The sequence below is a fragment of the Anomalospiza imberbis genome, chromosome 16, assembly GCF_031753505.1.
Source record: "Anomalospiza imberbis isolate Cuckoo-Finch-1a 21T00152 chromosome 16, ASM3175350v1, whole genome shotgun sequence".
Lineage (NCBI taxonomy): Eukaryota > Metazoa > Chordata > Aves > Passeriformes > Viduidae > Anomalospiza > Anomalospiza imberbis.
In genome coordinates, this window is record NC_089696.1 from 12,407,743 (window position 1) to 12,518,428 (window position 110,686).

A 110,686-nucleotide genomic window follows, 5' to 3' on the forward strand; every position below is an offset into this window, starting at 1 on the left:
ACCCTGCCAAGTGGGACTGATGTCTCCTGTCTGTTACTGGAGGCAATACGGGCAATACAGAGGTTATGTGGTTTCTTCCCATGAAGAAGCAGCGTGGCAGGGACTACCAGGCAGGACTTCTGGCTCCCTCCCTCCCCTAAAACCACTCTGTTTGGGGAAAATGTGTGTCATATGTACAGAACTGAGAGCAACACTGCGCAGGCAGGGCTTCAGTGTGACCAGGAGGGCAGACCCAGGCCTGGGCCAGGCACCCAGGGCTCCGTGTGTCCCCCTCCCAGCAGCAGCTGTGGGGGGACTGGTGCAGGGACGGGCTGCAACAGCTTCAGAGACCTGTGGGCAGACACGGTCCCTCCCGTCCCCTCCACCCGAGCCGAAGCACCTGGAGCAAACATGGGCTGCCTTGACTGATGCCCCAGGTACGGGAACCATCAGGACGGTATCAGGATGGATCATGGAACCTTGCGACAGGCTTTGGGGGGTGGGGCTGGGTTGGCTCGTGGGAATCGGCTGCAGCGGAGAGCAAACCCCTGCGGGGACACTTCCAAAGCGAGTGCCAATCCTGCCACCTCCTCCTCCCACCCCCGCGGCGCCCCCGCACCCGCTCCCGTGCTGCCTGCGGTCCCCCGCCGGGAGCGGGCTCTCACTGCCCAGCTTCCCAAAGCGGGGAGGAAGGACGGCAAACTTCACACCAGCGTGTCAGGCAAGCTCCCAGGACACCTCCACAGCATCCTGCCCCTTCATCCCCGTGCCTTCTCACCCACCTCCTGCTCCTCCCTCAGATGTCACCATAAAGACATCAGTGGCAGTAAAGAGGTTAATGCGTGTGGGAGGAGGAGGCGGGGGAGAGGGAAGCGGTTCCCATGAACCGGGTCCAAGGCTTATACAGCCTCCTTAGCAAAGCAGAGCATCTGGCCCTGGGGTTCATTTGCCCAGCAGCAGATGGTCCTGTCCTCCACCCATGCGGCCAGGCAGGCGGGCGATGGGCGCTGGCTGACGCCGAGCCCCAAAGAGCCTTTTGTCACTTGGACATGTCGCAGGAGATGAGGCTGAGCTGAGCGGGACGGGGTGGGGGGAGGGAGAGATGCAGGAAAGAGGTGCCTGGGAGAGGTCTGAAACTCTCAGTCTGAACAGGCTCTTGTAGGTGTTTTTTCTAATATAAAAAGCCTCCAGACCTCAGTGCTGAGCCTTTAATACAGAGCCCCCATCTTTAGCTGTGCCCAGCTCCAGCTCAGTTCTATCCAGAGTGGCCCTGGGAGCTCCTGGCTCTCACTCTGTTGAGGGCATGGCCATCAGTGTGGGGAGGAGAGCCTGGCTTTGGTCAGCGTGCCTGGGCGCGCTGCCCTGCTGGAAGGAGGTTTGGCATGGTCAAAGCCACATGTCCGGCTCTGTCTGCCTTGTCACGCTGCCCGAGGAGGCTCAGCTGGGAAAGGCTGGCAGCTCCTGCTGGGAGAGGCCTTGGGGAGAAAAGTCACATCTTCTGTCACCCCCTCAGGGCCATGATGCTGGTCTCCCAAAGCTTGAGCATGCCCCCGGCAGTAGTTTGGGGATGCCCTGCCCACAGCAGAGTTGGAGTCCCCAGAGCAGCTGCTGCATTCATTGTCTATGCTGCTGAGCAAGGTGTTTGGTGGAGAACTCCCTTGCCAAGGATGCTGCAGGAAAGATTTATGGCATGGTGGTTTAAGGATGTAATCAGAGCTGAACGTAGCAGGTTCTTGGTTTCCTGAGAGGAATCTCCCTCCAGTACACAGGAGGTTTCTCCCTCCAGTACACAGGAGGGGCTGCTGGACAAGGCTGAAGCAAGGTCGTGGAGCAGGACCTCAGCATTATATTCTATGTACCAAGTGTGGATCATGCCTGGTTTGCTTCCTTTCATGTGTGACATCTCTCTGTGGTGTCTGGAGGGAACTCAGGCCTCCACATCCATCTACACTGGAGAACAACCTCCTCGCTTATCCCCCTCTAAAGAGAGAGTTGAACTTCCTGATTATCCATATCTGGGCTTACAATCGCTAACAAAACAGCTCTGGGCCGTGTCCTCACAGCTGTGACATGATTATTGTTACCAGATATTTAAGCAAACCTTCCCTCCCTTTTGCTGTCCAAGGACCACAGCACTTTCTCATCACTTCTCTTTGTGCTGGAATAGGATTTCTGAGACAGCCCCTTCCAAATTTCTGTTCCAGGTCTGAGGACCTGCAATCCTTCTCTTGGATCTTTCCCCATCCTGAGATGACTTCATACTGTAGCACTGTTTCTTTTGTCTTCTCACCAGCCTCTGGAAACCATAACCCATTGTCAGTGATGCTGGGTTATGCAATGGTTTTTAAAGATACCCCATCACTGGGGGTTTCTGGGACCTCCTCTGTTCAGGAGGAGGAGGAGGAATATCAGCTGTTCTGGCTCCTCCAGGCTTTCTCCTGAGCCTGGCCCAGAGACCCACCTGTGCTGCTGTTCCTCTGGGTGTATGGAGGTGGAAGAAAAGCTGAACTCATTAGGGACACCAGATGAACCTCCATCATCTCTGCTCTCCTGTGGAAACTGGATCTTCCACTGGCTCTTTGCCAAGAATAAACAGCATTGATTAAATCTGTGACTTTGCCCACACTCTCCTCAGCCCCCTGGGTCTCTGAGCTTCCAGGACAGCTGTAAGTTATTCCAGGGGAGTTTATATCCTCCCATCCTGCTGGGTTTTCCTACCTTGGCTCCACTGTGTCCCAAAGGGAGGACAACACTAGCACAGACCTTCCTCTGGAAGCCTGTTTACTAAAGGATGGGAGTAATTTTCCAGATGTGCTGGAGGGAAGTTTCTTTATCCAAGGACCTGCCCATGGTGTGTTTGTATCCCTGCTAAGGCATCTTTTCCTCGCATGGAGGATGCTGGGCAGCCAGCCCGACTTGCATGAGCCTGGACCTGCTCCCAGACACCTCTGCTGGGGCTGTGTCCGACGGGCTGCACGCTCCTGCACGCGGCAAAGCCTCAGCAGCTGCGGGCAGCTGTCCCCACACAGCACTGGGGACACCAACCAGCCCTGCCCCAGGCTCAGTGCCACCTCCCCAGCTGCTTCATGGGCATTTCTACTCATCTAAGAGTGTCCCTCCCCATCCAGGGACATGGCAACAGGTCAGCAATGCTCATGACTTTCCACCCAACTCAACGTTCTCAACCACATGAAGCTGCAGAGGCTGCCTCATGGCCTGGCAGTGGATTGCTCTTCCCAGAAGAGGTAGCCAGAGCCAGCTTGGTTTAGGAACAGAGAATAATAAAAGGAAACACAACGAGCTGAAGTGCAATAGGAAGCGAGTGGCTGAATGTGAAAGACAACGGGAAAGTCGATGGCAAACAGCTGTGGCCCAGATGCTGAGCAGAACCGAAAGCCTTTGCTCCATGGGCAGACCAAGATGAACCAGCAGATGCAGCTTGGGATGAGTAAATTGGTTTATCACTGTGGGAGAAGGTCATTTGTCACCTTAGGCAAAACCAGTGTGTCACAAATGGGAAACTGCGAATTCTCCGTGGCATCGCACCGTAACGTAGAGAAACCACAGACCATGCAGAGGAGAGCAGCCAGGACACTGGAGGAGCAGGCATTGGGCAGGAAGAGAAAGGTCTTGACCCAACTACGTCCCGTGTTTAGGTTTAAGCAAGTAAACAGTCACATTCATGTTCAAGTGCTTTAATGTTTTATTGGGCCAGGACTTTAAAAGTGTTGAAAAGTCTGTGTGAATCCAGAGCAGAGGCTCGTCTGAGAAAGAGGGAGGAACCAATCAGTCAGCACGAGAAGGCTGGAGATAAGGGATCAGTCAGGGACTGGTTTATATCAGAGAGGCTTCACTGGGGTTACGCAGCTCCTCTGCATGAGGAGCCAGAAGTGGCTCTGCATGGGCTAAATGCAGTCAGTATCTGTGCTAAATCAGGCGTTTTAATGGGGTCGGGGAGGGGTGAGTGCTGATTTCTTTGAGGGCAAAAGACACTGCACTCTCCTTGGGCTTGTCAGAGCTCTAGATGTCCCATCCCAGGACTGGCAGGGTCATGCAGCAGCCAGGCTGTGTCTGTGTTGGATAGGGCTGGATATTCTCAGATGGGACACCCAGCAGTATGAGCTTGTGCTGCAGCAGGGGCTGAGGACCAGTATTCCTTCCTGTGTCTCTAGGAAGCATTTAGCTTCCCTGAAAGTCCCTAAGTGCAGAAGAGCGTCAGAGATGGGTAAGCATCTCCCACTTGTTGGGGGCTGTAGGTGCTTTGTACCTAGGACCAGCTCTTCCTGGCTATGCCAAAGGGCACATGTGAGGGAATGGAGACAATCCTGGGTTTTCCTCTACATTTTCCCACATGTCACTGAGTTTTTGAGATTGTTGCTGCTCCTCCAGCACAGAGCAAGTGTACTTATCCTTGTGTTGCCTCCTCCTTGCACATCCAAGGCACCAAATCAGCTTTGTACCTGGTGCACCTGCCCTGTGTATGTGTGTGTGTCCCCCTCTCCATGGGCTCAGGGATGCTTGCCAAGGGCACAGGGCTTCCATCCATCCATCCATCCATCCATCCATCCATCCATCCATCCATCCATCCATCCCTGCTCTTTTGTGGACATCCGAGCACAGAGGAGGCAGCTCCGGGCAGCAGATGTCGGCACAGCCTGCTCATCAGAGATCAGAGTCCCTCTGGAGCACGGGAGGAGCTGCCCACGGGGCAGGTCAGGGCATTTTTACCTTTGGGCATTGTCCCCGCTCCGGTGCCGTGCCGAGCCGCGGGTTCCCACAGCTGCGCCACAATGGAGGCACAACAGGCTCCTCTGGGGACAAAACCTAATCTGAGAGATACCGGGGCTGAGAAAGCTCTTCCTAAAAAGATGCAGTCAAAAGCTCCTGGATGCCCTGTGTCCAGGGACACCCGATATGCCCGCCTGCGGTATGATTACCTGCAGCAGGCTTTGTCCGCTCTGGCTCCCCTGAATGTCACACTTGTTCCCAAATACCAGCAGGGAACAATGTGGGGGCAATGCAAGGAAAAGCCTCCTCTGTCCCTCCCAGTCTGAAAGTAAATATCAGATGCCAGCAGTGAAGGGGAGGGAGGGGAATGGTGAGAGCAGAGACAAAAAGGAAAAAGCCGGGGGTTGAGAAGTGCCTCGCTGAAACTGGGTCATGGCTATAGGGTGACAGGCAGAAAAGGGTCCCTGTTTTCAGGGAGGATGAGCAGATGCCTCTGCCCAGTGGCTCCTTGCTGGTGGCCTCATAAACAGACAGGGCTGGAGGGAGCTGAGGAGAAGGGAAAACATAGAGCAATCCATTTCTGTCCCTCCAGCTACCCTGCACAGCACTCCACATTGGGTGAGGCACTTGGATACTCCCATGTAATCCTTCCTGGGCTCAGAGAAGGGCAGCCATGATGAGATCCAGCAGAGATTGGAGGGCAGTTAGTGATGGTGGATTTGGCTTTACTCTGCCACACTCAGACCCTCCTCATGCTGCTGCCACCATGGCAAGAGACACCACCTTGATAGGGACGAAGAAGTTCCCTAGGGTCTCCTTCAGGATCCCCCAAATCTGCCCAGCTTCCAGACTCTTCACACTGCACATGGATCTCATAGCCTCTTCCCCACGGACTGCCCAGACATGAGCTGGACAATCTGATTTTCCATCCTTATCTTCGCTTCCTGCTGCTGATGAAGTCAAGTCCTCTTCAGCCCCCTCTTTCCTGTAGGCCACACATGGATTCTTCCTCTCTGTGAGTCCCTTTGTCCCTTGGAGGGGATGTGTGTCCAGCTGAGTGTGCTGCTGGGCCAGCAGGCTGGTCACTGGTTGTCCTGTGTCCTGTCCCAGATGGGGAGGTGGACATGCCAGCATTCCCATGGTCCCTGGAGCTCGGGCAGCACAGGCAGGAGCCCGGCTTTATCAAAGACTTGCTGGAAAGGCAAACAAACACTCTCAGGGATGCAGTCACTATTCACTGTCCTCTTTGAGCAGCCACAGGACATCCCCATTCTCTTCCCTGCCTGAGGCTGGAAGGGAAAATCAGCTAAAAAAGCCTGTCTACGTCAGCATGGCTGTCCTTGACCCCGGCAGCCAAGGGACACTGGACCCAGCAGCAGGTCCAGCCAGGGAAATGGGGCAGGAAAATGTGTTTTTCTAGGAATTCTTAAGCTCTGACCCAAACTCATTGATGTTAGAGGTGGTTTTTATCAGGCTTTGGTGCAAACTTTTAACAAATCACTGGGAACATGGGAGGAGGCAGAGCAGCAGGAGCAGAGGCAGATGAGCCAGAGAAACAAATCTGTCCAAATCTGTAATGCTCCAAGACCCTTCATTCTGTAGGTAACTGAAAAAACCAGACATATTTCAATGAAATTGGAGAAGTGACTCAGTAGTGTGTAGGATCCTAATGGGAGATCCCTTGTGAGGTCCTGGGAGCAAGGCTGGGAACAATCCAGTGTGTCTCCTTGGAATGGTGGATTGGTAGGAGGGATCATAATGAGAAGTCCTCTGGTTTGAGCAGTGACCCACTGAACAAGACACAGCAGGGACAACTGCTGAAACCACATTTTTGGGGGACACAGAGGTTCATGCTTGGCAAGAGTTGATGGAAGACTTCCTGCAAGGAGAAGACGACCCAAGGGGCAGCCCCATCTATTGCCAGATGGCCACACAGCAAGTGTGACCTTACCTCACAAGATAACAAGATTTATTCTGCTCCTTTTGATAGGCCTTCGATTAAGGTTTCCATGCAAGGGCACTGGGCGTTCAAAGGGCTGAAGGGACAACACAGAGTAATGAAAGTCAGGATTTTCTTGGCTTCAACCAGAGATTTATGGATGCTGTTTGTCTTAGAGCAAGACTGTTGTGAACATCCAACTGCTTGTGACCAGAGCAGAAAGGCAGAATCCATCAAAACTGCCGAGCTGAGCTGAACTCAAAACAAGCCCCGAGACCCCTGGCATGTGAGGAACCCAAACAGACCATGCTGCCAGTGCTCACAGGGCCTTGGGTCAGCTGGCAGCGCTCCCAGCGCTGTGCCTCGCGCTCCGGACGGGATGAGCTCACCGCGCGCTCAGCCCAGAGACCAAACCCCGCCTGGGAGGGCAGCCTGCGTGTCTCACGCTCGCTCTGACAGCCAGACAGGGCCAACTTTATGCTCATTCAAGAAAAATGGCCGGGCTGAGTGGATGCAGCCGTTTGTTCCTGGTGATTTTTGGGTGACAGCCTCAGCTCGGGTGGCTCGGCGAGGCGTTGCCAATGGAGCAGCATCAATGAGGAAGGGGTCCCTTGGAAATAAAGCTCAGCTGCAGGTGCTGTGAGGTGGATTTGTAGCTAAGGAGCCTTTGATGGATTGAACTCATCAGCACTGAGCAATTTTAACCCAATATCAGGCGAGTAATCCCCTGCCACCTGCACATCTAAGGCGGGAGGATCAGCAGGGGCACGTGTGCTCTGTGGGCTCGCTGCCTCTGGGAAGCCTTCCCACACTATTTTTTACTGTGCTGACCTCATGGCTCCTATCAGCCTGCCCTTTCCAGCTTCCTCTCCCTGATAGCTGGCTTTTGCTCCGTATTTCCTCACATGTTGAGCAATCACCTCAAGCCTCTCTCCACATTTCTAGGATTCTTGTTTATCTCCCTGCATGGCGCAGGGCTCTGACGAGGCCCAACTTTCCTGTCCTGCCTGCCCAGTTCCTCTGTTTACCTATAGCACGAACTGGATTTGTTTGCTTTTTTAAAATGCAAAACAACAACTCAATACCAGGAGGAATGCTTTCTTCTCTCCTTTCTACTAATTTCTCCATGGTCCCAGCCATCTTCTCCAGGTTTTACCACCTGTCAAGGGCTTTTCTTCTCCCCTCTCCATAGGCAATGTATAAAATTTCTGCTGCAAGCAGAAATTCCTGTCTTGGGGGAACCTGGAGTCTCCCAAAGTCTCTAACTTGTCCCATACTGGCCACTATTGTTTGCAGGAAAGTAAAGACTTCGATCCCAATGGGACACAGAGGGGAAATGAAATTTGCTTTGCTGCCCCCACCTCCCTACACTCCCTCAATGACCCCTCTCCCCTCCATGATCCCACACTCTTCCCTCACAAAGCAAACTCTTCCTGGATTATATTTTAATATCTGCAAAGCCTCATGTTTGAAAGAAAAACAAATGTGAAACCAGCTCATGTGAAAAACAGAGAGATGGCCTCTGTCACTCCTGAGAGCCGGTGTAGGAGCCACATGAAGGGATCAGGGTGGGCAGAGCTGACAGACAGGCGCTGTGTCAGACCAGGGACTGGGAGATCAGGGGCTTAAACTGAAAAGAGGTGGTCACACAGTGCAAGGGGAGAGGATGATGACAACAGTCTTGGGAACTCAGCTTTCTTTGCCCACACATTTCTGATTCATATCCCTGAGCATTTATGCATACTCCTGGTAAAAGCAGTGAGGTGGCACTGCAGGGTGTCAAGGCTGGGGACAGAGTACCAGCAGGAACATGGTCCTGCCTCATGAAGAAAAGTCTCTCTGCAGCATCATCCCACCCTGCAGAAGCTGGGATCGAGCTGGAAACAAACTCTTGCTGTTCCCTAAGCTCTTCTCTTTTGCATTTGACCCAGTTTGGGGAAATGACAGCTTGTCTGTGCATAGCCCTGGCCGAGGGCAGCTCCAGCCCTGGCTGGCCCTGGCTCAGAGCTTGGCCTCCAGGAGCCCCTGTAAAGCCCTAGTGTGTTTTTCTGTTTTGCAAAGGGATGGGGTTGTTACGAAAGGGAAGCAAGGTGAGAGATAACGATAGAATATGGTTTCCTCTTCCCTCTCAGCTGCCAGCTTGACTCCAGCCCAGGTCAGCAGTGGAGGACGCTGCTGCTGCTGGGTGCCTGTCCTGCGGTGAGCACAAACCTCGCCTGGCTGCTGGCCCATTTCCTCTGGGGCAGGTGGCTGTGTCCCCTCCGTGGGCTTGGCACGCTCCCTGCGCCCCGTTCCAACAGCCAGCTCATTCCAGAATAAAAGCCATGTCATTCTGAGAGTAAAAACAGGATAAGGGCTTAACGATGTCCTTGGTCCACCTGAGTGGGCAACCCACACCTAGGATGCTATTCCTAGGTGGAGATTGCATTTAGTGGGTTAATTGGGCAACACTTGAAATAAACCCACAAGAAATCCCCTTGACCACCTCCCGAGACATGGTCCTTCAAGGTCAGGGAATGGGGCATGAAGGGGACCCTTTGGGACAAAGGACAGCAGCTGTTCTGCAACAACAAGAGGAGCAGTCAGTCTGTCGAGGACGTGTAGTTCCTTCCAAGAGTACAAAATGCATTGCCTCCACCCTTCCTGATGTAAAACTTTATGAGCCATGGGGAACAGGAATAAGGAGTTTCCTCATTTTTTGCTCCCAGATTTTGTGATGATCACTGACCTAAGCTTTTTCCCAGTGGTATGCAGAAATACCGCTCAGTTCTCCTCTACATCTTGGTTTCCCAGCCTACAGATCTCTTACTTACTACTTGGCTCATCTTGTTACAGCAGGGTGGCAAGTGACATAGGCTGTACCTCACAAACTGGGACAGCTGCTCCCAGAGCACCGATTGCAGGGCTAAAATTGGTTATTATCTTCCCTTCCACATAGGAAGATTAATTTCCCATATTTTGACTCCTTATCCTTCTTTATGTAAGTAAAACCAGCTCTGAAGAAAGGCTCTTGGCTGCTTTGGGTGCTGTGAACATCTTTCCAGCTCCCTTGGTTGGGGATCTCCTCACTGGGCTCTGTGTATGGGACAGGCACAAGGGACTGGGGCAGGGACACTGGCTTGTACTGGCCAGCATGTCCTCCTGTCACCTGGGCTCCCCAGGCCCCCTGCTCATACACATGTGACAGTAACTTCCAGGGAACTGCTGAAAACCTCAAGGAGTGACCAGCACTGGGTATCTTAGTGTGATATTCCAGCACGTGGATGGAACTGGAAACGTGCATGGGGTGGGGGCTAGTGCCAGGCTGAATTATCATCTGGAGGTTTCTCTGTGACTGGCTGATCTGAGGAGAAATGTTCCCAATTCTCTTGTTGCCACATGCATTTGTTCTGTCTTGTCTATGTTTTGGGGTTTTAAATATTCTCTTCCCAAAGGGATCATCTGTTCTTGGTTAGCTACCATGAGGCCACCCCACGGCACTGGTGGGTTTCAATGGCTAGAAGGACTTGTCGTAAAAGACTCTAAGATCCCCAAAGGCTTTTAAAAACCACATTTTTAATGAAGTTTAAGAACTGAATCTGAATGCTTCTGAAACGCGTGATCCTGGAGCAGCTGGGCTGAAACTTATTCATGTTGGAAAACCGTTGCTGCTGTGCCAATATTGCAAGAGCAAATATTGACTTACAAGTATTGCATTTGCATCTATGAAGAATTCTCACTCTCTTGTTGGAGTATCAGTCCTTTTCACCTGCAGCCTTTCTCCTGAGTAAATTGCAGCTGTAAATTCCATTGTTTGTTAAAATCCTTGTCCGCAGGGTATGGGTGTGCTTTTCAGGCTTTCATGGAAACACAAAGAGAAGATCACCCTTTTTATACAGAGAATTACAATTTTTTTTCTGGAGAATTTTTGAAGTTTGTGTTTTCTGTTTTCAGTGGTTACCTTATATCCTCATGGCTGAGCTCTGTGTGACTAATTCCTCCTTCATTTGCAGTTGGGCAAAAATTATTCCTATTCTCAAGAGACCTGAAAGACGAGAGCCTTGGGTTGGGAGGGAGGCAGAGTCCAAGCACATCCCTCACCTCTGGGGCAGCTGGAAGAAAATTATTCCAGCCACAGATGTTTCAGCTCCTCTGCCCACATGGGAGTGACAGCCCAGCAGCAGCAGAGCTCCTGGAGCTGCTCTGCAGCCAGTGGAGGCTGGAGCCAGATTCACTTTGAGATTTGTGCTTTGAACCCTGTGACAATCTTTTAACACTGATCTGAAACGATTGTTCTGAGTGCCCAGACCCACCAGGGTACTGCTCATAATACTGCTTATAAGTCCAAGAGCTGTTCCGTGACGGAGCCCACAGAGCAATTAAACTTGCCGAGTGCAAATTGCATTGCAGTGACCCCAAGAGCTCCTGTAGGGGATGAGGGGTGGTACAGGCTGGGGAGCAAGGAAGGCTGGTGGCTTCTTGCTGGTTGCTGTCACCAGAGGAAGATGTGTTGATGGGCAGTGGAAGAACCCCCAGATGTTTGCATTCACAGGAAGATAAGACACCTCCAGAAGTTACAGATCAGCTCCATCAGGGTCCAGCCTAGGAGGTGCTGTCCTTCAGAATCAGATCATATCTGTTAAATGGCTTTCCCTGCCTAGAAAACCTCATGGCCTGGATGAAGGCTTCTCAGAGGATGCTGTAGAGCAAGCAGAGCTCTGTAAATTGTTGGGGAGAACGGGATGGGAGTGTTAATATTGAGCTCTGTTGGTTGCCATGAGCTGCAGCACAATGCTGGGCTGAGTGGCAGCAGAGCTGCTGTGCTGTGCCTTGGGGAGACAGTGGCACCCCGAAGCAAACCCTTCTCCCCAGAGGGGAGGGGCTGGGGCCCTACAGTGTTTCTGGGTCGCTGCAGTCTCAGAGGAGCTATTCAAGGGGAAAAACACATGCACATTCCTGAGCACAATTCCTGAGCACAATGGAGCCCAGCGCCAGGCGATGCTGTGGTCCAGGAGCATCCTCAGAGGAGGACGAAGCTTTACAGGAATACCTGAAAGAGGAAAACTATAGTTAAACTTCCAGTTTCCCCAGAAGGTGGAAGACAATAAGCAGCCATCAAAAGGCATTTCCTGGCCATCTATTGTTTGCCTCTCTGAGTCCTGCTCATGCTTTGCACATGGTCTGCAAATGGACAGACTTTCTAATTATAGCACCAGGTGAAGAGCTGCGCACGTGCTGCGTGCCAGAGCCTTGCAGCAGTGGCTGAGCAGCTGGATGAAGGTGTTTCTTGCAGATGTTTGTGGCTAGCAGCATTTCTCTGTCTCACAGCTGGCCTCACCAGCCTCAAGAGCTGTCACAGTCTCCCACTTCCATCCCCAGTGCCTGCAGAGCTCTAATCCCAGTGGAAGCTGGTGCGGCACAGGAACTGTTCCCTAGCCACTCTCCAAGCACACACAGCATGTGTCCTCTCCAGGTTAGGGCACCCGACCTATCCTCCATCTCTGCCAGTCTTTATCTCACCCCATTTCCTGGCCCCAGCTTTTCTGTCCTAATTAAATGGTAAAAACACGTGGGATCCAGGCCAGGCACGAATGGTTTCAGCAAAGCAATTAGCCCTACGTGAGCGAGGAACAATTAGCGCGGCTCTCTGGAATTCGGCCATTGTGAGGCTCATTGTATATTTTTGCCTTAAAAGGGGGCCAGCGTGTTGGGAGGGGAGCGAGGGCCCCCGTTCGCAGAGCCGGGCTGACATTTGCACTATGTTAGTCATGCTACATGTCAACATTTTTGTGAGCTTTCCAAAAACAGAAATTCTAATGGGATGTTTTAATCCCATCTTCACCCCCGCACGTCCCCCCGCCTCTCCCCCTTTCAACTCCCACCTCCCTCCTCCTCCTCCCTGCCTTGCACAGCGCTAATACCATCCCCTCTCAGCTTTGGCTCCCGGAAACCAGTCGAAGCCAGAGCAGTGAAATTCCTATTTAAACTTGCATCACATGAAAAATGAACTGTTGCTTTTAATCCCTTTTGCAGCAGCAATGGGAAGGGAGCAAACAAATTTCCCAGGAGTGGAGAAATTGGAAGGAGTGGGCTTTTGGAAACACCAAGGCAAGCTGGAGGAAGTGGTGGGTGAATATTGACTTACTCATGTACCTTTGAAAAACCCCTCAGCAACTAAATTGGGACACCCCAAGGGCAAGGAAGAAGCCAAGAATCTGTGGGGGCCCAGAGAGAAGCCAAAATCCCTGTGAACAACCAACATTTTGAAACAGCCTTTGCAGGAGCATTTCAAGGCCAGAGTGACACACATCTCTGATCTGGGTTGGGTGCAGAGGGTGTGCACAGGAGGCTGTGGGACCTACCACTGCTCCAGGGCCCACTGCAGGCCCTGAGATGCTCAGGTCTGAGCAGGGAGTTAAATGCATTCCTGATCCTTCTGCCTGGCTGCTTCTCCCCAGGAGGTTTGGGAGACCTGGAGCTGTTGGTAGCTGTGGCCAGGAAAAGAGTGGCCAGAGTCCCATCACAGAATGGGACCAGCCACTGCATCAGACATGGGAAAAACCAGGAGATTGAAGGAGTTATTAAGGCAGGTGCTGGTCTGGAGGGGAGCACAGTGCAGGGTTTGGCTGGGATGGGCTCTGGGAGCAGCCTGCCTTTAGTTGCTGTTCCTTATACATATACAAAAAAAAAACCCAAACAAAGTATATATGACAGTTCTGTTCCTGGAGGCTGACATGGGGCTCACTGGGCCTTTGTCCATCCAGCCCAGCATGAGATTTGATTCCTGCCTCCTCCTTGGAGTAATCATCAAACACTTCCCCTGACATCAGCTTCTGGCTCGTTTTTGGAAAGGCAAAGCAGAGAGGGACAGCTCACAACAGGAACATGAGAAATTCTGGGGCCAGAAAGCATGAGAAGCCAGAAATTAAAGGCCAGGAGCGGCAAGCTCTGCTGACCACACCTCTGGAAGGAGCTTGGGACAGGCTGACCATCATCTACTGCAGACTGTGATCTCAGCTTGTTGTGCTCCCGCTCTGCCTGTACAGATGGACACGTACAGACTGACGTGCAGGCTCCATGCACAGCCCACAAGGGAATCTCCCAAACAGGCACCAGCCCAGGGGACAGGAACCATGGTGTCTTTGCCAATGTCACCTCTTGGGAAACTGGGGCACAGCGAGCTGAGCTCAGTCAGTGGAAAGCTGCTGTCTGTCTGTCCAGCTACCTGAGCACTGCTGAAGGCTCTGGTTTTATGATAATCTCATGCAGTGCAGGGTTACCAGTCACAGTCACTGCTTATTTATTGTCTTTTTCTACCTCAAATCCATGCTGCCAGTTATTCTAAGAAGTGTGCAACAGCAAATGTCCAAGCCAGGGCAGCTCTAAATCTCCCTGGTTTGCTCTTGGGGTCAGCACCAAATGAAGCACCTGCAGCCAGAGACTGCAGCACCCAGCCCAGCACCCCTGGCCGGCAGCAGTGTGACCCCCCTGTGGCCCAGCAGCTGTACCCATGGAAGAGGAGGTGCTCCTGCCCAACAGCCCAGGCATTTTGGGGTTGAAAAAGCCAGGTCTGTGAAGATAGTCCTCAGTTGCCCCGGGAGTTGCTGCTGGGAGGAGAGAGATGCACAGGCTGTGGGAAAGAGGGGTTACATCCAGCTGATTTTGATAGTTCAAATTCCCTTTCCCTCATGTTTTTACCTTCATTCCACGGTTTTAATATGAAAATTCCATGCCCCAAAGGAAGGAGTGGAAAGCTCCCCTTGCACACCTTTCACTGCCAAAACTCCCCTGAGATCAACCCCGGCCGTGCAGCACTGAGAGAGGCATTAAATCAGCAGTGGATGCCCCACCAGTCTCCCCTCTCCCCACACCTACCTCCCCTCTCCTGGGCTGAATAGGGAGCATGAGAAACCAGGCTGGGCAGGGACGGCCCCGTGCCCCTTGCTTTCTTTCAGGATCAGAGCATCTATGGGGCCGCTTGTGTTCCCCCAGCTCCTCTCCCCCCGCAACACCAGGAGCTGTAATCTGGAGGCAGCGGGCCTGGAGATGGAGAAAAATGCAAGGGGGGAGAGACAGGGACCGTCCCTTCCCTCTACCACCACCGCCAAAGCCCCAAATTCTTAGACCTGGAGGAGTCACCACCAAATTCCTTTCAACTGACAGAAAAGAAATCAAATCCTTTTAAAGAGAGCCCACTTTCCCCGCAAGAATGCTCCCTCGGCCTTTTGTTGAGGGCTTTGCTTGCTCGCAGCAGCTCGGAGGAAGCTGCTCCAATACATTAACCAGTTTAACTTGCTCGTGACCCCCTCTGCCCAGCGCACAATGAAACTCCTCGCCCGCTTTTCTCCCTGGCTCCTTTTCAGGAGCTAAATCCCCCGCTGTTCCCTGCTCGCTGCCTCTCTCACTCAACCTTTCTCAGGCCTCTGCTTCAGCCCCGGGAAAATAATGACGCTTTGCATTTGTATAGCCCCCGGCCCCGTGGGATCTCACAGTGCCCTGTAGGGATAGGGATCGAATCGTGTCCTCCCGCCCCGCCGAGGGGACCAGCAGTCCCCGGAGGTGGAGGGGAAAGCGAGGTAGGGTCTGAGGCCACGGAGGGTGGAGGGGGCTTGCAGCAGGACCTGGTGGTGCCAGCGCTGGAGCGCATCGGGGGTTGATTGGCATGAGGACAGTTGAGCATCCGGAGATGCATCATAGGCACTCATTGCAAGAGATTGGCGTGCTGGGCAGGGAGATGCTGATGGGGTCCACTCTGCAGCCACCTCAAAGGCACTGCCAGACCCTCTGCTACAAGGGCAAGAAGGTTTTTTGTTTCGAAGGTGCTTAAAAAACCGCGATAGATGAAAAATGCTGAGCCCTTGCCCTGGCCCTGAATAACGGAGCCTATCAGACAATGGGGGAGTTAACCAAGCCCGGAACGGCAGCGCAGAGCTCTGCCGCGGGGCGCTGCCGTTTTCCTACCAGTAATTGATGCAAAGTCTCTTTTGTGCTCTCAGAAAATCCCAGAAAGAAAGAGCGGGGGTTGAGAGGCAGACCACGGCAGGATCCAGCTCCTGGGCCGCCCTCCTCCGACATCTCCCTCCCAAACCTGAGCTGCGCAGTGGGAGCAGTGGCCGCCCGGCCGCACGTCGGGGCCGAACCCCGTTAAATATCCCCGACAATACGACAGCGGCGAAGTCGGCGCCTGACAGAGCTTTTAACCCCTGTCCGACGGAGCGCGTAAATCGCTCCGGGCAGACAATGCAGCTTTGCAGCTCGAGCGCGGCATTTCTCTCGGATGACCTGAACACTTTATTACTGGGGATTTATTAACCATTTTTAGCAGCCCTGAGAACCTGGGAGCCTCTTAGGGACCACCTATTGAGTGCCGGGGTCAGGCTGCGAGCAGGGGTGATGCGGAGAGTTTAAACCAATTTAAACCGACCTAATACCGTGGTATGGTTGAAAGGGAGATGCCCATGTGCAGTCCCAGCCCTGGGTTTGGTGTGGGGCTGAAATCAGCTATCTGCAGTGGAAAACTAGTCTGGAGTTTCAGTGAAATTAATCTGAAGAGGGAGCGATCATATCCTTGAGATTGGGGGGATTTGAGCAGAATGTTCTGTCTTGGAACCATCCCTGTGTAGTCAGACAGTGTGGGGAACACACCGCCACCCTGCAGCCATAGCGAGCCTCACCTCACACCTCAGTGCGGGGAGACACGGACTGTGTCCAAAACGGGATCCTTTCTGGGAGAGGGAGTGAGCTGTCCCTCCTGGTCCAGCCTTGGCATCCCTTCTGCAGAGCAGCAGTGACAGAACCCATCTCCCCTGCCCCTTGAATTTATGGGCCACCCGAATTTGTCTGGTCCTGGAGTCACCCCGGTTGGGCTTGAGCTTTTTGTACCCAAAAAATTGTCTGAATACCAGTGACCCGTGCACCAAACGTTCCTGGGACCATCCTCCCCATGCCCACTTACTGCTCCCTGCCACAAAGGTACCATCCTGTTCCCACTGCGGGGCGAGCAGGGCGGCTGCTCACCCCGGGAGAGACAGAGCCTCAGTGCTGACATCCACGTGGTAGGTGAGGGCCGAGCCAGGAGGCGAGGCACCTGGAGGGGAAGTCTGTGGGGATGCGGCCGGCGGCTGGACAATCCCGGAGGAATCTTGTTCTGGCAGGACAGTGCTGCTGGAAGAACAACTTCCCCTCGCCGCCGGCCCTGGGCAGCCGGGCTGAGCCGAGTGGCAGAGCCGGGGTGGGGTAAGGCAGTGCTGGAAGGCTGGGACAGCCCTTGTGCCGGCAGCGGTGGCAGCACAGCGGCTCCTCAAGCCCCTGCCTCTCTGGGGCCGGCGCGCACAGAGCCCGCATTGTCACTTGCCCTGCTGGGACCCCAACATCTGGCCACAGCGCGTGTCCCCAGCCAGTGCCGGGGCTGCGGGAGTGGCAGAGCAGCTGGTCGGGGGAAAAGTGCCTTTCCTCCCCTTTTGGCTCCTGGAGAAAGGGGCTCTTTCTTCATTCAGGGTTTTGCTGCTCAGGCTTTTCAGCTGCCTCTCGAGCCGCGGTTGCAGTGCCATCGGGTTAGAGACAAAGGGCGCCCAAAAAAAAAAAAAAATAGCAAATGGAGATTGGAAGGCTGGGCAGCAATAGCGGGAAGTGGGGAGTGTGGGATTCGGTTCCTGTGTTTGTATGGTCTAACTGCCTTTTTTTTTTCTTTTATTACGGGAGGCTTCTTTGACAACCCAGGTCTGTCTCCAGACACGGCCAATGCTCTGAAAAATGAAGCCCCAAAGTCTCCCTGATTTTTTCTAGCCTGGGATCATGGTTCAAGTGCTGACCAAGAGAATGCATGGCCTAAAATCAAGAGGAGGCAAATGCTGGGGCTTGCCTGAGGAAGCAGTTTCCTTGCTTCATCCTGCCTGGTATTATGGTATTGTTTATCCAGTGCCAGAGATGAATGGAGCACGTGACAGCAGGAAAAATGCAAGTTGGACAAGGTCCCTGCCCAAAAATGCAGCAGCCCCTGATTATGGCATTACATTGCAGCCCAGGCCCAAACCCAAATCCGCCTCCCTGTAGCAGCACACTCCCTGGGAAAGAAAACCCCAAGAGCTCACTGCTTGCAGAGACAGAGGGTAAGGGGGGAAAGAGGCCCCGGGATTCGGCGCCAGGAAAATATCAAGTTGGTAGCACATCCAAGACCGGATTTCAGCCCAATTTTCTCTTTCAGGCACCACATCTCCCACTGTCTGCCTGGAAAAAATGGTGTCTCATTTAACAAGCAATCATTATCATGATTAGTGATCACTGGGGGGCGAGGGGAGGGGGCTGCTTGGTACCTATGCAACATTTATTTTCAGATATCCCAGCACTCTGGGGTTATCCATCAGCTTCAAAGCACAGTGCTGTGCCCAGGACGAGGTTGGTCAAGTCTGGGAGCCTCTCCAGGTCTCCCTGAAGAAGGAATGAGAACAGACTTTCCTGGATCCCTGTCCCCAGATTTACCCAGCAGAATGGAGCTTGGTGGAAGTGAGAGGAGCGCTGTGGTTTTTGGGGGGGTTGGTGTGTTTGTTTTCAATTATGCTTTGCCTCACAGGAGACTGATGGGACAATGCCTGGAGTTTGGTCAGGCTGGTCAGCTTTCTGGAAACCTCTTGGACAGGGCTGTGAGAACATCTCGGTGCGGGGCTTTGGGCAGCCCGGGACGGGGAACGCACTCGCTGCTGCCGACAGAGCAGGAACGATGCTCCCAGCACGCTGGGGGCTACAGGGGACCAGAGCGTCCCCATCCCGGCTATCAGGGGAAAGGGAGGAGGCGGCACCGGCACCTTGCCCGCACCCAGCCGTGCGCTGCCGGCCGCGGGCACGGAGGGTAGAGCCCGGGACCGGGCAGGACGGGGCCGGCGGAGCCGGGACGCCTGTAGGGGCTGGCAGGGAGGACGCGGGGGTCGGAGGGGTGCGGGCGGTCCGCGGGCAGGGCCGGGCGGTGCCCACGCCCCGCGTGGGGCGGCCCCGGCTCCGTCCCTCCCCGGGCGGGGCGGGCGCGGTTTAAAGGCGGCGGCGCGGCGGGGGCCGGCGGTGGCGGCGGCGCGGAGAGGCGAGGAGCGGAGGCAAGGATGCTGAAGAGCTGCGGGAGGAAACTGCTCCTGTCCCTCGTGGGCTCCATGTTCACCTGCCTCCTGGTGCTCATGGTGGAGCCGCCGGGGAGGCCGGGGCTGGCCCGGGGGGAGGCCGGCGGGGCGCAGCGGGCGCTGCAGAGCCTGGGGGCGGCGGCGGCCGTGGCTCCCCCGGCGGCGCAGGGGCCGCCCGGGCTCCGCAGCTTCGCCGATTACTTCGGGCGGCTGAGCCGAGCGCGGCGGGAGCTGCCCCCAGCCCCGCCGAGCCCCCCAAGGCCGCCGGCCGAGGACATCTCCCCCCGCGATGTCTTCATCGCCGTCAAGACCACCAAGAAGTTTCACAAGGCGCGGCTAGAGCTGCTGCTCGACACCTGGATCTCCCGCAACCGCGACATGGTAAGGGATGGGGACAGGGATGGAGACGGGGCTGGTCCCCTCCGCTGGCCGGGATGGAGCGGCTCGGGACGGGCTGGAGCCCACGCTTCTCCGCCGCGGTCCTGGCCCTTCGTCTGTGCGATCCGGGTGGTGCCGTAACCCAGCAAATACCACCTGCCGTTCCCTCTTCCCCCACGTCGCTGAGCCGTGTGGTATTCCGAGGCTGGCTGGGCTGTTCTGCGGCCAACTGTGTTTTCGGGAGGGTGAAATGCAGCGTTACAGGGTGAGTGATGGAGAGAGCCCGACCTTGGCTCCTCACACTCAGAAGCCTCTCCAAACTCTGCTCCGGGGTCCTTTCCGCTGAGCACCTCCCATTGCAGAGCTGGTCTGGGTTGCTTTCGGCTGGTGAAACTGAGGCACGGTGTAGGGGTGCAGCCCAGCCTGTGGGTGCCACAGTCCGGGTCAGGCCCCTGCAGCGAGGTGCCTGAAGTTGTGCTGCTGGAAGGACACCCGGTTTATCAGCTCAGGGCTGGGAGAGTGCCGGGATGTGCTGAAGCTCTTGGACTCCTTGCAAGGGACTGGGCAGGACTGGAGTTGCTGGGAGCTCTTGTGGGTCTGCACCGGCTCACCCACACCGAGGCAGTTCCAGCGAGTCTGGTTCCTGACCTTACTGATGTCCTGCCCAGACTCCTGGCCGTCCCTTACTCTGTCCTTCTAGTACTGAAGCAAAATTCAAAAGGAAAAAAAAAAAAAAAAAAAAAGCTGTTTCCTTAGGAAATGTGCATTGCCATTTGCTCTTAAGACAGTTTTTCTACCCTTAGACAGCTTCCCAAAAGTAAGTTATGTCTGGTCCTAACCTTTTCTTCCTACTGTCTTCACGTGTTTCCTCCTGGCCTGGAACTCAGTTTCTTGCTTGCAAACTGTTTTCCTTGGAAATCTGGAGTGGCTGAGGGTGGAGGCCATGGGGGAAGGATTGACCTGCCCATACCCTCCTCACCCAAGTCTGCTGGACCTTGTGGGGTCTTGGCTCCTGCACTGTACCCCAAGAATTATATTGCTACTTTTTTCCCCTGTGAATTGTGGGGGGGGGGGGGGGGGGGGGGGGTTGTTTGTTTGGTTGGGTTTTTTTTTTTTTTTTTTTTTTTCTCAGATTTCCTGGGCTTGGCAGTGGATCTGCCACTTCTCCTTGGTCCAGTTATTTAATGGAAAGCTCTTTTATGCTCTGCTGTCACTGCGAGGGGGTGGTGAGTGGTGGTGGAGTGAAACGCTCTTTGAGCACCTACAGATGATCCTGGGAATGGCTGCTCTTTTTTTTCTTCTCCCTCTTGTGAGCTCCGGCTTTCTTCTAGGTTTTTTTTTTTGTGCTTCGTTTGTCCGTTTGGATTCCCAGAGCCCTAAGGCTCGGCTCTCACGCTGTCCCCCTGGGCAAGCTAACAAAGCCCCTTTTCTCCTGGCGCAGAGAAAAGGCTTCGCAGCCTCTTGTGTGGCACTTTCCATGGGAACGAGGGAGCCGGAGCCGGCCGTGTCCAGGTCAGGTTGCCTAGAGATGAGGGCCATGAAGCCAGGGGGGCCGCAGCCCGGCGAGGTGCCTGCCTGACAAGCCAAGCCGCTGAGTGACGGCTCTTGTACAGCACTTGAGGACAAGGAGCTGCCGAGAGAGCTGGAGGCAGCACGAACTCCTGCGGAGCAAAGCAGGGCAGCGGGGATGGGGGCACAGGGGATGAGGCCGTGCTGCTGGGGGTGATCGGCTCCGTTCTTCCCACGCCGGCACAGCCACTGTCCCTGGGAAGCTTTGAGGCAGCCTGGGCTTCCCCAAACTTGGCATCAGGTTGGGGTTTTTTTGCCTGCAGAGTGTGGGATTGGTGCTATGGGGCTCTTCTCTCTTCCTTCTCTGCAGTTCCTGCATATCTTCCTTGCCTGGCCCCCTGGTTTCCATCCCAGGACGGTGATTTGGTGGCAGCGGGGCACTGCCTTAGCTCAAACGTCTCTCTTGGTCTGAGTCAGGCCTGTCTCTGCTCATCCTCACTATGGGTTTCACTAACGGTGCTCAGGCATGTGAGCTGCCTCGCCAACGTGGGGAAGTTCCTGCTCAAGGGCTGAGAATCTCCTTTGCCTGATGCTGGGTCTCTTTCTCCTGATCGCCTCTCACTCAAACTTCAGCCTCCCTCTGGCTGTTCATTAGCCAGGCAGGAGGGATGCAGACACTGCTGGGAAGGGGTTAAATCCAGCAGGTAGCTCCTGCCTGGGCCCTGGCAGATAGGGGGAACAGCCATTGTGTCCTTCCTTGGCTGTTCTTTGTTCTGCCCACAATAGTCCCTGTTTCCTGCCCTCTGTCACCTCCAAGACACTGCAAAGGGCACCCCCTTCTCCTTCCTGCCTCTCTGCATAGGGAGAGCACATCCCTATTCTCTTCTAAATCTCCTCTTTGGGTTGCTCAATCCAGGCCGGACAAGCTGCTTTTGGAGAACAGTTACGGCTTTTCCCCTCTTTACTTTGGGGAGAGTTTCCAGCAGTCTCAGTATCCTTAGGATGCTGCAGTGCGGGCTGGAGAAACTCTGCGCTTGAAAGGAAGGAGAGGGGGGAGGAAAATGGCCATTAAGCAGAAACCCTGGACAGGAGCAAGTCCAAATCCAACTCTTTCTTGCCGAGTCGGGTGACTTGCAGCGGCAGAGTCGCCAAAGACACCTCTGCTGCCCCTGGGGTTACCCTGAAGGCGGCTGGGTGTCCCTGGGGTACCGCAGAGGCATCCAGGCAGCTCGGCACACGCCTCGGAGCCCGCGAGGGCTCCAGCCCCCGCCGCCGTCCCGGCAACGTGGGATCCGCTGGCTGCGTCCCGCTCGGCGGCGCGGTAATTGCAGCCTTTGAAAAATTCCTGCTCTCGGGGCAAAGCGAGCGGTTTGCCTTCCAAAGAGCACGCTCCTCTGATGGCGGCTCCCAAATTTCTCTAGCACCTTGGCCAGGGTCCCCACCCACACGCTGGAGTGCGCTGGCGTGCGAGTCTCACTTGCACTCCCACCAGAGCGGCTGAGACCAGGGGACCGCTCGTCCCAAACCAGCTCCGCGGTGCAGCTGCCTCCCCCCAGCCCTGGGCGGTGTGCCAGGGCCTGCTGAGCATTGATGAACTCGGATCGTGTGTGAGGGTCCCTCCCTGCTGTCCCCCGGGGCAGCCTGTGTGAGTTTAAGGGGTGGGAGCCCCTTAATTGCCTGTCCCAAACGATGCTGCTGTCCCTGCCCATAAAAGCCCTGGAGCCGGTGAGCGGCGCGTGGAGCACCAGGCGGGAGGGTGGGGGACCTTTGCCACACAATGAGCTCATTGTTTGTGAGGAGGTTATTAAAAAATTATAACATTTAAAATTACAGTGGAGGATTCTTCCTCTTGCTGAAAGGAGCAGGGGGAGGAAGGGCCCGCGGCCCTGCAAGCCCCTTCACTGCCTCTGCAGGTCCCAGCCCTGGGATCCTGTGCCAGCACAGACCTGCCCCTGGTCCTGGGGAAAGCCACCACCATGGGCTGGGGCTGCTGGCACCCTGTCATTGCAGGGACATCGCCATCACACTGCTCCCAACTTGGTGAAGAGGGGTGGGGATTTTCCCCCCTAAACCCTGAGGCTGGAGGGAAAGGAAGAACATTTGCTGTGGGGATACAAAGCTGGGCAGCTGTGGCAGCATCCTGACCTGCTCCAGAGCCCCTCACCCAGCTGGAGACTGAGCTCCCCCCAACCAGCACTTCTTGCTGCCTCCTTTCCTTTGCACCCAAGTGGGGCAGCTGTGAAAAGGGTACTGGAGTGCTCCATCCTCTCCCAGCATGGGGAAGTGAGATGTGGCACAGGCTCAGGATTTGTGCACTACAGGGCCACGGGGTGCCTGCCTGGCCGAGGTTCCCCTTTTGGTGGCTGTGCTGGTGGGATGGTGGCAGGCATGGGGTATGCTGAGAGTGTGTCACCCTGGGAAGTCACAGAACCCCTCAGCCAGGCAGCACAGCGAGGGCCACGATGACCCCGGGGTGGCCTTGGCTGGTGGGACAACTTGTGCAGCACCCAGCGATGAGCAACCCACGAGCTCCAGCAGCGCAGGGGAAATGAGTCACCCTGAAAGGAGAAATGAAGGGGAGGAAAGGAAAAAAAATAAAAAGAGCCCTCCCCAAGGGTGAGGAAGAGGCAGTGGGGGGCTGCCGGCGGCTGCCTGGCTCCTGGCAGGCAGCTGGGGGGGCTGACCCCGTTCTGGCCACGGGGATCCCGGGTGCCGCTCAGTCCTGGCCGCGGGGCCGTGCATTGTGCGGGGCTGCGAGGAGCGCTGGCAGCTATTGTTCAGCAGGGATTTGGCATCCTGTGTTTCTTGAAGCTGCAGTTCTGAGAACAATGAGGTTTCCTGCAGGGGCTGGGGGGTGCAGCGGGCCCTTCCTCTCTTGCACCCTGCAGGAAAAGTTACTGGGGGGGTGGTCCAAGAGGTCCTTGCACCCCTCGATGCTGTGTCTGGCACAGGAGCCAAGTGGGAGAGAGGTGGCTGTAAGGGCTGGGAGTGCTTTCTGGCCCTGCTGGGTCTGGAGGTGGTGGTTTACAGGTGACAGCTCAAGGATGTTGGCTGCAGTGTCCATTTTCACCACTATAAACTAGACGCTGCCCTCACGTCTGGCATCCCGCTTGGGAGATGCCAAAGGTGGACTCGTGTTTTTCACTTGTTCTCATCCTTTCCTGGCCTATTCCCTCCCAGGCTTGGCTGTCACCTCTGCTTCTCTCCCCTGTAGCCCCAGGTAAAGGGCCATGCAGGCAGGGTGCATGTCCCATCCAAGAAACACAAATTAATTACAAAATTAATTTAAAAAATGAGGCCTTTAATTGTTTTCGTTGTAATCGAATGTCATGGTGGGGTTGGGAGGGATGTGGAAAACCTGTGAGGCCCAGTAGGTGCCCACATGGGGTGACTTGCAGCTGTGTGCCCCTGTCCCAGTCCCTGAGGTGCCACCTGGTCCACCCGCACCAGGAATATTACAGGGATGTGTGTGGGGAGAGGCCGAGGGGAGATGCCTGGGTAGGATGAAATGTTTCGGTGCAGGCGAGTAATAAACAATTGTCCCTGTGGTCTATTTATAGAGGCTGAGTGCAGGATTAGTTGTGGGGTTATTTTTGGAGCAGCTGAAGGCAGTTGCTGGACGGCGCTTCTGAGCTACTCAAGCAAACATTTTCTGTCTTGCCTGTGCACAGGCTGTGTGCTCCATGCCCCCCCACCAGCGAGGCTGAAACCTGGCCTGGAGTGCCAACCCCCCTGTGTGATGGGGGTGTCCCAGGCATCCTTGGATGCTGTCCTGCTGCCCTGGTTCAATTTGTACCCCAAGCAGTTGCCTGACCCCTCCCTGAGCACCTGGAGAAATGGGGACCAGCAGCTGTACCCCGAGTTGGTTGGGGTGACACCCCTTCCTCTACACGCAGCACTGAGCTTGTGCCACCCCAGCAGTGACGTGTCCATGGAGACACAGCAACCACGGGCATCCTGGGCCCTGCAGCTGATGTGTCCCTGTCCCCCAGCTGTCCCCTCCTCACCGGTGCTTCCCCATCCCCTTTGCTCAGAGCCTTCCTGACCTCCGTCCCTCCCCACAAGCCAGGCTGCACAGCAGGCTGTGCATTTGTGAGAACTTGCCTTCCCACCCCCTCCATCATTTTTTCCCCCCCACTTTTTCTTTTCTCCTTTTCAAGCCCCAGAGGTCACTTGTAGCCCCGTCCCCTCCCATTGAGCCTCACTGCAGCTCCGGGCTCTCCCCACCAGCCCCGGCTGGGGACCTGAGCAAACAGGGCCGGGTTAACCACTGCAGCTGTATGCTAATGACGGCTGCCCGCTTAACTCTCCTCGCTGAGTAAAGTCAACCCCGCTATTGTACCCAGCTCCTCAAACAAGCCACAAAACCCCAGCGCGTTCCCGGGGCCGGCTGCGGGGTGGCACCCGATTTCCAGCTCACTTGTAATTCATCATCCCCAGCGCTCCATCGTCCCCCCTCTGCTGCCTCCTGCCTTTCCCCCCAGCCCTTTTGTCTTTCTTCCTTTGCCCTTTTGTGCACGTCTGGTTTTTAATAGCGCTTGGCAGCTGGTTGTGGTTTCTCTCCTCCAGCTTTGTTTGCTGCCCGCTGATTGATGGCAATGCCTTTCCCACCCCCTGCTCTCTCCTCCTGCTTCTCGTCCTTCCCCAAATCCCAGGCCCAGAGCAGCCCCTCCAGTCCTCCTTCCTGGGTGACATATGCCAGGAATTAGCTGTGTAAATAGAGGAGTGCAGCCGGGCAGGCAGCTCAGGGACCCAGGGAGGCGGTTGGGTGCTGCCTGGCACCGTGGGATTGTGCTGGGATGGGACAGTGGGGAACCATCCCCTCCTCGAGGCTGGCAAGTGGCACTCACTGGCACCGTCTCAGCCCCCTTGGGTAGGACACAGGGAGCAGAGAGGAGGCGTGGAGGTATTGTGCAAGTGGCCAAGGACAGCCACGTGCTGTTGACACAGGTGGGGGATGCGGTTGGGAGTCGGCGCCACGGGCAAACACACCTGCCTGGGCGGCTGCTCCGGCACCCCCGGCCACGCGCGCCGGCTCACGGCTGAAATCCCTGCTCAGATCAGGCCGCGCTCTGCACCTGCTCCCTTCCATGCCCCTGCCTCCCCTTGTGCTGGGGACAGCCCCTGTGGCCCCCAGCACCTCCCTGCCAGCTGCTGCCCCGTGCAAAAGGCAGGAGGACGGGGATGCTCTGTGTGGGGGCTGGGGTTTGCTCCCAAGGGGAGCTCAGCACCCATCCAGGTCTGAAGCTGGGCGTGTTGTGTGGCTGCCTGGCTCTCCAGTGCCACTTGGGGCTTTGACAAGGGGGAAGAAGTCACCGTCAGCTTCCTGGAGGAACTGATCCCAGCTGCTGCCCAGGGGTGCTGTGTCACACCCAGAGCCACATGGTCTCAGCCCCTTGGTCCTCAGAGGTGCCTTGTCTTCTCTTTCAGACCTTCATCTTCACTGACGGGGAGGATGAGGAGCTGAAGAAGCAAGCACGTGAGTCTGTGGCTCTTGTTCCTTTGTGTGTGTGACCTGGCCAGGTCCCCTGAAAAACTCCCACCTGTGGAGCATGGTTGCTTGGGGCCTGCCCTGGGAACTCTGAAAAAGCCCTGCCACAGGAACGTGGGTTGAGAATGACACAATTTGTTTCACTGATGATGCTTAAAGCACCCTCTGCCTGGGAGCCCCGTCTGGGGGCATGTTTACTTCCCACTCAGCCCAGCCCATCCCCTGCATGGTGCTGCTGGGGATCACAGTAACAGGGTGGGGTCCCTTTGCACCACTTTGTCCCTGGGGTGAGTTGGGATTGGTGGCAATGCAGACAGGGTTTCATGGGAGCATTTTCCGGGCTGGGGTCAGCGTGGTCTATTCTCCCCATGCAAATGACTCCTTTTCAGGCTGGGAAGTGATTGCCTTTGAGCTGGGCAAGAAAAATAGGGCAGGATTTTTGCTACCATGTCCTGGGCAAGCTCAAGGCTCACAGACACCCCTTCACCCCCAGGATGGCTGGTGCACCCTGGGCAAGGTGATGTGGGGTGGCATCATGCTTAAGATGTGGATAGGGCTGATCTACGGTGCATCTGCTGCATCCACATTCCTTATTCATCCCTTCCCTTCTCTCACATGGACAAAAAAGACATTCCCCCAAAAATCCATCATTTGCCCAAAACAACAACTATGTGGGTCACTGAGCATCGGGATCATCCATGAGTTTCCGTCCCCCTGGCACACCTGGGACATGTGTGGTGAAGTGTCACTGTTTGAGTGTGTGGGGAGGTGTGGGATGCACCAATGCTGAGTTTTCACCCCTCTTTTTTCCCTGCAGGAAACGTCATCAACACCAACTGCTCGGCTGCCCACAGCCGCCAGGCGCTGTCCTGCAAGATGGCCGTGGAGTACGACAAGTTCATCGAGTCTGGCAGAAAGTAAGCGGAGCCCGGGGCTGCGGTGGGGGATGACAGGGCTGAAGGTGCAAAGAGAGACCATTTGTGGTTTTGGGGTTGTACCTCAGCATGGGGATGGGCATCTGCCCTGGGTGGGTGTGACACTGCTGTCACTGCAGGTGGTTCTGCCACGTGGACGATGACAACTACGTGAACGTGCGGATGCTGGTGAAGCTGCTCTCCAGCTACCTCCACACACAGGACATCTACATCGGGAAGCCCAGCCTGGACCGGCCCATCCAGGCTACAGAGAGGATCAGCGAGAACAAGATGGTGAGTATGGGGAGCGTTTGGGGCTGGTTTAATTTGGGCTGCGTGGAGAAGGAGCTGTTGTCTCACTGCGTTGGTTCCCCTCTCTCGCAGCATCCTGTGCATTTCTGGTTTGCTACGGGTGGAGCAGGGTTCTGTATCAGCCGGGGGCTGGCACTGAAGATGAGCCCTTGGGCCAGGTAAGAACATTGGCACTGCACTCCCAGGGGGAATCTTCGTGGTCCCCAGGGCACAGAGAGGTGACATTTTTGGGGATGGGTGCTGGACCATGTCCCACAACCTTTCTCTCTTTGCCTTCTGGGAGTGTCTTCAGGGAGCTTGGAAACAAGCTGGGAAGGGTTTCAGTTCCCCCAAAATGACTTTTAATCAGAGCTGGGCACCCACTGGCCAAGCCCAGAAACCCACAGGGTGCCCACATCCCCTGGGCTTTGCTCCTCTGCAGCCCCTCTCTCTCCCCACAGTGGGGGTCACTTCATGAGCACTGCAGAGAAGATCCGCCTGCCTGACGACTGCACCATCGGCTACATCATCGAGTCCGTGCTGGGCGTGAAGCTCATCAGGAGCAACCTCTTCCACTCCCACCTGGAGAACCTCCACCAGGTGCCCAAGTCGGAGATCCACAAACAGGTACCTCAAGTTGTCACCTAAACATTGGGCATCAAGGCTAAGATACTGATTGATGTGTGACCAAAAGAGCAGAGGGGAAAAGCCCCATGGGCCTATCACTGTGGGGTGATACAAAGTGTCACTGGAGGCTTTGGGAAATGGGGCGAATTTTGCAGCTCCCCTTTCCTCTGCTTGATCCTTACGGCCATGTCGGCCACTTCACCCCTCTGTGCTTGCCCCCCAGGTGACACTGAGCTATGGCATGTTCGAAAACAAGCGCAACTCCATCCACATGAAGGGAGCCTTCTCTGTCGAGGAGGACCCATCCAGGTGAGCTGGGGGCCCCGTTCCCCCCAAACCGGGCTGCCGTGGGGCCGCCACCATGCCGTGCTCAGCTTTGCTCCTCTCCTCCTCCTCAGGTTCCGCTCTGTGCACTGCCTGCTGTACCCTGACACGCCGTGGTGCCCCACCAACATGGTTTACTAGGAGGTGCACGTGCCCTCCAACCTCGTCCCGAGTTTCCCCGGTATCCGACGGGCGTGCGGGACCTGCGTGCGGGTGTGTCGGTCCGGCCTCGCCGCGAGGCGGACGGACGGACGTCGTTGCTGTGGTATTGCACAGTGTGTGTGTACTGAAGGCTGCTGTGCGGCCCCTTGACCCCTGCCCTGCCTGCCTGGCTGCCCGTGCCCGCTGCCTGGTCCGGCCGGGATGGTGGAGAGGGACGGGAACTGAGCACTTAACCGCCGGGCACCCCGCGGCTGGCGGGCCCCACGCCATGCGTGGGGAGCGGCCGCAGCGCGGGGCCCTGCCCCACCCCGGGCTTGCTTCTCCTTGATGTTTTTTTTTCCTTTCAAATGTTAAGTTTTTTTGGTGTGTTCTTCCATTCTTTGCATCTACCCCCCAGCCAGCTCCCATAACCCCTCACCCAGCCCATCCTCTCTCCCAGTCCCAAAATCTCAGCAGCGAAGCTCTGGCTCCCAGTTCGGATGAGGGGTCCCTGTGAGTTCTGCTCCCTGGCTCGGCAGGCAGGCACAGCAGGCAAGAGGTGGGCAGGGGAAGCCTCTGGCCATGGCAATGGCTCCTCCGGGGTCCTGCAAAGCTGCTGGGTGCTCCACAGTCTCACTGGAGGGAGACAGGGGGGTGGCTGGGAGCCGGTGTTGGTGTTAACTCCATTTCCCAGAGCTCCCCCATCACGGGTGAAGCGCTGCCGGCAGCATCGGTGGGTGAACTATTTAGAGACTGGTGTAAAAATTCTTTATAATTACAGGTGTGGGAGGAGGGATTTTCCAGAGCTGCTGCAGTGGGGTGGGCACCGTGTTTGTCCAGGGTCTCCCTCCAGTGCTGCTCGGGCAGCCCTGCAGCTCTGCAAAGGAACACCTCGAGGTCTGCCCGGGGGCTGTGTGGGTGTCCCCTGTGGAGCCAGAGCATCCTCCAGCCTTCCCTGGCTGTGGGTGCTGCCCAGGAGGCACCTGACCAGCTGGGTACCTGCCACAGGCAGGCAGCATCTCCCAAGCCTCCCATTGTGCTCTCCCTGATGGAGAACGATTTATCCAGGGAGGGAGAGGGACCCCGCATCCTCCGAGAGCTGCCCTGCCTGCCAACACCAGCCCTCTCTCTGCCCCTGGGCCGAGCCAGAGCTGAACATTTCCAACTTGAAGCTGAGTGAAAATAGCCCATAATGGGTGTGTTGTAAATATGTTATTGAGCCAGTATTTTTTTTACTGTGCCTTTTTTTTTAAGAAAAAAAAAAACACATTGAGAAATATGTAGATTTTAAAATGCTTTTTATACATTTTCTGTGGATCAGAAAAAGAAAAATCCCCGACCTTTGATAATCTGTTTAAGAAAGAAAAAAAAAATTGCGATGTCTTGTAACTATCTCTTACCTTAATTTATATGTTCCAGTATCTGGAATGTCACTCTGTGCTTTCTGTAACTAGGATGTGTTTAAAGCAATAGATGTGGGAAGGGGAACCAGCATGGACAGTGTGTTCTCAGGGACCTGAACCTGATTGCTGCCACGGGGTTCCCGTGGGAGCGGTCACCAATAAAGCGGCTTTTTTGCTGACCACAGTCACCTGGTCCGGGCTCCTGCGTCTCTTTATGGATGTGCTGCTCTGAACACCCCTTGATCCCCTGCAGATCTTCTCACCTCTGGCCGAGCTCTCAGGGATGCTCTGAGGAGGGGCTGCGCCTCCATCCCTTTTTCCCACGGGTACTGGGATCCTGCTGGCCATTTGCATCCCAGGGTGTGAGGGTCCTCTCCTCCTTCCCCTTCCCAAAAGGCTCGGGCAGGGCTTGGCACCTCAGGGCTGGTTTTTCCCAGGCTCAGGGGTGGGAGGGAGGCGGTGGGGATGAGGTGAGAGCCGGTTGTTAGCAGGGTGTTGTTAACAGCCGGCGGGCAGGCGTGTGCGTGGGAAGGTTGGGGGCTGCGGGGGAGGAGGAGCCCCTTCCCCCCCAGCCCTCCCCTCACCCTCTCCACCACAGTTTCAGCCAACACTGAGCATCCACCTGCCAGAAACAAGCCCCAGCTTTCATGGGCTGTGGAGATAGCCTAAGATCTGCCCCTCCACTCCCCAAACCAGTCCTGTTTGTGCCACTGGTACCAGCTTCCACCTATGCCATCCCCTCCTCCTCGCCTTCCTGCAGAGCCAGCACCCTTTCTTTATTTTTTTTTTTTTTTTCTTTTCGAGGCACACTTACTTACTTCACAGTTTCGCTTGAATCTCTGGGTTATCAAGGGTTGGCCCTGCTAAAAATACAGCCTGGCAGGAAATCGGTGTGTGCTGAAGCAGCCACCCCTCCTCCCAACCCCCTCACCCTTCAGACAGCCACAAAAATCAAAAGTCCCCCAGCCCCTGCAGCCCTGGGTGAGGTGGGGCTCTGGCTGAGAGTGTGTCACCTCGGAGAACCAGCATTGCCTGGACCCGGCCACCCCAAAAACTGCCCTGGAGGAAGGGCAGGGTGGATGGCCAGCAGTGCTGCCTTCCCCCAGCTGCCTGGGGCCAGGGATGGTGTGCTGGGTGCAGGATCTGGTGCCCCTCAGGCCTCCTCTGGTGCAGGGTCAGCAAAGGGACCTGCGTCAAGCGCAGGAAGCTGTGACACCGAGCCCCATCTGCTCCCCCACGAGTTTTCCTATTGCTCACAGGCTGCGGTTTTGGCAGCGTGGGCACTTCCCAGCAGTGGTGCTGTCACCCTCACTGAGCCTGACCCTCCCCTGCACCCCAGACAGGACGGGGAGATGTGGGTTAAGTGCCCGTCGAGGTGCTGGGCAGCCAGGGGCTGTGGCTTGGGGTTGGGATGCTGCTGCAAGGAATAGGAGCCCCTGGCAGAGGTAAAGGCTGGGGGGATGCTGGGCATGGTGCAACTCCTTGATGTGGCTTAAAAAGTAGAATAAACACAAATTAAAAAATAAAGTTGCAAATAAAATAAAATAATAAAATAAAATGAAATGTACCCCACTGAGTCTTCAGGAGTGGGGGAAGGCAGCTCACCAGCCTTCCAGTTTGTCTCCCACCAGGCTCCCAGCCTCTCCCTCCTCCTTTCCCTACTCGTGGGCTGAAAAGTAAATAAATACAGGCATTAATAAACAAAAGGAAAACAAAAGCAAAGCCTGCTGCTCTCGCATACTTGGCAGACTCCGCAGGCCAGGCCGCTTTCATCTGCACCCCGGCGCTGGTGTGGGACGTCCTGTTTACTCTCGCCTGCTTGAGGCAGCTGATAAGGCAGCTGTACCTTTTGGAGAGTCTGGTGTGTGGTGATGGGGTGGGGACAAGCCAGGCTTGTTGGGGACACTGCCTCTATGGAGGGGCTGCTGCTGTGGACAGCACTGTGCCCAAGGGATGCTCCAGCACCGTGCCTGGCTAAAGGCTTTCCCCGTTTCTGGGTGGTTGCAACATCGAGGGCAGAGAGTAACACACTGGTTTAGTCCTTTTTGCTGTTTCCAACCTCCTTTTTTTTGGTTTAATTTGCATTTGGGTCACTTGCAGTCCCAGACTTTGTGTGAGTCACTGTGTTCCCAGCCTGGCTGTGGGGACTTTCACCAGGGACCCTGTGCAGGCGATGGGACGAACACCCATCCTGGTACTGAGAGCAGCGAGAAGTACTTGAGAACTGGGGTGGGAGGGCAGTGGTAGGAGACAACAAAACTTGTGTGAATTGGCTCCAAGAGCCACTTCCAGCTGCTTTGGCCCAGAAAACTGGAATATTTTTGGGAAATGAACATAAAAGCATCCGAATTGCAGGGCCTGAGCGATGCATGCAGCTGCAGCTTTGGGAGTTGCCTGTCCCAGTGCTGGGTGGGAGAGTGCTGGGACCCCCGTGGGGGCATGATCTACATCCCACCACCTCTGTGCAGCTGGAGGTGATTTAATCCACCACCAGCACTGTCTGCCTTGGAGCGAAGGGCTGCAAAGCCCTGCAGCAGAGAGTGATGGCTGAGGGATGGCCGAGACTCAGCACGGCGATGTGCAGAGTAGCTCTCAACCACTGCCCCTTTATTTTTTTCATCCTTCTACTATTTCCCACCCCTGTATAACATGCAGGTGGTTAAAATAAACAACCCAAAAGCCCTACAAAGTTTATTTTTCCCTTCCTCGCTTTTAAGATCAGCCTTGAATCTATCAAAACCAATCCCCCTTGCCCCAGAGCTCCCAGCAACCGATGTTTCTGCTCTGCCTCAGCTGCCCAGTGGGGCCAGTTCTGCTGCTGTAGCCATTTGGCAAGCCAAGAGTGGAGGAGGAGATAAATTGAGCATCTCAAGAGCATCTGGAAACACTTCCCACGGCACTGCCAGATGAGATCTGCGAAGCCACAGCATCACTGAACAGCCCCGCTCCCAACCCCTCCTTCCTCCTCCTCAGTGGGTGTGTCCCCCTTCAGCCCCCACCAAACCACGGTGCTTTCACCAGGGAAACAGCGCTGGGTTTGTGCCTGTCCACAGTGAGGACAGGGACCTGAAGCAGCAGTGACACTGCAGCAGTGTCACCACCGTGTCAGCACTGGGTGATGCTCCAGCCGTGTCCTCAGCAGCCTGGTGAGCCCCCCTTATTTAGGGTGGCTGTTGAGTTAGGGAGCCCTTGGGCAGCAGGGGCCATTCTGGCTCCCTGATGGGTAAAGCCATGCACAGGCCCTAGAGCTGGTGTGTTTGGAACAGATCAGGAGTGGCCGGGTGATTTACGGGGTGCAAGCGCCAGGTTCCGTGAGGTTTGCCTGGTGGGAAGAGGAAGCGGGTGGGAGAAGCACCAGCATCTGCAACACCTCGCTGTGAGCAGGGAGCTGTGCTTCTTCCCACTTCCCTCCACGGACTGGGAAGGATTGAAAACTCCCTGAGCAGGGATTTTTGCTGAGGTCATGGTGAGAAACACCACCTGCTCCTGGCAGAGCCGAGGCAAACGGTCCCAGCAGCAACGGAGACCCCAGCTGCAGAAGGAAAAGCCCTCTGCTCCTGCCACCATCCATCCCCTCTCCACCCCGCAGCAGCACGAAGGCACAGCAGTGCGATCACCATCATCGTGGCCACAGCCAGGCCACCCTCTGTCCCTGCCCGGGCACTCCCAAATGAATTTGTCCCAAATGCTGGGACAAACCGAGCTGCTGCAGGCCGGGCCGGAGACACGGGCTGAGGAGGAGCCCTGGCTGGAGCACTGCCGTGGCTGCCTCAGCTCACAAACCCTCCCGAGTGCCAAGCACAGGGCTCCAGCATCCCCACGTGGTCAGACCGGTCGGAGGCTCCCTGCTCGGGCTTTTCTTTCCAGTGGACACCCAGCTCTGTCCTGGCCTCCCTCGCAGTGCAAGGAGAGGACACGACCTCCTGAAAGAACCACAGAGTGGGGTGGGGAGATGGGGTCATTCCTCAGGAGCGAGGGTACTTCGGGAGGGGTTTAAAGATGAGCTGCATTTTCAGCTGCCTGATGCCTTCCTGGACTCATGGAGAGTGCAAAACTCCCAAAGAATCACAAATCCAGCTCTTAAATGCACCTGATGGAAGGAACTGGGCAGACCAGGCTGCAGCATCAGCAGCAGGTGCTGCCTGCACAGTGCCACGTCCAGCAGAAATCATGGCCCGCAGTTTGGGCCATTTCCCACCCCAAGAGGTGACAGCAGATGGGGACATGCAGTCAGTAACCGTGTCCCACAGCCGCCAGCTCTGCCTGATGGTTTTCCATCCACCAACCCACGGGAGCTGCCGGAGGCACCGCTCGTGTTAGCACAGCTCTGCACACCACAGAGCAAAGCATCTCCCCGGGGCACCCCTCCCTGCCTTATCTCCGAGCACTGAGATCTAAGGGACCACTACTGAAGGCTGATCTGAGGGTGAGGTTTATTCAAACACATACTTCACCCTTCCCTCTGTTTTCTTCAAGCCCCGAACAGCTCAGGAGAGAGCTCAGCCCTGCTCCCACTGGGACTGGGAGCAGTGCAGAGGGTGAGTGAAGCTGCAGCTCCTGGGGGCGGCTGGAGAACACTGGGAGAGGTCACCAGGAAGGTGGCCTTTGCAGGTTCCCATCCCTGCTGGAGTCCATAAAACCTGGTAAAATATTTACACTGATGACTCGGATCTAGGCTTTATTTTTCTTCATGCCATGAGATTCCCTTGACTGCTCCAAGCCCTTTTAGAGCTTTAGAGAGCAGACTTAATCATCTCAGGTCAGGGATGAAGATGGAAAATGTGGGTTCCTCCTTTAGATGGGAATAGAAAAAAAAAGAGGGGAGACACATCTGTCAATTATTAGTGAAGGGAGGAAAACTGGTGTCTGTTGGGATTCACAGGCATGAGGGGTAAGTCACAACAAGAACTCTGAACTGGACTCGTGGGCAGGACTTGAGAGCACTGATGTGGGTTTCAGCCATACTCACAGCATTTTTAAAAATACATAACATTTACAAAGACAGAGTTGAATTATTGCTTATCCCCACACCTAGGAAGGGAGGGACTGAGGTCAGGGCAAGAATAGCACAGGATGGGGGCAGGAGCACAACGCCTCCTTTGACTGGCAGGATCAGGCAGAAAACAGATCAGGAAAATTAGAGGAAGGTAAAGGTTTCAGTTCACTACGTGATAGTGATGTGGTGGTGGGCCTGTGATCAGAGAACTGCACAAACAGAGCTAAAAAGAAACCCACGATACCCTGGGGCAGCACTGAGCAAGGTGAGCCCATGCAGAGTTTCATCTTTCCCCAAAGAGAAGCCTTTTGACAGGGCTGAGCTGGTGGGGCACCATCCCAGGCCACTTTTCCACACTTCTGTACTTGTGCTGGTGGAAATGAACCACTTGTGTTTCCTGCTGCTCCAGTGGGGAATAATCAAAGCAGCAGAGGGGCCTCAAGGGGTTAAAACACACTGGGCACAGGAGAGCATCTCCCATGGCTGCTCCAGCATCTCCTGCCCCCAGGTACAAGGACATCCCCAAAGCAGCCCAGCCCCACTGGCAGAAAACACAGATCAATAACCAGGAATGGTGGTTTTAAATCGTTTATTTTTAAAACATGAAACCCAAGCTGAATAGAAACCACAGATATTACATTTAGGTTTTTTTGTTTAGTATTTGCAAACCAAAAAGTTACAGTAAAAAATAGCTACGTTACAATCAAGAGAACTACAGAATTAAAAGTAAAGATACAAAAATGGGCTCAATCCTCTTTAATCTTCACAATTTAAAAACATTTTGGGTAAGTGCAGGAACACTTGAAAGAAACTAGCAGGTCTGAAGTTTAAAAAAAATTATATATATTTATATATTATATATGTATATAAAGTGGTATGATATACAACCATTATGGTTAAGAAGAGAAAAAAACAAAACAAAACAAAACAAAACAGAGAGGTTACAAAAAGGCCAGGTACATGTTCACCATTAGGTTTCTGTGCACAGTGTCCAAGAAAATAAACTTCCCTCTGGATGATGTGAATAAAACTCATGGGGCCTCCCGTTACCAAGGGACCTGAGGCACGCGACGTGACGGCTGGGCAGCTGCACCCAGTGCAGAGAACAATGGAAGAAATGAGGCTTTTCTGGGACTTCAGCAGCCTCCTGGGCAGAGGCCACTGGAGAAGTCTTGGTGTGAGATTAGAGGAGGAACAGGAAGGAAGGAGTTGGGAATTGCATAGTGAGGAGCAATGTGGTATCAAATATGCAGAGCACCTAAGAGCTTCATGCTACAGTTATCCTCTTTAGGAAAGGAGTATTTTGAACTTTCTGGTTGTACATCAATTTATGTTCCACTTTGTTCATGCAGCCACAGGGGCTGGGTGAGCATCCGGGAGCTCCAGGCCACCAGTAACCCATCCCTTGTGTCCCAGCTGGGCAGCACGCTCACCATCACGGCTTGGCAGAGATCCCACCCTCCCCAAAAGCACAAACCACTGGTCAGCCATCCAGGAACTGCTACCAAAACATCCCACGCTTCTGCTGGGCCTCCTGGGCTGCCTAGGGAAGCCATTCACAGCATGCACACAATTTCTGGAAAAGGGAGGTAGGCTCTGATGGAAGGAGGTACAGACCAAGCCTTGTCAGGTCTGTTTCAAGGCGTGAGATCTGCTCCTCAGTACCTCCCTGGAGGGCTTTTCCCCTCCCACCCAGAGGTGTTCACTGAGTGGCACTGACACACTTGCTGAGCTGGGGAAGACCCTGGCTGCTCCTTGGAGCCCAGCAGGAAGTACTTCAAAGACAGCTCCTCTCCCGAGCTCAGGGGAAACCCACCCACCTCATCGCCTCTGGAACTGCGGGGGGTGGCAGGGATCAACAAGCCAAGACACTTCTCTCTTCTTCAAAGGGCTCAGAATGGTATTTCAGTGGCTGCTCGGAGGGAAAGAAGGGGGCACCAGAAGTGAAGCCTGGGCTTGCTCCCACAGGTACCTGCACCTTGCTCTGGGGGCACCCACCCACTACTGTCTCCCACCACCCTGCAGCACCCAAAGCTCTCATGAGCAATGGCTGAGCAGCTCCCTGAGAAATGGTTTAACTCTCAGAAAGGCCAAACTTTTCATGTAGTTTCAGGGAACCGCTATGGAAATCCTGACTTAGGATCACTTAAAACCCCATGCACTGTGTCCCCCTCAAAGCACTCAAATGAACACCCCTTGCATCTTGGCTGAGATGACTGTACACGGAAAATCAACACCTATCAAATGGAGAAAACTTAAAAAGGACAGGAGGGGAAGGGAGTACTCCATCCTTCACATTTGGATACATGGATGCACGCTAAAAATCTTAGCTTGAACCCTTTTATCAGCACACAAAATGAACTCAGTTTAATAATACATACAGGATACAAACACTACAGTTATAATTCCCAAGACAGCACAAGAAATTCACAGCCAAGTCTTGATTTGATTTCCTTTACAATTACAATGCAGTCTTGAACACTGGACACAAGAGTCCAACATGCTATTTACATTTCACATTGTGGAGATGTTTGTGTGCTTGGAAGAGTTCTCAGTTCCAAAAGAAAGTGGCATTCACACATGATGATGCAGTGGAAATAAACCAAGCCAACCAGACAAGCCAATGACCACATTTGTGCTTCTGAAAAAGTAACATGAAGTGTCTTCACCGATGCAGTCACCTTCAACCGGACAATCTGCCGTCCACTCTGCAGTCAGCGAGGTCCAGAGGCCAATCTCAGCTCCTCCAACTTCTGGACCCTTTTTCTAGCAACCAGCAACATGAGAAATGTCCGATAAGGTCAGCTGGGACACACCAAGTGATACGGCCTCAGCGTTTTGTCACATTAAAAACAGAGAGACACGATGGAAGAGAGAGAAGTCTCTACAGTTTTACCTCCTGCAGCTTGAAGAGTTTGGACTCCCTCAACCATGAATGCCATCCAGAACAGATGAGTCTTCGCCAGATAGCACCTGCTGTTCACCCGAGAGGGAGGCACAGAGTCTGGGAGGTCTTGGCTTTTCAAAGTCCCCTCCTCAGACTAAATGTGACCATATGGATGAGACTGATTATGTCGCAGCCATAAGAATAGGCAAAGGCCATCTGTTCTTCAGCAGATCCATTCAGACCAGCCTGCAGAAATGCCACACTGTTGCTCAAGGTTCCAGTAAAACAAAAAAAAAAAGGAAAAAAAAAAACCAAAAAATAGTAGTAATAATAATAAACCAAAAGAAACCCATTTGTCTGTGTTTCCTATCCAGCGCTCTGCACAGCATGCAGCGGGGCAGCAGAGTTCCAGGATGCTTTACAAAAGTGCAATATCCATGTCAAGTAAAGGAAATGCTGGCTGGACACAGGTACACTGCTCACACCGCAGTCACGTTGTGCTGGCCTCCAGAGAGCAAAATGTTATCTCCATAACATTCTTTCCAGTTATATGTTGAAGTCACAGAGTACGTATCTCCACAGCTGTGCCTTGCTGCAAGCCCCAAACACTGTTAGAAGTTGTTCTGGGTGTTGGAAGTGGCTATACCAGACCTTGAAAGGAAGTAGGTCAAGGTGGCTGCTCTGTTAGATGCTGCAAACAAAGGCTCACTCCTGTTTCTGTGTGGCACGGACAATGCCACGGTGACAATTTAGACCCAGCCCAAAGTGCAGCCACACGCAGGTTCAGGGTGCATTCTGTGCACAGAGAAGCTGGTACACAGAAGCACTTGTTTTCACAGGGTTCCCCACACCCTTCAGCCTCCAAAACATTGGCCTTCCACCAGTAGGACTGGGCCACAGATTTCAGGGCAGCTCCCCTAAAATTGATAATATGAGTAGCAGTTGGAGCGCATCCTTGCAAGGAGGGATGATGGCAGAACAACTCAGTCTTAATAAGGATTATATGGCTCTTGATTCTTTCTTCGAAGTGAGGGAAAGGTTGGGGTTCCCCCCAGAGAACAGTTGGGTGCTTGGGGCCCTGCAAGATCACCTCACCACACCCTGCACACCCACATCTCCTGGTAGGCTCTAAGACAGGATGGAAACCCTGGGGCTCGTGAGCCACAGTGTCCCTCCATACCACCTGTGACCAAGTTTCCCTGCCCTTGTTATTTGATAAAACAGAGGTAATGTTTCAGTGTGAAGCCCATCCAATGTGTTTGAAAGGGCATACTCAGTCCTGAGCAAGAACATCCTGCTTCCAGAGATTTATGGTGAAGTGTGAAGTTTATTCCAAAATCTTCTCTTCCTGTCTGCATGGTGATGCCTCCTCCCTGTCTCACACTCCTTCGAATGGTAACAGCTGGCCTTGCAGTTTAGTAGTGGTTTCTATCTTAAGAGGAGTCTCAAAGCTTGCTGTGCCACAGAGCTGGTACCATTTCCCAGCAGATCCCTTGAGCCTGTTTAGCTGCCTGCCAGGAGCAGTTCCCACCTCACTGCAAGAAGGCAACAGACTTGAGTAAAGGCAGGTTGGTAATTCTGTGCCCCAAACTGCAAACGTGGGGTAAACAAACACCAAGTCTGAACATCACTGAGGTGACAATGCCTCTGCCAACAGCTCCACTCCAGTTTGAGAGATGTTTCCCACTCAATTTCCTCTGCTAGTTATTTTATATAATGCTCAGCAGCTCTGCTAAGATGCCCCTACTAAGAGGTAAAAAGACAAAAAGGAACATTATAGTTACCCTACTGAAAGGGCAGTAGTTGACAGTACCTCCCAAGAGGCAGTCTCCTCTTCCAGCAGGAAGCTCTCAGTGCCCTTTGGAGCACTGCTCTTCAGTGGGAAGTACAGCACCAGTGAAGGATGTTGCCCTCTGCAGGCACCCAGCTGCCCCTTTGCAAGCCTTGTTCTGCCTCATGTCTAGAAAATGCCTTACATGTGCATTAGTATGGTCAGATAGTGGTTAGCGATGTGCCTTTGAAAACTAAACAAAATAGAATAAAATATAAATCTGTTCTGACAGTTACAATGTTGTCGAGGGTTTTGGGTTTTGGACTCTAAACACAGAATATACACTGACAATCTTGTGAGTTTGTTAGGAGCAAGGCTCCAAAAACCTTGTTCAATGCCATTTCAGCAACCCTGTGATGTAGATTATGGTTTATAAAAAAGGAAAAAAAGAAAGTCCAGCAGAGTTCACAGGTCATTCCCACGGGGAGAGCTTGCGTTTGCTATAAATCCATTGGTGCTTCCAGTTTCTCTTGCTTTTGCAAGCTGACTGTCCCATAAGATCTAGCATCAGAGAGCCAAAACTCTTTAGTGCAAAAATACCTCCCATAAAGTCTTAAACGTCTTTTCCTGGAAAAATTTGGCACCAAGTGAGTGGCTGGCTCCTCTTTGATCTGTGTCAGCCTTGGAAAGGCAGCACCCAGAATGCCATCTGCAAATACCTGGGCTTCCCTGATGGAGCAGAGAGCTCAGGTCCAGAGCAGTGGACAGGGTCACTGACTGGTGCTGAGCCCCACTGCTCCTCCTCAAGAATTCACATGATAGATACAGAGGGAAAGAAAAAGGCATTTTCTTAGTGGACTTAAAAAAAAAGAAAAGTTAACCAGGGTAGTGGAATGGTTTGCTCTTCTAGAGCAAATTCCAGTGGATATGCAGTGACACCATGAGGCAGGAGTTCCCTCCTCCCTCACCCAAGGGCAGTGCACCCACCAGAGGATTCCCACCGAGACGCCGCGCTGTGCATTCCCTCAGCATTCCCTCGTTGCACACCAGCCACAGGCACCCAGTCCTGCTTCTTCGGTGTCTGACAGGCTGCTGGTCCCACTGCAGATGTGAAGAAGATCTACCACCATCTTTCACCAAGTCCCTCTTGGAACAGAAAGGGGGAAGAGGGGGGCAGAAGACATTCACCATCTGTTTCTGCCAGGCTGCTCTGGTAAGCTGGCCCACGGGCTGGGGGGCCCAGCTCCTGTCAGCTGTTGGCCAGCACATGTTTGCTCGCTTGCACTACAAGGTGAAGGCTTAAATTCAAAAGGAGCTTCCACTCAATGGCCAGATACCAGGTTGGAAGGGTGGTCTGGACTGGAGAAACCGAAGGAGCTGCACTAGATTTTGGGCAGAACAACAGGATTGTTCTACAATTCTACAAGGACAGCACAGGGGCACAGCAGTTGGCACATTGTTTAGTCTGACTGCATGTGTGGGTTTTGTTTTTTGTGGTTGGTAGTTTTTTTTTTTTTTTTTTTTTTGCTTTTTGCTTTTGCTTTTTCATTTTAATGCACACTGCCAGCATCTGGACGAGGTTGGTTGGTGGCGAGGTATTTGGCTCTCATGCTGGAGGTGTACTGGAGAAAGAAAAGACAAGACAAAAAAACAAAACAAACAAACAGAAAGTTAAGTCAGAATGACTAATGTCACCATGGAACCAGAGATTTCTACCACTTCTCAGCATAATATGGTGCATATTTACAGCAAGCATCTCAAGGAGCTGCTGACTCAGCCTTAAGAGGAAAGTTTCACAAGTCACTGCATAGTTCACTCTGAGTAACATTCTGCCAGTCTGCTGCAGGGGTGCTGGCCAGGTCAGTGAAGATGTGCTGGTGATTTATCCAAGCTGTCTAGAGAAGGAAATCCAATAGTCACTAAGTCAAAACAGGGCATATGTTGCTTGGGAGAAGAGAGGGAAATGGGAATGATGCAGATGTAAAAACCTACCCCACGCTTTCATCTTCTCTTAGTGATGTTACTGCTTTCAACCGTTCCAGAAAAGGAGGTTGAAAAGAAAATGGGTGCTCACTGCATCTTTACTTTGCATTTTATAGCAATGAGGGCATCAGAAGACTGCACGTGCCATGGATAGGCAGCTTGAAAGAAAAGTGAGGAATAACTAAGTGATTTATGCCCAAGAAAGAACAGACCCTATCAGGCTGGAAACAGGCTGCCATCAAACAGGATGATATTAGCAAGTTATCAGGTGGGTGACAGCCCAGTATGGTTTGGGATCCAAGCTGTGCACTGAGCAGCAGCAGATGAGAGTCCAGCCTGGGGGTGAGAAGAGCAAGTCAGAAAGATGAAGGTTAGTTTGATTTGGAGGTGGTGCTGCTGCTCTTATTCTCTTTTTTATTCTAAGCAAGGTAATCCAAAACAGCTTCCAGAAGCTACTGAGGTAACATGTGTCATTCAGCTTTGAATAATGAGCTGAAAAACACGTGAACAATATCCAACAGTAAGAACAGAACTTTGCCTCTTTATGCCAATGTGCTCGATGTCTTCTGGGCTCTGCTACCACAATATTAACAACCAAGCAATGAGGACAGATATTTCATTCCTCTTTTTATACCCTCTGGAGCCTGAATAATTCTATAATATCCACAGCCTACTTCCCAAGAGTGCTCTTCAGCATACTGACTTTTTATCACCTCTTAAACCAAACCACATAAAATAGCCAGTTAAGCGGGCAGAGACAACTGAAAGGCAGTTCCACACCAGGAGGTATGATTTATCTTGCCCACTGGGAAAGAACATTATGAGGCATCTTTAGACTCTCAAAAGCTCAGCTGTCCATGGGGGTTTTCAGAGAATTAACAGTATTTTATCAGTTTTCCTTCAAAGACTGATCTGGCTTGAACCTCTGCACAATAGAAGAGAGCAACTGCTCCTCTGGCAGAGCTGATCCCAGCAGCACAAGATGAAGACACCTGTGGCTTACTTGCACACTCAGCTTTTAGTGTCTTCCATAATTGGAAAACTTTTTTCAGAACATGGATCTTAATATAAAACCCTGGCCCAGAATTGGCATCTATATTTAGAAGACAAAGGGTACATCTGTTCTTTCTAAGATGTATTTTTTGTCAGTGAGAGGGCAGAAGATAGAAAATAGCAAGCTGAGCTATTTTAAGGACAATAATCTATACAGTTTATTAAATGTGATTACTGTTTCAGAAATAAAGTTTAGGGTGTTATTAATACACAGGAGAATAACCCAACAGGCTCAGAGAGGTTTAGAAGTCAAAGAACTTTCTCACAGAGTAAGTAGGGCACATTTCAGGTAGTGCAATGCTGAAATTACCAGCCAAGCCTCACTCTAACAAGAGGGCCTTAGAGGGAAAAATGCATTTGAGTGCTCATTTTCCATTTGCATTCTCTGTAGTGACATGTGATAGGAGATGAGTATGAACAGAGAATTTTTCCAGTTTTGTAAGAAGTATTTGGAAAAAAAAAATCTCAGATAATGGAGGGTTATTGTGCATCTTTCTGGACCAGTCATATAGGTTCAGCACACAACATGCAACATAAACTTTCTTTAAAGCATTAAAATCAAGAGGACCACTTGATGAATTGCATTTCAAAGATGTACAAAGTACACCTATCATGGCAGGAGAAGTTGAAAAGCATTCCCTCCTTCCTTCAAAAAGAAAAGACCCCACAGTTGCTTAAGTGTCACTAAAGCAAAGTAACCAGGAACACAAGATCTGGAGAGTCAAGCAGAGAGTATTTTACATTCAAACCTACCTGCAAATCCACCACAAGGAACAAATCAAGACTCAGAGTAGTCAGAGTTAGGGCTGATGTTCTCTCCTTAACTCAGGATTTCTGCACCTTTGTACCGCTTCCCAGTTCAAATGAACCACTTCCTCCTTCTGTTACGTGTATTTTTAATGACCGTGCTAAGTATGACAGAAACCTGGCAGTAGAGAGCCTACAGTCCAGTGTGCACCTCTCACAGCACAGCTCACTCAGCGTGCTCTGGGTCTCAGCCACAGCTTCACCCTCCAGGTACAACTGCTTTCTCCACATGCTGCAGTCCTTCCTCATTCCTTCTCTGCATCCTCTGCTGGGAAGCAGAGGAAAGATGCTGTGGAACACACAGGTCCCAACATCTGGACAGGCCAGCAGATGAAGATGTATCAGCAGACACTTGCCACTTTTGGATATGAAACCAGACTGTATTATCCAGAGTTAAAGTAATTAAGTCTTCAGTTACTTTTAAAAAAATCACTATGTTTTTAACTCCTTCAAAAAGTGATTCTGAAGACAGAAAAGCCTGAGCACAATTCAGACCAAGGAGGGCTTGGACTCCACTCTGAGGCCCACAGCTGTCAGGTTCACAGTTGCATTTAGTTTCCTTTAAAGAGGAGCTTTCATAGAAGGTTAAAGAACACACACAATTCAGTCACTCTTCCAGCACACTCACTGGAAGTACCCACGTGCCTATACACCCTCATTTACCCTTTCAGAAACAGCACAGAGGACAAATTTCACCCCACACCTCCACCTCACTCTCAGCTTCCCCAAGAAGGGCACCTGAAAGACTTCTTGTTACCATTCCTGCTGGTTGCCTGCGCTATTCGACACAGCACCTCTCAGTCACTTACCAGCCAGCTCCAACAAACACAGCTGATTGCACACAGGGTTATTTTTGTATTTCTCCAAAGAAAATAAAAATCTCTGCTTCACATTCAGCCTTGTTGAGGGTATAAACTTTCATAGGTGTGGTTTGCCAGCACATACTAGTTAGGCACTTAACACACATAGCCTGGGCACAAAGGAATCATTGGTCGCAAAAAAACCCCTAATTTTAAGGAATAATCAGTTTGTTTTAGAGGCCATAAATTCTACAGACTCCTGTGAAATCCATGAGTACTTCAAAGCTAACTAAGCTATGCTGAAAGATCACTTACCATATGAAACCATGACTGAGTACAAACCATTTACTATTTGTGGTTAAAAACCCACGTGAATTTCTCTTGAGCTACCCTGACTTTGATTTCCTGCCAGAGCTGTTCAGGTAATGCAATAAAGACCAAAGCTTCTGGATTCAAGTTCTGAAAGGTTGATCTCAAACAGCTAGAGCACAGTAAACACAGAGGGTTTGGTGTTATTATGTATGGGAGGTACAAGATGCAGGGAAACAGCTAATTCTAGCCAGTGGGTTCTTAATTCAAAGGGACTTAAGTCTTTCAAGTCAAAAGAACAGAGCTTCTGTTGGTTTTGTTTGTTTTTAAGGCCCTGGAAAGAATGCAGTGCCTTTTCCATAGCCCTTCAGACAGCCACATTAAGCTCGGGTGGGACCATAGATAAACAGAAGACGGTGCAGGCTGGGATCAGGTCATGTTCCAGCCCAGGGATTTCAAGTCTAGAATGAAGGCCCTAGAATTTCCCCACCCTCACCAATATTTTATTTTATGGAACAGATCCATCTAACATTGCTACAATACCACCTACAGGAACAACAAAGCAGAAAACCCACCACAAGCTGAGGCCCAGGAGCAGTCTTAGCAAGACTTAAGATTGGAGAAAGCTATGAGCCTTTCAAGGGTGCTGGCACCATGCTTCAGGCAAGGTTGTTTGCATTCATGCACCAAGGCAGAGGCATCAAGACACCCGATCCAGCCCCTTCCCAGCAGTCCCCAGGCAGACAGGCAGGGAGCAAGGAGCAGCAGGGATGCAGACCAAGCACCAACAGAACAGAAAGGAATCCAGTGCAAGGCTGAGAGAAGTGCCAACAAGAAGAAGCAGAGAAGAAAGAACAGCAGCAGCTTTATGGACATGTATTTCTGGGAAGAGAATGCAAGATATGACTGCATGAGCCAAAAGCAACAGGCTCCCTGCTCCCACTGGAACCAGCACCCTCCTGGCACTGCGTGGCTGTGGTTCCCTTGAAAGTGCACTGTCCTTCACACCACCTGAGTTGCCTGGTAGCCCTAACCATACCCTGTATTTAACCAAGCTAACAAGCCCCAAAAATGCAGACCACGTCCTCTTTCTGTGGGCATGTGGCTTTGTCATGAGGGAGGAAACTGTGGCTGTCTTGGAGAACACCAGCAACTGCAGCCCATGAGGAATGCAGACAGGGAAATGGTACTAGGAGGGCCCTGCTCACAGAGTCTGTGGGACATGGGTGGGATGATTTGAACACACAGAGAACAAACAAAACAGTAAAAGGTCTTGAAACAGAATGAAACAGATCTTAGTGATTATATCTGGACCCTTAGGGAAGCTTTTTTTTTTTTAAAAAATTGCTCCTTTCTGACCTTAAACGTAAGGATAAAAGGAAAAGCTGCACACAGATCTGACAGGCAATTAAGTAACTCTTCTGGACAGTTTAAAATTAGAAATCCTACAAATGAGCTAAAAGCTCGTGGCAGGCTGGTATTGATGGTTTTGGGTGTTACGACTACTAAGGACAAGTAGAACAGCAGCAGGGCTCAAGGAGAGCCAAAAGCTGAATTAAGACAACCATTCCTGACTGAAGTGCTGCTAGATTGGTTCTCTTTACTTCTAGAGAATGGCTTCTTGTGATGGGAGAACTTCTATGTTGCTTTTGAAGTGCAAGGTTATTCCCACATTTGAGCAGCACTCAGCACTTGGTGTTCAAGCTGCTCTGAAGTGTGGAATCCAAGCTGAAGCTGCTGTGAGGTGGCTTTTGTGAGGCACGGGGACCTGTAACCCTCACAAGGTGCACCAGAAGCCTCTAGAAGGTCGATCCTGCTCCTTGAGTCTGCACCAGAGCCAAAACGGATTTTCAATTTCACCCTTGGCAGGAGGGAATGGGGTGGGAGGTGCAGAGGGAAGGAATGTGAAGAAATAAAAGGCACTGGCCTGGGATAAAGAGTGCAGGGATGAAGGGAGCGGTTGGGAGTGGAGAAGGGGTTGAGCAAGAAGGACCTTTGTTGCAGTACCTGTTCCATTTGCGGGCGCTGTTACCAGTATGTCCGTGCACTGTCCGAGGGCTTAAGCTGCCAGCTCATATGGCTGCTACTGTCCATGGCAGCCAAATACAACTGTGATGACGCAAGAAAGAGAGAGAAAAAGAGAGTGCAGCCTCAACGTGCATGAAAAACACAGTGCAAGCAAGTGAAACCGTGGTGTGTGTCAGCGACAAGGTGGGCTCTACCACCCTAAGGGAACATCCCTGTGGCAAGAAGGAGAAATCAGAAGGAATGAGAGAAGGAAAAACACAAACAAACGAACAAAAAGCCAGGAAAAGTAACGGACAAACAATGCAGCAGGATCATCACATCTCAGTTTTCACCATCTGTTCACAGAAAGCTAAATGGAATAGGTCAGCTCTGTCTGCCCACTGGACATAGCCTACTTGGATGGTTATCTCCCTTTCCTCCCTCCCAAAAAGAGGCAGGGATGTATGCATTGGTATTCCCTTTTTGTCTCTCTCCTCCCACAGACAATTTGCTATGAAAAGTTACCATTCCTTCTGCCTCAGTATGGTCTCAGCCACCTGCTACAGAGCTGCAAATACAAAAATCCCAGAAAAGTCTTTCCCTGTTGCCTGCTAATATGAGAATAGAAAGCATTTTTCTTCTCTCCACTGCCTGTCTACTACATCCCTCCAGGAAACACATTTACCCTGGTTCCCTTTCTGATCTGGGGAGAAGGTCCCTTTTCTATGGGTGCAGTGCTGCTCCCTCATCCTCCCCAGCTCCTGCACTTCCCCACAGCCCACACTGATGGCTGCCAACTCAAGTTACTCCAAAGGAAAAAACCCTTTATCTACTCCCAAACCCCAGCCTAAGGCACCAGGACTCAGACTCCCACTCAAGGTATTGACACAAACAGCTACTGAAGAACCAGGGAACTTCTTGCCTCGCTGCAGCCCCGTGGAAGGGAATGTGCTTTCTCTGATGCAGAAGAGCTGTAGGGCAAGGGGAAGCAGGACATGGAAGGAACATGTGCCCTGGCAGTACCAGAGGGACAGTGCCCTTCTGCCCCAGGAAACACCAGCAGTGCAGCAGGTCAGGGATTCTGCAGAGCCCATCTCGCTGCCGAGAGCGGATAACGCGACCAGAGCTCGCGATCAGAGCACGGGGCAGGAAACGGGGAAGGGGAACGTCCACTTCTCTGGGAAGGGTGGAAGACATCTGGCCAAGGACAGAGACAAGGATCAACTCTGCACATTTCCACTTCCTCTACAGCAAGATGGACTGGTCCTCTTGAAGTGAAACCATGAATGTGACGCCCTCATTTCCACCACAATTTCTACTCCTTCATCCGCCAACCTCCTCTTCCTCCCCCTCCCATCAATTTGAGCCAGGCACCACAGAGAGTATTTTCTTTACCTACACCTGAAGACTGGTTGATCATTAGGCATTTTACTACTCATCCTCTGTAATCACACCACCAAGTTAGTGAACACAGGGATGGCATGTTCTCCAGGTTCTGCTGTAAATCAGGTTTACAGGATCCAGTGAGGGAGGGCAAGATTCATTTAGTTCTTACCCAGATATGAAGACAAGCCCATGTTTTATCCAGTATACAGAAGTGGCTACCAGGCCACTCCAAATACCAAAACCTTCCATGAAAGTTTCTTTTTTTCCTCCATAGGAAATTAAATACAAAAATAGATTTCAAAGAAAGTAAAACAGTTGTGAAAGAAAGATTTAAAAAAAAATCTCAACAAAAAATAATACAGGTTTCACCCTACCATCTCTTTAGGGCAGATTAAGGAGAGAGGTTCAGCAATAACTCTGAATTTACAGTATGAACAAGTTTCTTTTTAAACTTCAGGAATAAATGGCACAGATAGCAAGTACACTGCATGCAAGTGAATCATCCTGCTGAAGTCACCCATCAAGATACTCATGCACTTCAGTGGTGGCAGGACTGGGCCCATAGGATTACCAGTGTTAATTGACTGAGTTTTATTTAGTCTTTTCTTGTGCAACGTCCAAAGTAGCATAGCAGGGTTTTATTCTCTGTGGCAGGTGAGACAACATAGCTTGTCTATTCAAGCTGCTGCCATTTACGGGCCAGATCCTGTGTTTGGCTGCACAATCAGCTCCCTTGGGAGTACACAGGAGTGGCAAACGTGTATTCCCCAAAGTTGCTGAAGCAGAGAAGAGCAGTAAAGAGAGACTTACTGAGGGAGGTGGGGACTCCCGGCCAATGAGCGGGGTATTCTCGCAACGGGGGTTCTGGAAATTTGCATTCTGGCTCCTAGGAAAGGAAGACACACATGGTAACGGGGCACGTGCCATGCTTCTCTGGGGAGGGTCTCTGATGGGGACACAGGACAGAGCATCCTCACCCCCAGAACTACTGTATCAGGTCAGTCTCCTTCAAAGCTTTTCTTACAGGCCAGGTGGATGCCCCTTTTCAGACAAGAGCATAAAGCTATCATAGCTTTTCTCAGACTGAGCACTATTTTTACATTCTTACTCAGAAGGGCCCACAATGAATCACATCAAGTGATTTAAAAATAGGGCCCTGTGAAAATCTGCCTCCCTGCAGCATCAGAACTGCCAAGTGGCAGAAATGGAGATAAAATGAGGACAATATCTAAGGGGATAAACAAAATGATGTGTCAGCCCCCAAAAAAAAAAAAAGGGCCCTGATGATAGTCCAAATGTAATTAGGGTTAGGAACTTCTGGAGAAAGCTCTGAAGATCCCACCTGTACTAGGTAACTCCAAACTGCAACAGATGTCAGAGGTGACTGCAAATACTGTAGAAAGAGAGAGCCCACAAGTTTTTTTTCTTGGCTCTCGGTCTTTTGGGAGGCTTCTGGCAAGACTGCTCTGTGTGAAGAATTAAGTCCTCTGGTGATCAGAATCACTGTGTAATAAGAAGCTCAGACAATACTTTCCTGCTTGTTTTCTTTAGACATTTTCCTGAGTCCTGGAGCACAGAGCTGTTCACATTTTAGAGCATGCGCTCTAACAAAACACTTTCTAGAGCAGCACTTTCAAGCTATTCCCTTCTCCCATCAGATGCCAATTAGAAAACAAAATCCTTCACTGCTTTTTACCACCTGGTCAGAAGTGCCAAGCTTGCAGCACTTGAGCCAAGAGAGGTGAGAAGGAAGCAATGTGGAGAAGCTTCCTTGGGGATACTCACATGTACTCCGTGACGGGAGCATTGCTGACTGTGTGTGCTGCTGCAGGGATGCTGGTCTCACTGCCATAACTACTCCCACAGCTATAGAGGCTGGGCATGTGCACTCTGTACAGATTATCGTGTGTCTGTCTACTCCCTTGAGCAGCTGATTCTTCTTCCCCATCATCATCTGAGCCTCTGCAAGAAGGAGAAAAAGTTCCTCCTAGAACCCTACAATGACCCCACATCGTGGGGTTTGCAGGAAACCATGGTAATGCTAGGAACCTCCCAGTCATCTTCCACATCCTCCACGTTCGTACCCGTTTGGGATGCCTCAGGGTGGCAGTGTGAAACACAGCCCACACCACAGTGACTCAGACCTCCCACAGATCCCATCTGGAGGTGCACACTGCGTGATCCCCTCCAGCCTCCCTACAGGCTTCGCTCAGGGCTTGGCATGCAGCACTGCCCAGCTGTACAACCAGAGGATGGATACACATCCCAAAGTGTACAGCGCTAAAAAAACCCACAAACAACAAAAAAGAGAGGCAATGGGGATCTAGTGCCATGCACCCCACAGAAACTTCCTTCAAAACTGCAATCTGTGTCCTTCCATTTCCTGCAGACCCGTCCAAAGAGCTCTTAAGGATAAACCTCTGTAGTCTTCTTTGAAATCCCATTCTGAAATCTGGCAAAGGGTCTGCTTCAGCTTCTAGCAAAATCACAGAAGTCTTTACAGAGACTAAGTTGCAAAATTTGTGTCTAAAGGCTTTATCTTCTCAAAAATGCCAGGGTTTTAAATCAATGGAGAGCAGAACTGTTTGCCAGCTGGTTCCCTCTGCCTTTCCATAGTATTCTCTTGCCCCTCCTACATAATACACACTGCTATTTCATCTCCCTAATTAGGGGGTGGAACACCATGGTCTGAAATATATTTAATCTGTGCTTAAAGCTAGTGAAAGGTTCTACACGGCATGGACATCACCAGAACCACCCAAACATCACCTGCAGCTTCTGCACCACACGGTGGCACTGAAGATCGAGGGATTGCAGCCTGCACAGTCTCTTACAGGCAATAAACTATGACACTCTCCACTTCCCAGAGGGAGGCTGAGGAACAAATGGTGCTCCAGGGAATGCAAGAGGGAACCCTTCAGTTCACAGCAACAGCCTGAGCCTGCAGGGCAGGCAGCAGCTCACGGGGGAGGTAGCACAGGAGATGTCACCAAACCTTTCTCCTTCCAACAGGCAGACTGCCGTGCTTTTCGTGGTAAGGGCTCTGCAGCTGTGGAAGAGGTGAGGAACCAGCCACAGTCTCAGGGGCTATTCTGACACTTCCTAAGGCCACTTCTCTGTGGGCACTGCAGGCTGGGCTAGCTCTGGCTTCCTGCTGTTGTTCAGGGCCTTCTATTTTACCACAAAAATCAGGACCACAGAAGAGAATGTGCTGCAGTCTCCTGCCCTTCTGCAAGAGTAGAAAACTCAATGCCATTTTAACAGCTGCCCGTGGTGCAGCAGCCACTCAGTGGAGCAAAGGTTTGCTAAAGACTTACTGATTAATCTGGTTATAATCATTAATACCAGTTCCAATTTGCAAGTGCTCCTCGCCTGCCCATGTTGTTGACAACAAGACAGTTCCTGCTTCCCATTATCTATGCAAGTCAGTCACCTCAGCATGAGCAAAGCTACAAAGGCAAGTGTAAACTGCTTCTTATTCCAATTCTCTTCCTCATAGTAGAACAAATGCCTCAAGACAATGTAAGAGAACAAGAACTTTACAGAGAGAGCAATAGTTCAAGCATTACCTTTGTATTACAGCTATAATCATTCATGTGCCTTGACTCACAGTCCTACAGTGTACTGAATACTCTGCACACAGAGTATTCCAGTGCAATAAGGCTCAGATGTTAGTATCAACCACAGCCAGAGCAAAACACAACCATATTTTTTTTTTCTGTTAAGACCTGTGCTCATAAAGCCTCATCCCTCACACTCCTGGGATCATGTGGGAATGAACTCCATATGCTCATGGGCACAAACCCAATAGCCAGTCTTCACTGGGAAAGAGCCCTACAATGCTACAGGATCTAAACCCTCTCTGTACCTCTTTTGCTGCCAAGTGTGTGGGACACTGCAGACAATGGAACTGAACATGAGGGCTGTGACAAAGGAGAAGAGAACCAGGTAGATGAGGCCTTCCACTCCATCATAGCAGAAGCCTGTCAGAGCCTGGACGTAATCCTGCAGAGAGAAAGGAGCAGAGTTTCCTGATCACTGCAGAGTTAACACTGAGCTCTTACTCAAAAGCCCTTCTCCAGACTACACTCTCTGAAACAACTTAGAGACATCGCACTCCATTTTCTAGAGCATATTTCTATTTTAATTTCAGGGACTCAAGCTCTTTTTATAAATGATCTAACCCTTGTTTCCCCTCACAAAGACCAGCTTGGATTTAGACATAGAAATATTTTCAACCGCCCACAGTAAGACTTTAAGAGGAGGAAAAATAAACAGCCAAGGCAAACGTATCCACCCAACTGAAGATATAACATTTTTCAGTAAGCCTTAACTCCCTCACAGTGTCCCATGCCCAAGAACAGAAGCATGAACTGTCTGTGTCTCTGCCTTTAGAGAGGCAGTGAGGACAACTGCAAGGCCGTGCTACACTGCTCTAAGTGCTCTGAGGCACTGCACTCCATGGCAAAGGCAACAAGTTATTTGCTATACACAAAAAACCCAAAACTGAAGGCCTCTGGCTGCAGCTTGTAGATGTATGAAGGCATGTTATCTACCTTCCTATGTTGATCTTTAAACTCAAAGCTAACTTGATCCAAATTCTCATTCCCCTTACTGCTATAATCCATAAGTAAAACAGTTGTTGTAGACTTCCACCAGAGGTTTGGAACTCCAAACTAATACAGGCTCTGCACTCCCTTTGTTCTTTCTTAGCTCGAGCCCAGTTACCAAGAACTCACCAAGTGCAGACTCCGACAGTCTACTAAAGCTGTCAGCTGCTGCAAGTTGATCTCTGTTGAATTCAGAACCTCCTGGACCCGAGTAAGGTACTCCTGCAAACAACAAGCCAGTGATTAGTGCAAGGGAATGCTTGGCAGGAGCTGGTCCTGGGTTCTATACAAAGTTGAGGGAAGCCCCAAAGAACAGGGAGAGCAAACTTGAGGAGAGTTACCTTGGAGGTGGGGTGCTCTTTGCTCGCTGACCTCATCAGTTCCGACACATCATCCTGCATTTCCACCAAAGCCTTGTGACTTCCTGACAGCTTCTGCTCAACACAAAACATGCAATGTTTCAGCAGTTCAGGCCACATGGGCCAACAGATCTCTTGGGAAAAGACTGAAATCCTATTTCCCAAATACTGAAGTATCATCTGTACTAGTTAAAGCTGTCCCAAGTGACATGAGTGCAGCTGCAATAGGGTTAAGTTTGACCTTTAGCAAACTGGAAGAAGTACAGACAGGGAGAAGAGGAGAAGGGGAGAACCAAAAGGAAAAAAAAATCCAAAAAACACAAACCCACAAACAAAGAACAAAATACATACACCAAAAATGTACACACAGCTGGGGCTGGCTCTAGGACAGAAGGGAAGGAGAAAGAAAAGACACAAAGCACTCAAGTTCTCACCACAGAACACAGCTGGATATTTTTTTTACTAAATCAGATGGATGAAGAAGACATAATGCTAACAGTGGAAGTTGTTTGTTTTAGGATGCAGCCTTCACATCCCTTTAAAGCACCATTTCACATGCAATAGCATGTCAGGGAGTACACAGAGCAACCAGAAATGCAACAGATGGCAGAGGTGCATCAAACCACAGCCCCAAGTGTTCTTACCCCATCCTTTAAAAGAGAAGAAGACAAGATTTAAAAAAAATCCTAAATATAAACGTTGAAGCAGCTGGCGTCTGCCAAATGGTGGGTGGTGCGGGCCCATTCTGGCCTCTGATGCACACGACAAAGTTTGGAATGGGCCCAGGTGCTGTTCTTCTGCCCCCACACAAAAGAATAATGACTCACATTTATACCTTAGGATAAATCCCTTGGATGTTCAAAGATTTGTAAGAGGCATCTGTGGAAAGCACTCCTTCATCCACAGAAGCGGCTGCATTTTGGGAGTGGAGGGTTACCACTGTTTAACCCAAAAGAACCTTCAAGAAGAGACTCAAAGCAGGAATTGCAGAGTTTCCCAACCTGGCATTAATTGTGGCGCTGTGTCTCCACATTGCTGCTCTTTAGACACGTGCCTTGTAAACAGAGGTACCACCAACAAAGCCATGGCTCTCACCACAATACACATAGGCCCTTCTAAGGGGGTGTCCTGGACCTGAAGCTGTGCAGGTGGTGATGAAATTGAACTCCTCACTAAATCACAGTGCCACCTCCTGCACAGCTGGGATGCAGCTGCCAAAGCTTTACCAACAGGCAGAGTGCTCCCTAAAGCAAACACCCTGTAACTGGCTGCATGCTGTACCAGGAGCACGTCACCTGCACCCTGCAGGGTGAGCAGACCCAGGGGTGGAAGGACTTAGGGTGCTTACACTCACCTGCTGGAAAGGGTTGGGGTACCCAGCACTACAGGTCATGTAATAGCGGAGAGTCTCTGTGAAGACACAAGAGAAGAAAGTCAGGCCAGACACATCAGCCCAGCTTTGCAGTATGGGTCTGCTCCACTTAAAGTGAGATGGAACACTGAGAGTTTTATTCAGAAGTTGGCACTATCCATCACATAAACCCAAGACAAGGCTTCAGTCTAGGACAAGTTCAGCTACAGTACAGCAAAGATATACTCATGAACTTCTAGACAGGACTGTTACTGTGCTCTGCTAACAACATCATTTGTTTCCAGGCTTGAAGACACAGCTGTGCTCCTCTTCATTCAAACCAGCCTGGTGCCCTCATGAGCCCTCTGCAACACTACAACAACTGCCAGCACACACAAATTACAAATACCAGGCTTTCCCCTGCCATCCTCAATAAGGTTATCAAGGAAGGAAAGCTCTGAAAGACTTGATCATCCAAATACCTTTAGATTATTCCTCAAACATTTACAGCTCCTCTTCAGATGAATATGAGCATGCCAGCTCAGCAAAATCAAGGGTGATGTTAGCATGGTAAAGACTACAAAAGCCCTAAAACACACAAACCCTCTGCATTCCCCCTCCACCAGCATCTTTTCCTCCGTTCTTTTTAATCTTCTGTGACTTTCAGTAATGCATATTCCAGGCTGCACAGCTATTCTGATAAGTCCCAACTTAGAAATCAGTAAAAGGCACAACCAGAAGCAAGCAGAGCTGTGAAGGAAGCAGACCTGCCTGCATCCTGACTCTGCCACGCTTCCCATAAATATTGAATGCACCTTTTGGCAAGGCAGCACGCTGGAGACCGAGTGCTCCAGCACAGCCTGTCGGCCCCTGTGTGCTGGCAATGCAAGCTGACAGCTGTTATTTATAATTCATTAGCCTGCTCTGGGGCAGCTCCTGCCAGCTGCTCCATCTCCCTCCCACCGACTCTTTCTCTGGGACAACTTACACCTCCCCAGCCAAGCCTCTAAACAGCAATTAGCAAATTCTGGGCAGACAGGAGGGCAGCAAGAGCTGCTTTGTGCCTCACTTTGGGCAGACCACAGAAGTGACTGTCCACAAGCACTGAGCCAAGGAAAGGGCTGCTCCTCCCTGGCTCATAAATCACACACAACGGCTATGTGAAAATGGATTAAAACACACCTGCACTGGGAGAACAGCAACCCACAGCATCACACACATGGTGACCCCCAAAGGAGCTGTGATCTTGTCACCTATTTATTTTAAACCAACAAACCACTACAAGTTTCTCCTAAGCTCCCACAGCAGTGTCAAGTTTACGTCACCTTTTTAAGTGCAATAAGTTGCAGGACAGACTGCTAATGCAGTGCTCTAGAAATATTTCTTGAGGGCCTTCTGGATCGTCCCTGGTGGGCAGATTAGAGATGAGAGCTCCTGATATCATAGTTTGCAGCTTGTAAGCTCAGGATAAAGATTGCTGGTTACAAGTGAAGCAAAAAGCAGTACAGTGAAATAAATGCTTGCCTTGCTTCACCCTGGCAGGCAGGATCAACAAGGATTCACTGTGGTAGCACTGGCTTTGCTGCTGACAAGTGTGACACTCTACATAAAACATGCGTCCCAAAATGGCACAGCCATCAGGAGCAGCTTTGCCCTGCACTGAACCCGAGCTGCAGTGCTTTAAATCTATGGCCACAACAGGCAGAGAAGCTGCCTTCAGGTGATCCTGTACTGCAAAGCCTGGAAATTAAGAGGACCATATCCCCTGCCTCCATGCCACCAGGAAAAGAGGAAGGAGCAGGAGGCACCTTCACCTGTTTTAAACCTGGTGGAGGCTATCCTGTACATCACCAAATCTCATATTTCTGACCAGAAAGCAGCTACACTAATCCATCATTTGCACTTTGCTAACAGCTTCAGGCAATTTCTTTCTATAATTATCTTTCTGGTGCATTTTCCTCTCAAAGAGAATTCCTAAAGGTTGATCTGAGTTTTGAAGCTGGCCTTTAGGCAATCTAGTTCATAGCAGAAGGGTTAGGCAGGGTCACATCTGTAGCTGCCCATGCCTGCTGTTGCTAGCAGCAATCCTCCTGACTCACTCCTGGTGCACAGGCATTGTGGGAGCACAAGGCAAGGAAGGGAACTACCTAAAATGCTTTATTTTTGCAAAATCTGTTTTTCCTAGAAAGGAAAGAAGAGCTTCCTACTAAAGACAGCTTCAGCTGCTAGAACTACTTACTGCTTCTGCAACCATGGAGACCTACTACTCACTTCAAAGCCCAGCCAAAATGCAAAAATGGTATTATGCACCTGCCAAAAGGCAGTGAGGTCTGTAGGGAGCAATGAGAAAAAAAGATCCCAGCTCCAAAAAAAATTCCTCACACCTAGAACAGCTTTTCCCTGCTCTTCTTCATCTCTAATTGAACATTCTCTTAGCAGTGCTCATTTTACCTCTATACCCAGATGAGGCTGTCTCTGAGGGTTCCATCATCAGAGAAAGCACCTGTGGTGTCAAAGGAAGGCAGCTCTTTTGGCTGGAGTTTCTTGCCCAGGCAAGGTTCTCCACCAGGAGGTTCTCCACCAAGGTCTGACAGCAAAGAGAGGTGCATAATATTTGCATATTTATTCTGCATAATATTTAATTTCTCTGCTATTCTTATATTGGTGACAGCAAAGAGCTTGTAACTGTCCCATTTGCCCTCCACTCAAAGCTTTCTGCTAATCAGGAGTCCAACAACACCAGGCAGGAAAACGGGTTCTCAATGCCAACATCAGCTCAGCAGGATTCTCAAGAGCACTTCTTTGGGCAAACTCTTTCCTGCAGTGTACTCTGAGCTCAGGTAATAACTGTGCAGACACCACTGCCCCACCTGAGGCTTTGTCCTCATCTTACTTCTAGAGAGGAAACAGAGGTGCTGATGGTGTCAGTCCTTTGGTTGATTCAGCTCTGGACTTCTGAGATTGCATCAGTGGGAGGCCAGTTAGGAGGCTGGGCACAACAAGAACCCTTCCTGCTCATATCTGAGCAGCTCAGCCTCAGCATCCAGCCTGACCAGCTGGGCTGGATCACAGCTAAAAGGCTCCATTATCCATCCCCTGAGGTTCACAGCTCCCTCAGATGAAGAGAGTGCCTGTTCACCATGCAGATTTCTGGGAAGAGAATCTGGAGAAAGCTCTTCCTGTTGTTTAGACAGATTGTGCCTTCTTATTTAATTTTATGCAACAATTCATCTGATTATAACATAATATCAGTGAAAAAGAATGGGACTAGAAGATGGCCTCCTGCTTTGAAAATAAACATCTTGGCAGCACCAAGTCTTTTTACTAGCAGCAGGAGTTGATTATACAGGCACAGTTCAATTCCATTGGCTTTACCTCAGTTAGTGAATACAGGGTGAGTTAGGCATATACATCCGCCTCTTCTGCAAAATTATTTAAGTATTTCCTTCTCCCAAAAGCCTGCATTAAAGTTCTTTGCCTCCCTTTTCTCCCCCCATAATTTTTTTAATGCAGCACATTTAATCTGCAAAACAAGAACTTCTCTAGCTAAAAACATGACAGTAATAATGCACTTAATCAGATTATTCTCAGCACCATTAATTCCACTTAGGTTTGAAAACAGCAATTAATACATAAACAAGAATATTAACATACTAGTTGCCCAGTATTCAACTCAGTTATTTTTCTGTGAAAACTACAACCACCACCAACAAAAACACATTGCAAATATTGATGACTCAGTCCCAGTCTGAATGTCAGAGCACAGAGAACCTTAGAATACATTGTATGTAACAACAGCAACTAAAAGTAGTGATTAAAGAGAAAAATTGACCCAGCACTACCCAAGCTTCTTAGGATTAAAAAGTTGGTTCTTATATCCTTAAAATTAGATGGCAGCACCCAGCCCAGCATGCCAGACCCCAGCCCTGGCCAGAAGCAGGTACCTCAGCAACTCTCAGGCCAACTTCAGCTGAAGTGATTCTCACAGCAAATGTGATTCCTACATCTGTGATAACTCCCCATGGATTCTTCCTCCATGACCTACCTGAGCCCCTCCAACCACCCACACTCTCCTTTAGTGTGTCTATACTGCTGTTAAAGTTGGAGATGATCATCCAAAAAGCAGAGACAGCAACCCAGAGAGCACAAAGCACCAGAACCAGGGGCTTTCAAACAGGGCCTCTTCCTCTGAGAGGACAGCATCGATGCTGGCTCCAGCCTGTCCCTGTCTCCTGGAGCTCCTCACTCTCCTACATATGGCTCAGCTGATCACAAAGCAGCTGCTACAATCTGCAGCCAAGGGATACCAACACTTAGTCCAGACTTTTAAAGAGGATTTATTGGGATTAAAATGTAATTACCACACTGTAGTCCTCATATCATAATTTTTTTTTCCTTCTCAGATGCACGAGGAGATCTCAACATTGGGGACCAAGAGCTATTTCCATAACTATGACAGAGCAATGAAAACCCACAGGGGAAGACAGAAGATTCAATCAACTCCCAAGCAGCTGCCTGGTGTAATGGCAGGCTCAGAAGTTGGACAGATTTCCTTCTGGAGAAGGGAGAAGGTGCTCACCAACGCTCCAGGGTGCCTGGCAGCAGGAGCTGATGATGCTTTGTGAAGACTGACCTAGAACAGAGACTGGACAGAGCTAAAGAGTAAAGTAAGGATTTATTAGAAGGCCTCAATGGATCCACCCTGGGCAGCACAAGAGCCCAGCCAGGGCTCCACCCAAGGTGAACCAAAATGGTCACAAAATACATGACTGTTCACGGGGTCTCTCACTTTTATAAGTTCTGCTCCATTTGCATATTGGAGCTCATTGTCCAATTACAGCTTTAGGTTATGAAATCCCATCCTTCTTGTTTTTCTCTCTTCAGTCCACATTGTTTATGCTCTTGGGCCTGAGATTTGGATCATTTGTCCTTGGTCCCCAGCTAGAGAAGGAATTGTTTTGTCTCCCTGCTCCATGAAGTGAGCTCACCATCCCCTAACATGAAGCTCAGAAGTGCACACTAAAGCAGAACAGAGTCTGAGAAATATAAAAGCTAAACCCTGAGGCATCACTGACACACTCAGCATCCATGGAGGGGCCACCCTTCCAACCCAAGCCTGTGGCAGCACCTGCTCTTCCTCCTGTTCACCGTTTCCCTCAGACCCCTTCACTGTTATTTATGGAGCTTTAACAACTGTTCCCTGGTGGTGCTGCAGGAGCAGAGCCTGTTTTCCCCTTGGGGAGCCAACTGTCCCTGCTGGGGAATGTGGGAGGAGGGATGGAACGCCAGCCCTGCACTGCCTGTGAGCCTCCAAATGAACATTGATACTGATCAATGGAAAACCACAGGAGCCCAGCAGACAAGGACAGCTGAAATGGAGAAACAGCACAAAGGGGCCTTTCTTTGGTTTCCCAGGGTCAATCTAATTGTTACCAAACACGCTCCAGAGCTAATCTGGGTTACCAAATTATCACAGCACACGCACACAGCTGGCAGTAGCACCACATATTTCCCCTTGGCCTCACTGACCCACTTGCCTCCTTGAAGAGCCAGGAAACCAGCCAGGCACCTGAAGCCACATCCTTGTCACCTTCACAGCCAAAAGAGGATTTTCATCTTATGCTAAACACTCATTCTCTTGACTCACTACATTTCTTTGTTGCCAAGAGAGCTGCCTGGCTCTATCATCTCCTCCCCATGAAATCAATAAATAAGGCACTCCAAAAATAAGATGTAGGGTTGCAAGATCAACCTGTACATATTCTTTTATACTACATTCTTTCTCCAGACATTTATGTTTTTCACTGTTTCCAATCCCTGCATCCTCAGCCATAGCTACATACCTAATTTCCTACCAGTTGCACAGCGAGAGACAGCATTTGACTAAGCACAGACCTTCTGCACACACAGCAAAAGTTCTCTGGTTCCACCAAATAGCAACCAGAAAAAACACAAGTCACTTCTTTTACAAACCAGTGCCATTGCCTATTTGTGTTTTACTGTACACAGAACTACATAAAGGAACTGCTGGGGGAGAGAAGACAGGGGAAAAAAGTTAACTTTGTAAAGTAAGCAGCAAACTCAGTCCTAAAAATACTTTTCCTTTTCAGCACTTATTGTATCTCTGCTGGCAGGCACCCAATCACTTTTGTCAAGCCATGGTTCTGAATGCCATCTTTGCCCCACTGAGGTACAAATTGGAGGCACCTCTCACCTCACCAACCACTTCAGTCTAAATTAGGAGCAACAAGCCCCAGATTCATCAATGGTTCAGCTGGAAGCCACTGAGGTGCAGGCACATGCTTCAAGTGGAACAGGATACACAAAGCGGTCAAAATACTGCATTTATAATGGAAAGGGAAATTCATACTTCTTTGTGGCTGCTCCCATTCACTTACCCTTCAAAGAGTTGACTATTTACAGCCACCATTAAGAGAAAAAAAATATATATGAACTGTTGATAACAGATATAAAAATAGGTATGCTAGATTCAGGAATACAGACCCAAGAGCAAGTTTTAAAAATGACAACTCAAACTGCACACAGCTACTGCCACAGTTCTGTCACTTAGAGAGGAGAGCAAGCCTCAAGAGTGCTACATTTAAAGCAAAATAATCCAATAATCTGGGGACTTCTGTTAGTCCATTTTATCAATTATTTCCACCTAAGGGTCAAGGCAGGAGAAAGGTTCTGATGCACACATGTACACTTCTGCCCAGAATGCTGTTTTTCCACAAATTTTGTTTCCCACTGAATGCCAGCTCCTCTGTTTCAAACACAGCCTAAAATTCTCAGTCACTGCCATGCTCCCGTGTGACAGCTGGAGCTGCAGAACCTGTGCCAGAGCCATTCCCAGCACTCACCAGGACTGAGCACTGCATTCTCTTCAACCACTTTGGAGACATAAGCATCAGGGTTGATACAGAAGTCACTGGAGCCCTGGACAGATGGAAGACAAAAGGCAAAAGGAACATCAAAGCACACAGCATCAAAGAGCAGTTGAGCCAGGTTAACATCAGGGAACCTTCTATTCTAGGGGTGTTTCAGATGCTGAGGTCTCTCATCAGCATCCCCAGCAGCACTGCTTTACACAAGCACAGCAGTGCTGGACTCTGAGCTACAACACCATGGAGAAGAAGCAGCTCTGGACTTCTCCTAGGTGGAAATTGCTAGGACAGTTACTTAGATCAGGGTATGCTGTAAAACAGGCACAGCACAACATTAATCTGGTGTCTGCTAAACCTGCAGCAAAGGGTGAATGGGATTTGGATGTGAGCCACTTACCACAGCGACAGCCAGCTCCAGACCCAGGGATCCCCAGCTGACAATCAGGGCAAACACCCCAAGCAAGCACACCCTGTGGGAGGACAGACAGATGGCAGATGGAGCAGCTCTGATTTCAAGCAGTTCCTTTCACAAGATGTATTATTTGGAGTCCAAAGCAATTACCAAACCCAAGAAATTATCAACCACTGACTGTATGTTCAGATAAACAATCTTATTTTAGATGTCATGGACAGCAGCAACCAGAGCAATTCATATCCAGCTCTTGGTTACTGCATTACCTGCCCTAGAGCTGCAGCAGAAGGGAGAAGTGGGGAAGCAAAGTATTGTCCTACTTCTAGCAGGGAAACGAAAGGCACAAAGACACAGAGGTGGCTGTAGGGGAGGCAGATTGGCAGGTTGACTACAGTCCCATCCCTTTCACTGTTCCCGTTCTAGACTTCATTTTCCAGGTACAAAAATACCCAAACAAAAATATGCTAAATAAAGAAAACCCCACAAAACCATACTGATGTAAAACTGGAGAAATCTCTCCTGTGTCTACAATAAATAAGGTTTTTGGGTGTAAGCAATACATGGCTACAGATGGTGGGAGGGAACACAGCCCCTGCTAGGACACCTTGGCTCCAAGCTGGTGCACTTTAACAGCAAACAAACATCCCACATAGCTCCAGGACAGAAAGTCACCTCCAGGCAAACAGCTTGGAACTGCAGTTCAGGTGCCTGCCACTGCCATGTGAGTCCATTTCTGCAGATTTAAAGTTCTGTTCTGAGGCTGGACCTCATTACTGACAGAAATCGTGGGACGTGTCAGCTGTCAAGCAGACACAAGGCAGAGGGATGGCAGAGCAGTGCTCTCAATGACATTTAGGAGCACACACAGATGGAAAAGGCTTTTGCACTTCCCAACCAGCACATTAGCTCTTCACCCTTGCTGTCAGTATGAGTGGTAGAGATATTTAGGATATAATGCTCCTCAACTCCCTCAGGTACAGGGCTGCAGACTAATAAGCAGTTTCATTTTATCTGTTTCTATCTTCAAAGTAAAGAGACACTGGCTTGCTCTCTTAGGGATGCTTTTTCCCCTCAAGCTTTGAAACATAAGTAGATCCCTTCCCACCCACACCCTGAACAATACAAAAACCTGTTCATAACCAAGACATTCTTTATTCATATCTAGTACAACCATCTCTTTGAGGAAGGGACATCTTTTTTCTGCTACATTTGTCTCACTGAATACTAGAGCTTTAAAAAAGTAAACCTATGGGTCTCCATTAAAAAAAAAAAAAAAAAAACACACCATATCCCTCAGTTTACCAACTTATTTTAATTCCAAATAATCCCTATTCTGTGAATGGATCTATGCCTCATCTTGCAGAAGTAAGGGAGTTTCACCAGACTGACATCTGCACTGCTCTCTGAAATGAGGCACTAAAGACTTTGTTATGCCTTTTCCAAATGGATGCAAAAATTATCAGCCACAGATCAGCAAGGTTCTGTGGGTTTATGACATAAGGACAACACAGCTTGGTGCCTCCAGCTGAGCATGTTAATCAATAAGACACATTTGTTGCTTTACTTTAAATGAAGATGACTGGGTCAGTAACTGATTGCTTGGCTAAAAGATCTAAACCTGGCATTTCACCATCTTGCCTGGCTGTGATACACTTGTTTCTTTATGCCATGTGCTCCCTTTAGGGAATGCCTTAATATGAACTTCTGGCTAACGGGGAATGAGATTCTAATTTAAACCCTGGGTCTGCCATCTGTGCATACACTTGGGCTTTTGTCTGTATAACCTGCCAGGTATGAAATCATCTGGTAAATAATACATCTGGATACACATTCCAGTTATTAATGGCACCACCACAAACCAGGATAAACCCTTGGCCATGTCAGTTATCAAACTGTCACTGTGTTTATGATACCAGGATCTTTGCCAAATATGCCAAGCTACAAGATAAGGAGAGGAGAGTTTTTTTCCTGTAATGGGGCATTTCCAGTGCTTTTGAGAAACACACATGCATTAACATTGCAGTACCATGGCAACAAGACTCCTCATAACTGTGCAAACCATGGCTTGTTCTCAGTTGAAGGTTTCCTCAGGTGTGACAGCCCCAGGTAACAAGAGCAGACAGTGACACAGAAGGCAATGCTGCAGGTTGTGCAATGCTTATCATCAATTAACAAATGCCTTCCCAACTGCAGAGAATGAAGGGGAGACTTTTAAAGCCTGTAATTTTAGGGAAGGATGTTCACACTATTATCTGCCAGCAAATGGAGGCTTCCAAGGCCACCCAGTGGAAAGCAGACAGCCTGGATGAGGTCCTCACCTTGGATTTTATAGCTCAAGAACCTTCCTGTGAACTTCCCTTGTGTGAAGCCCTAACTATTTCCACAGAGCTACACTCTACAATGTCTCTCTACTCAGAGGAAATGTAAGATGTTCAGTTTCAGATGTCCTTGATACCAGTTGACAACAGGCAGAGGTTCCCACTAGAAGGCACTTGCATTCAACTGACTTTCCTTATGCCCTGTCCCCAGATCAAGACTTACCCCATAAGAATGGCCCTGGAGTTTCTAATGAGCCCAAAAAGCACCAGCAAACATATCAGGACATTGAACAGGAGCAGGCCCAGGTATCCCAGCCACCTGCAGCAAACAAAAACACAGTCTGCAAAGGAAAACTGGTGTGCAAAAAGCACACATCGAGAAGCTGTTGTGACTTCTGGAGAAAACAGAGTGCTTCTCTTCCCCAGAACCACCTCCAAAGATTAATCTTCAGAGAGGTCTGGGTATTTGTGGGATTGGAAGCTGAAGCAGGTAAAAGCATTTACACAACACGCTCAGCACAAACAGTTGTTGAGAAATGAGACTCTTAGTGTTTTCTAGTGTGGTGCTATATGCACTGGTCATCAGCAGAGGAAGAAAAGGCATTGCAGGTTCTTGAACTTCCTAGATATTTGTTAGGAAATGCCTCAGTTATTTATTCCACATGTTTGGATAGAGATTTTCTTTTGTGGAATACAATTGATGCAATATCTTATTTAATATGCTTAATAAAAAGGAATGTTAGGCTATGGTACTAACTTACAGAACTAGTGCAATTTTCTACTTTATTTAATGTATTCTTTATGCACTTATTAAGACAGAGCAGAAGCTATACCCGGGGCTATTTTTTTTCCCCCAGTGCTAGAACACAAACTACAGACTTTGTATGTCAAGAATAAATTTCTCATCAGTTGGTAATAAAGATACTTAAGGAAAAAAAGCTGTGCATTTTGATTTAAACTGAATGCAGTCCTGCTGTAAGAAACAAATCAGCTCAGTGGGCCAAGAGCACCTGCAGCAATAAACAGAGCCTTTGGCTCAGCCACCCAGAACATGCACATAATTTTTGCAAAACAGGCCAAAGCAGATGTTGCAACCACTTCACTACAGCATGCTACACACCTGTACCAGTCATAGAGGTCAATCTGAATTGCCAGCTCCTCCAGAGACAGCTCGTCATTCTTCCAGAAGGGGATCTCAGTTGTTTGCCTGACCAGATCATCCAAGAGACTTTGCAGTTTCTGGACAATTTGCAGGTAGTCTGTCTGCTTCCTGAACATCTCCTCCAGGACGAGCAAGTTTGGTTCCACTGTTTGGTTCAGGGACACTGCAGTGTCCAGTACCTACAGTATGGGAAAGAAAAAGGGGGATAAACAAATAAAAAAAAAAAAAATAAAGTACAGGAAGCCAAGAAAGTAGAAGGGAATTCATTCTCCCTAGCAAGTCATGGACAGCTTCCAGATTACCAGTCCTCTGTCTTAAGAAGCTCAGAATGCTTACCCCTCAAAAGCAACTTAAAAGCACCTATAATGGAGATTGTTTGCAACGATGGCACCTCAGCTGAGCCTTAACACATGCACACATTTTGCAGGGTTGCAAACATCAGGGTTGCAGTATGACACCATGAAATTAGAGACAGCACTGGAACAACCAGTGGTACCCAAATGCTACATTTTACTCAGATTTGTCTGCTTTGGCCTGCCTCCTGTTCCGGGTGTGGAGGAGAGAGCTGATCACAAGCTGTTTTTAAACCCAGCAAAGAGAAGACTTCACTTCACAAGCTGCGTTCGCTTTGTTATTTTTAGAGGAGCGGAAGAAATCACCCCGCCACTAATGGAAATTTTAGCACATCTCTGAGCCCAGCTACGAAGAGAAAACAGGAAGAGACTCAGGCACAGGAAGAGAGGTGCTGAGTGAGGCTGCTCGTTGCCACAGGCCCTGTTTTTGGGGTGCTCACCCGGTCCTGGACGCCGGCCACGGTGCGGTTGGCATGGCGCAGCGAGTACGTCAGCCGGTGGATGCCGTCGCTGGTCTCCCCATTCCCGTAGAAGCCCACAGCAATTCCAGCACTGTGGAGGGAGAAAAGCAACAAAGGGCAAGAGGTGAAGCTAAAAGGCAAGTGGGTAACACAGGGCTGGTGGCTGCAGAGCCCTGGGGAGTCACACCAGCACTTTCCACAAAAAGGGAAGGCACTCCCTCCCGAAGAGGGCTGGGGTCGTGCTGCTGCTCCGTTTGCACCTGTGAACATTCACAGCCAGCAGCTCTCCATATAGCACCCACAGGACCAAGAGCAGAACGCACCAAGCATATTTCATTTATGGTGAAATAATGAAAATCTGTTAGGGAACTGTGGGAGCTCAGAACCAGAAATCCAGCCAGTGGCTCCTGCCATTGCTGGGCTAGATGCTTTCTCTGGACATGGAATTTTGTTTCATTTTTTTAAAGCAGGACACAAAGAGCTTGCTTTGACTGCTTGCCCATGGTGGTGGTTCCTCCAGATACATTTTCCATGCCCTCTTCTCTACCCTGTGAAATATCTATGAACATTATCTTGATTTATCTTCCCATTACAAACATTTGTGTCACACTGATTTAGAGTACTGGGAAGGGAGGCATAATAACTTACTGGGACAAAAGGCTTATTTATTTTTAAAGCAAGCAAATTTCAAGCTTGCAGACACAATTCAACTCCAGCTGCTTAGCAAATTACCACCTATCAGCTGATTTCTATAATTGTCCACACATATCAGTCTGCCCAATTATGAAGTAAACCATATTAGCTTAAGCTTCACTTAAAGGAGGAAGATCCTGTAAATGACTTGCAACCAGAGGATTATCTCATGCAAGTCAGCAATACCTCTTCTCTAAAAAGATCACTGCAGGAACTCACAGTTCCTCTGCCCAAGCCCATATTTCCTAATAGTAGAGGAGGAAAGAACTTGTGAAGGGATCACACAACTAAACTCATGGCAAACAAACCTCACCAAGACACAGTTTTTCTGTTCCCATGTTATATTTAGCTTGAGAGCACCCAGGACCTTTCCTAGAAAGTTCTCAAGACACCAAGGTTGTGTTTGCGGCAGTGCAAAGGAAGGAGGTGGTGATGATCCTGTTGTAAATCTAAACTTATTCTGGATGAAACATTCAGTTCCTTCACAACACCTCTGTGTACTGCTCCTGCTCTTGCTCCTCTCCTGCAGGAAGACACATTCATTCCTCCTTTCCTGGGTTCTGCTTCAAAAGAGTGAGCAGAACAATGCAGTTCACCTGGTCACATTTCTCCTCGTACGTGACAAGAAATAGAAGCAAAGATCATGATCTGGAAGCAGATCCACTAGGAAAATCTGTGTCAGCCTCATGCTTTTTCCAGCAATTGAATGTCCATAAATTATAGAGAGCTTGGCCCATAAAAACCTCAGCTGAGGAGTCTTCTAGGGACAAGAGGCAGCCTTCTCTTCAGAAAGAGAGGCAGCAGCTATGTAACGAAATATTTAGCATTAATAAAAGAAATGGGCCTCTTTCTTCAGGAACACCATTCCTCAAACATTTTCCTAATGCAAATTATGCTGATAACTAAAGAGAGAAAAGCCCTCTGCATTCCTCTGGTTGCAGCTATTATCAGAGCTTGATAACACATGCCTTGGGTGCACGGGGGTGGAAGGGATAAAAAAGACACACTCCCCCCCTCCCCCTGAAGCAGAGAGATTACAGATGCAGAGCTATGCCCAGGATAAGGCAACTCAGCACCCCAGCACAGAAATTACAAAACCACGGCTTGAATTTCTCCTTGTCTTATCAGAGCAAAGAAATTCACACAGACCCTTTCAGCCTCCCGAGCTGAGGAAAACAGTTGATTCTACCATAGGCACCAAATAAATTCCAGAACATTCCGGACATTGAATAGGCAGATCTGACCCCTTTAATTAGCGAGCAATTTCTATTCAGCCTGTTTACAGCTACTAGAAGCCTATTCTTTCAGCAAAGACTTGGTAAGTGCCCAAAATCTGCTGCTTGGCTCAGTATTCCCAGCACAGTAGTAGTTTTGGTGGGAAAGACTCAGAAAGAGCACTCTGAAATAGCAGCAGACACCTTATCCTTGGGGATGCTGCACAGACCAGCCAGTTTACTCACAGGTACCAGCTATGAAGTGCTGGCAATACAAACAAGTGACTTTAAACTCGTTGCCGTGTTGGAGGCAGATCTATCCTGGCAGTTTTCCATAGGCTTCCCATCCCTGCCCAGTAAAAACCACAGCACCCACTGCTCTGACCCTCCAGGCACAGCCACTACTCCTGAAAGAAAACCCTACAGCACAGCAACTGGGATAAAAGCCATTTAATCCAAGTAATAAACTCCTCTAGACATGAGACTCGCGCATTCACTGCAAATTACACATAAAGTGTTAATTATTCCATTCCTGCCCTGCAAAAGCCAGCTCTGCATTCCCAGCCTGAGCTAGCAAGGACCACTTACACAGCCAGTCCTTCCCCTAGGAGCAAGCCATGCAGTTTGGTGGCTTTTTCCCTTTCTGTCAGGGTAGAGAGGGATGGAACCCATCCCACAAGCCCGGGCTGGGGGCAGCTGTGCCTGGGGAGGGGGCAGAGCTGAAGGGCAGCCAGGGGGGAACTGCTGCTGCTGAGCTTTGTTTGCATTTGGCTTCATCTAAATCCAATAGTTGTTTCAAATCCCTGCCCACACACACTGATATGAGTTGCTATTGTTTAAAGCAGATTTAAGGATTTGCACTAGTTTTTAACTACCTTTTATATGATTAAAGGGAAACAGAGGGGCTCCTTCTATTTAAGAGCATTCTTTTAAAATAAAAATAGATCAACTCATCTTAACCCAACAGCATAAGTCCTCGAGGTCATGATAAATCACAAGGCTTCTTGCACGAACCCCAGAAGGCACAGTAGCCAAGATACAGCAGATCCATCTCCCAGCACAGGAAGGCAAAATCATCACCAATGGGTGTATTTCTGTCACACAGCCTGGATACAAGGACAGCATTCCTGAATGACACAGCTCTTTTCCACCCTAGCACCCCCTGGAAGATACTCCAACACATTCTCAATGCTTCTATGGGAAAGTCGAGTCTATTTCTGTCAGTCTTGCTTCTGCTGCACTCCCCTGGGAGCGCACACACCCCTCTCTCCTCCCAAATCCATACTGTCCCATCCTGACTTCCTCCTCCCAACCCTGCCTTTGTCAGTCTCCTGTCACTTTCACTACCACCGCCTCTCCTCTACTTTCCATCTCACTCCTATTTTTGAATAAAATCTTAAAAAAAAAAAAATCAATAAATCAATCACAGTCTTACAGGCCATCTAAAAAGATGCTCCTGCTATTCAACACTGCACTTAAAAAGCCACTTGGCTACTCAATAGTTTTGGTAAGTTTTAAGAAACCCACTTATTTAAGTCAAGAAAACATTGCACTTGGAGCTTAAAGCTGGCACCACCAGTGCATACCCACAGACACACACTGGGGACACAGAACTCCAGAAGCTCTTCAAAGAGTTGTACAGGTGAGATGGAAGAGGTGCATGCCAGGATTTCTGTCTTTTCCTACAGATACAACAGTGTGATCTAAACTCCTGCGGGTTGTACACACACTTCAGTGTCACTTTTCAGCAAGACTCAAGAAATTCAAGTCTGGAGAGCAGCTTTCCCATTGTTTGTGTGCAAGAATCATGTGCACTTTGGACACCTAGGTAAGGAACCAGAAAAAAAAAAGAGAGTGTAATTTTGAATTTGCTTGCAACATGACCTGCAAAAAACAAACAAAGCATGTTTTCTGCATTTACATGTGATGAACATCAGAGCATGAATGACACAGAGAGGATCTTTGTGCTTTCTAGTGATGAGATCCTCCTGCTGTAATACCCACACACACACTGTGACCCTCTGGGTACCCAGGCACCAGTCTGGAAGGATGAGCACTAGCCATTCACATCACATCCCTAGAAATGAATAATCTAACTACACCAAGTCATCTCTAATTACAGGAACTTCATAAGAAGAGCCCTTTTTAGACTTCAGGTTCTCAGGAGGAATGTTAATTTGTCTGCCTAATTACCACCTTGCACTTTCACACCAGGGGAAAGTGCTATTACTGGCACTTGATAAAACATGTTTTTTACCATTTATTTGCACCCATTTCTTTCTGATGCCCTCTCCACAAAGCTCTCTCCCCACTTTTGGAGCTGATGTCCCTTCTGGGAGAATTAGGGTCACCTAACCAGTGGGTAAGATGGTTTATAGGACAACTCCCCATACACAGAAACCAATCAAAATTGGCAAGGACTAGCACTGAAGCATCAATGGAAAAATCTAGGCTAAGCATTCCTGCAGCTTTGTGGCTAGAGCAACTGTGCATTCTCTCTGTTGTGGGCCATTAGGAAACAGCCAAGCAGAGAGCAGCACTCACTGCACAAACAGCCCCTGGGACTGAGGGAACCCAGAGAACCATGTTCTAGGCACAGCTGGACTTCACCAGAGTTGAGCAGTTCTCAGCTAGGAAGACAACAGTCCCCTTCCAAGTACTCAGACAGACCAAACCTGCTGCTGGTTGGAACCTCTCACTGCTTCAGCACCCAAACAGAGCCACAGAACTGCCTCCCAGGTCAGGCTGCTGTCAGGCAGAGGGTCAGAACAGCCTCATACCCCATTAGGACAGCTGGTCTGGCTCTTCTGAAGTGTGACACACAGCTGGGACAGGGCAGGATCTATGCAGTGGGGTAATCTTTAATCAGTGCTAGCAGGAAGTCCCAGGTGGATACCAACAGCTGGAGTCTGTTTGTTGGGAGCTGTATCTGCATTCCCAGGCACAGACTGAGTGCCAACAGACACTGCTTTGAGGGCACTGTGGCATCCAGCTGCTGCAGAGAGGCAGAAAACCAACCTCAGCCCTGCAGGAGAGCAGCAGCACTTGGACAGCAGCTTCCTCACCATGGTGGTACCAACCTGCTTTTGCTCAAGCATGCTGACTTCAGAGAGGAAATTAAGCAACTCATTTAAAATGTCAAGAAAAATGATCATCCAATATCACTATAGGTTCACATAGAACCTTATGTTATGAACCTTAGTTTTATGGTTCTGCATTTAATACTTGCAGAAACAAATTGTACACCAAGGATGAGAACAAGTGGTTTAGATTTTGAGGAAGCCTGAGCAGCTTTCCAGCTTGTGGATTTGACAGAGTCACATCAAGTTTACCAGAATTTATATGCTGCCCTTCCAATGTTAAATTATCTCACACATGCTCTGGAGAAGTGCAGAATACCTCCTTCTCACCCTTTCCACAACCAAAAACAAACACAACTACCACAGGGCAGCAGCTGCCTGGGTCACATTTGCTGCATAACAATAGCTAACAAGGGCCTGTAGCAGCAGCACAACTATAAATAGCATCAGCCAGAGCTTCTGTAAGAAAGGGTTAGGAACACAGCTCTCTCAGTGGATTGGAATGGATGAAGCTAAAGTTCTTAAGATCACTAAAATAAAGGTGAATAAGGCTGAGATTTCTTCTTTACAAGTTGTTCTGTGGTTTGCCTTTCCACCCCAGGCACCTACTGGCAATCAGCAATGCATGGAAGAGCTCCTTGCAGACACAGCCATCCTGGCTGGTACACAAGGTCTCCTCTCCTCAGCCCCTGCTTCTGCAAGCAACTCCACCCCCAGCTGCTCAACTCACCACAGAATGCCTGCTCTGCACTGTTTGTTCCAACACTCCAAGGCTTTGCTGTTCTCTTAAGGAGTGCCTCGAAAGAGCAAACACACAAATGCATCAGCAGCAGTCTGGCTCCTGAGCAGCTGAGCCTGGCCTTCAAGGAACACCTCACCTGCAGAGGGATCACACAGCACAGCCACCACCTCTCAGGCTGGTGCCAAAAGTGAACCACAAGGCACTGCCAAATACAGCCATCTCATTGCTCCCTCCTCTCTGACTTGGGGACTGCTCCCAGACCTGCCACACGCACAGAGGGGCAGCTGAGAGCACCTGGAGTCTCGGGCAAGAATAGATGATGCTCGGAATTGGAAAGAAAAGCAAATTGGAAAGTGCTTGATACAGGGCACACATCCAGAGGACTCATTCTGCCCAAGCCAAAACAAGATCAGAGGCTCCTTCCTTCCATATCTGCAAACATATCCCTGCTTTCAGATGCCCCATCATTCACTTTCTAGGAAGTTATCTCCTTTTAAATTCTCCTGCACCCATTCTCCACTAATTACTGATTTTTTTTTTCTTGGTTTTCAGCAATCCTTCTTTCTACCTTACCTCCAAAAGCTTCTATTGCTCAGTCATAACACAAAACACTGCTGACCCTGGCACCATTACGAGCAGCCCTTGGGGATGGCAAGTTTGTGCAGATAACAAAATGCAGCAGTGTCTTACACAGGCTACAAAATCTGAACACTCCCTCCAGTGAAACACCAACCCTTCCAAACCCAAAAGAATCATCTGTGACTCCTTCTTCCTAATCAACTCTCCCACACATAGTGATTCCTTCTGGACACCAGGTTCTGAGAAATCTGCATTTAGACCTGATAAATATTTCAGCTGTATCCATCCTGTTTAAGTGATAAGCTCCCAAGGACGGAGAGTCCTTGATTTATCACTTGAAAAGTATCAAAGAGCAGGACATTAACTATTCCTTTTCACACTGCTCAAACCACCAGGCAGCTCTGCAAGCGGTAGAAAGGAAGGAAATATTTTACAGACATTTAAAAACATGCATACATCAAATGAAAGAAAGAGGCATTATTGCCAATATTCACCAAGTAGAGGCAGAGCATTTTGATGCCTTGGGAAGGCTGACCTAGAGCGGAGGCTAGATGGAGTTAAAGAATAAAGTAAGGATTTATTAAAATGCCTCAATGGATCCACCCTGGGCAGTACAAGAGCTTGGGCAGCCAGGGCTACACCCAAGATGGACCAAAATGGTCACAAAATGCACAACCGCTCACGGGGTCTCTCACTTTTATAAGTTCTGCTCCATTTGCATATTGGAGTTAATTACAGCTTTAGGTTATAAAGTCCCATCCTTCTTGTTTTTCTCTCTTCAGTCCACATTGTTTGTGCTCTTGAGCCTGAGATTTGGATCATGTGTCCTTAGTCCCCATCTGGAGAAGGAATTGTTTTGTCTCCCTGCTCTGTGCAGAGAGCTCACCATCCCTAATGTGAAGCTCAGAAGTGCACACTAAAGCAGCACAGAATCTGAAAACCAAAAAAGCTGAACCCTGAGGCATCCTCTGAAGAGTGAGGCCGTGGGACAGGACACACCAAAGGAGGGGAGGGCCGTACCTGCACACGAGGGTGGCGATGATGACACACCAGGCCGTGCAGCAGCAGTCAGCATTGAGGTGCTCCTCGCTCTTGCGGTGGCGGCAGCACAGCCAGAAGGAGTAGAACAGGAGGAAGAGCAGGTCCAGAGCCAGGCAGGAGAGAGCGATGCCACCCAACAGCAGCAGAGCCTGCAGGAACAGACATGGGGTCACACCTGGCCATGGCAGGGCAGGCCAGCCAGGGACATACCCACCAAGGCATGCCTTGCCAACAAGGCATTCTGCGTGCTTGGCACATTTTTAAATTATAAAGAGGTGGCTTTTTGTCTCACTTGCTCCCCTCTCTCCATCCCACTCAACGAATCCACGTTCTGTACCTCAGCAGTAAATAGCTGAGCCATTTTGCCTGTCCCAGTCTGCAAAAGCCTAAGTTAATCAGAGGGTTTCCTCTTTACTACTGATCACAGGTCAGCAGATTTAGAGAACAAAAATAATAAATAAATAAATAAATAAATAGTTCAGCCAGCTGCCTCTATCTGTACAGTTTTTTAATCTTCATGAATAAATATGCAGGCTTATTCATTAGAAATCCAAGTGCATGAGTGGGTTTGAGAGGGGGTGGAATTTATTATACATGCATGAGATTAATATTTTTAAAAAAAATCAATCTCCATGCAATGCTTCTGTTGAAGGTAGACCTAGAATAAATGCTAACCCCCTCCATATACCATCCACATATATAGGTACAACAAATGTGGATGCTACAGACACACTTGAAGCAGTCACAAATTGAGTTAGTGTGAATTCTACCTATTTCTAGTCATGTTCCTGGGAGGAAAGGGAAGTTGTAAGTGTTTAACTCCCTTCCAATTTATTTGAAAAATCCTGCCTAGAATCCAAAAATGCAAACCAATTTTGTTAAATAAAATTGAAAAAAATCAATTCCAACACCATATCTAGCCTCATTTTCCCACCTGCATGAATCAAGCAAAAGGATGCAATTTTATCCATAAGTTTTTTTTGATAAATCCCTGTTAGTGGTGACAAATGCCAACTTACTAGAAATTATTTAAATATCTGGAAAGAGTCCAAGTCACTTGCTGCTGCCCTAATATTGGGAATTCAGACATAGATCTGTATCAGCTAACCTAGAACAAAGGCTTGAGTTTTCAAACCAGTATCTCTTTTCCTCCCCATGCAGAAATTCCTTAAAGAACATTTATATGCTTCCTCCTGATTGAAACAATAACTTCCTTCTGATCAAAAGGAATACAACAAAGAATGCTGAGATTAAAGTAAAGAACTTTCACAACCGGTGACTGTTTCTAACAGGGTCTGGTAGGAACTTGCTCTTTGTAGGCTTTTCTTTCCCCTGCTCTGCTCCATAGGTACTCCCTGCTGAGTGATTATCCTGGCAAACATGCCACACAAGGTCCCTCCCAGCCAAGAAACACCAGCCACACACAGGGAGGTGCCCACCAGCTAAACCCAAGTGCTGCACCACAGATACCCCTGGCAGCCCCTTGCTCTTGGCTTTCCCAGCTTTCCAAACCCTCCCAAAGGCCATCGAGCGCCCTGGCATGGGGAGAGCTCACAGGTGCTGCTTTCCCAAACTAAGGAGCACAAACTCCATTGTGCAAAGTGAACTCTGGGACCTCTCCCAGCCAGGAGTGGGGGTGGAAGGGAAAAAGCCCAATCCCCCTTTCCCATGCTTTCTCCAGATGGTGTGAGCTCTGCTGGAGCTCCTGAGCAGAAAGGGGCCTCCGAGAGGGAAGCTGTGCTCGGAGCCCCGCGTTCCCCCCACTTCTGAAGCCTTGCCACGAACGAGCACTCCATACTAATTTGGCATACCAAAGCTCCTCAGGGGTATTCTTTATTTTTTAAACATGTCAGGCTGCTGTAAGGCAAAGCTTTCCTGCCCCGCTCGCCTGCACTTCTTTCTTCACACCCTCTACCCTCCTGCACATGCTAAAAGGCATTACTGCTGGGAAGACAAACTCAGCTGAAAACATCCTCCCAGCAACCCTTTTATCAGCAAAAAAATCACACTGCAGCTCCAGATGTAAGGGAACAGCCCCCACTGAAAAGAAATTCTTAAAAAAAAAAAAAAAAAAAAAGGAAAAATGGATATTAGACTGCCAACTAGCAAGCAACCTGAAGTCCTTGCTTTGAAGGGACACTTAATACATGCTTTAAATTTGCATCTGGCCAAAAGGACTTGGCTGGCCACTATACCACAATCTGCATTTCATTTTCCAGAGAATATTTGTTTTCCATTAATGGATATGTGCCATGACAAGTGAAATCATCCAGCAGAGCAGTTATTAATCTTTCTGACTGATGAGTCAGTTTAGGACCCAGGAACTGGCAGGCAGTGAAAGCCTGGTCACAACCAAAGATATTCCTCTGCCTGCTTGTCAGGATTAAATGACAGTATTTAAAAAAGGGGGGTTGAGGCTGGATAAACCCTTAGACACTCTATCCTGCACCAGTAAATCTGGGACTCGGTTATCCAAGGCCACATTATCCCAAGTAAATGTAAAATTATGCACTGGGCCTTTTGCCACAAAAGAGCATCAATTTGTCTTCGAACATTTGCTGAGCTATCAGAACCTTTATAGCAAATGATGCATGAACTGCCCTAACAGGAAAACGGAGACAACTTGGAGGAACAGCATTTTACCACTGCACTGACACTAATGGCAGAAGTGGAGACAGAGCAGTCCCTGAAAATGAGAGTAAATCTAAGTGGTATCCCTAGACTGGCAGGAGACAAAGCTACGGTGTCAGGAAGCACTTTCAAAATAAAAGCTGCACACAGGGAAGCAACTACAGGAGCATTGCTAGCTTGGAGAGGCACCATGGAACCTGAAAGTGTTGTGCAGGGATGGTGCTGCAATGTTAACAGCCTTCCCAGCTCCAGTGTGGTTGCCAGGATTTGTGGTACTTACCACCTGCATGGGAGTACGAAGCCAAAAAATGGGCAGAAAACATCTAGAGCCTCATGTAGAGAAAGGGGAAACACAAAGCTCAGCAAAAACATCCTCCACAAAGCTACCCAGGAGCTGGTCAGCTCTTCCACGTGGTATGGGGTTGGTATCATTGCTAAGGACTTACATGCAGATCAGCCTTTAGTTTGATCAATCCCTGCTCTCCAAGACCCTGCCCTGTGTTATTGGGGAACAAATAAACCAATATACAGCCTTGTCTGCTGGATGAAAATCCCCCATATGAAACAGCCACCTTCAGCTTGCAAATTCCAAAGGGCGATCCACACTGCTGGTTATCTGAATATATCTGTGGACTGTGGTCCTGCAAGGCTAATTTTAGCTGCTGAAATTGCACTTAAGGGAGGTATATTTCATCCCATCCAATAGATGAAGTCACAAAGAAAAGAGATCTACATAAGAGACAAGAACATCTACAGAAGAACACAAGGAGAGGGATACACAAGATGTATTTATTTCCTTATAAAGGGGGAAACCCTAAATAAAGGCACAAGACACCACAGTGCAGGAGGCAAACAATGAACTGCATTCACGTTAAATGTCAAGGTTTACCACTGCATTAAATGTTGTTTGCTCATCACCTGACTTTACAGAAAAGTGCTGCTTAGTGACTCTTCTCTACGTGACCATGAAGGAAGATTATTTGGCACAAAATGTCCTGGCATCAGAATAGGTTTAAGAAGGTAATTCTGAATACACAAGGGCTCAAAACAATCCAGGTGTTTATCAGGTACAAGTTTGACCAATCTCAATTTATCCAACTTCCAATTACCACATTCTTTAAACCTTAATTGCAGTGACAGCAGCACAGAATAGTGAGAAGCTTTTCACATGGAATACATGATTGCTACTTTACTGCTAGTTGGAAAGTCTACCAAAACTCCTTAAGAAACTTGAGAGCAAAGCTGAAGCCTTCAGGTGATTCCTGAGAAACAATGCTGTTTCATTTTTAATTTTCTATCAATGATTTTAAAGGGATTTTATCTTAAAACTTTGTAATTTCAGCCACAGAAAAAAAAAGAGCTACATCTTTTGAGCACCTCGAGAACACAGCTGTCTTAATCACTGCCAGATCGAGAATGGTTTACCTTAAAGTTAGCTTTTGCCAAAAGAAAGCTTTCCATTGAATCTGCAGCTAGTATTCTTTCTGTATTTCCATGCAGCGACTTGAGATAGTGACAATAAAACAGAGAGAAGAGGTTAAAGGAGTGTGGGAAGAGAAAAACGTTCACCCAGAAGAACAAATGAAGCAACCTGGGCTGCTGCCAAAGGAGCACTCATCTCTATTTATTCCATGAAGGACGGAAGTCATCTTAGCAAGAAAAGAAACTGCTGTGGGATAGTGTCATGCCTACACTACTTCCTACACTGCTTTTTTTCCCCTTCCAGACTTCAGGACATCTCTTGGAAAAGCTTATGTACTCAGATGATAAGCAGTCATGTTCTACCAAGCTAACTATATTTTAATTTTTTTTTTATGCTGGCAACATGAGGAACACTCTGACCTCCCCATCAACTTGTTCTGCACATGCTGTGTGTTCAGAGACTTGATTTTCAGTACTTAAAAAAAGGCTGTGCGAGGTGTTTGAGATACTTGAGTGCCTCGGGATGTCACTCATCCCACAGCCCCTCCAGAGGGGCAGGGACCACAGCCAACCACGGATGGCCAATGGAAGGTGGGGGAGGATGTGGAAAGCACTGCTGATGTCAGCACTAAAGCATCCCTATGTCCTCACAGGGCCAGGCTGAGCACAGTGCAGGAAATGTGCTGTGGAAGGGGCTTTTCCCACGGTACTGAGATGGATTCTCTTCCATGAGGGATCCCCCTGCAACAGGGAAGAGCACCATGGAAACAGAACAGGTTCCACTGTCTCATCCCCTTCTACAGACATCTCCCAGAGAAAGCACACTGGTGAGGGAGTGCAGATTACAGATATATTTAGGGCAAGTCCACACTGGAGCAAGCAATATAGGCCAACACTTTGCCTTTAGCTTTTTTTGGCTATTGGCTTTCCTTTCCAGAAAGCAGGAAATGCCAAGGATTGTGTCATGCTTTTTTTTTTTTTTTTTTTTTTTTTTTTCTTTTTCTTTTCTTTTTTTTAACACCTTAAGACAATACAGCAGACACACTAGAATAAAAACAGATCTGCAGCTGAAACCTGTCTTAGCACGACTCCATCACTCAACTCCATTTACCAAGTTGGTTAAATGGGCAGGCCAGTTTCCCCAACACTGCAAAGCTGTCTACACAGACATGGGCATTATATAGTTAATTGGTATTAGAGCTGTGAACTAAAGCCTCTTTAATTACAAATGAGTGTTCACACAGGGTTTTAATGTAGTTTAACTAGAATGGCCTTAATTCAGTGTAGTTTAGTTCACTTTAGTGCATTTAAAGTGCTTTAACTAATCTGTTTTGAATTTATTCCTCCAGTTAATTCAGATTAATTTCTCAAGTGTAAGCAACAACTAAGAACAAGGCTAGGTTGATTAAAGATTCATCATCATTTCCTCCACACTAACATTGTGACCCCTTATTTCATAATTAAAGACTTTCAACTCTGCCTTTATATTTGGTCCAATTCGCAGAAGCCAGCAGTGTAGAGGCCAAAAAGACACAGCTTGCTGCTCCTTGGCTTACTGCAGCAAGCAGCTCAACAGAATCACTGCCAGGGTTTTGAGAGCTGTGGCTGAATAACACAAAGCTCAGGTATGTCTACACACCTCAGCTGCCACAGGTTACATGGGAGCAAGTGCTAGAATTCATCAGAGCAGCTGGTACCACACACCAAAGAGAGATGGAAAGCACAGACTAGGAAGGATTTGCTTAACAATTGGGTTGGATATTTTTTCATGCCCATGAATGCAGATCTAAGCTGTGCTAATCAGCAGTAAACACTGGAGTCCTATTGGGTTGAAGTCAAATAACAATGCATTCATTCCCTTAGTTGTTACCAACTCAGCAATCTCCATCTTACACAGCAAGGAAATGCTCCCAGAGGTAAGAGGGTCCTCTAAATTGGATGTTCTTATCCCTAGTTTCTCCATAGTGCTGGCTGAAAGCCTCTGTGCACTACAGTGATGAAAAGAATGAGACACTCTCACCAAACTCCGTTTCCACTGACAGGTCCCCACAGACTAAATCTTTATTAAATGAGGCTTAGCTCAGAACTGGCAGCTTGTCAAATGAGCATTCTCGCTGAAAAGGCGGATTTCCTTTCTGGGGATTCTGCAAATTCCCTTGCAGGACTCTAAAAAAAACACACCACCACGGATGCATCAGTGTTCCTGCAGGTCTTTGCCTCAAATCCCAGGCCAGCAAAATGTGTAAGGAATCTTCATGGGAACAGGCCTTCAGCTTTAGAAGTTTATTTCTTCCTAGTATTCCCAGCTGGACTAAGCTACAGCCATTAGTTAATTTTGTTAAAAGGCAAGAATCAGATAATCTTCTGGGATATTGAGGTGAAGGGCACCAAAAGGGTAGCTGGAGGAATTTGGCAGGTATCCTGCACCACTCACATCCACACTCAGCTTGCCCAGCTCACCCACGGCAGACCCACACAACTCCACCAGACATTCCTTTCCCACAGCAGATTAGCTCACACCCAACAGCAGCTCCTCTCCTTGAGGTCTTTTAGAAGCCACTCGACTTCCTTGGTTAGAAAACTGTATCATCCATTAATGCCTCAAAACACAGGCTCCTCACAAGGCAATTTTCCAGCAAACTGGGTAATGGAAAGAAACCCTGTGCTATAAAGGAAGTATGAATTCAATGCTCCTACAGCTCAGGGCTAAGCAAGCATTGCCTCTATAACCTGGCTGGTGCTCAAATGCTGTATAAATTCCCACACCAAGACAATTCCCCATCTCCAGCCCTCCAGCAGGAGCTCAGCTCTGCTCCTGCAGGCCTGGAACTCCCTGAAGGAAAGACGTGGCACTGCCTGCAGGCAGGGACCTGGGCACAGTTGCAGAGCCCAGCACGTGAGTGAGGCAGCACTGGTGTCTTAAAAAAAAAAAAAAAAAAAGGCAGGAAATGCTTAGGCCTGAAGCCCAGTGATTTAATCCAATTTCCATCCTTTTTTCCCTTCCCCCTCCTACAATGTGCACTCTCAGAGACAATACACTTCATTTAGAGGGGAAAAACATGATCTCTCCTAAGTGCCTGTCCTTACACTCTATCAAGCCAAGTGTTGGGACACTGCTTTTTTTTTTTTTTTAATCTATGATGGCCATTCATGCTTTGGCACAGACAGCAGCCTCAAGGATTTTCTTCCAAGGCCCCAGCTGTACAGAGTTTGTGCTTTACTCCACGTTAGCTGTTCTTCAGCTATTGCTGTTCCTTATTAGATTTGGGTTTCAAACCCAAGCGTTCATCCTGCCCCTGTGAATTTTAAGAATTCTCCACAAAGATTGGGCCTTCCACTAGAGGTAATTACACGCATCATCTGCAAGTCTCCCATTCTTCTGCAGAACCCAAACCCTGTCCTTTCCAGGAGACATGGCACCAGTTCAGATTAAATGCAGTATTTAGGCTCACAGCAACTTCTTGATCTTCTTAATCACCTCTTCTTAAACCAGACAACCAAACCTGAACTAATCGGCCACGACGGGGTTTGAAGCCACTGAGCCCAATCCTCAGCTCTGATGTCCTGGCAGGGAGGCCACTGCAAACTGCACACACCAGTCACCAGGATTTTGCCATTTTTATCAGGGAGAGGATAAACAAGGCACTGGGGAGGGAGAGGAAAGAGCACGGAAATGAGCAGAGCCACCCCAAAGTGGAACAGAAAACAAATCCTTGTCCCACTTGTGGAAACTTTGCCCAACCCATCAACAGGGTTAGCCCACGCCATCAGCAGGAATGGCAGTGTTTCCATGAGCATGACCACTGCAGATAATGTGATTTTTCTCCCTTCTGCCGTTATTTTGCATTAGTTTGAACTTGCTGGTTTGTCTTCAGGCACTATTTTAATCCCACTTATGTCTTGAGAGTTTTGGCGCTGAGCATCTACAGCTGCACGCTATAAACTCGAGCATAACATTTGCTGCACTGAACCACAAAAGTTATACAGAATAACAGAGAGAGAATCCAAATTGGAATGGAAACTCTTAACATCACATTGTTACTAATGTTAGACTTGAAAGGCAACTTAATGTTGCCTTTTTTTTTAATGTATACAACTTGTTCCATATCATTAGCACAATGAAGAGGTCTTTTGCTAAACTGCAGCTATTAGGAAAATATCTAAGTGAGAAGCTCTAGCAGACACTCTGGCATTTGAAGGCACCCAAGTTTTAAAAAAAAATAAATTAATTAGAAGGAAAAGAGGTACTTTCTAGCCAAGATTACAAATCCACTGCAAATGGCTTCATAAACTGTTTTTATTAGCTGAATGGACAGGAAGGTAAGCAGCAATAATTGGGCTTCTGCATTTATGTGTCAGTGATGGAAATGGGCCATTTTAGTGTACTCAGGTGTCTCTGACAGGGAGATCCACATCCAGCTTGTACTCAGTTTGTAACCTGAAGTCAATCCTCAGCATAAGGAGCAAGAAGTTTTGGAACAACATGAAAATTACCAACAGGAAAACAACAGAGCACTGAGTTTCCATAACATTTACCCTATCCTGCTTCACTGGCATTTGTCTACACAAGTGAAGTGAACAGCACTCCTGATTGCATTAGCAGAACCCTGGTCTGGCTGCCCCGAGGACTGACCTCTGGGAGGGACAAAGAACAAAATCAAAGGCACACTGCCCCACATCTTCAGAAAGTCACAGCCCACTGTGCTACAGCCAGCAGCCCACATGACATCTTCCTTAAAATAATTTGTATTTGAAGTCAGCTCCAATGCGGTGTGTCGGTCATGCAGAGAGGCCATGAAGAGCTGGGAAGGGGCAATATCCCAGAGGGAAAGCTTCTGTGAGCTGGGGAAGGGAGAACAGAGACCTCTGACCCATCTATTGACTGTGGATCCCACTGACCTCCTTGCACAAACAATGCAAACGTGCCATTTAACTGCCAGAGACAAACAGGTGCCACGCTTCTCACCATAAATTCACTCCAAACTGCCTCTTTCAAGACTACTATAGTCAGAGTGCAAAAAAATAAATAATTAAAAAAAAAAAACCAGGGGAAAGAAAGGGAGGAAATCTCTTCCTTCAACTTAAAACTGCACCTTTCCTTCCCACAAAAGAGGCTCCTTCATGTGCAGGAAACATTTCAATTTCAACTCTTCTTTAGTTTTATTTTGGGGTTGAGTTGCCTTTTTTCCTTTTCTTCCTTTAAAGAAAAAAACCAATAAAAACACTCACAAAAACCCTCAGGGACAAAGACTACCAATACTCACTATTGAGAACCTTCAAACCCATGAAAAAAAAAAAAAAATACCATGGAGGGACTAACAGAGGAAGCAGATTAAAAAAAACCATCCAAGCTAGCCAAGACCCACCACAGTCACAGCTGGAGCCCGTGTTTCTGCACCACTGACAACACTGGGAGCGTCATTAACCACTTCTCCTCAGCCTGTGCAAGGGAGGCTGGGGAGCTAAGCAAGGCCTCCTGCAGGCTCCTGGCCAAATGTGAGAAGGGATTAGGGCCTCCTCAGGCTGCTGCCCTGAAGGGAAATGCAATGTGAATAGGGAGTTTTCTTTGCAGCTCTTCCCACCAGCAGTGCAGAGCTGCAGATGCTGCTCAGCAGCCAGTCAAGCTCCCCCTCAAGAGCAGCATTCTGGTGAGTGGTCACTGCCTCACCCCTCTGCTTCTGCTCCCCAGCATCATCCTGATAAAAGAGGAGCACACGCTTTCTAAATTCACCTCCTGAGTGAACAGGGGCACAGCTCACAGCAGATGCTCTGATAGATCAAACAAGGCAAGTCTGATGGCCCAACACTATCCACAGAGGACATCAATCTCACCCTGTGGCTCTGCTTCTGAGCAGCTCTTCTTGCAGCGTCTTCATTTCCCCACGGGGCTGGGGGAAGAGGGGAATCTGTCTCCTTTCAACTGTTTCAAAGCTGTTTAACTCTCTTAGGGTTTGCCTGCAAAGCTGAAAGCTGCCATGGACCACTGGCCTAAAAAAAATTAAAGTACTTGGTTTGTATTAACTATTTAAAGACAAACACACCTCACTTTTAGCTCCCTTTACCACCAAGTTTGGGGAAATGTAGGACAAAGGGCTATTGGGCTGTAACAGAGGTTACATCAGTTAAAAGGAGGAGGTGTTTGCCCCACTGTGTCCTAATAGGATTTTTCATTAGTTGCTTTGCTTTCCCGTGACATACATCATATTCACTAGAAATCAATGCATTTTATATGTAATTTAATACACACACAGCCTGCCTTCAGAGATCCTTTTATCCTGCTCAGGAGATCAGTGCTGGTGGGATTCCTCGAGTTCCTCCACAGATACTCATTCATTCAGCAATTCTTCTGAACCACAGAAATTGATTTTTCAGGAAAGTTCCCAGAGTTCTCTTAGAGGTTCTGCCTGCACTTATGTCATGGCTATATTTAAAGCAAGAATCCCACTAAAGTGGTTTATAACATGCTCTGGCAGGACAGTGTAGACAGAGCTAAATCCTATTAAGCTACTTAAGTTGCTTTCCCCCTCTGAAGTCATCTGTCAAATGCTGGTCCTAGACATAGCAGCCAGCTATCAAACTGGCTTATCAAGAGCCATGCTTAAAACACCAGACACAACTATAAAATGCAACCATCACACACATGAGGAAGAGAAACTGGGGCAGTGTGCTGTTCCAGTAACCTCCTGGGATCCCAGAGGGTGTAGAAGGCTGGTGATTAGCTTCTCATTGCAGTTAGATTGTAACCCACTTGCACACCACTGGACCTTATTAAAGAGAAAATAAGAATGACTGTGGCTTTAATGTTAGCCTTGACTCTTCTGAAAGGACTGCATGGACAATACATGAATGTGAAGCATACTTTTAAAATAGAGATCACACTAACAGGGCGGGAGGGGGTACCTGGGAAAACAAAACACCATTCAGCCTTAACTCAGCACCCCATGGAGAAGGGGGAAAGCAACATTCACGGTTATTTCATCTCCTTTCCCAGTAACTCAAAAATAGGCACCACAGACTCCTGAAAGGTTAATTCCCATAAATGTTAAATGCCCACATTTAAAGCTCCGGCTTTATAGCATTCACTCCACTATGTCAACACATCACTGCTACTGTGACAACACGTTACTCGGATTTCAGAGACAAACCTCAATTCCACACAACAGCAGAAAACAATAGGCTGGAAAAGACCTCTGGAGGTCACTGTAGTGCAACCTGCTGCTTAAAGCAGGGCTAATTTAATAGATGGGCTGCTCAGAGTCTTGCCTGGGCAAGTTTTGAGTGTCTCCAATGCTCGAGTTCCCAAAGCTTCCCTCACCCTGCTCCAGCACTACAAAGAAAACTGCTCATAAGTGACAGCACCCATGTTCCATTTCCCATTTCAGCTTGAGGTTGTTGTCACTTATCCTTTTGCTGAGCACCTCTGAGAAGAGCCTGGAACCATCTCCTCCAAGCCCCTCCTTCAGTTATGCAAAGGCTGCTCACAGATCTGTCATTTCTCCTTCTCTCCAGGCTGAAGGGTCCCAAGTGTCCCAGCCTCCCTTCACAGGTCAGCCTCTGACCATCAAGGGGGCTTTCCCTACACATGCTCCAGCTCACCAGCACCTCTCCTGCACCAGGGCCCCAGGGAATGAGGCACTTACACAGCATTTATGCTGGCACACAGCTGGAAGAGAGTCCATGCATGTGAAATGGCTGATGACCCCATTTTAGGGCTACTCTCAGCTTGCTTGCAGGGCTGGGCAAAGCACTTCAGAGCAGGTTTGCACCCAGCTGCATGTCCCACCCCACCTGATAGGGTCACCAAGCACCAAGAGGTGACAGATTTGGGCATGAGAAACACAGCAAGCACCATCAGAGTCTGAGAGACTCAACAGCGTGCATGCTATTGTTAAAACAATACAATGAGACAGCTGAGGGGAGAGCAGGGGAAAGGCAGGGGAAGGGAAAAAGCAGCAACAGAGAAGTTACATGCTTCAGACCGAAAACAAGGCACCTCGGGAGTTATTCGGGAGCCCAACTGCAGGGATGCTCCTGCATCCCATTGGCTGCTGCCTTGCAGAGCTGCACAGCAACGAGCCGGGCAGGTGGGAGGGAGGCTGCCAGCTCGCAGGAGAGCTCCCAGCTCAACCCCTCCTCCCATCCCAGAGCCACCCGGCTCATCCTGGTATTGATCCCTGCCCCAAACCGGGGGCAGACAGGGAGAGAGCCAAAGGAGACAGGGCCTTGGTGAAACAAATGAGCAGCCACACCGAGTTATCACAAGAATATAGGACAATCACGTGTTTTATCTTCGTCCACAGCTCAGGATTTCCTCCACAAGCAGGAAGGCAGAACTGCAGAAATAAGGAGGGGGTGGAGGGGAAGGGGTAAGATGTGCAGCTGTGCTTGTGCCTGACACAGCTCAGAGAAGTGCTGACACCCAAAAGACATTAATACTCCTCAAAGGCAGCACTACACAGCACAAGTGCTGCTTCTGTAGGTGTCTCACTCCATTAATTTAGGAAAGTGAGGGAGGAAGTGGTCTCTACAGAGAAAGCTACCCAGTCCCAGCTTCCCGATGAAAGGGCTCCAATCCCAGGGTTCCAGACCACACCAAAGCTTATAATAGAGGATCAGAATTCTCAAAGAACAAGCAGGAGAGAGCACAGAAACTGGCATCATATGGGAAAACAGCTGATCCAGCTGTTGCGCTCACCACCAGCACAGCCACAGAGCAGGTCAGGAAGCCTGCTAGGGATGTGGAGGAGCAAAGCTAGTTCTAGCAGCACAGCTCACAGCAGGAGAGCTTGTTACAGCTTCCCCCTTGCACAACCACCTAAACCAAATCCCCAATAGGTCCAAGCAAAAATGAATCTAAGACACAGAACTTGAATGCAAAGATTTGCAGGCTCTAGCACAAGAAACATCTTGAGTTCTCTCCATCCACACCCCAAGACATTATCTTCCAGTAGCATTTAGAGCTAAGGAAAGAATGAACTCCTCTGCCCTATTTCCCAGTCTGGGCAGGAGCAGCTCATCTTCTGAGCAGTCACCATTGATCAGCTGCATCTGCTCAGGCAGTGAAGTCCCCCAGGGCTCACTCTGAGCCTGCCCCACTCAGTGCCTCGGCCAGGGCAAAGCAGCAGCACCTCTCCCTTTCTGCCATTACACAAGTGTGCTTGCAGCAGTTGTTTATGCAGCCAGGAACACCTACCTGCTTCCCACTATTTATAAACCACTGCAGAAACAACTGTGGTTTGTGTCACTGCCTGCCCTAAATTGCCTGCCCCTCAGCTGATCAAACAGCACCAAGGCAGATGAGAAGCACTAGCATGAAGTCAGATAAGTCTGGCTCCTGAACACCCAACTCTGCACTGAAACAGGAGGCCCTGAAGCAATCCATGCTGCCAGCTCTGTTGGGGATAGAACTAAGAGCAGATTTAATATCTTAAAGACAGAACCCACAGGTTTCCTGCATGCAAACATGCACACACCCATTGCTGCTATGGTTGTCTCAAACAGGGAAAAGCTCAAAGAAACACAGAACCTTCATTCACTTTCTTGTCAGAGAGGAGTAGATCCTGCCACCCTACTAAGTACTAAAACAGTGGACTTAGGGACTGAGTGTACAAATTTATTTGAAAATCTGTCACATTGCTGTTGGTTGCTTTGAGCAAAACTAATTGCAAAGATATCTGACAAGCAGACAGCTAAATATTAGATATCTTTATTACTTGGCAGTAGCCAAAAAGGTCTGCAATCATTTATATGGGCACAGTTCTCAAGCTTATAAATTACTGTTATTTCGGAATCAACTTACTTTTACTTCAACAAGAAAAAAGAGGTAAACAGCATAGTTTTAATAAGTGAGATCTCTCCAGTTTTGACAAAGCACTACTTTCCTCATTAACAGCTGCTGCTACATATGAAGGTGTCAGACTTTTTTTTCCTCTTCTCCAACGCCACAGCTGAACATTTAGCAACAGAAGAAAAACAAGAGAGCCACCATGAAAAGTTGTGACAATTGAGACTGTGATGGGTAGTGTGGCTCTCCCTGGGCTCAAGCAATCACTCACCACATCACTGGTGTGGTCTCTGAGCTGGAGACAATGCCACACTTACAACAACAGCCAGGAAAAGAAAACAGTAATAGAACAGCAGCTTCCAAAACCTGTCATTTACCCCATCCACAGAGGGAAGATAGCCAGGTTTCCCTCTATCTTCTTCTCCTTTTACAAAAAAAGGCTGTAAATTCCCATGTCCTCGAGTGAGACTGACTTTTGATATCCACTACACAAATACCAAGACGTGTTGTTTAGGTGAACTACCCAGAGGTCATCATCTCCCATCTGACCTGCTGGAGCAGCGAAGCACAGCAGACACAGCTCCACACTAACAAGCAAGGCTATTTCTACTGCTGTGCTTGATGATCAAAGCTTTTCCCTAAAATAATAAGATCCCAGGGTCTCCAAGACCAGTTTGGTAACAGCTAAGATGGGGAGAAGACCCTTCCCTTTCAGGAAGCAAACACCACACAAGCTTTGTGTTAAACTTTGCATTGAGCTTCGTGTTCAAATGACGCACAGCAGCAAGAAAGCCTTATTAAAATCTGCAACTAACTTAATCAAGGAATTCTAATATTCATAACCGAACTTAAAAGCACTACCCTCTGGGATACCAGAGAATTTCCCCTCAAAGACTGTTCACCTCATTGACAGTCATGTTGCTTTTCATAATCTTGTTCACAAATTCAATCAAGCTCCAGATAAAATCTAATCAACTTGGACAAGCTGAATTGCAAGGGCTGTCATTTCAAGTCCTTTAACAGGAGGTCAGCTCAAAGTAAGCCTCTGATGTCCCAGGACTTGAGCAGGATTATTTCATGTACTTCATTGCTGTAGGCACCAAAGATCATTTTAGCTCCCCAAACTATTTTTAATACTCACTCTAGTGGAGCATTTGATCTCTAGACAAGCTGGGTTTAGTCTTCGGTCTTTTTTGCTCAAACCCTCAGTGGTTTCTCCAGGCACAAAAGTGGCTCTTTCAGGTACAGAAAGGAACAGCTATTCACAAAACTTCATTATTATAGTTGTTCTTCAACTGAAGTTTGTCCCTCTGGAAAACATCACCAACCTTGAGAAGGACTGCTAGTCTGGAAATACTGACCATTCCAAAGCAGGTATAAAAACACCCAGACTGCCAGGCCAAAGCATTAAGGAAGACCTCGTCATTCACACTTAAGACATGCTGGTCGCTTTGCTCTGCCCTCTGGAGACACCCTTTTCCTTTTCCTCTCAACTGAAAAAAACTAAATTTAAGCCATAGCCAAGATTTAAATCCTTTGGCTACTCCCCAGCAAACGGGCACTAGGAAAAATTTACTCCCACAAAAATTAAATGGGAGAAGCCACCTTTTTATAATTAACCAATCCAGACTAAAAGATTCATGAAGCATGAACATAACTTATGAACTTGAAAATAAAACTCTTATCGCTTTTGAATACGTGCTGATATTGTAGGAAAAAAAGGATTCAAGTGGCTCTTGGTTGTAAAGTTAACTTTAAATTCTATCTATGGAGCCTGGGAATCACTGGGTAACACTTAAATACCTTACATGACAGTGTGACATTGCAAACCAGGGTGACCAGGGTCAAAGCATGTCCAGCCATATCCCACATGTGGCTGTCACCTGACTGCCTTCTTTCTGTTCACCAAGCTCATAAGAATCCTTATTCAAACTAATAGATCTGATGCAGATTCAAGGCAACTCTCTCTGTGGAAGTGGTGTCAATGAAAAAAAAAAAAAAAAACCACTTTCATAACAATATTAGTCACAAACTTTATTATTACTAAAATCTTAAGAGGAGAACACCCTTTTTCCCCATCATCATACTTCTGTGGATAACAAGACAATGAATGGCCCCACTGGCCAAATTCTGAACACTTGAGAAGTAATTATTTCTCAGCTACCAAACAGATAAACAGAACTACCAAGTTTCCAACTAGCAAGCCACTCCCCTTCTTCCTCTTGTTCAGCATGTGCCGCTCTGGTCATTTCCGATTTTGATTCCAGCAGGAAGAGCTATTTCAGCCAGTGCCCAGAAATAAGAAACTCAGAAACCCAGACTCACTGGCTGCACTGCATTAAAAAAGCACTAGGAAAAAAGGCCACTGATTAAAGGGAGGCTGCCTTTATCTCCAACACATCAAACATCTGAAAGGATGTTCCCTCCCAGACACTTCAATGTATCAATCTTGCTTCCCTTCCTTCCTTTTTTTTTTTTTTAAAGTAAAGTCTCTATAAAATAAAAGAAAGTGTTTGTTCATTTAACTGTTTATCCAGCCAGCTTCAAAATGAAAATATTTCTGCCCTGTCTCCAATCCAGGTTGGTCCCTGGTGACTATCTCCTGTATTTTACATAACACTATCTCCTTCTAGAAACTAAGCTCTAGGGAAAACGAAGAAGTAAGGAAGCTTGAGCCTATTTATCAGGCCTGACACTTCCTATAAGAATGCAGCCCTGGAAAACCATTTCCCTGACAAATGGACGGGCCTGAACTGAGTTGCACAGCCCTGTATTTTGCTTTCTCATCACTCTTCTAAAGAGGTACAACTCTGAAGAGGGCTTCAAAATGCAGATGGGCTTCCAAGAGGGGAGCCTGCAGGGAAGGGGGGCACTGGAGCTACGTGACAGACACCAGCTGAGCCCCAGGGCTCTGGTGAAGAGTCAGCTGTGCCACTGCTCGTCCAGCTGTGGAGTGGCATTGCACCTCAGACCCTGCCACAGCCCACTTGACTGGCCACATCCAGAGCTTTCAGGCACTTTGGTGAGGAGCAGACGCACATACACCACATCACATCACAGATAATCTACTGCTGTAGAAGGGGAAAATTGATCACCTGCTCATGTGGCAACAAGAACTGCTCAAGACTGTTAAAGTGATGGAGAGTGTGGTCTTAAGGGCAGAGGGAAGCACAGAAAGAACCAGCTCTGAAAAGGATGGGTTGATGTTAGCACTTTAAGAGGAATATTCCCTGCTCAGCTACAATTCTGCAGGTCACAAATGAACCAGAAATAAAATGCTATTACAGACCCTTTCACCAGCAGTCCAGTGGGTTGTTCTATTTGCTCACAGCATTGTTTCCAATTCCACACCAGAAAGAAGCCATAAAGGACAGGAAACAGCTCATCTATTAGCCAAAACCAGAAGTGTGTTTTTTTCCATGATGGTTTAAAAAAAGCTATGGTTTAGGAAAGTCTATGGGGTCACATGAAGACAGAATTAAGCCAGCAACCTTTTATTTGGTTCCTGATTTCTGCTTCTTGATTGAACACTCCAAGATATTCCAAAAGGGAGATTCCACACAAAGCCTGCCATGTCCCACACTTTTCCACCCAACCCTTAGTGCTGGAGCACTAGGAAGGCACAGGGACTTTGTTTCCATGCCAGGTTTATGCCAGACCAGGGTTATAACAATTCATCAGCCATGAATATCCAGTGTTTCATGCCTGGATCAGATGGTCACTCTGGTTCACTGGGCAGCTGTTCAAACACCCTGGCCCCGGCCAGCAGGGCTGCTCCTGTGCATACCATACCTAGTTACACTATAACTGGAACCAGACCTGCCTCTGAGCTGCTGTGAAAACCTGTTTCCAGCCTGGTCAGTCCGTTGATTTAATCACTGAGCAGCCCCAGAGTGCAAAATGTTCCAGCCACCCTCCTGGACCATGACCCACAAACTTCCACTTCACACAGGTGTGATTAAAAGGTCTAAAGCTGCAAATTTTATTAGGGATGGGAGAGTCACATCAGTGTTAGAATTCCCCGTGCAGGACCTCAGATTTAGGTGCCATTTACACAAACAAAGGCTCAGTGTTGAAACCACAATTTTGCACTCTTTCTCTGCTGAGGTCCTGCCTGTAGGTGCCTATCATAGACAAACATCCATGTTCACAGCCCAAATCTAATTTTAAATCGTGCTGAGTATGTTAGATTAAAGTACTATCCATCTCTTTATCTTGTTCAACAAGCAATATAAATGTATTTATTCCAAATGAGCGCTGGATGCAGTCTCACCAACACACACAGATCTTGGCACTGCAGCACTGATACAGCAGTGCCATTCCATGGGAAATCAGGACCAAAAACAAGTCTTTAATGTCATTAAAAGGTTAAGGAGGCTTTGAGCACACAGTTACAGGCAATGGTCAGAATCTGTCCCCCATAATGTTTAAAAAAGAGATTTGCAGCTCTGTAGAGAAACAGACCCAATTTCCAGAGATTCAGATCACAAGTATAAACCTTGCAGCAAAGTTTGGGCTCCATACAACTACGGGATTTCCTGGGGTTTCACTGTACACACAGACAAACCTAAAGTCAATTTGTTTGCATGGATTTCTACAACATAAAGATGTTTGGGTTTGATTGTTTGGGGGTTTTAAAAACAACTTCAAAACTCTCGTCTAACTTGTAAGGAAAGTGACAACACTTAGTTTTCTCCTGGGCTCTTCGAGTATATCTAACTAAGCACCTGCATGCTGCAAAAAGAATCTAAATAAAAAACCACCAGCAACAACAAAACACTCAAACCACACAGGACTTGAGAACATGCAGTTTATCTGGGTTATTAGAAAAAACAATCTTTCCAAGCACAGCACAAGAGAGGAAATCTTTTTGCAACGCTCCACAGTTCCCAGAAGAGTGACCTCTCCTAGCACCAGCCCCAGCCTGTGCACTGCAGACTTGGACAGCACCAAATCCTTCTGCACTGTAGAGATGCAGACGAGGAAGTGGTGACACTTCAGGCAGACAAAGCTGTCCTTTTAAGTCCAGGATTGAAAAAAGTGCAAGACAGCAGAATTATAAGTTGCTCGATCATAATTCTGGCAGGAAACACTCTGCTCTTATCAGCATTGCTTCAAACCACCCTTGTTATGCTAATCCAGTAACTGGTGAACGCTGAAGCACCCTTGATAGAGGACCATTGTGAGAAAATAGTCCTTCAACATTTGTTTTCACAGCAGCTACATCTGGGGAAGAAATTACTGCAAGGCTTCTACCTCCCAGCAGAACACTGCTTGGATCAGTTTGAGAGGCAGAAATGCCAAGTCCACATGCCCTGTGGAAGCTTTAGCTGCTTCACAGACCCACTCCCTGTCAATAAGTGCAGCCAGCCCTCTGCACTGAGCCATGTGTCATTGGGGCACACAAAGTCCCTGTGCCTTCCTAGTGCTCCAGCACTGAGAGTTGGGTGGAGAAGTGTGGGACATGGCAGGCTTTGTGTGGAATCTCCCTTTTGGAATATCTTGGAGTGCTCAGTCAAGAACCAAATAAAAGGTTGCTGGCTTAATTCTGTCTTCTGAGCAGATTTCCTTACTTGGGATTGCTGCTCCAGTCTGGCCTGCAGTACCAGAGTTAGCACAGCCAGCAGCTCCCCTGCTCCGGTCACCCTGATCACCAGAGGGGAAAGCCTTCATCCTGACATGCCTCCAGCTGCTCTGTGAGGACCATTCCAATGGTCCTCACACAGTGCCATGAAGTACACTAAATACCAACTTCTCTTTAGGAAAAATGTGAGTCCCACAAGCTAAAAGTAAAAGTTGTGCCTTTTATAGAAAGCACTGACTGCAATTTGATTTCTCTACTTGTGATAAACTTACCCTTTGCAACTTTTCACTGTGTATTTCACTGGGAAATTCGAGCCACTTTGGACACTTGCTGTTGATAATGGAGACTTCCCCCACTTCTCCACCCACTTAAAGACAATTCATCTCACAACTGCAGTTCTGCATTCTGAAAGCATCACATCCTCCCACCAACACACAAGCTCCCCAGTCAGCAGTCCTGGGCCTTTGAGCTTGAAAACCTTAAACACACTGAAGCCATCCTGCAGAAAAACCACAGCACTACTCATTGAGGCCAAAACTATAAAGCAGAAGGAGGAAGTAGGTTTTCTTTCACATCCCAAACTAGCTGACAGCTCCCCCTCACAGTGTAATCCTGAGCTATTCTTCCCACCAACTCCTTTTTCTCCTGTCTCTACCTAGGTATGCTGAGATTACTGCATCTACTGTGTATTTCTGCTACCTCTGGATTAATAACCAATTTGTATAAATAACCAATAATGTATTTCTGCTACCTGTGGATTAATAACCAATGCTTTCTATCCATGAAGAATCACAAGACAGAAGTACTACAGCAGAAGAGCTTGATAAGCCAAGCCCAAGGTGTTGCACAACCAGCCAACAAACCTCAAGGGAAAGCTCCCTTTCAAGGGAAAAGCTTCTCCAGTCACAGGTGAAGCTGTTGGGTCACAGCCCTGACACAGCACAGCCACCAGGGGAGGATTCACCAGCACCTGCTGAAGAACAGGCTCCAGTGCTGCTGCTCACCAGGTCCTCACTCAGCCTTGGGAGGGACTTGCACTTCTAACCCACTTCTAAACCAGGCCCTTTTTCTTTCCCCAATACATCCACTACTTCTGACTGGCAGATTTGGGGTTACAGTGCCTTTCAGAATGAAAGCCCAGGAGCACAGACTCTTCAGTCTGCTGTTTTAAGCCTCACATCTCAGGTTAGAAACACAGCCCACAACATTCAAACTGAAAGTATGAGGAGGGATCCAGCAAAGGAAGGAGAAATCCAATGGCCAACAGCCAGCTGCCTCCTCCACTTCCTACTCTGCACTCATCTACTGCAGCTCTTTCAAGCAACAGGGAGTCAGGAGAGAGTCCTGGTCTGAGAATTCTTGGGAAGGATTATTTAATCCAGCCTCCCATACAACATTCAGGCCACAGCCATCAATAGCTGAGCAATGGGTCATTCCTGCCATGAGCCATCCCTGTGGTTGCTCTGACTTTTGGCCTATCATTCAACACACACCTTGTGGTGCCTTAAAGTGACTTTTGTATGTTTGCAGCATCACTGAGGTTGGCCACTTCCACTAAAAACAACACAAAGAGCATTTATCAGTCCTGCAGGGAGTACTTACACAAACTTAAAAATTAAATTAGGCTACTTAAAAACAGCTGTTAGTACCAGATCAGCATTCTCAGTGAGAGGTTCCAGAATAACAAATGCAGAAATACATGATATGACCCTTTCTTACTGCTGTGCTTCCTGGAACACATTTTCATCTACACCAGGAACTGGTACTTAGTTACTTATTTGCTATTTGCCTGCTGGGTTTACTTTTATTTCAGTGTCTTTCAGTTCACTGCTGCAGCTGGACGGACTTTCAGCCACCTTATCTTGACCAGTGAACCACATTCCTTGGCTTTATAGCAACCTTCAGCACTAATACCTACAGTTACCTCATGGCTAACTTTGCATTTGCAAACAGCTTTTCTGAAGCACCAAATGCCTTGTGCATGTGCAGATCTGCAATTTGCCTGTTTGGAACATTGTCCCAAAGTGGGATTCACGAGTGTGTAAAGCAGAAAAACCCCAGGCTACGTATGAACTCTCCCATAAAGGTTGCCACAAAAGGGAACCAGGTGTATCACTTGGCATGAGTAGTTTTACACATATTTTTAAGCCAGGCCACACTATACACTCAACTTGCACTTGAAACATGTCAGGCTTGAGATCCTCCCTTCCATACAGGAATTTTTTCTTCCTATTCTTTATAGACAGATATTTAAAGCCTTATTTGAGAATATATTTTGGGTGAGAATCCTAATCAGGAAAAAAAAACCCTACTTGCCCCAGTGCAGGACTCACAGTGTCTCTTACTGAAGCTTATTCTCTAATTAGGTGGGGCAGACCTCACTGATTGCAGGACCAGCAGTAAAAATACAATAAAAAGAAGAGAGTCATGTCCTCCTCAGCAATTTTGTATAGCCACTAGTGATCAGGATCCCTTTCCACAAAGTCAGCTGTCTGAAAACACCATCACTACAAAAAGTAGTTCAGACAACAACAGAGAGTTGGAGCTGCTCTCACCAAGCCCATTCGATTCCTGGGGAGCATTATCTTGACTCCCAACCTGGACAGAAAGCTGGATCATTGACAAGAGACTTTTCACAGCACTTAAGGGCTGGCAGCAGTTGCCCAGAATTCTTCACCCTTTTAGCAGGTGTTAAAGCTCCTGGGAGAGAGCCAGGCAGCACTTTTGACTGACTGAAGCAATCGAGTCTTTCATTACATCACCCAAACGCTGCACTGAGTGAGAGCAATCCACTAGAAAGAAGTTTTGACCAGCCCCATGATAAGATACCCTGAAGCCACAGACCAAAAATCTGCAATAACTCCCGTGTTTCATGCTGCCTTTTATTGAACAAAAGCAAGTGGTGCATAAACTGCAGAACAAAGTAGAGCAGAGCAGCTGCTCAAACACTCCTACAAAGCACTCAGTAACTGTTCTCACTTAAATCTTTGCAGCATAAAACCAACTACAATACCAGTGGCAGTGACTGTGTGCAAGTAAAGTAGTTCTCTTTCCTTTATGGGTCTGCAGAAGAACATTACATGACACTGTTTGTCTTCTCTGCAGAAGGAGCTAAAGACAAGCTTTTGATTTTGCTGGTTCTTCCCATCATCTCTGACAATAAAACAGCTCAAGTTTATGCTAAAAGAGAGTGCAAGCTTGAATGTGTATTGAGAAAGTATTTTAATTTAACTCTGCAGACAGCATTAGTGGGAAAAAAAATGCAGGAGTTTATAGCAGACAAACCTTACCCTGTACAGACTGGAGGATAAGAGTGTCCATGACTGGGAAGTGGAAAAAAGGAAGGCAAGGGATGGCTAGAATGTGTCCTTGGTGCCTTCAGGGGTTTAATCTCATTAGCTGAGCCAATGCAGCCTGGTGCACTTGCACCTAGAGATCAGTAACAGGCTCTCTGTAGGCTTTACCTCGCCCTGCTAACGACACAGATTCACCTTCTCAAGGCTTTGTCACATCAGTTTAAGGACACACCACACACGTGAACCTGTGCCCTTCCTCCTCCCCTGTTCTCTGGTGACACAGCCCCTGGTGCCACACTCAGGTCACCATTTACCCTGCTTTGCTCCATGATAATGAGGGGGCAGCTCTTTTCTGAATTCTTTGTGCCTCCAACCTGCCTAGGTGCCATAATCCTGTTTATGACATGCTGGTTGCTATGGAAGTGATTGTATTATCACTAGATTATGCCCTCAGGTGGAAAGCATGTAAGGGAAGGCACAGGTTTTTGCATACATTTGAAGACATGATAGTGCAATCCTACATGTAATGACTAGCAGCTTTAGCAGTAGCTTCCAGACACAGAATATGATCATGAGGGATAGCATGGCATCAAGTTTTCATGTGGTTTTCTCTTAAAGAACGAGATATTTTTCATTTTCCTACCACTGCCACTATTTTATTTGAGACAGTGCCCTACAGCTGAACAGTACAGTCCCAGCCACTTTCCCAGGCTCCTGAAAATACTTCTGCACTCAAAACACTGTCTCTGAAGATCAGGGTGAATGAAGTGACAAGATCATGTAACCAGGCTCCACAACTCCAACTGCCCTTTTGTTGATTACTGTCTTTTACAGTGCATGGATTTGGAGAGCAGCAGCAAGAGAGACAGATCGTCTCAGATCTGACACGCCTGGTGAGACGCATGACTAACTCAGCTTGAGCCAGGACGTGCCTGGAATGTGTAACCCCTCTTGGAAGCCTTTTCACCAGGGGCACAAGCTTGGGGGTTTATCTGCCTGGATGGTAAATACATGATAGCAAGGAGTGAAACATAAACAACCTAAAGACCCTGGTCCTTTTGAGCAACTGGGAATCATACAAGATGCTTTCCTACCTACTGAGACCCCACTCAGCAGCACTGGAAGAGCTTTAGATCTTCACAGCCAGGACTGTGCAAGAACCAGCACCCCAAGTGCAGCATCGATGGCCACATGCAGTGGCCAGCACCATTCCCCCAGTTGATGGTATGTGCACGCACACACACGAACTCTTCCTCCAGCCATCAGCTCACTCATCTACATCAGCAGAAATACTGTCCTGGAACACAAAGAGCCACACAGGCCAAACCACAGGTGTACCAAGAAAAAGATTCTTATCCCAGTATCGTTAATGTTTTGAGTACAAAAAGAATATACAGCTTGCAGTTAACATCAAGCTTTTCACCATGTACTATTTCCTTACTGCAGTGTTAGAGCAGCGCTGCGGTTCCGTTTCACACGTGTCCTGCTCTTAACAGGAAAAAAATATTCCTCAGTGGGAATAAAGCTGAGGACAACAGCAGTTTCCAGAAGCTCTCAGCCAGCCCCGTTTACAGTTAGCCATATTCATAGCACAAGGCCATGACCACGCACTGCCCAAGAAAATACTCGGGATCTCTGTTTTCCCAGGAGACATGACCAGTGACTTGTTGGAAGGCAACAGCATGTCAAAGGCTAGTTGAACACAACTCAAGGATAAAAGCCTAGTTTGCTCACATCCTCAAGGATGACAGCCTTGTAGGACTAGCTTTAGTATCAAAGAAATGCTGATGGATGTGTTTGTGAGTAGGAAGTAAAGAACTCAACTGCTGGTGAATCCCAGCTGAAGGCACAGATGTTAGAAAGGAAGCTCAACATTCACTACATCTGACGAAGCAGAAAATTTCACTTTGGCAGAGAAAAAAAAGACACACCTGGTTTGAACTTGAACCTAGATGAGCATTCAAAGCCTATCCTGGAAACTGGTTCTTCCTTAGGAACCTCGTGTTTAATTTATTGCATCACATAACCAAGACCACCCTTGCTGGAGCCAGCACATGTAAACCAAACCTAACAGTTAAGTTACTGATGAGAGTCCAGCTTATAGGTTACACCTGCAGAACTACATTTCACCAGTGGCATTTGTCACTGCTGTGGTCCAAGAGGTACATCTCCTCCCATCAGCAGAAGGTGATTCAGATCTATCCACAAAAAAGGACTTGGATCTGCAGAGGACATTAAGAGGTGGGTCAACCACAGGCAGAAGACGTCACATCTAGCAAATAGCTAGCAAATGTATTTAGGACAGGAATAAGACAAGCAGCCATATCTCAGAGAAACATTTTCTTGAGAAAAAAAATTAACAGCGATGAAATACTATAGCAGGCAACTGAATTCTAATAGCTGCAAGAAAATGCACACAAAAAAGGTTGAAAGGGCACTGCAGTGAGATACACGTGACCCAGCAAGCAGTTGCCTCGATAAGAATTTCAGACATAAGATACAAGTACAGAGACAAGAAGAATTAACATGCCAAGGGGGGGATTAGGGTAACCAGATCTCCATACCTTCTCATCATCCTCTGCTGGGAGAGGAGGCAAGCTCACAGCTTGTCCCTTCCTCCTTCTCCCATAACCTCCATATCACCCGAGGCAAGAGCTAAGCTGCACTAATAAAAACAGCAGAGCCAGCGTAAACTGTCCAACCTTGTTATTTACACCTCAGCAGAACGCTCCCAGCATCCAGGATCACTTACATGGCTTCTCCAAGACCTTGGAAGCAGCTCCCAGAGCACCGCTTGTCCACACGAAGAATTCTGTCAACAGCACCTGACGTATTTCATATTCATCATCTTCACTTTGCCATTTAATATTGGAGCGTTCAAAATGCTGAAGAGCTTGTGTTCAAAGGGATTTTTTAGTTTGCAGCAGGTCAGGCTGAAAAAGCTCAGAAAAACCCAGCCTCTGCAGTGATCAAGGGGTTCACTGCTAGAGTATAAAACCTGCCCCAGAACACGGTCTCCAAGAGCAGCCAAGAACCTCAGCAGGATATTTACCAAGTTGTACTTATGAGACTGAAAGGCAATTTTAACCTTGTAAACTTGCTGCTGCAGCTAATTTGTCCACTCCGGTTGATCCAACCTTTGTTGTCTAACCTGCAGGAATTTTAAATATATACAGAAATAAGGAAAGGCCAGCAGACCCAGCATATTTGACCTCAGAGGCCAGGGATGAAGCCCAGTCCCACCCGAGTTCCAGGCACTACTCAGTCCCATAAACCAACAATAACTCACACTGTGGGGAGAGGATGGGAAGGACAAACAGAAGACAGCAGCCACATACTGTAATACAAAAAGGCACACAAGAAGTGTTGTACAGTGGTTTTAAAATAGCACCCTCATCAGAAGTAAAGACTTTTGTTTAGCTACACAAGTGTCAAAAAAATCATTCTGTCCTCACTGGATGTACTATATGTGCTTTCCACTAAATCCAGACAGAAAAAGACCCAAAACACAGCTGATCCATTTTTTCCTGCCACCTACTCCAATTGAAACAGCTTGCCTCTTAAGGGAACATGAACATTAATACTTGCCATTGCCTAGCAGTACCTCTGATCTACTCTTGTGCAACAGCTCCCATTTTTTTCCAAGTCCAAAATGCTCATTCTAATCTTATCCAAGTTAAAAATTCTAAGGAAAAAAAATATTTAAAATGAAACCTATCTCTTCAATCATCTCTGTCTAAGCCCAGTGGCTGCCAGCTCTCTCCATCCCTGGCCTTTTCCTAGGTCTGTGCCTTTCTCTGGATTGCTTGCACTTGACAGCCTGTCAGTCCAATGCTAAAAGGAGATTGTATTATCAGGGTCTACCATGGCATTCAAAAGGATCAGAACTACAAGCAGAGATGCAATAGGGTAGAAATAAGTCCTTCCCTGAAATCCTTTCAGCCTTCCTTCTAGTTCTTCTTCTGCAAAAGAAAAAAAACCCATGAGCATTTCAAAGGTACCAGAAGCAGCACAAGCTTCTCTCAGAAGACTCCAATCATCTGTTGCTGAGGATCAGCTGCACAAATTAGTTCTGAAAATTACCTTGCTTCCCCATTTCAGAAACAAGAAGAGATTACTGAATGATAGAAGTTCACTATTGATTTTCTTCCCCCAGAAGACTCAAAAAAAAGTACCTGGTACTTTTCATTGTAGAACACCTGGCTATTCCCCAACTTCCAAAAACCAAAATGGGCACCGTGTGCAATGCCTGCAACTGTTCTTGTTACACTTATTCCAAAAGTGTAATTCCACTGGGTGCTAAAGGTTTTATACAATATTCCATATTAAGATAACATTTTCATTTGATTCTCCTTCCTCTTTTCTCTCTTTGAAAGCTACATTATTACACCTCCCAAGGAAAAAAAATATTTATACGCAGGACAACTCCACCCTTTCCTCTCAGTTCAATGCCACAAGGCAAGATTCAGCCAGAGGTCAGTCACAACACACACTCAGCTGCTTCTTTCATTTCTATGCCCTTGCACATTCCTCACCAAAAACCAGAGCTGAGAAGAGTTCACCATATCTGCATTTGCCAAAAATCCACGATTTCTGCAATTGATGCAGCACAGCCTATAACAGCTGCAAACGTTCCTGGGCTCTGATAATTATAAGCCCATGGCTGGGTGTCTAATTAAAGGAGGAATGAATTAATGAGTTTTACCAAAGGCTTTTGAGTCACCATTATAATTCTCACCCTTAATCGGCTGCAGGACACTCAAAGGACACCGTGAGCAGGATCAAGAGCAGAGAGGGGGGATAAACCACCCGCAGCTGATGCTTCCCCCATCACGTTCCTCTCCAACATGTCACTGTCATTCAGACCCCGACAGCCAGATCAAACCCAGCAGGAAAACGCCTGGGCTTTTTGGACAGCTGAATACAAAAACGCTTCCTGAAGCTGCCACAAAGCGCTCCCCGGCCTTTGAATGCCGAGAGGGAGCGGAGAGATGCCGGCGAGAGGCTCGCAGAGCGCTGACTCCGGCACTTCCATTCATCCCGGCCCCAGCCCCAGCCCCAGCCCCCACCCCGCGCCGCCAATTCCAGCTCAGTCTCAGGCTCCCAAGGAGGCAGAAATTGAAAACACGTTTTCATTGAAGCACAGCTTGAATTTCATGAATTCCATTACTCCCGACTTTCTCAGCATTTCCTGGAGTGAATACTGTAAAACCAGGGAGAAAGGGGATGGGGCGGGCCACAGGTAAGGCAGCAATCCTGCGTCCCCCCTCTGACCATGCCAGCCCAAAAACGGACTGGAGGCACTTGCAGCGAGGATGCGACACAGGCTATTCCTAAACTAAAGAAAAGAAGTATAGATGAACCACAAACTCAAGGAGGAAATAAAGTAACAAGGTGCCGGAGGCGTCGGAACAGTAACAGCTACAGGCACAGCCCCGGTGAGAAGCATTACAATTTCAGCAAGCAGCAGAAAGCATCTCTTTGGCAGATGAGGCATTCTTAGCTCCTAGAGCAAGAGTCAAAATTACCAGTTTATCAGCTACGGGAACTTGAGCACACTGCTGAACTTCAAGAAAGCTCACCCCAGGGAAAAAGCGATTATAATCTGAGAAAACAGGTAGCACCGAGCAGTTTTTCCACATGTACAGTTGTAACACAATCAACTTCGGAATTATTCAGGCGTGCTAATTAACACCCTATGGATAGCTTTGACACCATTAGCAATACTTTTAATGGCTCTGTCACTGACACCATCTTCCCTTTTCCCCCAAGCCCAGCTTGGGCCTTATCTTAAGGAGCATTACATCATCTACTGCACCAAGGCCTCCTTGTAACAGACACTATTATGCAACTGAAGTGCCTCCATTTGGATTTTGGCGCTATTTTGAATTTTGGCGTTGAATAGAAGGCTTGTTTAAATTCCCTGCATGAACAGCAGCATTTTACAGCCTGAAAAGGCCGTCCATGCACAGACACCAACACTGGCATAACAACGTGTCTGAATGTGTTATACATTTGTGAAACATCCATTCCCCACATTCCCTTTTCCCCTGGTCCAGGAATAAGTCCTGCATTGTTAGGGCTGATTAGCAATATCTTTCATCCCTAATTTCACACTACAAAGGGCTTTCATGCATATGCACGTGTGGCACCATTCTGAGCCATATCAGCCAGAAAAAGCATTTAGTAGTGACCAAGGAAATCAGGAAACCACAATCCGAGGGTGCAGCTCCAGTTTAAGTGAAGGTGAAGGGGAGTGTCAGCTCTTTCCCTGGATGGTTTCAATGCTGCTCTCACCATTGACCAAAAACCGCTCATTTGTTAAAATAATAACTAAAAAGAGGGGCTGGCACACATTACATCTGCTGAAGCAAGCAACCTGATAAGCATGTGAAAGCACACATTATTGCAAATGTTACCCTTATGTTACCCAGTGCTTGGAGAAGGGAATGGCACAAGCATTGTGACTGAGTTACACCAACTGCTGTGGCCATGGATTGCACGCTAACCTACTTTTCTTTCTTCTTGCAAGAGAATAGCCTTGCAGCCTTAGCACACAAATGACTGCTTTGCAAAAACGTGCACATTTGCAGCTTACCAAACCCTAAAGCTCACAATTACAAGATCAGACTGAAAAACTATAAGTGGCTCATTACGCAGAAATCTTAAAAAAAAAAGTTTGAAATGAAAGCTTTTGCAACATGAAAGTGCTCTCTGTTTTGCTCTTTCCTAGTTTATCTAATACAAAAAAAAAAAAAAAGAAACTGCATCAGCATGGCTCTGCCCCACAGCCCCTATTCACCAGATACCTGGAGACCCCTTCGTCATGCACCAAAATAATTTCTGGTTTGAGAATAAATGTAGTCAATTCCCAGTTTTTCACTGCTGCAACACATCAGTCACACACTCCTGTAAGTGGAGGAAAGGAGAGGATTTCTAACACTGATAACTTTTTTGTTTTTTCAGACTGTCATATAAATGCATCCCCAGGACTAGAAGTCTTGCATGAACTCGATCCTCCTTGATTTTAGCTCATCTGTCTTGTTAATCATTGTCATCAGCTAAAACAAAGACCTGGCAGAATGACATACCCAGAAAGTGCAGCAGTCTTGCCAAGAGAGGAGCAAAGTTACTGGGCTTGGATATTATTATTATTAGCATTATTATTACCTCAGCATCCATCAATAAGTCCCTGAGTATTAGGAGTCTTATTCATGTCTTAAAAGTGAGAATTGTAGTAGTTAATCCTGATATATTCCAAAGTTACTTGGGTCTCATCTGAGTTTTAGAGCAAATAAATTCCCAGACATCACATCCCTTCCCCCAGCTATGGGAATCACAACCAGCTGAAAACAAGCCAAGTTCTCCTACTCACTCAAGGGGAATGGGAAATCTCCACCATAACTGGTGGAAAAGTCACTACTGAAAATTAAAACAGAAACAAGAAGAGAACTGACAGTCACCAAGAGGTTAATGCAAACATGGTGCTGACTCCCCTCCACCCTAAGAAAATTAAGAGTGAGCACCACCTTACTCACTGCTTGCTTGCAGCCACCCAAGCAAATTCACTTGACATCAAAGACTGTGAAAGAATGACTTCAGGAGAAGCTTTGGCCATCATCACTGGCCCTTCAGCACACCCATCCTACAGGTACAGGAGTGTCCCCTGGAAGGGGTCACAGCAGGGTGACCGTGCAAGCTCTGCCACAGCAGTCCTACAACACAAACATCACCGACTCTGGACTTCACCCTTTCTTTCCATCAGTGAGTGCTGGTGGGGGAAGGGGAGCAGGAGAAGAGGTGTAAAATTAGCCTTGTCCTGGAAGAAAAAGGAGAGGAAAACCAACAAACCAAATGAAACAGAAAGAACAGAAAAGAAGACGAATTCCAAGGGATTGGAGAGTGCTTGTTCCTCTGAGCAAACAATTTCAGGCAAGAAACCTGATGAGACACAGGCCCTCATACTCAATGGACAGGTTTTTGTTTACAGGTTCCAAAATAAATATAATCCCAAAATACAAGTAAGAGATCAAGAAGACTTGTGGCACAGCCCCTTATTCCACATTCAGAGCCTTGGGATTAAGTCAGCGAAAGCACCTGACTTCCTGCCCTTAATCTCCAGAGTCATGCCTAATGGGATATGTTCTTCTGGGTGAGAATTTCTCACTTTCCCTAATAACCAAAAATAAAGAACACTAAAACTCCACATCAACATCTGCTTTAAGCACTGCTTGCTTTACTGGATCAACATTTAAACAAAGGCACTTGGCTAACCTGGAGACCACAGATGTTCCTGTGCTCAAAAAGGCATGAAGGGGAAAAGAACAAAAAGAGACAAGACACGCTAAGACTGAACTGAATTTGCTTACCCCTTTCTCCAGACTGCTAGAGATCAGGTTTTGCAGACCAGGAGTCATATGGTGTTACACTCATGTGGATAAAAATGGAGCATTCTCAGGAAGACAAATGTTGTGTAGGTGCAGAAGCATCAGGGTGCCAGCGGCTGGCCACCACAACCAGACACGTTTTCAGCTCTGGTTCTACCCTTCCAGCTGAGGCCAGCATGGCACCTTCAGGGCACCACATGCTCCATAAATGTGCCTTAAGACTGGGAAGCTCACCAGGCTGGGCACCAGCACCTTCTCTGTGCAGGATGAACAGCTTTAGGATCCCACCCAGAGGAAGCGAGCATGCTTTACATCTTTGCACGCTCACCTGCATCTCCTTTCCTCCATGCACCACAAGGTGTTTCACATTCCTCCAAGACACCTTTTACCGCTGTGTACTCTGCTAAAACCATGCCTTTAGAACAGTTTCTTTTTTTGACTAGAGTAAGGTAATTACAGCCAGCGTTTCCAGAAACTGCCAGTTCTCAGGAGACCATCTGAAAACGTGGCAGCACAGCATGGGTCAGCAAAACAAAGCAAGGCTGCAGACAGAAAGCTGGCAAAGGTGGATTTTTTCCTCTCTGCATACCATATGCTGTTGCATGACTGGATGAATGGTCAACAGAAAACATTTTTACCTTTGGTAAAACTCAGCCATCAAAAATAGCCTTGGCTCTACATTTTTGGTTATTCATTGTGATGCAGCTCCTCAGTAAAGGCTCTTCCAGATCAAAGACAGAAGAGTCAGAGCACAGCACCAGTTTGCTGATAGGAGGCATTACTGCATGGTTACTCATGCAGCCAACACTGATGAGTAAAGGGAAGAGGGAATTTACCAGCAGTTCTTAAAAAATAAAAACAACTTCAATTTCATCAGAAAACATTGGATTCTACTAAGAGGGGTCATTTAACCTTTCTGGAAATATGAGCAAACTGGTGCTACAGCAGGATAGCTGATCAGACCTTGGAAGAGGTCCATCTGTTCTTGAAAGAAAGAAACCTTCAGTCCAACCCTTTAAGAAAGGCACATTACCCTCTGACTTTGAGCCAACTAGACAAAAACACGTCATCCAACTTGACTAATACACATGTTTTCAATTTACAGAAAGACTCTTGGTTTCAAAATTGAAATAAGATGCCAGTACAGTAGAGGAAGTTCTAAAACAATCTTTATAATCCAAGTTTTTTGGCAGTTTGGGCTCCATCATGTTTCTCCAGCCAAGAAATACTTCCAAAGACGACGTTAGCTGTTATGTGTAGGGAAACAGCCTCACAGAGCCAGAAAGTACCTGACAGAATTAATTCCTTGCTGAACCTTTGGCTATGGGTTCAAACACACATGCCTTGGATTAGAGTCTGCAAGCCAAAAAAAGGGAAGGATTGTTGGGCTTACACAGCACCTTTCCCTGCTGGATCCCTTCTCAGCACACGTACAGAGAGAGAAAAAGAACATTACGACACGAAAGCACTGACAGATGTATGATAGGAAACTCCTGGGTGACAGCACTGAAGAGAGCATCTCAAAGCCAAGGATAGAGCGCGTGTCCCTGCTCTTATCACTGCTTCCTCCAGCACGATTCTGCATCTTAATTGGTGTGAATCAATCATCAGTCATCTTCCAAGGCACAAACAGCTGCCATTACACCTACTAACCGTGCATCTGCAGCTCTGACTCGTACTGAGAAGGCACGAAGCGGTGCAAGGGATGAGTTTCAAAGATGCTGGAGAATTTTTTCTATTCTAGCCTGACTCACACATAACCTTTGGGTTTACATAGGTTTGTGTCAACATTGCCACTTTCCAGCAATGAAGAAAAAGTAGAAACTCCAAAGGGCTCTGTGGCTTAGCTTTTACAACCTCTTTTCTCCTTCACTGTTCACAGTGCACTTCTCAGCCCACAGTCAGACTCCAGAGATAAAGTGCTGTAGTCTCCTTTTCTGTCAGTGTACAGACACCCTGAGTGGAGCAGATATCCCATTACCTGTTGTTGTGCTGTATTACAAAGCTATTCAGCTTTCTATTTCTTTCCAGCACGTGACCTCCACACTACTTCAAGGCTCTTAACCAACTCTACCCTGAGAAAGAAAGTGAATTCAATGCCACACAGCTAAGTCAGTCACAAGTAGGAGTGCTTACATTGCTAAATAAATTAAACTAGTGACAGCAGCAGTCTCAGGACCATCTCACTGGGCCAATCAACTGAACTGGAAAGTAAGTGGACAGTACTGGCAAGATCATCATGATCTGATCAGCAGCAGAAGGCAGGGAGACCTGAACTGGTATTAGAATGATGCTGTCAGAAGGAACAGGAGCTCTGCTCCATTTTTACATTCCCTTCACTCTAGAATTTGTGACTCACTACACAATGAAAAGGCTTTGCAGAGCACTGCAGTATGACTCAGATGAGAATACAGCCAGAACAAAGCTGTTCATATCAAGATATTTTCAACCCCAATGATTCATGGGAGGATTAGGAAAAGAACTGGTCTGATAAGATCCTCTGTAGGGAGGACTATGGAGCAAGTCCTGCAAGTAGCACATGAAGGCAGCTCTGGCAGGACTCACCAGTGTGCCAAACCCCTGCAGAAGAAGGATCACAACCCCAGCTAATTCTAGATGGAGATTCACCTCAACTCCCCCAGAAAAAAGAAAACAACTGGTTGTACAGCTTGTTGTGGCAGAAGCAGAGCATCTGAAGGACATCAGGATACACATGCATTTTTAAACAATCTAGTCCAGAGGGGAAGGATCTGTTCTGCTCCTCCACACTCACACACACTGGTCTAACCTAACGCAACAAGATATGCTGTGGAAGAAGATAAAGAGTAAAGTAATACTGAGAGAGAGAGAGAGAGAGAGAGAGAGTGTTTTAGAGCCCGACTCAGGTGAAGAAGGTATGCAGCCAAAACCTGCAGCTGCACTGATCTCAGCCCTTGGCAGCAGCACTGCCATGAGCATTTCTCATGCTCTCAGACAAAAGGAGGAAGCCCTGGTAGGTTGGTACACAATGGCTGCAGCCACCTTGAGACAGCCCAGCACACAGCAGGCGTCCCTGCTGCTCCGGCCAAGGGACTGCTTGGGACAGAGCAGCAGAAGCAGCCATTGCATCTAGATCCTGCTAGACATCCCCCAGGGTCCCAGAAGACTTCACAAAGACTGAGACTTCAAAGACTGGCAGCACATGCTTATCTGCCCTCCTTCAGAGAGGTTTCAGGGCACAAAGCAGGGCTGCTGCTCCAGGGGAATAGCAGCTTGGCATTACACTAATCCTGCTAGGCAGAGGTGCAAAGCCTCTTCAGGCAGCAGCCTCCTCACCTGCAGCAGCACGTGGCACTGCAACAAGTGACAGGATAACATGCAAACCCAAGCCACTGCATTCCACTTCTGGCTGGAGTGGGAGGTTCAGTTGATGCACAATTTTAAAGCCCGTCATCAAAACACAAACAAAAGAAACAGGTGGGTATTTACCAAAAGGTGACTAAAGAAAAGAGTTTTATAAGGGAAGTGCTGCTTTCCCGTGGTCACGGGTTGGGAAATCTTTTCTAGAGAAGCAGTGAAGAATCAGAAAGGGTACACTGCTTCCTTCCTCAAAATACATCAGAACGGGACTGGACAGTGAGCCCAGCTGTATGGCTATTTATGACAACAGTCCAGCTACCTGATGAATTGGAGTCATGTAGTTTAGCAAAGGTAACCCTTCCTTACTGGAGCTAGGGACACCCTGCCCTTACCTGTCCCAATAAACTTCATCTAGCATCCCCCCACTGACCTCTCCTCAGCTCCTGGGGAAATCAAATGCAGTGTGTAGTTTAAAAGTTCATGCTTAAGAATCAGAGTATCAATCACTAATGGAATAGAAAACAAAAACATACACAATTTGCACCAGTGAGACCTACAAAGTAAAGAAAAATAAGCCAAAGTTAAAATTAAAAAATGGACTTCCTAATTTTGAGGATGTATATGATCTCACCTGTTAAATATGAAAGGTTCCTAAAGATAAGAGAAGACAATGCCAGCACAGGCTGCACACAGAGCAAGAAGTGCAAGTTAAGAGAAAAAAAAAAATCTAGAATTCAAACCAAAAGGCCTTCAGAAGCATTTAAAGCACAAGAGAGCATTTATCATTACAGTTGCCAGTCCTGGATTAAGTTTCCCTGGTTCACTGCATTAGAATTAATCTATGTGCCTACAAACTCCAGAGCCAACTTGCAGAGCCACAGCAGCGTCGTTATATAACCACAGCACAGGCTGCAGTGCTGGAGCCTGCTTGCTACCCCTCACCAACACCAAAACCAGCAAAGCTGCTGCTGCTCAAATCATTCTCTTGACGACAGATGCCTCAGTAATCCAGACATTTGAGTTTGGATTTGATAAGATGTTTTCTTGAGAGCTGATGTTAAGACTTAAAAGGCCATCGACTGCTGTGCAAGAAGTCCTTAATGTCATCAAGGGAGGGGAGGCAGCTACACAGGAGGAGAACAGCAGAAGGCTTTAAGTGGGAATATGATTACTGTAGAAAAATTATCTAACAAACACAACGCCAGATTATAGCTAGGAATGCTTTTAAGCAATTTAAGTGAAAACTGGTACATCTGCTGTCTATTCAAAAGGTCACAGAGTGCTTATTTCATGATAACACACTCCCAAGAAGATCTTTCAATGAACTCTTAACTTCTGATCTCCAGGATTGCCTATCCCTTGTTTTAAAAGCAGCTACCCTCTGAGGTCATGGAAATACAGTTCAGCTGCTGTGCAGCGTTACATCTGCATGTGGCCATCTTGAACTCTGCTAAGCCAAGGGAACTAAAACAAATTAACAAATTGAAGCCTCAAAATACAAAGTTAGCTTAAAAGTCTCTTTGATTTGCCGGTATAAAGATGTTTCTTTGTATCTACCCATGGCTCTTTAAACACATCTCTCACATTTTGCTCTAGCTTCAGTCCTCAGATCTGTTCATCTTTTTAGAACCAAAAGCCAAAACATACTGCTTCCTAAAGTATTTCTAATACCTTCTACCTCTAGGATAAACAAGAACTGCTTAGATGCTTTAGCCTTCATGCCTGTGTGCACGATAGCAGGCTGCATATATAGGACACTGCAAGTATGTTCAGAAAAGCAAAATGGTGTTTTCAAAACCAGAGACCGTGGCAAAACGAGGCAGCAGAGTCACTGCAGCTCTGTTCCAAGATGACAGCAGAGAACACAGATGTTGGAGCACACAGATTCACTCCACAATCATTTTAATTACATGCCTAACCAACCAAGCACAGGATACAGGCTAAGCAGCATTAAAAAAAAAAAAAAAAAAAAGCTGCACACAAGTATTCTGCGAGCATCCTCCTGTGCACTTGATGCTAACGCCGCTCTCGTGCATTAAGTCATCTGTTTTCCAGCAGGCAGGCAGCCGGTTTTGGACAGGCACTGCTGGCCTCGCTGCGGGGCTGGCGGCATTGAAGGGGATGGATGCTCAGCGGAGCCTGCACAGGACTGGCTCAGCCCACGGTGGGCTGCGGGCAGGCCAGGGGCTCCAGGCCGGGACGGTGCCTTCGCCTGGGCAGCGCTGGGACCCGGCCCCGCAGGGCTGGCTCCTGCCCCGTTCCCGGGGTCACTTCGCGATGTGGGTCGGGGGGCACACGGCGGGATTGGGTGGAAGGTTGAGCTCCCTGATCTTGGAGGGCTTTTCCAACCTCAGTGATTTTATCAGTCTATAATTTCACCTCTGCCAAGAAGAACTCGGGCTCCGCGCAGGCAGGGGTCAGCTCGGGGTCGCTGCCCATCCCGCCGGGGGTGGTGACCTCCCGCCCCAGCCCCGCCAGCGGGACCCCGCACCCGCCTGCCCCGGCCCCGCGGGGACACCTGCCCCTCGAGCGGCGGCCCTCGAGCAGGGGGCACATGGCACCCTCAGCCACCCACCCGGGGAGCCCCAGCGGGGGCCGCACGCCCCCTTCTCCTCCTCCTCCTCCGCCCTCCAGGCGGGCCGAGCCCCGCGCCCGCCGCCCCGCACGGCCCCGGGCAGACCCACCTGCTGGTACTCGGCGTCGTGCGGTCGGAAGTCGGCGGCGGTGAGCTCCCAGCGCAGGCTGAGGTGCGGCAGGCGGTGCAGCAGGCTCACCCACCAGGGCGGCGAGTAGCTCACGCCCGCCATGCCCGCGCCTGCCTCACCCCGACCCGCCGGCCATGGAGCGCCGCCCGCCTCACCCGCGCCGCGGCCGCCGGCCCCGCATGGCCGGGTGTCCCCCCCCGCCCGCTCGCCGTCCCTCCGCCCGCTCCCGCTCCCTCTTTGTTCGCCGAGAGGCTCCGCCGCCCGCACCCGGCGCCGCCCGCCCGCTCCCATTGGCGCCGCCGCCGCCGCCCCGCCCCGGCCCGGCCCCGCCGGCTCCCCCGGGAGCGGGGCTCGCTGCCGGCCCCGAGCCCCCGCCACGCGCGCTGCAGCGCCGGGTTTGTTTCCCGACAAATTTCCTGGTGCCGTGGATCTCACGCGGCCCTGCAGTTCTAACAGCGGAAGGTGCGTTT

At 48.7% G+C, this 110,686-nt stretch overlaps 2 protein-coding genes across 4 annotated transcripts; one reads left to right on the plus strand and one right to left on the minus strand.

Annotated features, from left to right (window-relative positions):
* Positions 1–18,657: 18,657 nt before the first annotated feature.
* On the plus strand, positions 18,658–30,000 carry LFNG (LFNG O-fucosylpeptide 3-beta-N-acetylglucosaminyltransferase). The gene is made up of 8 exons (XM_068207133.1): positions 18,658–19,110; positions 26,047–26,095; positions 26,925–27,024; positions 27,162–27,315; positions 27,406–27,491; positions 27,774–27,939; positions 28,163–28,248; positions 28,338–30,000. The coding sequence occupies exons 1-8, from the start codon at positions 18,715–18,717 to the stop codon at positions 28,402–28,404; spliced, it is 1,104 nt and encodes a 367-aa protein (XP_068063234.1). The 5' UTR covers positions 18,658–18,714; the 3' UTR covers positions 28,405–30,000.
* Positions 30,001–35,377: 5,377 nt separating this feature from the next.
* Positions 35,378–110,468, minus strand: TTYH3 (tweety family member 3). Of its 3 annotated transcripts, XM_068207095.1 has the most exons (15): positions 110,196–110,467; positions 73,048–73,217; positions 65,699–65,810; positions 64,864–65,084; positions 63,967–64,062; positions 61,411–61,483; positions 60,990–61,065; positions 54,130–54,185; positions 52,758–52,850; positions 52,546–52,638; positions 51,675–51,811; positions 49,592–49,768; positions 48,617–48,692; positions 46,421–46,522; positions 35,378–41,083 (listed from the first exon to the last, which is right to left on the minus strand). In XM_068207095.1, the coding sequence occupies exons 1-14, from the start codon at positions 110,316–110,318 to the stop codon at positions 46,442–46,444; spliced, it is 1,584 nt and encodes a 527-aa protein (XP_068063196.1). In that variant the 5' UTR covers positions 110,319–110,467; the 3' UTR covers positions 35,378–41,083; positions 46,421–46,441. The 3 variants fall into 3 exon arrangements, with proteins under 3 accessions (XP_068063196.1, XP_068063198.1, XP_068063199.1); XM_068207097.1 differs by lacking the exon at positions 46,421–46,522 and having other exon boundaries at positions 110,196–110,466; XM_068207098.1 differs by lacking the exons at positions 46,421–46,522; positions 48,617–48,692; positions 49,592–49,768 and having other exon boundaries at positions 110,196–110,468.
* Between the last annotated feature and the right edge of the window lie 218 nt (positions 110,469–110,686).

What these genes read in the sequence shown, in the direction of transcription:
- LFNG (XM_068207133.1), top strand. Translation starts at nt 18,715, where the DNA reads ATGCTGAAGAGCTGCGGGAGGAAACTGCTCCTGTCCCTCGTGGGCTCC. An exon ending in TCTCCCGCAACCGCGACATG is followed by an intron (nt 19,111 to 26,046) that starts GTAAGGGATGGG and finishes CTTCTCTTTCAG; the next exon opens with ACCTTCATCTTCACTGACGG. An exon ending in GTCGAGGAGGACCCATCCAG is followed by an intron (nt 28,249 to 28,337) that starts GTGAGCTGGGGG and finishes CCTCCTCCTCAG; the next exon opens with GTTCCGCTCTGTGCACTGCC.
- TTYH3 (XM_068207095.1), bottom strand. Translation starts at nt 110,318, where the DNA reads ATGGCGGGCGTGAGCTACTCGCCGCCCTGGTGGGTGAGCCTGCTGCAC. An exon ending in ACGACGCCGAGTACCAGCAG is followed by an intron (nt 73,218 to 110,195) that starts GTGGGTCTGCCC and finishes CTGTTCCTGCAG; the next exon opens with GCTCTGCTGCTGTTGGGTGG. An exon ending in ACCCCAACCCTTTCCAGCAG is followed by an intron (nt 52,851 to 54,129) that starts GTGAGTGTAAGC and finishes TGTGTTGAGCAG; the next exon opens with AAGCTGTCAGGAAGTCACAA.